Source organism: Aspergillus mulundensis (assembly GCF_003369625.1).
Source record: "Aspergillus mulundensis strain DSM 5745 chromosome Unknown scaffold_14, whole genome shotgun sequence".
Classification (NCBI taxonomy): domain Eukaryota; kingdom Fungi; phylum Ascomycota; class Eurotiomycetes; order Eurotiales; family Aspergillaceae; genus Aspergillus; species Aspergillus mulundensis.
The window spans coordinates 965429-1102220 of record NW_020797902.1 but is presented as its reverse complement, the minus strand read 5'-3'; the positions used below and the strand labels follow the sequence as shown (position 1 = coordinate 1102220).

At 45.0% G+C, this 136792-nt stretch overlaps 38 protein-coding genes across 38 annotated transcripts; 21 read left to right on the top strand and 17 right to left on the bottom strand.

Moving 5' to 3' along the window:
• Positions 1–1479: 1479 nt before the first annotated feature.
• Positions 1480–2494, top strand: DSM5745_10325 (uncharacterized protein; the record flags this gene model as incomplete). Its single annotated transcript, XM_026752341.1, has 3 exons — positions 1480–1881; positions 2020–2260; positions 2319–2494. The coding sequence occupies 3 exons, from the start codon at positions 1480–1482 to the stop codon at positions 2492–2494; spliced, it is 819 nt and encodes a 272-aa protein (XP_026599403.1).
• Positions 2495–32375: 29881 nt separating this feature from the next.
• Positions 32376–34118, top strand: DSM5745_10324 (fungal specific transcription factor domain-containing protein; the record flags this gene model as incomplete). Its single annotated transcript, XM_026752340.1, has 5 exons — positions 32376–32493; positions 32541–32902; positions 32965–33492; positions 33542–33713; positions 33775–34118. 5 exons carry the CDS (start codon positions 32376–32378, stop codon positions 34116–34118), a joined length of 1524 nt encoding a protein of 507 aa, XP_026599402.1.
• A 24-nt stretch (positions 34119–34142) lies between these two features.
• On the bottom strand, positions 34143–35057 carry DSM5745_10323 (ABC transporter substrate-binding protein; the record flags this gene model as incomplete). The annotated part of the gene is made up of 1 exon (XM_026752339.1): positions 34143–35057. One exon carries the CDS (start codon positions 35055–35057, stop codon positions 34143–34145), a length of 915 nt encoding a protein of 304 aa, XP_026599401.1.
• A 456-nt stretch (positions 35058–35513) lies between these two features.
• On the top strand, positions 35514–37109 carry DSM5745_10322 (putative transporter C11D3.18C; the record flags this gene model as incomplete). The annotated part of the gene is made up of 4 exons (XM_026752338.1): positions 35514–35690; positions 35739–36460; positions 36513–36724; positions 36778–37109. 4 exons carry the CDS (start codon positions 35514–35516, stop codon positions 37107–37109), a joined length of 1443 nt encoding a protein of 480 aa, XP_026599400.1.
• Positions 37110–37534: 425 nt separating this feature from the next.
• Positions 37535–38488, top strand: DSM5745_10321 (putative polysaccharide deacetylase family protein; the record flags this gene model as incomplete). The annotated part of the gene is made up of 1 exon (XM_026752337.1): positions 37535–38488. One exon carries the CDS (start codon positions 37535–37537, stop codon positions 38486–38488), a length of 954 nt encoding a protein of 317 aa, XP_026599399.1.
• A 703-nt stretch (positions 38489–39191) lies between these two features.
• Positions 39192–40985, top strand: DSM5745_10320 (putative MFS transporter; the record flags this gene model as incomplete). The annotated part of the gene is made up of 6 exons (XM_026752336.1): positions 39192–39366; positions 39420–39445; positions 39501–39786; positions 39845–40259; positions 40308–40775; positions 40826–40985. 6 exons carry the CDS (start codon positions 39192–39194, stop codon positions 40983–40985), a joined length of 1530 nt encoding a protein of 509 aa, XP_026599398.1.
• A 377-nt stretch (positions 40986–41362) lies between these two features.
• DSM5745_10319 (NAD-dependent malic enzyme) lies at positions 41363–45051 on the top strand (the record flags this gene model as incomplete). The annotated part of the gene is made up of 8 exons (XM_026752335.1): positions 41363–41860; positions 41906–42168; positions 42216–42482; positions 42531–42898; positions 42965–43291; positions 43587–44074; positions 44134–44304; positions 44395–45051. 8 exons carry the CDS (start codon positions 41363–41365, stop codon positions 45049–45051), a joined length of 3039 nt encoding a protein of 1012 aa, XP_026599397.1.
• Positions 45052–46177: 1126 nt separating this feature from the next.
• Positions 46178–47161, top strand: DSM5745_10318 (uncharacterized protein; the record flags this gene model as incomplete). Its single annotated transcript, XM_026752334.1, has 2 exons — positions 46178–46629; positions 46690–47161. The coding sequence occupies 2 exons, from the start codon at positions 46178–46180 to the stop codon at positions 47159–47161; spliced, it is 924 nt and encodes a 307-aa protein (XP_026599396.1).
• Positions 47162–48670: 1509 nt separating this feature from the next.
• DSM5745_10317 (uncharacterized protein) lies at positions 48671–49692 on the top strand (the record flags this gene model as incomplete). The annotated part of the gene is made up of 2 exons (XM_026752333.1): positions 48671–49132; positions 49192–49692. 2 exons carry the CDS (start codon positions 48671–48673, stop codon positions 49690–49692), a joined length of 963 nt encoding a protein of 320 aa, XP_026599395.1.
• Positions 49693–52471: 2779 nt separating this feature from the next.
• DSM5745_10316 (uncharacterized protein) lies at positions 52472–53769 on the top strand (the record flags this gene model as incomplete). Its single annotated transcript, XM_026752332.1, has 2 exons — positions 52472–52888; positions 52936–53769. The coding sequence occupies 2 exons, from the start codon at positions 52472–52474 to the stop codon at positions 53767–53769; spliced, it is 1251 nt and encodes a 416-aa protein (XP_026599394.1).
• A 163-nt stretch (positions 53770–53932) lies between these two features.
• On the bottom strand, positions 53933–55472 carry DSM5745_10315 (uncharacterized protein; the record flags this gene model as incomplete). The annotated part of the gene is made up of 4 exons (XM_026752331.1): positions 53933–54178; positions 54234–54686; positions 54742–55088; positions 55130–55472. 4 exons carry the CDS (start codon positions 55470–55472, stop codon positions 53933–53935), a joined length of 1389 nt encoding a protein of 462 aa, XP_026599393.1.
• A 2037-nt stretch (positions 55473–57509) lies between these two features.
• DSM5745_10314 (uncharacterized protein) lies at positions 57510–58885 on the top strand (the record flags this gene model as incomplete). Its single annotated transcript, XM_026752330.1, has 4 exons — positions 57510–57823; positions 57877–58216; positions 58278–58345; positions 58405–58885. The coding sequence occupies 4 exons, from the start codon at positions 57510–57512 to the stop codon at positions 58883–58885; spliced, it is 1203 nt and encodes a 400-aa protein (XP_026599392.1).
• A 7282-nt stretch (positions 58886–66167) lies between these two features.
• On the top strand, positions 66168–67557 carry DSM5745_10313 (uncharacterized protein; the record flags this gene model as incomplete). Its single annotated transcript, XM_026752329.1, has 4 exons — positions 66168–66472; positions 66538–66895; positions 66957–67024; positions 67089–67557. The coding sequence occupies 4 exons, from the start codon at positions 66168–66170 to the stop codon at positions 67555–67557; spliced, it is 1200 nt and encodes a 399-aa protein (XP_026599391.1).
• A 1240-nt stretch (positions 67558–68797) lies between these two features.
• On the bottom strand, positions 68798–71266 carry DSM5745_10312 (uncharacterized protein; the record flags this gene model as incomplete). The annotated part of the gene is made up of 1 exon (XM_026752328.1): positions 68798–71266. The coding sequence occupies one exon, from the start codon at positions 71264–71266 to the stop codon at positions 68798–68800; it is 2469 nt and encodes an 822-aa protein (XP_026599390.1).
• Positions 71267–72281: 1015 nt separating this feature from the next.
• DSM5745_10311 (uncharacterized protein) lies at positions 72282–73929 on the bottom strand (the record flags this gene model as incomplete). Its single annotated transcript, XM_026752327.1, has 3 exons — positions 72282–72988; positions 73258–73472; positions 73523–73929. 3 exons carry the CDS (start codon positions 73927–73929, stop codon positions 72282–72284), a joined length of 1329 nt encoding a protein of 442 aa, XP_026599389.1.
• A 282-nt stretch (positions 73930–74211) lies between these two features.
• Positions 74212–75892, bottom strand: DSM5745_10310 (ATP-binding protein; the record flags this gene model as incomplete). Its single annotated transcript, XM_026752326.1, has 3 exons — positions 74212–74625; positions 74672–75813; positions 75865–75892. The coding sequence occupies 3 exons, from the start codon at positions 75890–75892 to the stop codon at positions 74212–74214; spliced, it is 1584 nt and encodes a 527-aa protein (XP_026599388.1).
• Positions 75893–79175: 3283 nt separating this feature from the next.
• DSM5745_10309 (uncharacterized protein) lies at positions 79176–79942 on the top strand (the record flags this gene model as incomplete). Its single annotated transcript, XM_026752325.1, has 3 exons — positions 79176–79599; positions 79676–79731; positions 79817–79942. The coding sequence occupies 3 exons, from the start codon at positions 79176–79178 to the stop codon at positions 79940–79942; spliced, it is 606 nt and encodes a 201-aa protein (XP_026599387.1).
• Positions 79943–80467: 525 nt separating this feature from the next.
• Positions 80468–83018, bottom strand: DSM5745_10308 (putative rhamnosidase B; the record flags this gene model as incomplete). Its single annotated transcript, XM_026752324.1, has 3 exons — positions 80468–82399; positions 82454–82942; positions 82989–83018. 3 exons carry the CDS (start codon positions 83016–83018, stop codon positions 80468–80470), a joined length of 2451 nt encoding a protein of 816 aa, XP_026599386.1.
• A 199-nt stretch (positions 83019–83217) lies between these two features.
• Positions 83218–84908, bottom strand: DSM5745_10307 (glycosyl hydrolase family 79 C-terminal domain-containing protein; the record flags this gene model as incomplete). Its single annotated transcript, XM_026752323.1, has 6 exons — positions 83218–83694; positions 83747–83838; positions 83893–84261; positions 84316–84563; positions 84611–84730; positions 84778–84908. The coding sequence occupies 6 exons, from the start codon at positions 84906–84908 to the stop codon at positions 83218–83220; spliced, it is 1437 nt and encodes a 478-aa protein (XP_026599385.1).
• A 483-nt stretch (positions 84909–85391) lies between these two features.
• On the top strand, positions 85392–87531 carry DSM5745_10306 (uncharacterized protein; the record flags this gene model as incomplete). The annotated part of the gene is made up of 9 exons (XM_026752322.1): positions 85392–85581; positions 85643–85782; positions 85835–85906; positions 85954–86114; positions 86167–86455; positions 86513–86690; positions 86756–86967; positions 87017–87375; positions 87435–87531. The coding sequence occupies 9 exons, from the start codon at positions 85392–85394 to the stop codon at positions 87529–87531; spliced, it is 1698 nt and encodes a 565-aa protein (XP_026599384.1).
• Positions 87532–87975: 444 nt separating this feature from the next.
• DSM5745_10305 (cytochrome P450) lies at positions 87976–89698 on the top strand (the record flags this gene model as incomplete). Its single annotated transcript, XM_026752321.1, has 5 exons — positions 87976–88198; positions 88244–89097; positions 89159–89260; positions 89318–89455; positions 89504–89698. The coding sequence occupies 5 exons, from the start codon at positions 87976–87978 to the stop codon at positions 89696–89698; spliced, it is 1512 nt and encodes a 503-aa protein (XP_026599383.1).
• Positions 89699–89922: 224 nt separating this feature from the next.
• Positions 89923–90598, bottom strand: DSM5745_10304 (WSC domain-containing protein; the record flags this gene model as incomplete). The annotated part of the gene is made up of 2 exons (XM_026752320.1): positions 89923–90248; positions 90298–90598. The coding sequence occupies 2 exons, from the start codon at positions 90596–90598 to the stop codon at positions 89923–89925; spliced, it is 627 nt and encodes a 208-aa protein (XP_026599382.1).
• Positions 90599–91701: 1103 nt separating this feature from the next.
• DSM5745_10303 (TPR domain protein) lies at positions 91702–94108 on the top strand (the record flags this gene model as incomplete). Its single annotated transcript, XM_026752319.1, has 3 exons — positions 91702–92363; positions 92417–93121; positions 93181–94108. 3 exons carry the CDS (start codon positions 91702–91704, stop codon positions 94106–94108), a joined length of 2295 nt encoding a protein of 764 aa, XP_026599381.1.
• A 342-nt stretch (positions 94109–94450) lies between these two features.
• On the bottom strand, positions 94451–96160 carry DSM5745_10302 (uncharacterized protein; the record flags this gene model as incomplete). The annotated part of the gene is made up of 5 exons (XM_026752318.1): positions 94451–94496; positions 94611–95176; positions 95238–95319; positions 95401–96058; positions 96106–96160. 5 exons carry the CDS (start codon positions 96158–96160, stop codon positions 94451–94453), a joined length of 1407 nt encoding a protein of 468 aa, XP_026599380.1.
• A 1534-nt stretch (positions 96161–97694) lies between these two features.
• On the top strand, positions 97695–98439 carry DSM5745_10301 (uncharacterized protein; the record flags this gene model as incomplete). The annotated part of the gene is made up of 2 exons (XM_026752317.1): positions 97695–97921; positions 97977–98439. 2 exons carry the CDS (start codon positions 97695–97697, stop codon positions 98437–98439), a joined length of 690 nt encoding a protein of 229 aa, XP_026599379.1.
• Positions 98440–99167: 728 nt separating this feature from the next.
• On the top strand, positions 99168–100994 carry DSM5745_10300 (FAD-binding oxidoreductase; the record flags this gene model as incomplete). Its single annotated transcript, XM_026752316.1, has 4 exons — positions 99168–99594; positions 99655–99861; positions 99944–100827; positions 100905–100994. 4 exons carry the CDS (start codon positions 99168–99170, stop codon positions 100992–100994), a joined length of 1608 nt encoding a protein of 535 aa, XP_026599378.1.
• A 534-nt stretch (positions 100995–101528) lies between these two features.
• On the bottom strand, positions 101529–104281 carry DSM5745_10299 (uncharacterized protein; the record flags this gene model as incomplete). The annotated part of the gene is made up of 7 exons (XM_026752315.1): positions 101529–101555; positions 101594–102513; positions 102591–102960; positions 103285–103515; positions 103567–103650; positions 103807–104080; positions 104133–104281. 7 exons carry the CDS (start codon positions 104279–104281, stop codon positions 101529–101531), a joined length of 2055 nt encoding a protein of 684 aa, XP_026599377.1.
• Positions 104282–104740: 459 nt separating this feature from the next.
• Positions 104741–105150, bottom strand: DSM5745_10298 (uncharacterized protein; the record flags this gene model as incomplete). Its single annotated transcript, XM_026752314.1, has 2 exons — positions 104741–104895; positions 104952–105150. The coding sequence occupies 2 exons, from the start codon at positions 105148–105150 to the stop codon at positions 104741–104743; spliced, it is 354 nt and encodes a 117-aa protein (XP_026599376.1).
• A 274-nt stretch (positions 105151–105424) lies between these two features.
• On the bottom strand, positions 105425–107148 carry DSM5745_10297 (Zn(II)2Cys6 transcription factor; the record flags this gene model as incomplete). The annotated part of the gene is made up of 3 exons (XM_026752313.1): positions 105425–106267; positions 106315–107053; positions 107114–107148. The coding sequence occupies 3 exons, from the start codon at positions 107146–107148 to the stop codon at positions 105425–105427; spliced, it is 1617 nt and encodes a 538-aa protein (XP_026599375.1).
• A 265-nt stretch (positions 107149–107413) lies between these two features.
• Positions 107414–108706, top strand: DSM5745_10296 (agmatinase; the record flags this gene model as incomplete). The annotated part of the gene is made up of 4 exons (XM_026752312.1): positions 107414–107501; positions 107553–107638; positions 107685–108399; positions 108447–108706. The coding sequence occupies 4 exons, from the start codon at positions 107414–107416 to the stop codon at positions 108704–108706; spliced, it is 1149 nt and encodes a 382-aa protein (XP_026599374.1).
• A 74-nt stretch (positions 108707–108780) lies between these two features.
• On the bottom strand, positions 108781–112409 carry DSM5745_10295 (uncharacterized protein; the record flags this gene model as incomplete). The annotated part of the gene is made up of 10 exons (XM_026752311.1): positions 108781–108864; positions 108963–109003; positions 109112–109958; positions 110484–110747; positions 110815–111300; positions 111360–111936; positions 111981–112108; positions 112154–112215; positions 112269–112307; positions 112352–112409. 10 exons carry the CDS (start codon positions 112407–112409, stop codon positions 108781–108783), a joined length of 2586 nt encoding a protein of 861 aa, XP_026599373.1.
• A 1529-nt stretch (positions 112410–113938) lies between these two features.
• Positions 113939–115171, bottom strand: DSM5745_10294 (translation machinery-associated protein TMA46; the record flags this gene model as incomplete). Its single annotated transcript, XM_026752310.1, has 4 exons — positions 113939–114344; positions 114409–114950; positions 115036–115053; positions 115115–115171. 4 exons carry the CDS (start codon positions 115169–115171, stop codon positions 113939–113941), a joined length of 1023 nt encoding a protein of 340 aa, XP_026599372.1.
• Positions 115172–116033: 862 nt separating this feature from the next.
• wos2 (Hsp90 cochaperone SBA1) lies at positions 116034–116923 on the bottom strand (the record flags this gene model as incomplete). Its single annotated transcript, XM_026752309.1, has 4 exons — positions 116034–116111; positions 116168–116350; positions 116405–116730; positions 116893–116923. 4 exons carry the CDS (start codon positions 116921–116923, stop codon positions 116034–116036), a joined length of 618 nt encoding a protein of 205 aa, XP_026599371.1.
• Positions 116924–117507: 584 nt separating this feature from the next.
• DSM5745_10292 (ESCRT-III subunit protein VPS24) lies at positions 117508–118249 on the top strand (the record flags this gene model as incomplete). Its single annotated transcript, XM_026752308.1, has 2 exons — positions 117508–117555; positions 117611–118249. 2 exons carry the CDS (start codon positions 117508–117510, stop codon positions 118247–118249), a joined length of 687 nt encoding a protein of 228 aa, XP_026599370.1.
• A 663-nt stretch (positions 118250–118912) lies between these two features.
• DSM5745_10291 (uncharacterized protein) lies at positions 118913–120780 on the top strand (the record flags this gene model as incomplete). The annotated part of the gene is made up of 6 exons (XM_026752307.1): positions 118913–119125; positions 119177–119206; positions 120137–120301; positions 120351–120421; positions 120470–120728; positions 120778–120780. The coding sequence occupies 6 exons, from the start codon at positions 118913–118915 to the stop codon at positions 120778–120780; spliced, it is 741 nt and encodes a 246-aa protein (XP_026599369.1).
• A 291-nt stretch (positions 120781–121071) lies between these two features.
• On the bottom strand, positions 121072–122427 carry DSM5745_10290 (uncharacterized protein; the record flags this gene model as incomplete). Its single annotated transcript, XM_026752306.1, has 3 exons — positions 121072–121437; positions 121491–121737; positions 121802–122427. 3 exons carry the CDS (start codon positions 122425–122427, stop codon positions 121072–121074), a joined length of 1239 nt encoding a protein of 412 aa, XP_026599368.1.
• A 1274-nt stretch (positions 122428–123701) lies between these two features.
• On the bottom strand, positions 123702–124397 carry DSM5745_10289 (uncharacterized protein; the record flags this gene model as incomplete). Its single annotated transcript, XM_026752305.1, has 5 exons — positions 123702–123751; positions 123824–123893; positions 123942–124092; positions 124140–124356; positions 124385–124397. The coding sequence occupies 5 exons, from the start codon at positions 124395–124397 to the stop codon at positions 123702–123704; spliced, it is 501 nt and encodes a 166-aa protein (XP_026599367.1).
• A 2106-nt stretch (positions 124398–126503) lies between these two features.
• DSM5745_10288 (uncharacterized protein) lies at positions 126504–127498 on the top strand (the record flags this gene model as incomplete). The annotated part of the gene is made up of 2 exons (XM_026752304.1): positions 126504–126925; positions 126979–127498. The coding sequence occupies 2 exons, from the start codon at positions 126504–126506 to the stop codon at positions 127496–127498; spliced, it is 942 nt and encodes a 313-aa protein (XP_026599366.1).
• Positions 127499–136792: the final 9294 nt, after the last annotated feature.

Here is a 136792-nt window from a genome sequence, read left to right as displayed (position 1 = left end):
TTTTTTTTTTTATTTTATTATTATTATTATTATTATTATTATTACCTAGTATAAAAGCTAAATATATTAACTAATATATTTATAGGTAAATAAGGGCTATAACTTATATTTATTAATATATTATATACCTAAATTATTTTAATAATAGTTTATATAATTACTGCTAAAGTAGCCTAGTATAATAATATACTTTATAAATAATTTATGGCCTTGGGCGTAATACCTATAAATTAAATTATTTTTAATAAGTATATTAATATACTATTTAATAATAGCTTCTTGGTTAACAGGGCGGGTTATAATTTTTTTTATTATATTAATTTTATTAATAAGCTTATAAAGCGCGAGCTTGCGCTATAAATAATATAATTATTTATAAAATTTTTTTAAAACTACTAATTTATAACTTAAATAATTTATTATATTAGTAATATAAGCCGCCAGCGGCCAGGTTAGTAAAAAAGTAGGTAAGTAAATAAAAAAGGTGGTATTATTATTACCTTTAATATTAGCTATTATAATAAAAAAAATTTAAAAAATTAAAGGTTTATAAATTATAGGTTTATATAGGCAGGCTATATATTACTTATATAATTTATTTTTTTATTATTTTTTAAATACCTTTATTAAATTTACTATTATTACAGTTATTAAAAAAAGTATTATTATTTAAAATAAGCTATTAATAAAAGTATTAAATATTAAACAGGCCATTAATAGTAATATTTTTAATATTTTAGGCAGGATAAACTTTGTTCCGGCCTCGCGCATTACTCCCGGTATTAAAGCTTGCGCCCTAGAAATGACGGGACCTACGTTGATAAAGCGGACCTTTTCCCTCCACGTCAGACCAGTTGCATTTCCTCCCTTTCAGTTAGCTCCCCCAGTTCCCCAGCACGAGCTTATTGATGAAGAGGCCTGCCCGGCTTACGACCCGAAATACGTTTACCCCGCGAAGCCAGGAGAGATCCTTGCCAATCACTATCAACTATTGGTGAAGATCGGCTGGGGAACACGTTCAACCACATGGCTGGCGAAGGATATTAAAAGGTCAGCACCCCCTGCAGTCATCCTCCACCCGCTGACGGACGGATACTCAAACTAGATATATTTGGCAGCCCGACCGTTTCGTAGCACTGAAGATAATAAATAACCGCAGTTCTCTCGAGGCTTACCATGAGCGCGACATCGAGGAGCACATTTCCCAACAAAGCCCAGTACACCGCGGTCGTGGTATCATTCGAACCTGCCTGGATAGCTTCGAGGTGGCAGGTCCAGATGGGAGCCATCTGTGTCTAGCATATGAACCCATGCGGGAGCCCCTTTGGATTCTCCAAAAACGTTTCGTTGACCGAAGGCTGCCTCTCCCGATTGCGAAGGCATACCTTCTTATTCTTCTTGCCGGTCTTGACTACCTCCACACAGAATGCAGGGTTGTGCATACTGGCAAGTCATTTGTCTTCAGTCCCTCCTCTTAAAATGACACCTCTTTCTTTGTGCATTGCTGATATCTCCTTCCTGCTAGACTTGAAGCTCGACAATATTTTGATGACGTTCGAGAACGAAGACATTCTCCCCAACTTCAATAAGGACCAGACCACCAGCCGGCCTATGCAGTGCAAGACTAATCCGACGAGCGGACGTACCGTCTACCGTTGCCATAATGACTTTGGGTCCCTCGATTGGCGAGAGCTTCGGAAAATGTTGCCAAAGATTGTTGACTTTGGGTTAGCAACTCGCCTTGAGAGTGATAGCCAAGGGCGAGTGAGGAACGAAACAGCTGGTTTTCATCCCATACAGCCGGACCAGTACCGTGCACCCGAAGTCATTCTTGGCTGCCCTTGGAGCTTTAGCGCGGATATATGGAATATCGGTGTCCTGGTATGAATCACTACTTCCGGCCTCCCTCGTAGCTCTTCACGTCTGCCTCGCACGAAAGTCCAAGCCGACATCTCAGTTTGGGTTCCGTCATCTTCAGGATACTCGTATATTTCGCAACAGCTGACCATTCTGTGACAGGCGTGGAATATAATTGAGAACACCGAACTATTCCACCATGTGCATGACAGCCAAGGCCATTACAATCCCAAGACACATTTAGCGGAAATGATTGCACTACTCGGCCCCCCGCCAAAGGAGTTAGTAGCGAAGTCTGATGCCATGGCAGAGTTTAGGTGGTCTAATCCTATCAAAAATGACACAGGCAGGCTCTGCAGGAACGGGAGAGAGTATTTCAATGGACCGTTCTTCAATGAAAACGGTAAGCAAATGCATCCAGGGATACCTGTGCTTTTCCACTAACCTCCTGGCTTGGGCAGGCGAGTTTCTTCATAATGGTCTAATACCTTCGCGGAAACTTGAAGATTCGATCCTGCACTTGGAACAGAAGGAAAGACAAGCCTTCTTGTCGTTTGTTGCCCTTACACTTGCCTGGCATCCGGGGGATAGGCAAACAGCTGCCGAGTTGATGGAACATCCCTTCCTGAATGGGTGAAATGAAGAGGAGCCCTTCGCATGCTTCGAACGGCCTGCTTTTCCCCAGTTCTGGGAACGGCATTGGATTAGAGTCAGGACGGCCTGGTTGTGACGTCGTAGATTTATATCCTTTCGAAAGACAGGCCTTGAGGCTCGGATGCCTAACGAAACGGTCTCTGCAGTGTTTTGACTACATCTCCTATGTATACTAGTAACTGAAATACGGCTCCCACCTGTCAAGCTATAATAGTAACTCCTCCACTTTCTTAACTTCTACTGGGACAGCAATACCAGACTTCTCTGCCCGGTGATATATCTGTTAGTGTATATGGATGCCAACCGTGGAAGCTCTCCCATTCTCTAGGAATCTGAGTCTAAAGATTGCTTGCAGAGGGCGCTACGACTAATGGGTATAAGAATAATAGAGTATATTAAGTATTTGTTTTAACCCTAACCTTCCTACGCTAAATATTAGTCCCAGCGGCACTTGGTATATATTTACTATTTAGTTGCTAGTTATATTATCTTAATAATATTTTAACTAGTTATCTTCTATTATAGCACGCCGCTTGTTCCTGCCTCGCTTTCGCAGACCTCCTCCAAGCAGTTTAAATCACCAGACACAAGTATCACCCCCTAAGTTGGGATGGTTGGTCAAGTTAAATTACGCCCATGAGTCGATCGAGGGAAAATGTCATGTATATCTACGGACTTTCAACGAGAGCACCGAGATATCAAGTATGCTTGTATCCTGCAAAGAGCCAAGTTCTTTCCCATCACGAAAGGGGTTTTGAGACGCTCGAAAGTCAAGCATAGTGCAGCGAACTAAATTGCTGCTAAGTTATCCTTCACGCCCGGGACAAGGGTTCGTATATCGGTAGGTCTCCAGCCATTATAGTCACCATGCTCGAGCGCGGCGCGGTATTATGTCTCCAATGAGTTTCTACTGTACTACACTTACGTCTTGTTCTCCCCCAGGCCTGTGCTGCCGCATTATATCATAACCCTAACTTATCCATGGCTGGTGTTTGCGGCATAAATCCTCCAACTCCGACATAGACAAGGCTTTGGTTATTAATTTGAAATTCTTGTCAGAGGTATTAGTTGCAGTCGCCTCTAAACCAGAACTAGAACTACTTATTTATATTACGGTTAGCAAGGGCTTAATTATTATATTACTTTTTTTTATTACTATTGCTGCCTTTAAAAAGCAGGTTAATTAAATATAAAATTATTTATATTAAGTAATTTAAAATTTATACTTATTAGTACTTATTAATACTAATATTAATATTAATACTTGTCACACTACTAAGCCTTCGGCCAAACCCACTAGGCCGCTCCGGGCCTAGTGGGTTAGCCATATAATAATAATAACCTTAAAGTAATAATAATTATAAATTTTAATTATATATATTATTTTTAAATAATTATAATTTTATTAATTTTTATTATAATATATTTTAGTAAAAATAAATTAAAGCTCCAGGAAGCGCTTTTTTTTATTATTTTATAAAATTTTTAAAACCCAAGCTAAATATATAAAAAATTATAAATAAATTTTAGGTTAATTATTAATACCTATAAAAATAAATAAAAAAAACTGGGCCTTATATAACGTGTTAAAAATTTAAAAAAATATTTTATTAATATATAAAAAAAGGTTTTATTAACCCATGTTACTTAATATAATAAATTACACGTGTTATTAAACCCTACCTAAATTAAATATATAGTTAATATTATTTTTTAAATAAGCTATATTAAAAAGGGCCTTTTATTATTATTAATTAATAAAATATAGGCGCTACGCTTTATAAAAAAATATTTAAAGTTTTTTAAATTAAATAAATTTTTAAAAAATTAATAAAAAGCTAAGGTAAAGCGCGCTAAAAATATTATATAATAAATAAGGTATTATAAAAACCTTATTAAGGCTAAAAAATTTTAAAATATAAATATTTATAATATAAATAAAACTAGCTTTAAAATAGGGTAAAAAAAGTATATAAAAATTATTTATATATATTATTTTTACTTTATTTTTTTTATAAACTTTATATTATTTTAAGTTTTAATTACTTTTATTAAATATATATTTAAAAATAGCTTTATTCTCCCTTTACTTTTAATACTTTTTAAAAAAGTAAAAATAAAAAATTAATTTAATAAAATAAATATTCCAGGGGGTATAATACTTTTATAATTAAAATTAATAAAACAAGCTATATTAATAAGAAATTAGCCTATTTTTAGGTTTATTATTTTAACCTTTACTTTATTATTTAATAAAAAAAAACCTGGCACCTTTTTTTTAATTAATATATAAGCTATATAATTATTAAATTTACTTAGTTTATAAAAAAATAGTAAATTTTATTACTTTTAATATTACCTTATTTAATTTATATTTTTTAACTACTTAATTTAATCCCTTTTATATAGCTAAAAAAAATTATATAAATATAATTAATAAGCTTTTTTAAATAAGTAAATATAATTATAATTTTTAAAATAATTATAAAAAAAATAAAAAAAAACCGGCCTTAAAAAAAGTAAAAATATTAATATAAATAAAATAATAAAGGTAATTAGGGCTTATAAAAACCTAAAAACCGTTTTAAAAATATTTAATAAAAATAAAGTTATTAAGAACCTTATAAAAATTTAAAAAAATTAGAAATTCATTGTAAGGGCGCCCTAGCACCCAGATATTCTTTACTAATAATAATAAAGCTTGGCAAAGTATCTTTAACTAATAAGAATAAAGTATTCAAAACCTTAATAAATTTAACTAAAAGGATTACTTAAAAAACTAAATATACCATGGCCTTTAGCCCCCTTTATATAAGCCTTATTTAAAGGCCTAAGGCCTTTAAATAATCCCCTAAGTTATTTTTATTTAAAAATTAAATAATATTTAAATATTTTTGTATTCACACCCTTTATAGCTACTTTTTAGCTATTAAAATAATTTAATATAAGGCATGCCTTTAATTTACTACCTAAATAATATTTAAAACCCAAGGTTCCCAAGCTAAGTGTAAGGGCGCCCTAGCACCCAGATGTTCTCTACTAATAATAATAAAGCTTAGTAAAGTATTTTTAACTAATAAGAATAAAGTATTTAAAACCTTAATAAATTTAACTAAAAGAATTACTTAAAAAACTAAATATATTATAACTTTTAGCCTTTTTATATAGGCCTTACCTGGAGGCCTAAGGCCTTTAAGTAATTTTTTAAGCTATTTTTATTTAAAAAATAAGTAATATTTAAATATTTTTATATTTACGCCCCTTATAATTACTTTTTAATTATTAAAATAATTTAATATAAGGCGCGCCTTTATTTTATTACTTAAATAATACCTAAAACCTAAGATTCCTAAGCTAAGGTCCCTGGTTAAAATTAATATTATATTAAACCTAATATTATATTAAATTTAACACTATATTAAGTCTTATATAGTAATTTATGGTAGTAAGGTTTATTAAGCTAACTAGGTACTTAAAATATTTTATATAAGTAATATTAATACTTCGCGGTAGCATAACCTAGGTATTTTAAATATTATTTAATAACATAACCTAAATTAATATTAGCCCTAATAATTTTTTTTTTTAAAAAAATAAATTATCCGCGATCTAGCGCTAGCTATTTTAAAAAAATAATAAATAAGTAATTTATAATATTAACTTATTATTATATTATAATATAATAGCGTTTTTTATTATTATTATTTTTATTATTTATTATTCTTGGTTTAAAATATTAAATAATATTTAATATTTTATTTAAAATATTTTATTACCTATTTACTTTTAAAAAGGCACCTAACTATAAAAATAGCTTTTTTATTAGTTTAACCTAAGTTTAGTTTTTTTAAAATTTTAAACCTTAAATTACTTTTATATAACTAGATTATATAACTTTATTCTAGCTTTTATTTATTTTTTTACCTTGTTTTTTATTTTAATTATACCTAAGTAAAATTATCCTTTTTTAGTATAATATTATACTTTATTAATATTAAAAAAACATAGCTAGTAGCTTTTTTTACTAAAAATTAAAAAAATAAAATTTAAACAAAACCTTAAAAGCCCCTTACTTTTAAAAATTACCTTTTTTTAATTACTTGCCTAGTTATTTTCTTAATAGTAAATCCCCTAAATAATTTTAGATAAAGCTTTTAAGGCTTTTTTTTAAGTAGTAGTAAATAGCTAACTATAAATAATATTTTTTTATTTTATTAATTTTAAAATTAATTTTTTTAGCTTATATTTATATACAGGGCTTTACTTTAATAATAAGTATTTCTTTATTTATAATAACTTATTTAAAGGTATTTTAATAATAATATATTAATATTAAAGCATGCTAACTTAAAACTTATTAAAACTAGTAACTTATTTTATTATTATTTTTTATTCCCCGCCGGGCTATTATTAATTAACTTATAAATAATATATATAATTATTATAGGCTTTTTAAGCCTAATAATATATTTTTTAATTTTTTTTTTACTTATTAAGTATTTTAAATAAAAACATCCTAAATAATAATAATAATAATATTAATAATAATACTAGCACTACCACGCCCTTTATAATTACCCTTTTTAATTTTACTTTTTTTACTTTAACTTTTTTTATTTTTATTATAGCTAGCCCCGCCCTTTTAATAAAAATAAGTTTTTTTTATTTTTTTTAAATAGCTTTTAGTATAAATAGCTAATAACTTTTAAATATACCTTAAATATACTAAGATAATCTTTTATAATAATAAAAAAATAAAAAATATAAATAATTAATAAATTTTTATTACTAGTAATAAACTAGTAATATTCCCTAAGGGGAATTTTTATAGGCCTTATTATAATTATATTTTTTAAAATTTAGGGTTAGCATGTGTCTAGTACTATAATAATAATAATAAGTATAAGCTTATTTTTATTTATATATATAATAATATTAATGTTTTATAATACTTACTTGCTAATAAAAGCTTAAAAAATATATAAGCATGTAAAAAATATTTAATAAATATATAAAAAATATTATTAAGGCTTTTAATAAAGTGCTAGTAAAAGTTTAATTTATAAATAACTTATATTATACTATTTTTATACTTATTAATAAGCTTTGCTTATCCGCCGGCAAGTTTCTGGCTACTTTTAATAAAGGGTATTAAAAAATATATAATAAAAATATATTTAATATAACTAATCCTATTATTATAGTAATTTTAAATTCTACTTTTTAAAAGCTTTATATTTTTATCCGCGCTTTTTTTTAAAATTTTATATTTATTTATACCTTTAGCACGTAGCTAGCTATTTAAATTAACAGCCTGGTATTACTTTAATATTTTATTTATTTTTTATTTTTAAAAAAAGACTTTTTTTCCTTTTTAATATGCTTTTATAAATATAACTTATAAATTTTAGTAGTTTAAAGCTATTTAAGTTATAATTTATTAAACCTTAAAACTATATAAAATAAAAAAAAGGTAACTATTTTTGCCTAGGTTTTTAATATATAAGTTTAATATTATTTTTAAGGCCCTAGGTAGTCTAAATTTTATTAAAAGGTGTTTTATTTATAATAATAGTTTATTAAACCTTTAAACCTTTTAAAATATAGGAAAAAGATAACCACTTTACTAGTTTTTTAACTTTAGTAATATAAAAACCTAATAAGTAAAAAAAATTTATTACCACTTTTTTTTAAACCAGGGGTGTTTTAGTATTATTTTAGCTAGTTTATAATAGTTTTTTAAAGCTTTTTATACATGCTTAAAATTTTTAAGTAATTTTTATAAGTTTTTATAGCTGGGCCAGCCTTTTTATTTAATTAAAAATTAATTTAGTTTATAAATATATTATTTAGCAAGAATAACTTTAACTTTTTATTTTTACTTTTTATTAATAAGTTTTATATTAGGTATTTTTTTATTTTTTTTAAATTTAGGTTACTTGGTGTAAGGCCTTAGCAGGAATATATAAAATATTAAATAAATTTTTAATTAAGTATAATAACTAGTAAGCTAGAGCTAATATACCTGCTTTTTAATAAATTTAATAATTTTAAAAAAATTATTAAACTTTTGGTTAAGTTTTTTACTTAGCTAAATTATTTTAATATTATGTAGTAATAGTAAAATATTATTTTTAACCTTAAATTTAATAAGGGTATACTTTTTATTATAATAAAGGGCTTGCTTTTTTTAGGCCTTATTTATATAATTTTATAATTTATTTTATAACTTTTATAATTAATAAAGTTTATTTTTTAATAAAAAATATAATATTTTTTCCCTATAATTTTTTAATAAAAAAATAATAGGTTTTTAGCTATATAAGGCTATTTAAGGTATATACTTAATTATATTATACTTTAAATTATTATAGGTAAATAATATAGCTAGTAAAAATATAACCTAGTTATTTTACTAAAAGTTATAATAAATATATAAGTATATTTTAAGTATTTAATTTTATTATTTAGTTTAACTATTTAACTATAAATAATATATAATACTAAGGCGTTTTTTAATCTATAGTGCTTAATAAAATAATTACTAATAATTTAAAATAAATAATAAGTTTTAATTAGTAACTAGGCTTTTGGGCGCCCCTGTATTATATACTATTTTTTAATAAATTTATTAACTAGCTTTTTAATATTAACTTTTTAAGTAATAAAAATATATTTTACTTTTTTACTAAAATAATTTACTATTATTAATATTATGTTATACACGCGGCCTTTATATTTTAATAAAGGTAGGCTAATAATAAAATTTATAAAAAGATTTTTTTATAATATATTTAAAACTAGTAAAAAGGTAAGCTAGTCTTAGGCTAGCTATTAAAAAGCTTTAAACCTTTAATATAAAAAATATTTTTTAATATACTTTTATACTTTTTTATTAAGATCTTTTTATTAAAACTTATACTTAAGTAGCTTAATAATATACCTATAATTAAAATAGCTTATATAAAAATTATTATAATATATTTTTATAATTTTATGCTATAATATAAATATAAAAAAAATATAAATAACCTTTTAATAAAAAAAAATTATTTTTTATATACTAATACTTTAAATAAAAGCCCTGCCTTATTTTAACTAAAATTATTTTCTTTAATTATTATTAAATATAGCTAGTGTAAGCATTTTTATATTAGGCTTTAAGTAACTTTTATTAAAGGGGTTTTATAGCTAGTCTAGCGGGTTTTTTTTATAAGCTACTTTTATAACTTATAATTTAAAATATATTAACCCTAGGAGTTAATACTTTTTTTAATTTTTTTTAAAGGGGTAGCTAGGCCCTTTAACACCTATTTAATATTAATTTAGTTAAAAAATAACTTTAACTTTTTTTATAAAGTTAAAAATAAATTAACTTAATACTTTTTATTTCTTGCTTAATAATCCAGGCGCCTTAATAATATATTTATTAAATTAAACCTTCCTGGCCTATACTTAATTTTAAAGTTATAAGCTATTAATAATTTTATTTAATAAACTTATTTTTAATTTAAAACCTTTATTTTAAAAAAGTACCGCAAGTTATTATAATTATATTAAATATATATAAAATATATAAAGCCCTTTAGGTAGTATTATTACTTTTTAAAAAACTTAATAACTATAAGTAATTTTTAATTATAAACCTTATATTTTAGCTTTAATTTATAAAGTTATTAAAAGTAAAAAGTAACAGGCTATTACTAGTTCCACTTTTTTTTATTAAATATTTTTTTTTAATTTAACTATATAATAATACTAGCTATAATAAAATTTAATATATTTATAATAATAAGGATTTTTTTTTAAATTAAAATATTATAATACCGGAGGCTAGGTAAAAGTAGATTTAACCTTTTTAAAAGCTTTTTATATATTATTTAGTTATAAAAAAGGGCTGTTTTTACGCCCTTTAACCATGCCTTTTAAAAGTTATATTATAAAGCAAGTTACTTTAGTATATTTTTTAATAAATTATTTAAAGTAGTTTGCAAACCCTAAAAAAAACTTATAATTTATAATATAATATTAGTATTAATTAATTAGTAACTATTTAACTTTATACTAGGTTAATAAATATTTTACCCTAGCTAATAATAAAGCTAAAAAACTTTACCTTTTTTTAATAAAAACTATATTTTAATAATTTTATATATAAATTATATTTCTGCAGGTATTTTAGGACTTTTTAAATATATTAAATATACTTTTTTTAGTTTTTAAAAAAATTAGAATATTATTTAAGTAAATTATATAAAAATTATTAAAAACCCTGCTTATTATTATATTAATATAAAACTAAAATATCACGGGTGTATTAATAAAACTAAATAGTATAATTATATATTTATAGTAGCTATACTAGGTTTAAAATACTATTTTTTATTTATTTTTTTACTTTATATAAATATAGTAATACGTGTTATAAAGGTTAAGTTTAATAAAGTATTATATATTTACTAACTAATTTATAAGTTTATTAATACAAGGTAATAAAAAATAATTTTTTTAGGTTATTATATTTAAACCTTAATAATTAATATATAAATATAAAAATCTATTTACTTTTTAGGTAAAAAAAACAAGCACTTTTATTAAACTTTAAAATAGTTATATTTATTTTCTTACTAATATTTTATTAAAATACTTTTTTAAAATTAATAATTTATAATAAAAAAGGCTATAAATAGGCCCCTAAGAAGGTATTTTACCTTTTTTTAAAAAAATTTTATAATATACTTTCTTACTTAAAAGTTAAGATACTTTTTTTTAAAAAAAAAACCTAACTTTATTTAATATATTAAAAAGGCAGGACTATAACTAGTACACCTTTAATTTTTTTTAGTTTATATAAAATTAAAAGTATAAAACCCTTTTTTATTATTTTAATAAATTTTTTTACTAGTTTAATTTAAAAGTGTAGGGTATAATATTACTAACATTATTAATTAATAGTTAAAAAAATATTTAAATTTACTTTAATTATTTAAGGCTGTTTAAGCATGGCTTGGTACTTATTATAAATAAAATTAATAATATAAAATATTATATTAAATATTTTTATTTTATTAATAAAATTATAAATTTATATTTTAGCCTTAAATTAGCTATAGTATAAAATAATTTTTTTATGAATATATTAAACTAATTATAGCATCTAGTTTATAACTATTTTAATTTTTTACTTTTTTAAAAATAAAAAAAAAAATTATACTAGCCCTAGTATTTAGCAAAGCTTTAAATTATTTATTTAAATTATTTTTTTAAACTTATAAATTTACTAAAATAAAAAATATAATAAGTTTATTTATACTAGTTAAAGTTAATAGCTTAGGGCCTGGTAATTATTATTTAATTTTTAGTTTTTTATTTATTTTTATTTTAATTAAATAATTTTTTATAAAATACCCTTTCGCGCCGTATGTATAGTAATAATTTTTTTTTATTTATTTTTTTTTTTAGGTAAAAGCTAATACTTAGCTTGTGCTAGCTTTTACTTACTAGTTTTATTTTTAAAGCTATAATAATTTTTTAACCTTGCTTTTTTAAGGGCTATTCTAATAAATTTTAATTTTTTTTATTTATTAAAATACCTTTATTTTAGCTTTAGTTAGTATTTTTTACTAAATTCTTATTTTTTATAGTAAAAAAATGATGACCGAAGAGAGAGCGTTGTAGGTGAAGCCTGAGTCTCCTATTGGGTGGCTACCGGAGATGCTATATATGAGGTTTGTGGGTCACGTGTAGCTAGTCCCAGACGGGCAAGCGTGGATGCCTAAGGCACCAAGATAGGGAGTGTCTGACACACCCCTTAACTAGCAAACGTGGTAAACCGCTAATATACATGAATAGTTGAACCCGGTGGTCTTTCCTAATTAAAAAACATATAAAGCTTACAGGCGGAGAAAAGAAAGAACCATTTGTTAACCTCCTATTGGTTAATTTAACAAACTATAACCCTAGTACACCCCTCGTGACGCGTCAGCCTGGCAGCGCGGGAAAAAAGGAAGTATAAAGATGTCCAAGGCCAGTTATTGGCCAGTTCCATGAGGTATACACCCCTTATAAAGCTACCATTGGCTGGCTAAACAAGCTATACCCCTTAATGTCTTAGTACCCCAAAGGTTTGTATGCGGGAAGCGGCTCGGCGCGCGGAGGGAGGAAGTATAAAAACACCGGAGGCTTATCATTAGCCAGTTCCATGAGGTATACACCCCTCAGAGAGCTGCCATTGGCTCGCTGGACAAGCTATACACCCCTCGTGGAGCAGCGGTGTCTCAGTATCCCAGCAGTTCGGATTCGGCGCGGGAAGCGGTTCAGCGCGGGGAACGGGAGTATAAATGTATTGGAGGGCTTGTCATTGGCCAACTGCATGAGGCATACACCCCTCATAAAGCTGCCATTGGCTAGCCAAACAAACTATACACCCCTCGTTGTCTTGGTATCCCAGCAGTTCGGATTTGGATCCGGCGCGGGAAACGGCTCGGCGCGCGGAGGAAGGGTATAAGGTTTGAATTCAGCGTGAGGAGCGGCCCGGTGGCCAATGGAAGAATGGTATTGTTGAAATTTGGCTAATCAAGGCCGGAGAAGTTGAAACAAAGTATAAAAAAAAAGTATAAAAAAAAGTATAAAAGCTACAGTACTGCACCCCGCGTGGAGTAACCTTAAAAACACGCGGCCATATACAACACCCCGGCTGGCCCGCATCGGGATAGACTACCCCCGGGTTTACCTAGATGCCCTTAGGTTACCCTCTGCCCGGGCCTATAGGAGGAATCTAATTAGCTTATAGAGGAAGCCCCTGGTCTGCACCCGACAACAGCCAGCCTATAACAAGTATTAAAATGGTAGCATGCGGGGGGGATTACCACCCGGCTGGTTTATATTAGGATTAACTACCCCTGGATTTACCCTTTATCTGGGGTCTGCACCTTAACACAGCCAGAAGTATTAGAATGGTAGCATGCAAGCAAGGTATAAATATAGACTATAAGGGGTGTGATTAGCTAGCTGCAGGTAGCCAAGCTGTTAGTACCAAACAGTCAGTACTATAAAAAGATAGTAAAGAAGAATAATTGGCCGTAGGCTAGGGGTATTAAAAAGGCGTGAAAATTTTGCATGTTAAAAACCCGGGGTATTTTAGTGCTTTGGGAGGCTTCCGCCCTGGCTAATAAAAAAGGAGATAAGATATATAGTTACCAAAGCGCTGGGATAGAGTAGCGGCTCATAACCTAATAACTAAAAAGAGAGCGTTGTAGGTGAAGCCTAAGTCTCCTATTAGGTGGCTACCGGAGATGCTATATATAAGGTCTGTGGGTCACGTGCAGCTAGTCCCAGACGGGCAAGCATGGATGCCTGAGGCACCAAGGCAGGGAGCGTCCGACAAAAAATTTTTATTATTTTTTTTTAATTATTATTCTTGGGCGCTTTTTACTTTTTATATACTAAAATTAATTTATATTAAGTTATTTTTATATTAATACTTTTAAAGGTAATTAAAGAATTTTATAAATACGCTATATACTACTAATATAATTTATTTAATATATAAATATAAATAATAGCCTTTTTAATAATACCCCGGAGGGGGTTAAAAACTATTTTTTAAAATTTTATTAATTATATTTTTAGTAATTAGCTATTTTATTAATTATTTATAAAATATTTTATTTTTTAACTAGCTTAATCTTTTTTTAGGTTAACTTATTAATATATAAACTACTTAAATATTACTTATATAAGTAATTTAGTAAGCTTTTTTTATTTTACACGCCACTTATATTATATATTTTTTTTAATTTTACCTACTAAGTAAATAACTTTACTTATTTTAATATTATACTACACAGGGGCTTTATTAAATATATTCTTAAAATTATTAAAAAATATTTTTAGTTTTATTAAGTTCTTGCTATTAAAAATCTTAATATTTAAAGGCTTTAATTTTTTTAGCTTAGGCTTATTTTATAATAATTACCATGCTAATACCTTAATAACCTTATTTTTAATAAATATTTAAGGTTATTTATATATTTAATTTTAGTTAGGTAGTATTCCACTTGCGGTATTATTATTATTATTTAAACTTAATAAATTAAATAACTTTTTAAGATTTTTAGTAGGTAAAAGTGGCCTATTTAATTACTAATACCCTTTAATTTATTAAGCTATTTACTTGCCCTTATTAAGCTTTARTTTTAATAGCATGTTTTATTATAATATTATAGTAAATAGCCTAGCTATAGGTATTTTTAAAATAGTATTTTTAATTAAAATAGCACTTATTATAATATATTTAGGGTTAATATATTATATAAGATTTTTAAAAAGGTAAGGTAATAAAAAAAAATTTTAAGCCTTACCTACTAAAAAAATAAGTTATTTAGTTTATAGTTTAAGTTATTAACCTTAATAATAAGGGTGTTATTATATATTAATAATATAGGTTTAGGTAAAAATAATAATTTTAAGCTTTTTTATACCTAAGTTTATATTTTAAAAATTTTAATTAAAATAACTTTAGTTTACCTTTATTTATTTAAGAATTTAGTTTAGGATACTATATTAATAATATTTAAAAATTAATAAAAAAAGTAATTTTAATTATAAGGGCGCCCTAGTACTTAAATATTTTTTATTAATAATAATAAAGCTTAGTAAAGTATTTTTAATTAATAAAAATAAAGTATTTAAAACCTTAATAAATTTAACTAAAAAAATTACTTAAAAAACTAAATATATTATAGCCTTTAGCCTTTTTATATAAGCCTTGCTTAAAGGCCTAAGGCCTTTAAGTAATTTTTTAAATTATTTTTATTTAAAAAGTAGGTAGTATTTAAATATTTTTATATTTATGTTTTTTATAATTATTTTTTAATTATTAAGGTAATTTAGTATAAAACACGCCTTTATTTTATTATTTAAATAATATTTAAAACCTAAGGTCCCCAAGCTAAGGTCCCTAATTAAAGCTAATATTATATTAAACCTAATATTATATTAAATTTAATACTATATTAAGTCTTATATAATAATTTATAGTAATAAGGTTTATTAAGCTAACTAGGTGCCTAAGGCATCCCGTACAGGTGATATTAATACTTTGTGGTGGCGTGACCTGGGTGCCTTAGGCATTACTTAATGGCGTGACCCGGATCAATGTCGGCCCTGACACTAAGGTCCCTGGTTAAAGCTAATACTATATTAAGTTTTATATAGTAATTTATAATAATAAGGTTTACTAAGTTAAATAAGTACTTAAGGCATCCTACATAGGTAATATTAATACTTTATAATAATATAACCTAGGTGCCTTGAAAATTACTTAATAGCATAACCTAAATTAATATTAGCCCTAATAATTTTTTTTTAAAAAAATAAATTATCCGCGATTTAACGCTAGCCATTTTAAAAAAATGATAAATAAATAATTTATAATACTAACTTATTATTATATTATAATATAATAGTGTTTTTTATTATTACTATTTTTATTATTTATTATTTTTAATTTAAGATATTAGATAATATTTTAATATTTTATTTAAAATACCTTATTATTTATTTACTTTTAAAAAGGCACCTAACTATAAAATAGCTTTTTTATTAGTTTAACCTAAGTTTAATTTTTTTTAAAACTTTAAAACTTAAATTACTTTTATATAATTAAATTATATAACTTTATTCTAGCTTTTATTTACCCTTTTACCTTATTTTTTATTTTAATTATACTTAAATAAAATTATTCTTTTTTTAGTATAGTGTTATATTTTATTAATACTAAAAAAATATAGCTAGTAGCTTTTTTTACTAAAAATTAAAAAAATAAAATTTAAATAAAATCTTAAGGGGCCCTTGCTTTTAAAAATTATTTTTTTTAATTATTTATTTAGTTTTTTTTCTACTGGTAAGTCCCTTAAATAATTTTAAATAAAGCTTTTAAGGCTTTTTTTTTAAATAATAGTAAATAGCTAACTATAAATAGCACCCTTTTATTTTATTAATTTTAAAAATAATCCCTTTTTTAGCCTGTATTTATATATAGGGTTTTACTTTAATAATAAGTATTTTTTTATTTATAGTAGCCTATTTAAAGGTATTTTAGTAATAATATATTAATATTAAAGTATATTAACTTAAGATTTATTAAAATAATTAATAATTTATTTTATTACTATTTTTTATCCCCTGCCAGGCTATTATTAATTAGCTTATAAATAATATATATAATTATTTTAGGTTTTTTAAGCCTAATAATATATTTTTTAATTTCTTTTTTTACTTATTAAGTATTTTAAATAAAAACATCTTAAATAATAATAATAATAATAATAATAATAATAATAATAATAATAATAATACTAGTATTACCGTGCCTTTTATAGTTACCCCCTTTATTTTTATTTTTTTTTTAATTTTTTTTACTTTTGTTATAACTAGCCCCGCCCTTTTAATAAAGGTAAGTTTTTTTTATTTTTTTTTAAATAGCTTCCGGTATAAATAATTAATAACTTTTAAATATACCTTAAATATACCAAGGTAATTTTCCGTGATAATAAAAAAATAAAAAATAAAAATAATTAATAAATTTTTATTACTAGTAATAAATTAAAGGTATTTCCTAAAAAAAACCTTTATAAGCCTTATTATAATTATATTTTTTAAGGTCCGGGTTTAGTATATATTTATTATTATAATAATAATAATAAGTGTAAGCCTATCCCTGTTTATATATATAATAATATTAATATTTTATAATACTTGCCTGTTAATAAAAGCTTAAAAAAATATATAAGCATATAAAAAATATTTAATAAATATATAAAAAATATTACTAAGGCTTTTAATAAGGTACTAGTAAAGGTTTAGTTAATAAATAATTTATATTATATTATTTTTATGCTTGTTAACAAGCTTTGCTTATCCGCTAGTAAGACTTTGGCTGCTTTTAATAAAGGGTATTAAAAAATATATAATAAAAATATATTTAATATAACTAATTGTAGTATTATAATAATCTTAAATTTTACATTTTAAAAGCTTTATATTTTTATTTATGCCCTTTTTTAAGGTTTTATATAACTAGCTTTTAGGTTAGCAGCCTAGTACTACTTTAATATTTTATTTATTTTTTATTTTTAAAAAAAGACTTTTTTTTAATATACTTTTATAAATATAACTTATAAATTTTAGTAGTCCGGAACTATTTAGGTTATAATTTATTAAACCTTAAAATTATATAAAATAAAAAAAAAGGTAACTATTTTTACCTAAGTTTTTAATATATAAGTTTAATATTATTTTTAGGGCTACAGGTAATCTAAATCCTATTAAAAGGCATTTTATTTAAAATAATAGTTTATTAAACCTTTAAACCTTTTAAAATATAAAAAAAAGTAACTACTTTTATTAATTTTTTAGCTTTAGTAATATAAAAACCTAATAAATAAAAAATTATTACTATTTTTTTTAAACCAGGGGTATTCTAGCGTTATTTTAACTAGTTTATAATAATTTTTTAAAGCCTTTTATATATACTTAAAATTTTTAAATAATTTTTATAAGTTTTTATAGCTAGGCCAGCCTTTTTATTTAATTAAAAATTAATTTAGTTTATAAGCATGTTATTTAATAAGAATAGCTTTAATTTTTTATTCTTGCTTTTTATTAATAAGTTTTATATTAAGTATTTTTTTATTTTTTTGAAATTTAAATTACTTGGTATAAGGCCTTAGCAAAAATATATAAAATATTAAATAAATTTTTAATTAAGTATAATAACTAGTAAATTAAAGCTAATATACCTGCTTTTTAATAAGTTTAATAATTTTAAAAAAATTATTAAACTTTTAGTTAAGTTTTTTACTTAGCTAGATTATTTTAATATTATATAGTAATAATAAAATATTATTCCTAATCTTAAATTTAGTAAGGGTATGCTTTTTATTATAGTAAAAAACTTACTTTTTTAGGCCTTATTTATATAATTTTATAATTTATCCTGTAACTTTTATAATTAATAAAGTTTATTTTTTAATAAAAAATATAATATTTTTTTTATAATTTTTTAATAAAAAAATAATAAATTTTTAATTATATAAGGCTATTTAGGGTGCGTACCTAATTATATTATACTTTAAATTATTATAAGTAAATAATATAGCTAGTAAAAATATAACCTAGTTATTTTATTAAAAGTTATAATAAATATATAAGTATATTTTAAGTATTTAATTTTATTATTTAATTTAATTATTTAACTCTAAATAGTACGTAGTACTAAGGTATTTTTTAATTTATAATACTTAATAAAATAATTATTAATAACCTAAGGTAAATAATAAGCTTTAGTTAATAACTAGGCTTTTAGGCACCCTTATATTATATACTATTTTTTTAATAAATTTATTAGCTAGCTTTTTAGCGTTAACTTTTTAGGTAGTAAAAATATATTTTACTTTTTTACTAAAATAATTTACTATTATTAATATTGTGTTATACACGCGGCCTTTATATTTTAATAAAAGTAAGCTAATAATAAAGTTTATAAAAAAATCTTTTTATAATATATTTAAAACTAGTAAAAAAATAAGCTAGCCTTGGGTTAATTATTATAAAACTTTAAATTTTTAATATAAAAAATACTTTTTAATATACTTTTATATTTTTTTATTATAATTTTTTTACTAAAACTTGCGCTTAAGCAGCTTAATAATATACTTATAATTAAAATAGCTTATATAAAGATTATTATAATATACCCTTATAATTTTATACTATAATATAAATATAAAAAAAATATAAATAGTTTTTTAATAAAAAAAATTATTTTTTATATACTAGTGCTTTAAATAAAAGCCTTACCTTATTTTAACTAAAATTATTTTTTTTAGTTATTATTAAATATAGCTAGTATAAGTATTTTTATATTAGGCTTTAAGTAACTTTTATTAAAGGGGTTTTATAGCTAGTTTAATAGGTTTTTTTTATAAACTATTTTTATAATTTATAACCTAAAATATATTAGCCCTGGGAGCTAATACTTTTTTTAACTTTTTTTTAAAAAAGTAACTAGGCCCTTTAGTACCTATTTAGTATTAATTTAATTAAAAAATAACTTTAACTTTTTTTATAAAATTAAAAGTAAACTAACTTAATACTTTTTATTTCCTACTTAATAATCCAGGCGCCTTAATAATATATTTATTAAATTAAATTTTTTTAGCTTATACTTAATTTTAAAGTTATAAATTATTAATAATTTTACTTAATAAGCTTGCCTTTATTTTAAAACCTTTATTTTAAAAAAATACCGCAAGTTATTATAATTATATTAAATATATATAAAATATATAAAGCCCTTTAAATAATATTACTACTTTTTAAAAGACTTAATAATTATAAGTAATTTTTTATTATAAACCTTGTACCTTAGCTTTAGTTTATAAAATTATTAAAAATAAAAGGTAATAAGTTATTATTAATTCCACTTTTTTTTACTAGGTATTTTTTCTTAATTTAACTATATAATAATACTAGCTATAATAAAACTTAATATATTTATAATAATAAAAATCTTTTTTTAAGTTAAAATATTATAATACTAAAGGCTAGGTAAAAGTAAATTTAATTTTTTTAAAAGCTTTTTATATATTATTTAATTATAAAAAAGGGCTATTCTTGCGCCCCTTAACCATGTTTTTTAAAAATTATATTATAAAATAAGTTACTTTAGTATATTTTTTAATAAATTATTTAAARTAGTTTATAAACCTTAAAAAATTTATAACTTATAATATAATATTAGCGCTAGCTAATTAATAACTATTTAATTTTATACTAGGTTAATAAATATTCCGCCCTGGCTAATAATAAAGTTAAAAAACTTTATTTTTTTTAGTAAAAACTATACTTTAATAATTTTATATATAAATTATGCTTTTGCAGGCATTTTAAAATTTTTTAAATATATTAAATATACTTTTTTTTAATTTTTAAAAAAAAATTAAAATATTATTTAGGTAAATTACATAAAAATTATTAAAAATCCTGCTTATTATTATATTAATATAAAACTAAAATATTATAGGTATATTAGTAAGACTAAATATTATAACTATATATTTATAGTAGCTATACTAGGTTTAGAATACTATTTTTTACTTATTTTCTTGCTTTATATAAATATAATAATATATATTATAAAAATTAAGTTTAGTAAAGTATTATGTATTTACTAACTAATTTATAAGTTTATTAATATAAGGTAATAAATAATAATTTTTTTAGGTTATTATATTTAGGCCTTAATAATTAATATATAAATATAAAAATTTATTTACTTCTTAAATAAAAAAAATAAGTATTTTTATTAAACTTTAGGATAGCTATATTTAACCCCTTGCTAATATTTTATTAAAATACTTTTTTAAAATTAATAATTTATAATAAAAAAGGCTATAAATAGGCCCTTAAAAAGGTATTTTACCTTTTTTTAGAAAAATTTTATAATATATTTTCTTGCTTAAAAGTTAAAATACTTTTTTTTAAAAAAAAGACCTAACTTTATTTAATATATTAAAAAGGTAGAACCATAACTAGTATATCTTTAATTTTTTTTAATTTATATAAAACTAAAAGTATAAAACCCTTTTTTATTATTTTAATAAATTTTTTTATTAATTTAATTTAAAAGCATGGTATATAATACCGCTAATATTATTAATTAATAATTAAAAACATATTTAAATTTATTTTAATTATTTAAGGCTATTTAAGCATGGCTTAGTACTTATTATAAATAAAATTAATAATATAAAATATTATATTAAATATTTTTATTTTATTAATAAAATTATAAATTTATATTTTAGCCTTAAATTAGCTATAATATAAAGTAGTTTTTTTATTAATATATTAAACTAGTTATAGTATCTAGTTTATAACTATTTTAATTTTTTACTTTTTTAAAAATTAAATTAAAAAAAATTTATACTAGCCCTAGTATTTAGTAAAGCTTTAAATTATTTGTTTAAATTATTTTTTTAAACTTATAAATTTACTAAAATAAAAAATATAGTAAGTTTATTTATACTAGTTAAAGTTAATAGCTTAAGGCCTAGTAATTATTATTTAATTTTTTAATTTTTTATTTACTTTTATTTTAATTAAGTAATTTTTTATAAAATACCCTTCCGCGCCGCATGTATAGTAATAATTTTTTTTTATTTATTTTTTTTAGCTAAAAGCTAATACTTAGCTTACGCTAGCTTTTACCTACTAGTTTTATTTTTAAAGTTATAATAATTTTTTTAACCTTACTTTTTTAAGGGCTGTTTTAATAAATTTTAATTTTTTTTATTTATTAAAATATTTTTATTTTAGCTTTAGTTAATTTTTTTTACTAAATTTTTATTTTTTATAGTAAAAGGGTTTTTATTATTTTTTTTAATTATTATTTTTAGGCGCTTTTTACTTTTTGCGTGCTAAAATTAACTTATATTAAATTATTTTTATATTAATATTTTTAAAAATAATTAAAAAATTTTACAGGCGTGCTATAAACTACTAATATAATTTATTTAATATATAAATATAAATAATAACCTTTTTAAAAGTGCCCCGGAGGGGGTTAGAAACTATTTTTTAAAATTTTATTAATTATATTTTTAGTAGTTAGCTATTTTATTAATTATTTATAAAATGCTTTATTTTTTAACTAGCTTAATTTTTTTTTTTAAATTAACTTATTAATATATAAACTTTTTAAATATTACCCATGTAGGTGGCTTAATAAGCTTTTTTTACTTTATATATTATTTATATTATGTATTTTTTAACTTTATTTATTAAATAAATAACTTTACTTATTTTAATATTATATTATACAGGGGCTTTATTAAATATATTTTTAAAATTATTAAAAAATATTTTTAATTTTATTAGGTCCTTGTTATTAAAAATCTTAATATTTAAAAACTTTAGTTTTTTAGCTTAGGCTTATTTTATAATAATTACTATATTAATACTTTAATAACCTTATTTTTAATAAATATTTAAGGTTGCTTGTGCGCTTAATTTTAGTTAAATAATATTTTATTTATAGTATTATTACTATTATTTAAGCTTAATAAGTTAAATAACTTTTTAGGATTTTTAATAGGTAAAAATAGCTTATTTAGTTATTAATACCCTTTAATTTATTAAGCTATTTACTTACCCTTATTAGGCTTTAATTTTAATAGCATGTTTTACTATAGTATTATAATAAATAACCTAGCCATAGGCGTTCCTAAGATAATATTTTTAACTAAAATAATATTTATTATAATATATTTAGGGTTAATATACTATATAAAATCTTTAAAAAAATAAAATAATAAAAAAGTTTTTTAAGCCTTACCTTTTAAAGGGGATAAGTTATTTAATTTAATATTTAAGTTAGTAACCTTAATAACAAGAATATTATTAAATATTAGTAATATAGGTTCAAGTAAAAATAATAATTTTAAACTTTTTTATACTTAAGTTTATATTTTAAAAACTTTAATTAAAATAGCTTTAGTCCACCTTTATTTATTTAAAAATTTAGTTTAAAATACTATGTTAATAATATTTAAAAATTAATAAAAAAAGTAATTTTAATTATAAAAGCGCCCTAGTATTTAAATATTTTTTATTAATAATAATAAAGCTTGGTAAAGTATTTTTAATTAATAAAAATAAAGTATTTAAAACCTTAATAAATTTAATTAAAAAATTACTTAAAAAACTAAATATATTATAGCCTTTAACTTTTTTTATATAAGCGTTATTTAAAAGCCTAAGGTTTTTAAGTAATTTTTTAAGCTATTTTTATTTAAAAAGTAAGTAATATTTAAATATTTTTATATTTATACCTTTTATAGCTACTTTTTAATTATTAAAATAATTTAATATAAGGCATGCTTTTAATTTACTATTTAAATAATACTTAAACCTAAGGTCCCTAAGCTAAGGTCCCTAATTAAAGCTAATATTATATTAAATTTAATATTATATTAAATTTAATATTATATTAAGTCTTATATAATAATTTATAATAATAAGGTTTATTAAGTTAAATAAATGCCTAAGGTATGTTGCATAGGTAATATTAATACTTTACGGTGGCGTGACCTAGGTGCCTTAGGCATTGCTTAATAGCGTGACCCAGATTAATGTCAGCCCTGACATTAATACCTAGTAAAAAATTAAATACTAAAAACTTAATATTAAAAACTTTTTTAAAAAAGCTATTAATAACTCCGCGTACGGCTTATATAACTAGCTAAATAATAATTAATATAAATAAGTATTATTTAAACCTTTTTTTAAGTATAAAAGCTATTTTTAGGTGCGCGTAATACTAGGTAGTAAATCTTACCTTTAAAATTATTAAGCTAAATAATTACCTTAAAAAACACTTTAAAAAATATTATAAACCTTAAATAAAATAATAAATTAAAAAAGGCTACTAAGGCCTCCTATACTATTAAAATTTTTAAAAAAAATATAATAAAAAAAAGTTAAGGAAATTAACGCAGCCTTTAAAAAAATAATTAAGATTATATAAAAATATTAAAAAAAAGTTTTTAAATAATTATAAAGCTAGTTATTATAATAAAATTATTTTTAAAAAAGTTAAAAAAAAAACCTAAATAAATTATTATTTATTATTAATTATAAAGGTGCTTTATAAAGCTTTATATTTTATTTTAATATTAAGTTATTACTTTTTAAAGTTATTAAGTAGCCCTTAATTATAATTTTTTATAAAAAGTTTAGGGCGCGACTATTCGCGTAATTTTAAAATTAATAATTTAATATTATAATAATAAATTAATTATTAGCTTAACTTTATTTTTATATACTTAAAATATTAAAAGCTTATTATTTAATAAAAATATAATAATTTAAATAGCTTTATATTAATTAAAATTATTATTAATTTAAAATTATTATTACTATATGGCTAACCCACTAGGCCCCGGGGCAGCCTAGTGGGTCTGCCAAAGGCTCAGCGAAGTGACAAGTATTAATATAAGTAAAAAAAGGCATACCAGCGTAAAGTAATTTATTAAATAATAAATATTATGTATAAATTTTATTATTAGTAAAAAGCTTATATTATTAAAAAAATTTTAAGCTAGTAAATAAAACTTAAGTTAAAAAGGTTTAATAATATTTATTAAGTTAACTTAATTTTATTTTATAACATTTTAATATTTATAAATAAATATACTAGTATTAAGGGCTAAAGCTACTTAATAAGCTTTTTATAATATTTAAATTTAATAAACTTATAATAGTATTAATAAAAATTTTTATATTTTTAATATTATTATTATTAAGTAGCAAGGCTAATTATATAATAATAATATTAATACTTTTTAGTAACTTAAAATTAATAAACTAAAAAAAATATAAAAAACCTAATTTTTTTATAATATTATTTAAGTTTAATTACTATATAATAAAAAGGTGTATATCTTCCTAAAATATATTAGGTATATAAAAAAAGGCTAAAGGTGTTATTATATACCGGTGCAGGAGTAAATAAGCAGGCTTTAATATTTACTAAAGTTAATGCTAAAATTAATATAATAGTTATAATAGGGAGAACCAGCCCAAGGGTAATGTATTAAAAAATGTGTTTTGCGCCAAGAGCTACGGCCAGCAAGGACACTTACCTGCAAGGTGGGAGCCAGCAAGGACACTTACCTGCAAGGTGGGAACCCGGGGTGCATGAGCAGGGCGATGGCGTGTTTAAAATATAGTATAGTTTTAGATGTCTGCAAGTGTTGGCACTCTTTCCTTTTCTACGGAGCGGAGGGGGCACCCTGGCTTGGTAGCCCTGTACTACTGCTCAGGGTACATGTAACGGGCAAGTACGTAGGCGCTAATCTATACAAATAAATTCAGGATGTAGAGCAAGGCGGGGAAGTTCCTGGCCCTGGCGATCTGACTTCTTGGGGCTGACTCAAACGGTCAAACTAGATAAATACTCGCAGGCGAGTCCTGTATTTGGCTGATCTCGGGGTATAAAGTAACATATTTCAGTCCGCGGAATTAGGGCTTGGCTTGGTTCCATATATCAGGCTGCCATGGATGTCATTTTCACTATCTAGGTCCTGGTTCTATGGTAGTCTGTGGGTGTCTTCTTCGGGTTAATGTCCCTGTGAGTTGGCGGAAACAGGTGACTCCTAGCAGTGAAATTCGGGCTCTTCAGCTGATAAGCAAACTACTCCAACGTGCGTCCGGGTGTACGGCGATACCGTCATTTACGCCAATCTAGACCCGCTCGGTTTAGCGGGAAAACATATTAATTGCTAGCAAGAACACTGATAAAACCATAGGCATTTCTCCAGCGGACAGGGCTCGCCTTCAACGTGTCCATGATGCCCCCAAAACGCACAAGAGCCAAGTACAGGGGCTCCGCCTGTCATAGATACCACCGCCAGAAAATCAAATGCTCGCGCGGTACGCATTACTTTCCAGGGATAGTTCCGCCGGTTTTCTATTGCTAGTAGTAGTAGTAGTGATATTTAACGCCCCGGGGATTATTAGGCGTACGCCTAATATTTTAGACCTTTCTTAGGGTATAGGGGCGTGCCGCCGCAGGGTAAGTAACTTATTTAAATAAGTTTTATTTAAGTAAATTTATATATAAAAAGGCTTTTTATTTTTAAGGGTAACTTTTACTAAAGCTTATAAGTAATATACTTATTTTTTACTTATTATTTTTATATATAGTTATTAATAAGTATTATTTATTATATACTTAATATTTTAAATATTATAAAATACAGGGGCCTGCCCCTTTATAAAAAAAATATATATATATAAAGTTAATTATATAAAAAAAGGGTATTTAAAATAAAAAAAATATAATAAAATAAAAAAAAAGGTTAAAAAACTACTAGGCACTAGGCCTAGGTATTTTTAAAAGGCTAAAATTTAAAATTTTTAGCAAGGGTAAATAAACTAGTAAAAATTTATAATTTTAAATAAAAATATAAAGTTTTTAAGCTTTAATTTATAAAAATATTTTAAGGCTTTAATCTTATTTATTAAGGGCGCTATTAAGTATTATAATTATTAAAAAAATTACCTTTTAATATATTAATAAAAAACTAGGTATTTAAGGCTTTTACTTATTTTATAAAAGTAAGTAAACTTTATATTTTTATATTAAAAATATTTATAATATTACTTAAAATTATTATAAAATAATTTTAATATTAATTAATAATATAAAATTAAGTATTTTAGCATAAGCTTAAGTTATGGTTTAACTTAATAAAACTTTAATTTTATAATAAGTTATTATTTATACTAGGTAAATAATTTTATAAACATACTTTTTTATTATTTAACCTAAGTTATATAATATATTTACTTATACAGGCTATATACTTTACTTATAGTAGACTAAGCCTTTAAAAAATTAGTATTTAATAATTATATTTTTATAAAGGCTATCTTATTAGCTAGCTTATTAGCTAGCTTATTTTTTTTAATATTTATATAACTAGGGGATTATTATAAGTAAATTATATATTAATTTATAAATTAATATAATACTTAAAAGGCCTAGTTTAAAAATAATAAGGGCTGCCCGCGTGTATATTAAATTACTAAAGTATTATTAATATAAAGTTAATAGCATGGCGCTTTAAAAAGCTTTTTAACTATTATTTTTAGTTTTTAAAACGTGTTAATAGCTTTAGTATTATATATATAAAATTAGGCACTAATTATTAATTATTTTTACGCCTAAAGGTATTATTTATAGTATACTATAAAATTATAGCTTATATAATAAACTTTTTAGTATATTTACTTAAAACTATTATTAAAAATTACTATTTTTATTATTAATAATACTTACTATTATTATTTAAACTCCTCCGCGGCTAGCTTTTTAGCTTTATTATTAATAAAGTTTTTAAGGTATTTTTAAAAGTAGTAAAAGTACGCTAAAACTAGTTTAGGTATTTTTAAAAAAAAAGTACTTTTATTATTTATACTTTTATTTTAAGTTTTTAATATAAATTAGCGCCCTGGCCGCGCAAGATTTTTAATAATATTATTTATATTATTAATAAATTTTAGTAATTTACTAGCTAAAACCTTAGGGTAAATTATAATTATACTTTTTTTAATATTACTATAATAAAAAAAGCCTAGTATTTTTAAAAAGGGTTATTATAAGTATTATTTAAAAAATTAAGAGCACGCCGCGAGTGGCTAAAGCCAGGGTTTTTTTAATTACCTTAATATACTAGCCTAATTAAGTACTAACCTTTAGGTTTTATATATATTTTTTAGGCTTGGTTTTACCACTATACCATGCCTTTATTTTATATAAAAAATTAAAAATAATATAAATAATAATTATTTTATAAAAAAAGTTTACTAATAAATTATATACTATACATGCAAGGTTATAGATATATTATACTATTATATAAATTTTAACTACCTATTTAATAATATAATAATATTAAAAAAGGCACTTATTAAAAAAAACTTTTAATTAATATAATACTAGTTACTTTTAGCCTGGTATTATAATAACTAAAGTAATTATTAACTAGTTATTAATTACTAGTAAGGGAGATTTACTATGCTACTTTTAGGTAATATATAATATTTTTAACTTTTTAAATATAAAAACTATCTTATTTTATTTCCTCCAGGCTAGCATGCTATAAATATTTTTTTATTAAAAGTTTATAATTTATATAAAGGGAATTACTCGCGCGGCTAAAATAAAAGTTATTTATATAATTAAAATATAAAATTAGGTTTACTAATAATAATTTTATTATATATAATAAAAATAATATTAGGGATAAAAATAAGTCTTATAATATATTATAATATATTAAATATATTATTATTATAATAAATTTTAGGCGCACTTTTATATTTTACTTATTAAAAAAACTTATAATTAAGGTTAAAAGCGTGTAAAGCTAGCCTTGCTTTATTATTTATTAAAATAAGTATTATAATAAAATAATATTAAAGGCACCTAAAATATTTATAATAATTATAATAACCTTTTAGTTCCGTGAAAGCACTATTTTTATATTATAAATAAAAAAGGCTATTAAGTTTATAGCTAAGTACTTAAATAAAATACTATATTATTATAGGCTTAATACCCCTTATATTAATATAATAAAAGTAACACAGCGCGCTATAATTTATTTAAGTTATTTTTTAGTATTAAAAATAATATTATAAGGCATTAAAATTAGGGCAAGAACTTATTTTTTTTATTATTTTTTAAAAATATTACTATTTTTACAAGCTTTTATAATAAGGGGAAATGCCTTAACTATAAATAATAATTATATAATTTATAAATAACCTACCTAACATGCTTTTAGCATGCCTTTAAAATATAAATAATTACTTAGTTTATTTTAAAAAAAGGTGCTACTTATACTAATAGTATTTTTTTTAACTTTTTTTAGTAAGATTTTTTTTTAATTAATAAAGGTATTTATTTTCCTGCTAGTGCTCCAGTGCTAGAAAATTAAAATTTAGGTTATTATTTATATTAAAGTATTTTAGTATTATTTTTTAAAAAATATTAGCCTTTTCCCGCGTGTTTTTAATTACTTTATTATTTATTAATAATAAAAGTGTTTTAAGCCTAGGCTTTAGCTTGTGCTATATTATTATTTAATATAATTTTTAATTATTTTTAATATTATTAATTATTTTAGTTTAGTATATATATTTAGTTTTATAAACTATAATTAAAAACTACTTTTTTTACTTTAAAATAGGGTTTACCACCCAGGCATAATAATTTTTTATATATTTATTTAATTACTAGGAAGTATTATAATTTTTTAAGTTAAAATATTTACTTATAGCCCGCATGGCCTTTATAATAATATTACTAAGGGATTTAGTATACTAATTTAATGCTTTTATATTTTTAAGCTTTTTAAATTAAGGCAGGAATATTATTTTATTTTTAATAAGTTTAGTTAAATATTTTAGTTTATAATTTAGTATATTATAATAATATTATTTTAATATTTTTTTCCTGTGCCCTAGTATTATAATAATTAAAGTTTAATAATTAAAGTTATTATATAACTTGGGTATTACTAGCATGCAAGTAAAAAAATATTTAAAAAGGTTAGGTTTAAAATATAGCTAGCTTTATATATAGTTATGCCTAGTTTATTAATATACTTAATATTATTATTACTAGTTTATTTAATAATCTTATTACTATAGTATAGGTTATTTACCCCAGGCTTAAAAATATTATAAGTAATATTAAAATCCCTTTTAATTATATAATTTAAGGTAGGGACTAGTATAATTAGGTAATTAATTATTTTATAAATAATTAGTTTTTAATATATATTTAAAACCTTAATATTATTTATTATAAGCTAAAATATATCCTAGCTTTATACTAGGTAATATTATTTAATATATAATACTTTTTTTTATAAATATAAGTAAGTATTTTAGGGTGCTTTTTAAGCTAGTTTTTATAATTATTTTAGGTATTTACTAGCGTGTAATACTTATATATTAAGTAATTTTATGTTTTTATGCCTATAATTATTTAAGGCTTTTAAATATAAATAATATTATAGCCTTGCTTATAGGCTAGTTATAAAATTATAATATAATTAAGTATAAATTTACTTATATTTACCTAGTAAATAATAAAATCTTATTATTATTAAATATTATTATAGTAATAGTTACTATAATATTTTTTTAATACTTTATTATTAAAGCTTAAAGGGGGTTTTAGTATTAATTTTTATTATTTAAGGTAAAAAAGGCGTGCCCGTGTTAGCTAGGGTAAGTTAAATTAATTTAATAAAAAATTATTTAAAATTTTAATTACTAGTAAAGGTATTAAACTATAAGGTATAATAATTAATAACTAGTATAAAGCCTTACTTATTTATTTTTAGCTTTTTCACGGCGCGCTTTTAGGGGTTTTTTTAAGGTAAAAATTATTTAATTTTAGCTTAAAGCTAGGTATTTATATTAACTTAGGCATGCATGTTTTAGTACTAATAAGTATTATAATAATATATATTATTAAGCTTTTTTTTAAATAAATAAACTAAGGTTTTATTCTTGCGCTTAAGGGTTATTAAGTAATTATTATATTTTATTAGTTATAAGCCTAGGTAGTTTATATAATATATAAAATTTTTATAATTTAGGCTAATAAAACCTAGGTAATTTATAATTATTATATTATATTATATATAGTATATTATTTAATTATAACATGCTAGGTAATAATATTTTTAATAACTAGGGTTATACTAAAAAACTAGCTAGTATTTTTTAATAAATTAATAATACTTACTTTAATTAAATAGTATAAAGGTCTTAGGCTACTTTAAAAAAAATATTATTTAAGTAATATACCTAATATTAAAATCAAGGCTATATTTTAAAAAAGTAAGCCTAACTAGCTTTAATTTAGTTTAGGCTATAACTTTATTTTAAATTAGCTTAATAATATTTATTTTATTATTATTATATACTAAAATAGTACTAGGCACTTTTTATATTATATAATTATATTATTTTTAGGGAATATATATATTAATAACGCCTAGGGTATAATAAATAGTATTAACTATTTTATTAATTATTAAAAGGTTTTTAATAAAAAAATTATTAAAAATAATGGCCTAGCCCGTGCGGGTGGTATTAATTTTAAAAATAATTATAGTTATAGTTAAGCCTAGTATATATTTAATAAAGGCTTATTAAATAATATATATTTTAAGGCACGCTATTAGCTTATTATTAAAAAAAATAATTAATATTTTATAATTATTTTATATTATTAAGGCTATAATAAAGCTATTACATGCTAATTAGGCTACTAAGGTACTTAAAAAAGGTATTTTACCTAAGGTAATATTAGTTAAAATAAAAAAATTTATTTTAAAAAAGGTAAGTTAAGCCCTTAAATTTTTAAAAATTAAATTTATTCCCTTTTAAATAATAATTTTATTAAAAATTATTATAATAACAAGTTAATTATATATATATAAAAAAATATAATTAATATTATTAATATTAACATAACTTTTTAAAAAAATAAAATATATAAACTTATTATAAATATTATAAGTAAAAGCTTTTTAATTTTAAGTTTTTTACTTAATTATAAAGTTATTAATAATAATTATAAAGCTTATAAAAATTTTATACTTAATATATACCTAGTATTTTTACTTATTAAATTAATTATAAAAGGTTTTTATAACTAGGCTAGGCTAAAAAGTTAGTATATTATTATTTTTAATAATAAAAAAAAATAGGCTTATTAAGGCCCTTTTTTTTATTTTTTTATAATATAAAGGTTAAAAGAAAATAAAAAGTTTTATAGCTATATAAAGTTAGCTAAATTAATATTTATAAGCTAGTTAAGGGTACATGCCTTAGTTTTAGCTATTATATTATAAAAAGTAATAAAAAAGGGAAAAAAAGTTAAAAATAAAATTAGGATAGTAAAAATATATATTTATAAGACTTTTAAAGTGTTTAAAGTCCTTATTTAAAGGTACCCCTAGATTACTAAGAGTTATAAAGGTGGTTTTCTATTGCTAATAAGAAGCAAAGAGCGACCATGTCAGAATTGTACCCTGTCCAACCAGCCGTGCACTTATGCCCTGCGAGACCGGAGAATCACTGTCTCAGAAAGCTACCTCAGGAGCCTTGAAGCCGGTGGACTCAGCCCAAGAGGCGGAGGAACAACAAGAAAGGTTGAAGGCCGAGAAGGACTCGATGATTCCCTACTTCCTTCAGCCAGTGGCGACATGTCCACTAAGAGCTCGATACTCTCAACGTTAAGACTGTTGCGGAGCGGAGATTCCGCTTCGAAGACTGGGAAGGACATCGAGTACAAGTACTTCACCCTGAGTCTCGATACAGCCCGTGAGTCGTCTTGCCATTTCTTCTGATCGGATGCTGACACCTGGTAGAAGAAAGGTGCACGATCCGCTTACCACCGTACCCTTATGTCCTTTATCTCGTTAAGCAGTTCACGATTTATTTTGGGTACGACTGGCACTGGGTTCGGCTAAGGAAATTCAACCAGCAAGTGGAAACAACATATAAATCGCCCAGCTTACCGGGGGTCAAAGATCGTACTTGGCTGTGCAAGCTACTCGTGGTTCTGGCTATGGGAGAATCAGCAAGCCCTAATTCCACCCCGTCTAAGAATGCAGCGCCTGAAGCTACTTCATCTCCACCTGGAACAGAGTTCTTTAAGCAAGCACTCAAGCTACTGAGCATCCGTTATGAAAGCGCGTCCATCGAGGACGTCGAGGTTCTGAACATGATAGTCAGTTCCCCTAATCCTTCTTCGAGCATTGCCCTCGAGATGCTGATAATTCCCTCACGCAGGCCCTGTACTCCAATCAACTGAACAGACAGAAGACTGCATATATGTACGCGGGGAAAAGCGCAAGACTGTGCAACATGCTACAGCTGCATCGAGCGGATGCTTCAACCGGTTACTCGCCTTCGGAGAAAGAGCACAGGAAGCGCGTGTGGTGGTCCACCTTCTGCCTGGACAGGATGACCAGCATGCAAAGGGGATTTCTACCAACCCTCACAGCAACTCAGACTGATCTGGAGTACCCGTCTCAAGGGGATATTTCTCCTGACAATGCCGGAGACTTCACCGACCCTGACTACCTTACCGCTCGCATTCAGCTTACCATCATCCAGGCCCGTGTCGTCAGTCATCTGAGCCTGTCAGAGCCAGCCGACGTACTGAACGTTATCGGCCCCATGCTCGAAACGCTCTCCACTTGGAAGAAAGCATTGCCACATCATATGGCTTCTCAGATTGAAGACGGCTTGCCTCGGCCGAACAGATCTCTTCCGTGTATCAGGTCCCTTGCCAACTTGTATCTTCGGTACAACCACGTATGCTATATCCCAATCCCTATCGCGTGCGCTAATTATGATGCAACAGTGCGCAATTGTCCTTCTACGCCCGATGCTTCTCAAGCAGGTAGCGCTTCTCTACACAACCGACGAACCAACCACACCACCTGAAGCGTCGACGCAGCTCAGTGATTTCTGCCTCGATGCCGCCCGATCAAGCGTTGGAATTCTGATCAATGTCCATTCGAACGGCCTACTAGGTGTGTATCATAATTGGGTGCTTAACGTGATCATCATTTCTGATTCTGGCGCCATGAGCAGCAAGACTAGGACTCATGGAGAGTGTCCACCTCTTCACCAGTCTAGCCATCATCCGCTTGTCTATTTGGACAAGAAATTACCAATCTAGTGTCCCCAAGGAGGGCTCTGACGATATTCAGCTCTATGACTCGGGCAAGGAGTTGCTTCAATACATGATTCACTGTGGCAGCTTGGCGGCCAAAGTCCACCGCAGGATGTTACAAGAAGTCGAGGATCTGCCGCTGCGACACGATGTGCCTGTGCATAGTCAAGGAGAGGGGGTTAACCAGCAGGACTGGGATCTCGATGAGTGGATTGCACGGTTCATCCAGAGTGAAAATGCCCCGATAGCCTTCGATATCTGATCATGCACTTTTATACATTCAAGTTCAAGCGCCCTCCCGAGACGTAGTTCCGGTATAAACCATCTCCTCGTAAGCAAAAGGCCGCTGTATCAACCGCCCAGCGACGAGACCCTGTTGCCAGCGCTCGAACCCCTTGCGCGTCACAGTCGGCCTCGTCCACATCCCACTTGCACGGTACGCATTGGTGAGCTCAACCAGCAGCCCCGGAGAAACAGCAGGGAAGAGTTCAGCAAGCTCATCCTTATACCTCGCCGCATCATTCGCAAGAACCCAGTCCATAGCCCTTTCCAGTGCGATGCAGAACCGCCGCTGCTTCTCGAGAGCCGCCGGCGTCATCCTGTCCGTCTCGGTATAGTATACGCTCCATGGAATCTCGCCGCCATCCGCAACCATCTCCATCGCGACCGAGACATTAGGGTTCCGCGCCGCCATGGCTCTCGCACTCACGTTGTCAATCACAAAGTAGTCGCCCATCCCGCCTTCAAAGAGCTCAGCTAACATTGTTCCCTCGAGGTCTTGCACGTAGTGCACGGAGTTCGGGTCCACCCCGTGCTCGCGCAGCAACATCTTGAAGAACAAGCCCACGCTCGCCCCATTACCGGACTTCAAGAGGACCGTCTTGCCCGCCAGTTCCGAAGCCGAAAGCTGGAATCCCTCGCTCGAACCTCGTTTGAGTAAAGCGAGGGGCGAGCGGTTGGCGACCTGCGCAAAGGCCGTGTAGCTTGTCGATCGGCTGCGGTACATCGAGGGGACCCAGATGCCGCCCAGGGCCGCGTCGGCTTTTCCGCTTGCGAGATCGGTAAGGACGTTGTCCCAGGGTGAGGGCACGCTGACGGTAACGTGCAGCCCTTGTTCTTTGAAGAGGCCACGGCGTTGGGCGAGGTATTCGGGGAGGTAGTTTAGGCTGTGGCCGGTGGCGGAGATGTGGAAGGCGTCCATCTTGTGTTTTGGTTTTGGTTTTGCGTTTTCTTGCGGTTGGATTGGCGCGGTAGAATGGTAATTTGTTTTAATGTATACTTTGGGTGCTAGCTAGGGTGGAGGATGTGCCAGCTGGTCAGCCACGTGAACAATCGAGATAGGTGATCTTGTCTCATTCACCGATCTGCCCTTTACCCATGTATATTGCCGCTATCAGGCCCGCGGATTCTCATTGGAGAAGATAGGTATCAGTTTATCCGTGTAAGCGTGATAAGCCATGGATGTTATACCCCAAGCCGATAGCGAGGCGTAAGGCCGGTGTATTATAACTTACACCGAGTGGAGACTGCTATCTCCAAGACAGACTGGCCATGGTAGATTCATTGATAGCCATGATTGCCGTTGAAGTATAAGACGGACGGTGAGGGGTACGACACCCTTATGCCTCACCTTTATGCCTCCCTTACTGCCTGCGTCATGGACTCGAAGGACCGCAAGGAGCCCACTGCGGTGGCCGCCACAGATGGATCTCCTTCGCAAGGGGAGATCTACATTGACCCAGACAAGGAAAGAGCAGCCCTGCGCAAGTTCGACAAATGGCTTGTCCCAGTTGCATTCATATTCCTTGTCCTCTCCTCCCTGGACCGAAACAACGTGAGTCCGTCCGCGTACTCCCAAACTGCGTGCTAATCGACGTTGCAGATAGGTAATGCGCGGACCTTCGGCTTCGAGGAGGACTTGGGACTGGAAGGGAACAAGTTCGGAAACATCACGACTCTCCTGAGCGTCACTCTCGTTCTCTTTGAAGTGCCCTGGGTCATGGCCATCAAGCGCTTCGGACCCAACCGAGCACTAGGTACTGCCCTCGTCTTGTGGAGCTTTGTCACACTGGGTACGGCGTTCATACAGAACTATGGGCAGGCTATTGCAGTCCGCATGCTTCTCGGTGCCTGTGAGGCCGGTGTCTCCCCGGGGTTTTCGTACCTGTTTTCCACGATATACCCCCGCGAAGCCGCGGGGAAGCGCATCATGATGACCAACCTTGCGAACTGTACCTCTGGCGCCTTTGGGGGCCTTTTTGCTTATGCAGTCCAAACAATGGGCACGCGGAGAGGCCTTGAGCCGTGGAGATGGCTGTTCATTGTCGAATTCTGCCTTACTGCTGTTGTTGGGGGTGTCTGCTGGGTCATCCTACCGACGTCACCGGAGACGGCGTGGTTTCTTAGCCCAGAGGAGCAGGAGACGATGCATCTGAGAAAGAAGCGAGAGATCCTCTATAGAGGAGAGGGGGAGTCGAACCTTCAGTGGCTGAAGCCCTCGTTCACGGATCCATTTATCTATCTTGTTGGTCTTGCTTTCTTTACCTCGTCGGTTGCTATCACGGGGTTTGGGGTGTTTCTGCCTTCGATTATACAGGGACTTGGGTGAGTTTACCTGTACAACAGTGCTAAAACATATCTTGCTGACTTGGTTTAGATACGCCTCTCTCCAGGTCCAATACATGACCATCCCCGTCTACGTACTTGGTGCCATATGCCTAGTAACGAACTGCTACCTCTCCGACCGCTGGAAGCGTCGAGCGCCATTCCTCGTTGGATGCACTTTCCCCGTCATGATAGGGTACTTGGTATGTGTGGGCACTTCGAATCCTCATGCTGGGTATGCAGGGATGTTTATTCTTGTGATGGGTACGTATGCCATCCCTGGCTTGCTCCTGAAGACGTTGGATTAACTTTAACAGGAGTATATACCATTTCCACCCTGGTTGTAGCCTGGGTAGGGACAAACATGACTCCTGATGGTAAACGGGCAGTGGCAATGCCGTACGCATACTCCATCGCCAATTTATCCTCACTTGTCTCGGCCCAACTCTATCCTAGCCACCAAGGACCGCGTTACATCCAGGGCAATGCAATCTCCGCCGGCTTGGATGTGGTTGCTGCGGGCCTCTACTTCGCGTGTTGGATGCTCCTTAGACGGCGGAATCTGAAGAAGGATAAATTGCTTGCAGAGGGCGCTACGACCAATGGGTATGAGGATGATAGGGGGCTTCACTTTAAGTATATGATTTAACCCTAACCTTGAGTATTGGTCCCACCGGCACTCGGTATATAGCTGTCACTTAGTCCTTAGTTATATCATCTCAATGACACTCCAACTGGTTAGTTTTGTGACAACACGCCGCTCATTCCTGCCTCGTTTTCGCAGACCTCCTCCAGGCAATTTGAATCACCAGACACATGCACCATCCCTAAGTACCTAGGAATGGTTAGGTCAAGATGAATTACGCCCACCAGTCGATCCAGGACAAATCTCGTATCAGATTGGGAAGACGTTATCTGTCGGCGTTCTGAGTGATACACCGAAACCACTGCTTTGATAAGACAGCAAGCCCTATCTCCGGACTTTCAACGAGAGCACCGACACATGAGGTATATGAGACCCCTCGACACACTCAAAGTCCAGTATGGTTCATCCAAGCGAATTGCTGCTAGACCATGACTCCCACCAGTACATCCCGGCCTCGCGATTTCATCGGCTACGGCGACAATGCCCCAAAGTTCACCTGGCCCGGGGGCAAAAAAGTCGCAATCAACTTCGCCATCAACTACGAAGAAGGAACCGAGCGCAACCCCCTACTCGGCGACAGCTGTCGCGATTCCCGCACATGGGTCCGCAGCGCCCTCCCCGAAACCGAGCGAGACCTGATGCAAGAAGCCGAGTACGAGTACGGCACGCGCGTGGGGATCTGGCGCCTCCTCCGGATCTTCAGGGAGTTTGACGCCCCCTACAGCGTGTTCCTCTCATCGGAAGCACTGGCCGTGAACCCAGCGCTGGCCGAGCGGTTCCGAACCGAGAACTGCGACATGGTCTCGCATGGCACGCGCTCAATCAGCCGCGTGGGCCTAAGCGAGGACGAAGAACGCTCCGATCTCCGCCGCTGCATGCAGCAGACCTTCAAACTCACGGGCAAGCGCATCCACGGCGCGTTCCCTCGGCCCCCGATCACGGAGAGCACACGGCGCATCATGGCGGAAGAAGGCCTGCTGTACGACAGCGCAACAACCAACGACGACCGACCGTATTTCGCGGCCGTCGGTGGCCGCCCTATGCTGGTGCTCCCCTACGCAGTCGACACCAACGACGCGCGGTTCTGGGGCGGCCAGTCCGGGCCCGGGTATACGGGGTCGACGGATTTCTTTGCGTACCTGAAAGACGCGTTCGATGTGTTGCATCGGGATGCGGAGGTCAGTGGGAGTGCGACGATGATGTCGATCGGCTTGCATGCCAGGATCATGAGGGCAGGGCGGGTGGCGGCGCTGGTGAGGTTCTTGGAGTATGTGAGGGGCGTTCCGGGGGCTTGGGTTGCGAAGAGGGAGGATATCGCGGGGCATTTTGTTGGGTTGTTTGCGCCGGGGGATGCGTGGAATGTTGATGCTCTGGATGTGTGAGATGGCATTTGCCCTCTGGATGGATATATTGCAATCATGAGCACATGGTATCAAGATGCAACGGATGGTTGAGAATCCGGCGATCGTTCGGATCAGGATGTAAGGGTGCTTCGATGCTGGGAGCTGCCATGTTGATGTTCATTGAAGGATAACAGAATGATATAGGAGGATTTGATACTTATACATGTCTCTAGGAAGTTACTGTTGTTCCTTGCCTTGGATACATCTTGTTCTCTCGACATCATAACCCTAACTCATGGCGTGTGCGGCACGACTTCTCCAACTCCGAGTTGGGACAAGGCTTTGGTCATGAAATTGAAAGCCTTTTTAATCATCTAGGATACTCCAAGGTCACATCTCTCACCACACCACACTTTCAATCTAGCAGTCGGCCTGGGATTTCCGTTGCCAGTGCTGAAATGCCGGAATATGTTTCCGCAACCACGTGGACCAACGCAATGTCCTGCCAAAGTTGCTGGAACATCAAAGCCACAATGGAGTCTCTGTCTCTGTCCCAACGTCCGATCCATCATACCTTGTGCATCGCCGTTGTGGGTCAAGCGCATCCCTCATCTCGGGCAGTCTCCGATATCGCCTCCGCCAAGAGAAAATCTCAACGAAGCTCCGTATCATATCCATATTTCACGTCAAGACTTACAACACTCAGAATCCAGGACGACCATCGAACGGGAAGAGAGCAGTAATGGCGTCGTTGCTTTCTTCCATGCAGGGCGGAGCGCCGTCGGCCCCTCGCCCTGTCGACGAGAAAGCGATCGCGATCGATGCGCTGGGTGAAGAAGCGAGGCCTATCGACCCTGAAGTTGAACGGCGAGTTCTGAGGAAGATCGATATGTTCTTGATGCCTGCTATGGTCATTGGTGCGATCCTTGGCACTGTTCACTCTGCCCTCGCTGACGGCTATGACATCTAGGGTATGGATTGGTCTACTACGACAAGGTACTTAACGCCTATAACAACCCTCAAAAGACACTACTTATCTGACTGAATCAAGGCAATCCTCGGCAGCGCCGCCCTCTTCGGCATGACAACCGACCTCCAGCTCTCCGTCACCGACACCTCAGTGACCCCGCCCGCAACCGACACCTCCCGACTAAGCTGGGCAACCTCGATCTTCTACTTCGGGCAGCTGGCGGGCTCGTATCCGATGACATACACGCTGCAGTGCTTCCAGACCAAGTACGTGCTCGGCCCGGTCGTGATGCTGTGGGCGATTATCTGTGCCGCGACGGCGGGCGTCACGACGTGGCAGGGGCTTTTCGTGCAGCGGTTTTTCCTGGGTACGCACCCGTCATTTCGATGGGCGTTGCTTGGTGCTTGTTGATACTGACGTAGCAGGCTTCACCGAGTCCATTATCCCAACGGGCTTCATGGTAATAGTGAGCGGGTACTACACGCAGCGCGAGCAGTCGTCCCGGCAGAGCTGGTGGTTTTCCGGGACCGGCTGGTTCATCATCATCGGGGGTGCGTTTAACTACGGTTTTGCGCAGATTGACGGTGGCGCATTGAAGCCGTGGCAGTATATCTATGTCTTTGCGGGGGTGCTTACGTTCCTCTTTGGGATCTGGTGCTTTTTCCTCCCGAATGATCCGCTGAATGCGTGGTTTCTCACGCCGGATGAACGGCTCGTTGCGGTGGAGAGGTTGCGGGCTAGTCAGACTGGTGTGAAGAACAATCAACTGAAGCCAGCGCAGTTGAAGGAGGCTGTACTAGATGTCAAGATCTGGCTTGTTGCGTTGACTATGGCCGCTGCGTACGTTCAACTTACCAAATGCAATGGAAAATCATGCTAATTGCCCAGATACACCGTCAACGGCGCCGTCTCAGGCTTCGGCCCCCTCATCGTCTCAACATTCGGCTACTCCAGCCTCGAAAGCATCCTCTTCCAGTTCCCCCTCGGCGGGCTATCGGCATTCGGAATCATAGGCACAGGCTACATCTGCTCTAAATACCGCAACATCCGCGTAGTATCTCTAATCCTCTGCTGCCTGCCCGTGATCGCCGGGTTCGTCATGATCTGGAAGTCCAGCTGGGGCCATAAGCCCGTGACACCCGTGGCCGGGTACTCATTGATCGGGTTCTTCGGGCCCGTCGTCGGTCTAACGATCTCGCTAGGCGCGAGCAATGTCGCCGGCGAGACGAAGAAGAGTTTCATGGCGGCTGCGGTGTTTGTTGCGTACTGCGTGGGCAATATCGTCGGTCCGCAGTTGATTCATTCTCAGCAGAAGGGAGCGCATTATCCGGATTTGTGGACGGGGTTGATTATTTGGTGCGTACCCTATCCTCTCATTTCTCCGGCGGAAGCGACTGACGGTCTAGTTACTGCATTACCATCCTCTCTGCGTCTGTCCTGGGTGTGCTTTGTTGGCGCGAGAACAAGCGCCGGGGTGCAATGGGTTTGGATGAGTGCGAGGCTGAGCGTCTGGCGTTCAAGGATCTGACGGATCAGGAGAACCTGCATTTCAGATATGTGTACTAAATCTTTACTGATTTACCTCCGATTGGTATGTGTGCGCAGGATATCGGTCATCCCGTCACAAGGCAGCGGATTAAATCTCCGAGCCCTGGGGTATTGAAGCCAAAATGAGCATACAATCCACCAACCAAGTGCTACATCTCGCCCGATAACAACAGTAATAAATGATATCAGAGATACGGTAATATAGGCAGCGATATAAAACTTGGCAACACGTGGAACCCCTTACGGAGTGATCTCTGCCCGCCCCACCATTGCATCATGCGATCGTCAGGTCTCTGTATAACCTCACTTTAAATCCAGCAAGCATCCCCTGTCTAGCTCTTGGCTACATCCCACTGCAGATCAATCGCCATAAGGCTGAACACACAATACACACAATGAGCCTCACCCGCTTCGCGCACCTGCCGCGCTCCGCCCACGGCCCCCTCAAATGCCCCTACAAGGGCTCCTCCCTGCTCACAAACGCAACATACAACAAAGGCAGCGCACACACCGAGTCCGAGCGGAGGGAATTCGGTCTGCACGGCCTACTGCCGCCGAACATCCAAACGCTGGACGAACAAGTCGAGCGCGCGTACCAGCAGTATAAATCGCGGCCGGACGATCTGGCCAAGAACACGTTCATGGCGAGCATGAAGGCGCAGAACCTGGTTCTTTATTATAGACTGCTGCAGACGCACTTGAAGGAGATGTTTAGCGTTATCTATACACCGACGGAGGCGGATGCGATCCAGGATTACTCGCGGCTGTTCCGGAAGCCCGAGGGGTGTTTTTTGAATATCCGTGACCATGGGGAGGGGGAGATTGATGAGGCGCTTTCGAATTTTGCTACGGGGGATGAGGTGGATTATATTGTTGTTAGTGATGGGGAGCAGGTGCGTCATCTACTATCAATTATAAGGCATGTGCTGACGGTGTAGATTCTCGGCATCGGCGACCAAGGCGTGGGCGCGATCCTGATATCCAGCGCGAAGCTGGTCATCACGACGGCCTGCGCGGGGATTCATCCGTCACGACAACTCCCTGTTGTTCTGGACTGCGGGACGAATAACGAGAAGCTGCTGAATGATGAGCTGTACCTTGGTCTGCGGCAGAAGCGGGCGAAGGGCGAAGAGTATGACCGGTTCGTCGACAAGTTCGTCAAGGCGGCGAGGAGGAGGTTCCCTAATGCTTATATTCATTTGTACGCGACTCTGCAAATCCGATTCGAGACTGGACTGACGGACGCAGCGAGGACTTTGGGCTGCAGAATGCGAAGCGCATCCTCGACAAGTACCGCTCCGAGATCCCCTGCTTCAACGACGATATCCAGGGCACCGGGTGTGTCACGCTCGCTGCTCTAATGGCTGGTCTCCATGTCAGCAATGTTAAAATGAAGGACGTCCGTGTCGTCTGCTATGGCTCAGGCTCAGCGGGCACCGGTATCGCAGACCAGATCAGCGACGCCATCGCCACGGAGGCAGGGATATCCAAAGGCGACGCACTAAAGCAAATCTGGTACGCTTTCTCAACCCCATGCTCGTAATACAGGGCTAACATTGTCAGGTGCATCGACAAGCAAGGCCTCCTCCTCAAATCCCAAGGCGACGCCCTAACACCCAGCCAAGCGTACTTCGCAAAGAACGACGACGAGTGGCCGGAGAGTGCAGAAATCGACCTCCTCTCCGTAATCAAGCGCGTAAAACCACACGTCCTCATCGGCACATCGACGAAGCCAGGCTCCTTCACGGAAGAGATCATCCGCGAGATGGCGAAGCACGTCGAGCGCCCGATCGTCTTCCCGCTCAGTAACCCGACAAGGCTGCACGAGGCCCAGCCGCAGGATATCACCAAGTGGACAGACGGCAAGGCGCTCATTGCGACGGGGAGTCCGTTCCCGGCCGTCGAGTATAACGGGACGAAGACGGAGATAGGTACGCAGCCCTTCCCATCACCCGCACTAGGGTGTCTTTGACGAGCACCGTGCTAACATCCACCAGCCGAATGCAACAACTCAACCGCCTTCCCCGGCATCGGGCTGGGCGCCGTGCTCTCGCGAACAAGCCGGCTCAGCGAGAAGATGATCGTCGCGGCGTCCAAGGCCCTAGCAGCCCAGGCGCCGGCCCTGCAAGACCCCAACAAGCCGCTGCTACCTGATGTCGAGGATGTGAGGGAGCTGAGTCTGAATGTTGCCAAGGCTGTTATCCAGACGGCTGTGGAGGAGGGGTTGGCGAGGGAAGAGGGGATTCCTGGGGATGAGAGGAATCTGGAGGATTGGATCCGGGCGCAGATGTGGGAGGCGCGGTATCGGGATTTGGAGAGGGTTGGTTAGACTCCAGCCTCTCCGCGGTGGGATGTTGCAGGTTGTGGGAGGGCGTGGTGTAGATGACTGGTACGATAGACGTAATGAAGACCTACCATCATATTCAAATTCAACTCCTGCTCAGGCAGGATGTCTAGGGCTTTGTTGTTAGGGCTACTGAATATACGTAGGTAGGAAAGTAGCAGGCAGATTCGCACCATCTTGCCTCGGTGGACATGTCACTCGATTCCTAACCTATCAACTAACCTAAGCCTGCTTGCTGGCAGTCTGATACCGCGCCTCTTCATTCCCCTCAGCAGTCGGCCCAGGCACATGCACCGGCGTCACAGCCCCAATCTCCTCAACCTCAGCGGGCATGATAGCGTTCAAAAACATAGCCACACTAGAGCGACCCATCAGCCAACCCCAACAACGAAGAAACGGAAGGAAAACTCACAAAGCCGTAACCGCAAACCCGGTCTCAAGCACCAGCTCAATCGCATTCTCAAACCCCTCGAGATCCCGATTGCTCGTCGGAGGAAACACATTCGCGAACCAGGTCGGCACCAGCGTCGCCCCGTACCCCAGCGCCATACTCGCCGTGAGAATGAACCGGTTGCGCCGCGTAAACGGCGCCTTGGCCACGATCGCCTGGCCCGATATCACCACGCTGGCGAACAGGAATGTCTTCATGCCGCCCATAACCGAGTTGGGAATGGCGACAATCGCCGCCGCGAATTTCGCGAAGATACCCGCTACAATGAGAATGAGGCAGCAGCAGTACCCGGCCCAGCGGTTCGCGCACCGGGTTAGTGCGATGACGCCGTTATTCTGCGCGAAGGTCGTCATGGGCGTCATGGTGGCCAGGGCGGCGACGACGGAGTTGAGGCCGTCGGCGAGGACAGCGCCCTGGATGCGCGACTCGAAGGTCCCGCCGCGGACTTCGAGGCGGGAGACGTCGCAGGTTGCTGTTACGTCGCCGATGCATTCGCAGGCGCAGATGATGAAGACGGCGATGATGGGGAGGACCATGGGGCCGTAGATTGAGAGGGGGAAGGTGTGCACCCAGATGAAGGAGGCGACGGGGGCCTAGCGGAAAAGAACAGTTAGTTCTGATACCTTTGATAGGAAGGGGAGACATGGACATGGACATACGGCGTCAATATCGGCATGACTGAAATACCCACACGCCGCCGCAACGATACAGCCAACGAGGAGTCCAATAACAACAGAGCAGGACTTCATAATCGGCGCCCCAAACCGCTCACACAGGATAATCGCCACAAAGACCAGGAAGCCCAGCCCGATGAACTCGGGACTGCCCCAGGGGAGAGGCCGCGGCGCCGCAGCAGACGGACAGAGCATCCCCTCGTCCATGCACGACGACCCACCCGCCCAATCCTTGAATCCCGTGCCGATAAGACTAATACCGATGAGCATGACAGTTGGACCGGTGACGATGGGCGGGAAGATCTTCTGGATGATGCGGGGCGGGACGAAGGCGAGGAGGATTTCGACGAGGGCGCAGACGGCGGAGGTGCCGATCAGCGCGCCGTATGCCTCGGGGCAGGGCAGGCGGTTTCCGTCGTCGTCGAGGGCGCAGAACCCGTTGGCGTACATCTGGTTGAAGGCGCCGTTTGCGACGGAGATGATGGAGAAGGAGACGCCCATGACGGAGAGGACGCCGCTGCCGATGTAGTACCTGTTTCACGCGTGAGCCAGCTCCACGGGATACCAGGGCAGGAGTATGGACATACGGCGTCTTATAGATATGGAACCGCGTAATCTGCACCATCGACAGCAATCCACAGACAATCAACGACGTTGAGACAAGATACTGCTTTAGATCCGACGGGAGACCCAGCGAGCTGGATATAATAAGCGGGGGCGTGACGACACCCGCCAGCATCGCGAGGGCATGTTGCAGACCCAGGATAAACGCGAGCAGGACGGGGATCTTCTCGTTTAGTCCAAAGAAGGGGGATGGGCGGGGGTCTTTCTTCATGAAGGGGAGCTCGGGGCGGAAGAGGAAGGCATAGTCGTAGTCGCCGATGAGGCCGTCGCGGGTCGTGAGGTGTTTTGCCAGGGAGCGGACTTTTTGTGTCAGTGTTTTTTTGGGGTTGGAGTTTGGGACGATGGAGTCGGGGCCGTCGGTTGAGTGGATGGAGTTGTCCATGGCGCTGTATCGGATAGGGAGATGCTGTTGAACCCTAGGCGATGTGCTGCTGCTGATCAGATCAACCCATCTAAGCTGGTCACCGCGACGCTTTTATTGCTTCACCTCGCGATAAGATAGCATCGCAGTCAGGCAGGCCAAGCCAACAAAGAAAGAGCAGGCAGCCGAGAGATAAGCGCCGGGCAGCGACGATTGGCGTGGCGAGCGCCACAGCTGTGCTAGCACACCAGGAATCGAGTAATGGCAAATGTCAGGCTGCTTATCTCGCTATCGGGGCTAAAGTCTTGGGAGCGCTTGGTGCTGGGCCCGGCGGCCTCCGACGCACGTCTGCCAGGCAGCGGGATGCGGAGGAGTATGAGGGCCATCGGAATGGGTCTGGAGAAGACTTTTTCCCCGGACGGATATCTCCTCTTTCCGAGCTGCTTTGATCATTGTCCTGGGCTCCTGGCTTTATAGATCTTGTGTCAGGCCCACGGTTCTTGGCTAGGGACTTAAAGGCGTCGTATATAGTTCATCTTGCTTCATAGCTTTTATGCCACAGTAGGCAGCGGACCCTGAGTATGGACAAGTTAACGGCACAATGCATCAAACCGGGAATTCAAGCGGATCGAAGCGCCAGGGACCATGAACCAGCAAACTTTAGTTGGTTCAGGGGTTTTTGATAAATTTTGAGCTGTTCAAAAATCTCGCAGATCTCTTCACAAGCCGCAATATTTCCCCAGATTTCCAAAAACAATGCCTACAGCAACATCGACGATTGGCTGGACCCTGGCCAACGTCGGCCCAGCCCCAACCACCTACTCCCCCGCCCCATCATGTACCGCAGGGAACACGCTGATTGTCGGCTGGGACAACCCGTACGAATCGCAATGGGGCATCAACTGCAACAGTGTCCCGGACAACTGCTGGCCAACGCCCACTGCCTCATCCCTGATAGACGACATCAAAACAAATGAATATATCGTCCCCTTCTACTCGCCCGGCTTATCATGTCCATCAGGCTGGCAAGCTATAGGCCAGATCGCCCATCCAACAGCCACAGACGAGCTAGTTACATCGTCGGGCATATACAGCGTATCGCAGTACCCCGACTTCAGCTCCGGCGACCTTATCAAGGTGTACAATCCGGAAGACGCCTTCGGCGCCCTCCTTGACCCCGGCGAGACCATGTTCGCGTGCTGTCCATCGTAAGCAGCCCGCACACATCTCAGCCTCACATGCACCCCGGCCATCTAACTTCGCCATAGTTCATTCTACACGGAAAGCTACCGCACCGGGTGTTTCTCGCCGCTCCCGTCGACCCCGAGCACAGGGTGTTCAACGGAATACGCCACGCGCGACGTGGAGGTCGTCACGACGCCTTTTCTTTTGAACGGTACAACGACAACGGCACAGCTCTTGTTGCCGATGAGCACGCCTCCCTCGTCAACGCTTTTGCCCACGACGTTTAGCGATGTCGATGAGATGGATGTCTATGTCCTGTCGTCGATGGGGCATATATACCTCGTTCATCGGCCTTCTGATCGGGATAGTCAGGCGTCTGCTTCGGGGACTGCGGCTCCGACCGATGCGTCGGGTTCGGACGCGGAGGCAACTGGGACCAATGCGGCGTCGGCGCTTCGTGCTGGAGAAAAGTTCTCCTGGGGTCAGGTAACGGGGGTGGTGGGGGTCTTGACTCTTTCGCTTCTCGCGGGGATGGGGCTCGTTCTTCCTTGGTGAGGATGCAAAGCATTTATGATGAGGCGGTTAGAATGATTCGGGGTTCACGTCGATCCGCTGTGCCTCGAGTGTGAGCAAACGTCTGGTCAAAGCGGAGAGATTGTTTCCAATCGGCCACGAGAATCTCAGACTATGCTCGCAATATTCCTCGTTGTGCTCCCAAGGGAATACAACAACTCGAACAATCACAACCTTTGTAGTATAATTGGTCCATCATGCTTGATTGTTAATGTAGCTTGTAGCTGAGGAATCGGAGGACATATCATTGATGGCAACCGACTACTCCAGATATCTCTTGTGTACCTGTTGATTCCTGTAATCACGTAGTGTGTTCAAAGAGACAGTAGACTTGCCCTGATTGAATGGCCAATTGGACCACACAGATGCGGCTAACCTAGATTGAGACTAGGCTCGGCCCATGCTCGGCTTGTGGGTTTGAGTAACCTCTGCACCGTATCCCATTGGTTACCTTTAGTCCGTGCTTGATTATACCCCGCTTGACTGCACGGAGCACGCTTCGATACGTAAAGTGGCATAGAGAAATATATACAGAGTTCTGGCGCTGAATTATGTATACGCATAGAATCCGCCATAGGGGAGTGTAATTAGGTCCTGAATTACTACCTAACGTCAAGCAAACTACCTACTGAAGAGGAAAGGGTTTCGCTATGCCCGATCCATGGTGGTATTGAGGAATTACCAGGGTTGTTCCAGTCGAAATAAGAGGAGGCTACACGTCGCCGATATTATTTGATGGCTCTATGCATAACATGCATCCATCCAATGGCATCTTCCAATACCCACTAGATGTATAAATGTCTCCACTCTACGCATCTGTAATGCCGCCTCATTAGGGTCATACTTTGATTCATAGTGCTTATTTGCCGAGTACTTCGAAGAGTTTCTGTTTTGCTTCTCGCTTTTGCTTTTCTGTGGACAGTAGGGACTGTTCAACTAATTTGTTTAATACCTGATACTTCCGTCCGAATTTTAAGGACGAATACTACTAAGCATGGAACGGATATATAAATTTCCACAGAGCAGGTACACAGGAAGTGTGACCACATTCAGCGTCAGCAAGACAACCCCAATCTAAAAACTTCTCCCATAATAAACCCGCAATACCCTAGATAGTAGATGTCCACAGCTCACATATTTGGCCTGGACCCTGGCAGAGGCTCTTGCCATCCCCAACATATTGGCAATAAGTGGTGGGTCCAGGCTCCCGCGAATTTTCGAGCCATTCCACCGGAACTAAAAGGGGGGGATTTAATCAATTTCTCTCGGCAAAATGACGTCCGCTGGACTATACTTGCAACCTGTTATCGCTGCAGGATCAGGCAGACGCGAGTTATAAGCTGGCCAGTGACCCATCGCGACTCTTACGGAGTCCTTTTACAACAATACCTTACAGCCCGTTCGGCTTGAGAGTCACATTGGACACAGGTAGACTACTCCGTTCATTTAGTCTGGTCAAGCGCCCATCGTCTCCCAGGAAGACATCACACCATGCCAGTCCAGCACCCCTCCTCCTGGTGGTGTCGCTGGAACGCCCTGCGCGGAACAAACGGCACCTTCATATCGCCTGCCCAAGTGCCCGTCCCCGACCTAACAGGCAAATGGATCATAATCACGGGCTCCAACAACGGGATCGGACTCGAAGCAGCCAAGACCTTCGCAGCAGCCGGCGCAAACCTCATCCTGGCATGCCGGGAGCCCCCAGCCTGGGAGACACATCCGGCCGCGGCAGCCGAGGAATGTGTGGAGCTGGCTCGGACGAACGGACACACGGAGTCGGTGGTTGAATGGTGGGGGATTGATATGGCGGACCTGAGCACCGTCGAGGCGTTTGCGGAGCGGTGGCTAAATACCGGCCGGGCGCTGGATATCCTGTGTAATAACGCGGGGATGAGCGCGACTGCGTCGGAGAGGCCTGTTTTAACGGTAGATGGGTTCGAGGTCTTGCATCAGGTGCGTCCATACCATATACCAGATATAAATTGGCAGTGGATAACACCGGGAGTCTGTAGGTGAACTTCACCTCCCACGTCCTCCTAACCCTAAAACTCCTCTCGTCTCTCGCCAAAGCACCCGAGCCCCGAATCATCTGCACAACTTCATGCCTGCACTACACCGGCCAATTCGACCTGGAGCACTTCAACGGCGAACCCGGCATGGCCGGCGAGCCATACGGGAACAACAAGCTGTACTACCAGACCTGGCTGACAGAGCTGCAGCACCGGCTCCTCGCAAGTGAAAAGCACAAACACATCACGATCAACGGCATGCACCCGGGCTACGTCAATTCGGGGATCTGGAACAACCCGCGTCCGGAAATCAGGGAGACGGGTCTGGATCGCTTGTACCGGATCTGGAAGTTCATGGCGGGGTATTTGGCGATCTCGCCGCAGCAGGGGAGTCTGGCGATTGTGTATGCGGCGACGAGTGGGGAGTTTGGAGCGGACGCTAAGGTGCAGGGGGTTGGGAGTGTGGGGGGGAAGGGAGGCGGAGGCGATGCCGCAGTGTGCTGATGAGGAGTGTAGGATGGCAGTTTGGGAGAAGGTTGGCAATGAGTTGGAATTAGCGGAGAGGGGGTTGGATGCTGTGATTTAGGGCTGGGAGAAGTGTAGGGTGCAGACTGGGTTCTACCCTAGCTTGACATATACTGGTTCAGATACCATGTTTTTGTACTTTGTTAGCTTGAAGCCAAGGAAGAGAGGATGGTGGGTTTCTACTGGCCCTGGTTCAGCATGTAGAAGTATTATGGGAGGGTAGTGATGAGAGGTTGTCGCCAGAATGGAGCCCTTGAGATAAAGCCCACTTCAAGTTCTCCTCATGTAGTGTAGCCGTCAAGGCCTGATCAGCTCTGAGAGTTAGGGCAATGGAAGGGATAAGTAACGCATCGGAATCCACAAAATAGGATTGATAATAAGGAGGCAACTTGGAAATGTCTGCCAGGTGCCATGGCCACTGTATCATGTTGGCTGCTTGCAGAGCTTTTGATCCAGTTCAACGGACGATGCCGACAGTGCACTCTATTCCCTTGTTTCTTGATTTGATATTCGACATATACTAGATGTTATCCTGGCATAAGGATGGGCAAACTGCAGTTACGAGTATTCATACTGAGCCAATGACCGCTTTCTTGTTCATCCATATCATTTTGAAGACGCATCATAGCAGCAAGTTGTTTAATTTTCTTTTTCATGCTGTAAATGCAGAAACCTACAGAATTAGCATCCTTTAGTATGTACAACTCAATCCACATGCACGTAGTCTACCCTATTTGACTAAGAGTGCCTGTACGGCTCATACACACCCGGCTGCGCAGGCATCATAACATGCTGCATTGGATACTGCGGTCCATGAGCAACAAGCGACCCAGTAGCAGGTGGCACCGCAAGCTGGTTATACCCGTATGCCGTCTTCCTCGGCATCACACCCCTCTCCCTCTCACGACCACCACAACAGCAACAGCTCACCAGCCAGAGCAAGCACCCCAACAACGCCAGCACAACAGCCAGCCAAGTCAGCGCAAAGACACGCCTGCCCATATTCCCATGCACGCCAAACGACTTCAGCTCGGCATTCACGGCCGCGGTCAGTGTAGCGAAGAGCGCTGTGGCGGTGACGGACGCCGCGGCCGTGAAAACCAGCGATATGCCGGCGAGAAGCCACACGACGAACGTGCCCAGTCTGCTGCAGAAGCCGAATGCGCCCATGAGGAGCTGCAGGGCCGTGGCGCAGACGGCGAGGATATACAGGATCGTCATCCACAGGGAGACCTTGCGGTAGGTGGTGAGTGGTTTCTGGAGGGAGGAAGGGAGGAGGTCGTCTGTGTGCGTCGTTGTCGTAGTCGAGTTAAGGTCCCAGATGGCGACGGGGTCGAACCAGAACCCGCCTTTTGGTTTGGAGCAGTGCGTGGCGTGGTATTCGTTGTTGGTGATTGTCCCGGCGCAGTAGCCCCAGAGGCCGACCGCGTAGAAGTCGTGCAGGCTGTCGGAGTGGGCGAGCGCCGTGGCGAGCTTAGTTGCGGTGCCGTTCTCGATGTGGTCGAGGGTTGTGCCGAGGAGGGAGTCGGAGGTCGTGGTGAGGTTCTTGAGGTTCACTCTGTAGAAGTAGAGGCTGGCAGTGTGCGGCTTAACGCAGCTGAGGCTGACGATGATCAGGCAGATCAGTGACGCTGAAGCAAGGGCCGCTGGGATGAGAACGGAGGCTGTTCGGAATAGAGAGACCATGATGCTTGGACAAGGAAGGGAAGTTGGGGGTGAGTGCAATTGTTCCAAGGTTGGTGGGCCTGGCGGTTTATATAGGTCTCAGCCTTGTGAAAAGCTTGGTACGACTCTCCTAATCAAGCAGAGACTGGCACGCCAGACCCATTACGCGACTATAGTACTACCATCCGCAGGACACGGCCAGGTACCTAAAGGGCAGTTCGTACTCGGGTCAGCCTTGCGCGGTGGGTCAGCTCCACTCTGCGCCCTTACAACTTACAAGATGAGGCAGCCGGTCAAGAGAGGATCATTAATGCTTAGCACCTTGCTCGTCTCCTTCCGCCAATAGCATTGCCACTGATAATCACCTCTATATGTCCACAGCCACCCGTGTACATCCCCCTTGGCTGGCTCACGGACTGGCAGACATTGAAATAGGACCTCAAGGTATACACCGCGGCCGGTTCCGCAAGAAGCATTGCCCCCATTTACCTCAACCCGACGTCTTCCAGTATGCAGCCTTGTCGAAGGTCCATGACCAATATAATGTCCCGGAAAGGAAGGAACATACGTCGATCACAAACAGCCTCAGGCCAGCCATGCAGATGACAGGCGACTAGACCAATCATGGCGGTGCCAATAAACGGGGATCACGTCGAAAATCTCCACTTTGCTTTCAGGAACGCGTCAGGGTCAGAGATATTGCCAACAGCGTAGCGCTGTGGCGTGAATGGCGGATAGCGTGGACTTGGAGGACGGTACAAGTCTTAGCTACGCTCATTCCCCAGGGCACGGTACCGGTAGGGTTCCGCGAGATGGCAATGCTCATAGCGTGCGAGCCGTGTCGGCAGAGAAAGCGACGGTGCGACCGGGGCGTCCCTCGCTGTGGACTGTGCGCGAAGTATGTTGTCTTCATCCGTTGGTAGGTTTTGGGCATAGGTACGCTAATGGCCTGCAGACGAAACCGGCCGTGTTTCTATCCTCCTCACCGGCTGGCTAGGAACCAAGACGTATCCCAGGGCAGCAAGCAGGTTCGCGTCGGGCAGACTGTTAACTCGCAGCCGTGGGAGATTGCTGCCAGTCGAGTATACAATGCATGGGCTATCCAATCCCCGGAAATCCCAGTATCGTACCCGGTAACTGCATAGTGGCACATGCCACGGCTGCTGAAACACTGTACGTCTTCACAAACCAAACTCTCAATCTCGATCTAATGACAATGGCAGTCTCCGAAGGCCTCGGCGTATCCCGCCTCCCCGTCAGCGCCAGCAGCACGGCATACCATATCCGGACCTCCTGGGTACAAGGGGCACTAAGCGATCCATGTCTCTTCCATGCGACGTTATACGCAGGCTCCTCATATCTCGACATCCAACAGGGACACAGACCGAGCGCAATCACGGTTCACCACCGCAGCGAAGCTATCAGACACCTGAATGAGCGGTTGTCGAACCTTGACTCTGCCCTTGACGACCGAACTTTGATTGCCATCACGCCATTGGCTATGTTTGCTGTACGTGCGTGGCTTTGGTACGGATTGGCCCTGGCTAATGGGTTTAGGGCCTCAATGGGGATCGGACAGCAGGAGATGCCCATCGCGATGGGCTGCGGAAGTTGGTTGAGATGAGAGGGGGGCTTGATAAACTAGGCTACAATGGTCTTGTTGCTGCTGTCATTCAAATGTCTGCACTGAGAACCGTTCACCAATTCCTTCGACTGACATTATACAGGAATACCATCATCTACCACATTGCCTTCGACATCGACCCGACGTTGACACACGCAGCCCTTGGTCCTCCTCCCACTGGAGTCGAAATGCGCATCCTCGATCCCTCCAAAGAAGCATCGGCCATCCCGTCGTTACCAGCCATCCTCGCCATGTTCCAGGACGTCCTGAACGTAAAGCTAGCATGGCAGCAACAGCAAACACCCGAGTCCCAACAGGGACATAACAATAGCCTGCAAGAATACACCAACACCACATCATCACCCTCCCTCAACGACCCCATCTTGCACTGCTGCCATCTCTCAGTCACAATCTTCCACCTCATCATGCAAAGCCACGACTATGATTCCTTGTCAAAGTCATCAGCACTAAATGCTCTCGCGAGCGAGCTGCAAGCATCTCTAGCTCGAACCGAGACCGAACTCTGGGTCCGTCACATCCCAGCCATACTCAGCTGGGTCTGTTTGACTGGGGCTGCAGCGTCGAATGATGCGCGCACAAGGATCTGGTTGTATTTCCGGCAGGCGGCGGCGGTTCGGGTGTTGAACGTGCGCGGTCGGTCGTCGTTTGTGGATGAGTTGTGGGCGCACTTTTACTGGTTAAGGGTTATGAGGTTGAATATAGGTAATGTCCAGTATGTGGATAGGAGGATCGAGGATGTATGTTAGAGATTGGACAATAGTACCAGGTATGTTGCATGTCTACGGGCCATAGAATAGCCAAGGCATCGTACTGTGATGCACATATTTCAGTGCATAGAATCTGATGACACTAATAGATAATGTCCATTTATATTTGTGAGCATCGTGTAATCCCATCAAATGCTGCCCGCTAAGCCCTAAACACAGCATGAACAACACTCTCAACCCGCTCCACAATGAGCTCGATATCCTCCCTCGACACATTATACGCCGGCGCAATCTGAATGATATCGCCATTCTTCCCATCCGCAACACCAGCACCAGGAATAACGGAGATCGAATACTCCTCCTGCAAGCCCGTCAAGTGCACCTTCTGCGCCACGCCCTCTTCAGCCGGGAATGGCTCCTTGGTCGCTTTATCCTTGACGAACTCAAGCTACACAACACAACGTCAGCCCATCTCACAGACAATCATGGTAACGGGGACATACAGCCCAAAACAACCCCCTCCCTCTAACATCCCCAACATTCCTATGCCCGCCCAGCCTCTCATTCAACAGGCGTCCCAAATACTCCCCCTGAACCCTAACATTCTCGAGCAGCCCATCCTCTTGTATAACCCTCTGCACCGCAACAGCCGCCGCACAAGCAACCGGATGCCCCTGATACGTCTGGCTATGCATGAAAGCCCCGCTTCCGTTGGCAAGCGCCTCAACAACCCGATCACCTACCAGCAGCGCACCGATAGGCGCATACCCGGCGCCCAACCCCTTAGCCACAGTCTGCAGGTCCGGAACAACGCCTTCCTGCTCCCACGCGTGCAGGGTGCCAGTCCGCCCCATGCCGGACATCACCTCGTCGAGCACGTAGAGCGCGCCGTGCCGGTCGCACACGGCCTTCATGGCTTTGTGGTAGCCCGGGAGGGCGGGAACACAGCCCAGGGTCTGCAACCAGCACATTAGCAGCCGTCCGGTCCAATCCAAGAGAATGGAGACATACCGTCCCCGCCATCGTCTCCGCGACAAACGCACACACCGTGCTCGGCCCAAGCCGCTGGAACTCACCCTCTAGTTCCTCTGCCAGACGATTAACATACTCTTCCTCTGTTTCGCCATCTTTCATATCACGGTACGGATAACATGGCGCGACATGACTTGTGCTCGTCGACAAGATAGGCTCGAAGATCGCGCGCCGCGCCTTGTGCCCGCCGACACCCAGCGAACCGAGCGTGTTCCCGTGGTACGATTGTCTGCGCGCGATGAAGCGTGTCCGCTGCATTTGGGGCGGCTGGAGCTCCGTGAAATACTGGCGTGCCATCTTTAGGGAGGCTTCGATTGCTTCGGTTCCTGTGCGGCCGTCAACATCCCATCTCGATCGCCCAACGCACCATGTAGTACCGTAAGAGTGAGTCGGGGTATCCTGGGGGACGCACCAGAACTAACAATAAACACCCTCCCCATCTGCCCCCCCGTTGACTCCGTCAAGAACGACGCGATCTCCTCGGCGGCCGGAACCGTGAAGAAGGGCGAGTACACGTACGCCGTCTTATCGAGCTGCGCTAGGATAGCCTGCTTAACGCGGGGCTCATTGTGGCCCAGACACGCGACTGCCGCGCCGCAGCTCGCATCGAAGATCTTGCGCCCGTCGTGTGTGTAGAGGTAGTTCCCTGCGCTGTGGGTGATGGAGGGGGGTGGGGAGGAGAGTTTTGGGTGGAGGACGGAGGGGGACATGGCGAGTGGCTGTGGTGAATGCTAAGGACAGCAGGATGGAACACGTAAGAAACGGAGCGTGTAATCTGGAGGCTTGAAAACGAAGCAGTCGCGGCAGTGCAGCTGCGTCCCCCTTATACGAGCCACGCTTATCATCGGTGTTGGAGTAACGGCGTGCACAGCAAATCGGCGGGCGGGGAGCTGCAGCTTATCTACCGTACGGGATGTGCAGTCTCGGACGACGCAGCCTCTCATCTTGCTTTTACATGCTGGACCGAGACCGAGACCGAGACCGAGACCGAGACCGAAGGGCTATTCCAATGGCGCATGGAAGTAGGGCTTACCGTACTCACATGGTTTGAGGGATCAAAGGTTGGCGCTGAGTGACTCTTGTTAGTGTCGTGGGGATTCCACGGATATAGATACGGGAGCTCAATATTGATCCATCATTTCTACTACCCCTTTAAAGCTATAAAGTCTATCAGCGGGTCCCCTTTAAGGATATGGGTTAATAGGTGGCTTGGCATGGATAATAAGCTTGAGTTATCTCTAAAAATAATACAGCGGATTGGCAAGGTACCATGTCAAAGCTGATTAAATGATTCAAAACTAATAATGCGCCAAGCATGGATGATATTAGATCGGTCCTAATCTGTCATAGCTTAGTTATCCTGACGGGTTTGAATTCGAGAATGTCATCATTCTATGAAAGGACATCGCCGTGAAAGAAAGCCATAAAGGTACCTAAGCTCTGGTGATCCGACCACTGCCCCAGGTTGCAGTGTAACCGGACATGGGTGATTCCGAGCAGGGCGGTTGAGGTGAACGACAAGGAGCCGTATGGATTGTAATGGATAGATCGAAGGCCGATTCGGGTGAAGTTCTCCAGGCGTGGCGCCAGCGGTTCAGTGCGAGTTCGAAGATTGCATTTCCGGAGACGCAAGGCCCTGGGTGCATGGATCGTGTGACAGCTAATTGGATAGGTAGATGCGTTGAATGAGGGTGTGTATGAGGATGTACTCTCCCATCGGAGGGAGTTCTAGGGATTTGCAGCTGAATCCGCCGCGCCTTTGCTATAAGCCACAGACTTTGCACAGGTTTCAGCTCACGAAAATCATCTGGAATGCCCGTCAGCGCAGAGCTTTAGATGTAAAGACGTACTCACCGTCCCAGTGCTTGCCATCTGATCGAAGTAATCGTGGGACGTGGCGGCGGCATTATCTCTGTTAATGGCAGACTCTACCTAAGTACAATATCGGGTCGATTAGGAAGCTTTCATGGTGGTCTATCTCCGGGTATTCAACAGCCTGGCGAAATCAAAAAGAGGATCATCTTGGCTCGGTGAGAGAATTCGGCCTGATGTGCGGTGACTAGGCCTAGCAGGGGGTCCTTGCGAGAGAATGGGCCGGCAGTGAGAAATATATGGTTTCTCCTTGCTGTCTGTCTGCATCAGCTAGAAACAATGATGTTAGAGAAGCAGACCTTACAGGAACAGGCACTGCTATGGATGGTATAGACGAAGGATTGGGAATATATTCATCCTCGCCATGTATATGCCAATCACTGCCGTTCTATGAATTTGTGCCCATGCTGGGATGGATTGAGCCATCTTTCATACTACAGAGTCAACCATCTCTCATCCCAGTCCTCCGGGAGGGTGATTGGTAAGGGATAACCAGCACAGAACGTCAATTGATCAAGAATCCTTCACAATCATAATCTCCAATCTATCCCCGCTCTTCCTTGCAAGATAAGTAAACATAGGCCCTCGGAACTGGGTTGGAGATCTCCAATTTCCCCAATCCCCATCCCCTCTCTCCAACTTCTGCATCCCTACCAGACTACATGGCCGGTACTGGTTGATATCTGGCCTCCACCCCTGAATCATGGACGCAGTGCCACCAATTGGATTCCAGCGTCTTATCACTCACCTCGGGAGTATACTTGAATGTTGCGGCTTGGTCTTGATTCGTCCGGTACAGGATATGGGTGAATCAGTATAAAAACCCCTCTACTACCTTCATTCCCAACTGCCTCACACCTCTCCGTCTGACAATCATGCTCCTGGTATGCGCTGCTACTCTCCTGGCCGCCGCTGTCATCACGACCCAGGCCGCCGCCGTCCCACCCACTACCTCGGACTCGCGGATGAAGCGTGACTCTGCAACTGGCTTCGAGTGGGATCCCGAGAATTTCAAGGTTGCTGCCGTCCGCAAGCCGCCGGTTGGATTCGTGTACCATGCCCTCTCCAACCAATCGACCTGGTGGAACTACGATCTCAACGCCACCATCGCCCAGTCGGTCGAGATGATCCACCAAACCGCGGCCGAGGGCACCAAGTTCATCGCCTTCCCGGAGCTCTACTTCCCTGGGTACGTCTCACTGCATGAGATGTATGGAATCCACAGCTGACCCGGGCCTTTAGCTACCCTGCCTTCCGCACTCCCAACGGCCCCAAGGACTTCGAGCAATACGTCTCGCAGACCATGGAGCCGGACGGGCCTGAATGGAACACGCTGATGCAGGCCTTTGCCGACACCAAGATGTACGGCGTTGTCGGTTGGGCCCAGAGAGCCAACGACTCGCTTTTCATGACGCAGAGTCTGGTCGGCCCTGTGGCCAACGGCTCAGCCGGAACACTCTGGAAGCATGAGAAGTTCCGGCCCTCGGGCACAGAGCGCTCCCTCTACTCCGATGGCCTGCTCAACACGATCCATGCGCAAAAGCTCCCCTTCGGCACCGTCTCCATGCTGCAATGCTGGGAGGTACGTCCCCCATCCGCCGGTGGTTGGCTTCACCGTAACCCTAAGACTGACTTGCTTTCAGCACGTCTATCCCGAGTCACACTTCATCGGCTCCGCCCAGCCCGCCAACCTCCACGTCGCCTCCTTCCCGTACGTATCCCCAACCTACACCAGGGTAGGGTGTGAGACAAACTAACCCCACACCACAGCTTCGGCAACGACGTCCCCGAGACAGACAGCGGCGCAACCCCCTACGCCTACTGGCGCGCCGCAGCAATCGGCTACCAAGCCGGCGCGGCCGGTTCACCCGCCATGATCCTCCCCACGGCCGGCGCAGCAACGATCTTCGGGCGCGGCGGGTCCCCGCTGAACGAGTCACTATCCAACGCGCAAGAATCAACCGACGCAATGCCGTACATTACAGCCGTGTATAACACGACCGCGCTGTGGACGGATGTCGCGTACAGCATCAACGACTGGTACAGCTACGGCGCCCTGGAGCACATCGTCGAGGGTCTGCCCGATGGAATGCCGCGGCGCAGCGGGCCCTTCTTTGGCCGTGTTCTGTTTACCATTCAGCAGTTTACCACTGGGTATATATGGCCGCCGACCCTGTCCTGCACGCCTACTTCCAGATGGCCGTGTATTAAGATCTGGCCGGAGCGCGTGGAGGAGGACTTTATGGCTTGAGGGAGCCTGGCTCTTTGGCTGGACTTGCATGGATTCGGGACGGTCGGGGACGTAGGCTTTTGTGTTTCTTTGTGGATGTGATAGCACTGTGAACCCAAGGCAGTTGCTGCGGCTTCAGCTAGACGAGAATTCAATTAACATACAATAATAATAGCTTTGCCATCAGAGGTGCTGTAAACTCAGCACAAGTGCATGGACTATGGTATCGTCTAGCAGTCCTCCATTCTGTAATTTCATCCAGATCACTCGGGAAATCAGGATGCAGTCGACGACAGTTTCGGTATTACAGTGTTAGCCAAAGGTGGAGTTTGATGGAGTTCTTATTTGTTAACGCCTTTACATGCCGCGTTAGTATAAAAAAGTAAGGCGCTTAATATTTTATTATTTTAGTAAAAAAATTAGGCTATTAATAAATTTTTAAAGGCTTAAAATATTTATATAAACCCCTAGGTAGTTTTAGCTTTTAATAAATAACTTATTTTTTTTTATTTTTTTATAATATTTAATTAATAGCTTTATTAATTAATATAATATATAAAGGGCCTTATAATTATAAGCCTAAATATTAACTTAATAATTTAGCTTATTAAATTTTTACCTTTTTTAAATATTTTAAAATTATTTATACCTTTAAGTACACGCCCTAAAGCTATACTAAGTTTTTTTATAATTAATTATTTTTTTTATTAAATTAAAATAAATATTAATTAATTTTTAATTTTTATACTTAATTTAAAAATTATTATAAGCTTTACTAATAGTATTACAAGTATAAAAATTATTTTTAAGTTTAAAAATAATTAGCTAGCTTAGTATAGCTAAGTTTTTTATTTTATTTAAATAATAAAAATTTAAAAGCTTTTTAACCTAAATATTTTTTTTTAAAAAAAATCCCTTTTTACCCTAAGTTACCTTTTAAAAATATAATTAAAAAAATATTTAAGATATATAATAAATACTAGCTTAACACTAAGTATTATTATATTAAAGTTTAAAAAATAAATAAAGTTATTTAAAAAATTATTATTATTTTTATTTAATAATTTATTAAAAATAAACTTATTATAAAAGTTTTAGCTAAATTAAAGTAATAATTTACTTTAATTAATTTTAAAATTAAATTAAAGGTATTTAATAATTATTTTATAACCTTAAATACTTTAATTTAATAAGATAAGATTAATAATTAGCTTTAAAATTATAAAAATACCTATTAAAAGATTAAATACCTTAATTAACCTAAATTAAAAAATAAAATAATTAATATAACCTTCCTGCGGATAATTAGCAAGTATTTAAACTTTTATATAAAATAAAATATTAATTAATTAAATTAAAAAGATGCTAATTTAATTACTTACCTTTAGTTTATATTTAAATATTAATAATATTTTTTTATAATTAATAGCTTTTTAAAAACTTTACCAGAGTAGTAGCCTTTATAACTTTTAATAAAAAATTAAATATTTTTTTAAAATAATATTTATTAATAATAAGCCTTTTTATTTATATAGCTATTTTTAAATAATAAAATAATATTAATATTTTATATAATTATATAAAAAGCCATAATATAAACCTAAAAAAATATAAATAAAAAGGTTAGTAAAGCTTTTAATAAAAATAATAAATATAATAAGAAACTTTAAAAGGTAAGGGCTAAAAATAAATAAATTCTTAAAAATAAAAAAAAGTTAAAAAAAAGCTTAAAAAGCTTTTTTAATTACTTAGGCCATGGTAAAAAAAAATATTATAATTATATACTTATTATAAATATTTAAAATAATTTAATATTTTAAAATATCTTTATTTTTAATACTAGTGCCTTTATTTATATTTATAATAATTTTAGYTATTTTACCTTTTTTAATTAATTAAAAAAAGGTAATATTTAAGCAGGAGATACTACTATTATTATTTAAGGTATAAAATTAGTACTTTTTTATTTTAAGGCTTTAAATAATAAAATAATATTTTTTACTTTTAGTAAAGTAGCCTTTATACCTAGCTTTTATATTAATATTTTAATAGCTAGGCCTTTTAAAAAGGCTAAATATTTTTAAAATTTTAATACCTTAATTACTAAAAACAGTAAACTAGTATTTTATTTTAAAAATTACTTATTTAACTTTTAAATAATTAAGTTTAAAAAAAATTTAAAGTAAGAAAAGGCTAATACTTTAACTTAATAAAAAGTTAAGACTTTAACTTAAAAAATTTATATTAAAAAAAAATTTAAAGCTTTTTATTAGTACCTAGGCTATATTAATAATAAAGCATTTTAATACTTATTAATTATAATTAAGAAAGTTTAAATTACTAGTTTTTAACTATTTTAATAATATACTACTTATAAATATAAATAGGCCCCTTAATAAATATTTAAAAGGCCTAAAAATCCTGCTATTATATTATTTAATTAAGTTTACTTTAACCTAATTTTTATAAAAAAAGTAATAAATAAAAAAAGTAAGTAATTTACTTTTATAATAAAAATACTAAGTTTTACTAGGCCTATATTTACTAAAAAAAAAGCAGGTATAAAAATATTATTAAATAATATATTAAATTTATTTAAACCTAGTTTAATATTACTCCCAAGGTTTTTTTTAATAATTATAAGCTTATATTTAATAATAATATTCCTAACTTTATTATATTTTAAGGTATACTTTAAACCTGGTTTACTTTTTATACTTTTTTTTAAAATAATATAGCTAAGCGCTTTAATAGTATATTAATTAAAAAAGTAAAAATAATAGTTTTTTATAAGAAAATCCTTTTTAATATATGGCCCTATGTTATAAAAGCCATAGCTTATATTAATAATTAAATTTTTATTAAATTATTAAATTAAAAAATACTATAAAAAGCTTTTACTAGTAAAAAACCCTATATTTCTAGTATTAAAATACTAGGCTGTTTTACCTAAATAAAATAATTTTAAATAAAAAGTTTTTATAAAATAAAATTAAAGGCTTTATTAAAATACTTACTAGGTTATATTATTTTTAATATTTAGTAAATTTAGTTTTTTAAAAAATAGCTTGTACGTGCCTGTAAAAATATTATTTTTAATAAATTTAAATTATATAATTTAAAAAATCCCTTTTTTATTATTAATATTAAAATTAAGTTTTTAAAGCCTTTAGCCTAAGTTTTTAATATCCCCTTTTAAAACCATAAAATTAAAAAGATTAACCTAAACCTTAACTTTAGTAAATTTTTTAAATAAAAAAAAATAAAGGTATTTTAAACAAGAATAGGCCACGGGTGGTAAAAATCTTAAAAAAAAAGGTATTAATAATAGTAGTAAGTATAAAGTAAGAAATAAGGCTTAAAATATTACTAGTAAAATTAAAAATATTACTAGTAAAAAAAAGGTTTTTAATTAGCCAAGCGGGTTTTTATACTTATTAACTTTTAAAATAACTTTTAAATTTTAATATTATAAAAGGCTTATATAAAACTTAGCCTTATAAATAGCTTTAAAAGGTTATTTAAAAATTTTTTAATAATAAATTTTAGTTTTTTAAGCGCCTTAACATCCCCTAATTAATCTGGCTAGTAAGTAGTTACTTAAAAAAATAAATAAGCATGCCTAGCTTTTTTTTTTCTTAGCCTTTAAGCTTAGCGTGCTTAGGGGGTAAAACTTTAGTAACTTTAACTTTTTTTTAAAATAATTAGGTATAGGCTTAAATAATATAATATTAATAATTATATATATAATTTAAACTTAAAGAATGCTTTTTTAAATAATTTAAAAAACCTTAATTATATTTAATTTACCTTTTTTACTTTTTATTAAAACCCTGTAAAAAAACACCTTTATTAAAATAATTTATTTTTTTTAAGCGCTAAAGTAATCTTAAAAATTATTTATTTTATAATAAGTTTTTAAAGGCTATAAATTTTAAACTAAAAGTTTTTTATAAAATAGGAGCATGAAAAGTGGTAAATAAATAAAAAATAAAAATAAATAAGTTAATTTTTTTATTATAAATTTTTACCTATAAATTTAATACTAATAACTACTTTATTAAGGCTAAAGCCTAAATTTATATACATAAAAATTTAAAATCAAAATTTTTTAAAAAAAATTAAATAATAATTATTTTAATAAAAGTTTTTAAAGCTCTTATAGTGCTTATAACTGCTTTTAACTTTAATTTTAATTAAAAAAATATTATTAACATGTTTTTTAATACTACCCTTAAAAAATAATATATTTTTACTTTTTAAATAGCTATAAATAATAGGGTAAGCTATTAAAAGCCCTTAAGGTTATTTATAACCTTTAAAAGTTTTTATATTTTTAATAACTTAATTTAGCTATAATACTATAAAAATTTAAATTTATTTTTATTTTTAAAAAAAAGTGCTTTTATATTAATAAGTTTATAATTTTTTTATTTATATAAATAATATTATTATTATAAATTTTTTTATTAAAAAAGGCCAAGCTACTATAGCTATTTTTAAAAAAAACTAGTAATAAAGTATAAGCTTTAGTATTTTAATAAAGTAAAATAATTTTTAAAAATTTAAATTATTTAAGATAGGAAAAAGCGCAAGGTTTAGTTATATTAAAACTTTTATATTAAAGTAATTATAAATTAATTTTACTTAAATATAATAATTTAACCTTTAAAAATATTTTTTTAGCAAGCTTTATTTAAACTTTAGTACTATTATACCTTAATAAATTAAAAAAATAAGATTTAAAGTTAGCTTAATTAAATATATAAGCATGCTTACTTATTTAAATATTTTTTATATTATTAGTTAACTTTTAAAATACCTAGTAAATCTAACAAATTATTATTAATATATAATAAATTAACTTTTTTTTTATTTTTATAATATATGCTTTTTAGCCCTTAAATACTTTAATTTAAATAACCTTAAAAATAAACTTATTTTAAAAGTATATAATTTTTATAAGGCTTACTTTAATATAATTTTTATTAATTAATTTAATTATTTTTTTAATATAGGCTATATTTACAAGCTATATAATAATTTAATTAAATAAAAAGTTATAAAATAATATTTAATTATAACTTTAATAATTAAAATAAAATTATTAACTTTATTTAAAATCTTTAAAATAATTTACTAGTAGTACTAGGTTTTTAATTTAATATAATTTAATTTTTAATATTATTTTTTAATTTAATATAATAATAAATAAATTATTAATATTTTTACTAGCCCTAATATCTAGCTATAATTAAAATTTTATTATATTAATATTTATAACTTATAGCTTTAATAAAAAGTTTAATATAAAAACCTTAAAATTAAATAAACTTTTATTAATTAAATAATTATAAATAATTTTATTAAGCTACTTACTAAATAATAATACTATAAATTTATTAAAATACTTAGTTTAGTAAATATTTTTAGCCTTATTTTTAGTATTTAGTAGGCGTTAAGGGGGTGTATTAACTAAAAATAAAGTTTAATAAAATTTTTATTTATTAACACCTTTATATACCGTGTTAATAAAAAAAGTAAGGTACTTAATATTTTATTATTTTAATAAAAAAATTAGGCTATTAATAAGTTTTTAAAGGCTTAAAATATTTATATAAACCCCTAGGTAGCTCTAGCTTTTAATAAATAACTTGCTTTTTTTTTATTCTTTTTTATAATATTTAATTAATAGCTTTACTAGTTAGTACGGTATACAAAGGGCCTCATATACAGGAGCAGAAAAATTATTTGTTAGCTGCTTAGCATTGAATACTTTTAGGAACCGGTAAACCACATGTAAAAAAGATACGCTTGATGAGGATGGGATCTCCTTGGTCCAGTTTGCCTACCACGGCTATTTAAACCAAGTTCCCTGTTATGTGCCTACAGAGAGTTCTTAGCAGGGCAGAACAGGCCTGTGCACGAATTGCTTCATCTTAAATTCTGCTGGTCTCTAAGATTCGTTTCGATCGGGAACACGGTCCACGGGCCTTTTATTTCGTATACATTCCGTCAGAAGGTCAAATAGTCTATGGCGACTCGACCAACCAGAAGCCTTGAGGATATTCCTGAGTAATACCATATCACTGCGCAAATCTCTGGAGAATCGCTTGCGGGGTATCAAACTCCGATGTGTGCTGGGTACAGCCTGGATCTCCGGGATACCAGGCTACCAAGTTAACTTCTCCTCTCTTCCGGCTAGTAAATGCAGTGGAGCGGAGGGGATCCTATTCTCCCCCGGGGCCGGGAGCTGAGGGACCTCATCCTCATGCGGATACAAAGGTGCGCGGTTTGTTTGCACCTGGCTGCACCGGCGGTAAATGTTGCCCCGGAGAACAGCCATGCGTCAAATGCTCGGCGAAGCTGGGAAATTGGGTAACATATGCTCTCCACAATATTGAGTCAGTGATAAGACGACCAATCCAACCAGATCCCCCACCGGCCAGATGGCTACACTACCGATTGATGGGGGTGGGGTCGGGGCAGATATTTTGCTATAGAGTGATATGGGAATCACTTGTCTCGGACTTGCATCTCAGATAAGAAGGACTTGATATACTTTAAACCGATAGCATGCTCGATATATCTTGGAATGATATGAGTCGAGGTACTATGACACAGGGTGTTATGTCCACGTACTATGGTAACAAGGATTCGGACCTGGTGACATACTACAGGGTCACGAACAATACAGCCGCAAATAGTTGTGCTGAGGTTCTCCCTGAGTCGTCTGCTCAGGCCAAAACTGTGAAGATAAGGGGACTTGGTAATGTGGCTTGATATAGCTTTCGATCCACTATAGACAGTGAACGCACGACTCCCAAGATGTCTAGATATCAGAATACAGTAGGTACTCATACCGAGATGCTTGATAAGGTTCCCTAGAACCTGTCGATATAGGCAAATCCACCGCCCCTGTTGGAAAGGGGGCAGACCGTGGCCTACGTATGGTAATGGACCCCTTGCACGAGCTGACTCGGTTTAGGGCTCCTGTTCAAGGCTGGGAATTAGCTCTCCAACTTGTCTCCACGGCATCTCCAAGTGGCTTTCTGTCAGATAACGGTGCTCTTCCTTTGTATTACGCGATGACATTCTACTGTATCTATCAGCCTCGTTACCTATCAAGATATGGCAGGATGCAACTTCATCGGGGTGGCGGGTAAATTCAACTGCTCGCCGCGCACCTGCACTCTTAAAGTCGTCCTCTGCTGCCTTTGCTTCCGTTGCTTCTACCCAGCCGTTGGGAGTTAAGGCCGCATCCTGCTACATTTGTCCTCTTTCTTCTTAGATATCAACCATCATGCGTGCCTCGTTGATCACCGCCATTCTCGCCAGCACGACGGCTGCAGCTACTCCCTTGGGTGTCCAGGGAACTGGTAAGACCCTGAAACGCGACAGCGCCACCGGGTTCGAATGGGACCCCGAGGACTTCAAGGTAGCTGCCGTCCGGTATCCGCCCTACAACTGGGCCTACCCCGACACCGAAAACACCACCTGGGCCAACTACGACCTGAACAGGACGATTACCAAGGCTGTGGATCTCATCAAGGAGGCCGCTGCTGAGGGCGTCAAGTTCGTTGCCTTCCCCGAGGTGTATTTTCCTGGGTATGTTCTGCTCTGCCAGGATACCAACCATCGGCCGTTGAGCTGACTTCATGTTACGCCTGTAGCTACGCCCATGTGCTCAGCTCCTTCGGCCTGGGCAACAACCAGTTGCCGACAGACTACGCGCAGTACGCATCACAGTCAATGGAGTACGATAGTCCCGAGTGGAAGACCCTCATGCAAGCGTTCGCGGACACCAAGATCTATGGTGTGGTAGGCTGGTCAGAGCGCGCCAATGACTCGCTGTACATCGCGCAGACGCTCGTAGGCCCATTGCAAAATGGCACGGCAGGCGCAGTCCATCGCCACCGCAAGCTGCGCCCATCTGGCGCGGAGCGGAACTTGTGGTCAGACGGCGACGTCTCTTCCATCCGCACGCAGAAACTCCCATTCGGATCCGTTTCCATGCTCTCCTGCTTCGAGGTTGTTTTTTCCTTGCTTGATCTTGATTGGGAATATGCTCCGCTAACCATGGGACCCGCAGAATGAATACGCCGACACCCGCTTCATCGCCTCCTCCCAACCCGCCAACCTCCACGTCGCCTCCTTCCCGTGCGTCCCATGCATCCCCCCATCCCCGTCCCACCGCAAGCAAACCCTAACCCCTCTCCCCCAGATACGGCCGCGTCGTCAGCGACTGGAACTGGCGCCTCCCGCCCTACAGCACATTCAAAACAGTCGCAGCAGCATACGGGATCGCATCCGGCGGCGCCGCCGTGATTCTCCCCGCCATCGGCGCCTCAACAATCTTCAACGAGCGCGCGATCACAATGAACGAAACGCTCACAAACAACCTCCCCTCCATGCAAGCCATGCCGTACATCACGAGCTCGTACAACACGACGAACTGGACGACGCCCGAATTCAGCCTGTCGTCGCAGTACAGCTGGGGCTCGGCGATGTCGATCCTGCGCGGGATTGCGGCGGTGGTTCCGGCCGTGGAGGGCCCGTATTTCGGACACGTGGTTTCGACCGTCGAGCAGCTTTCGAGTGGGTTTGTGCAGACGCCGTCGACGGAGTGTGTGGCTACTGAGGAGTATGATTGTGTTGAGGTTTGGCCGCGGGAGGGGGGCTTTATGGCTTAGTGTGGATATCATATCTGTTTCCTGCGCGTTGCTCTTGGTGGCGGTGGTTTGTTGAAACGTGGCTGATTCGCTATTATGCCATGTCTTGAGGGGGGTGAATAGTATGTAGCATCCATTGGTTTTCCTCAGTATGCCGTTGCTTTTTATTTTTGCAGAGGCAGTCTCCTACTTGCCTCTATGGATCTGTGATGCCCAGCACATGTCCTCCTGATAGAGTCTTCGGGAATCAACTTACCGTATATAATACCTAAGGTGTATATACGCAGAAGGCACTGTGTGGAGAGTGCATGTGGCTATAAAGAGATAAAACTACCCAAATGCCTTTCAGCTACGCCAAAGGATTCTTCAATAACCACCCCCCACCCCCTTTCCTACGGCCCTGTAACCCCCTCAACAATTCCTGCACTGAGTAACTTGACAACCTACCGGGACGCGCCCGGTTATCCACAGGAGTTGGAGACTCCAAGTCCCCAACTTCTCTCCAACTTCTCCAACCTCTCCAGGACTACCCCGGCAGCCATAAGCCGATTTATATTGCTATCCCCTGCTGTTGACTAAGTCCTAGACTCTATCAGGGTTCTTCGCTTATTAGATCGCAGCAAATACAATGAGGCGCAGGTGGACAGCAGACAATGGATACGCAGTTGGGTAAAGACATCGAAATAGCCGCAATGCAACGGCCGCGTGCAGCTGAATCCGAATCCAAGGACTTCCCTGAAGGTAAACTCCATATATGGCATATGATATATCCAAGCAGGGACGAGGAGAGGAAGATGCAAATCCTTCCCACCAAGCCCCAGAGCGTTCCAGGGTTGCGTCAAAGAGAGCTGAAACCATGGATGTCTTCTCTTCCAAGGGTCACTCCTCGCATACCCAATCCAGAATCCAATGAAAGGGCCTGTCCTGTGCACTGCAGCGATCCGCTTGGGGGTTAGAATGTTGGCATTGACAATGTATGTCAGCCTGGCATTTTGATGGTGGTTAGGGCTGATGCCGAGTAGCATTGCAGTACTGGTGAGCTTCTCTTATGCAACGTATGAAAATATAACAACCGAACTGAAATCCATTCCACTCTAAATACGACAGAACGCGAGAAACAACAGCAGGAAAAACGAAATAACATACAACATTCCCGCATACCAAAGCAGCAGAAACTCAACGCCTACACCACCTCAGACAGACACCCTGCTACAACAAACAAGAAAGATAAAATCACTAAACACAAACCAATCAAACCAAACTAAAGCGGGAGCGAAACAAACTCAACCGCAACAACAGCCTCAACAAGACGCGCACGCTTATGACGCAACCGCGGGCTCCGGCGCAAACCATCCTGCACAGCCTGCTCCTCGCGCTCGAACTCCTGCTTGCGCTTGCGGTGGATCTCAACGGCGGTCGTGGGCTTGATCTCCTTCTCCTTCTTCTGCTTCTTCTCGACGGGGGCCTTGGGCTTAGCCGCCTTCTCCTTCCTCGCCTTCTTCGCGGCGGGCTTGACGGGGGCTGGCTCAGGCTGGTGCTTTCTCTTCTTGTTCTTGGCTGCGCAGGCGCGTGTTTTCCTGGAGGCGGGGATCTCGGGCTCGAGCTCGGGCTGTGTCATCCCCTTTTTGTTCCTGGGGAAGGGGGTGAAGACGAAGGCTTCTCCCTCTTCAGGCTCAGGCTCGGGCTGCGTCGTCCCCTTCTTGTTCCTGGGGATGGGGGTGAAGACGAAGGCTTCTGCTTCTTCAGGCTCAGACTCACCCTCAGCGTCATCCTCGGCTTCGAGGACACGCGAAAGAATGTCATCGACACGCTCGCCCTCGCGCGCAGGCTCCTCGGGGGTCATAAGCACCTCGTCCTGGTCCAGTTGCTGAGAAGTCTTGCGGCTCTGGGAGGTCAGCCGGGCGATATTGGCGTCGATTTGCTTTCGGTATTCCTCACGAATCTTCTTGTACTCTTCAGTGGTCCTTCTTGCCGCAGCGGGGTCGTTCAGGCCGTTCTGTCGAGCAGCCGCAGAGCCGCTGGCCGTTCGATGTCGCCTTCTCGTTTGCCGAGCGTGGTCGCTGATAGCGACGCAACGGTCGGCTGCGGCCTCGGAGGCTGACCTTGCTGGCGCCGACCCGGTTTCCCGCTCGTGTCGCTCTCGCACCTCCTGAGCGTGCTCTTCAATGGCAGCTCGGCGCTCTGCAGCGGCGTTGACCGACCTCAGAATCGACTCCAGAGTTTGCCCAGACGACTTGCGGCGTAATCCGACTCCGTGGGGGAAGAGGTGGGGGTAGGGGAAGTACACCGACTGCCTCTCTGATTCTCTTGCTTCAAACACACGGATTTGGTCTCTGATAGCCTCGCGGAAGAGGGCTTGCTTCTCGTCAGCCGTGCTATGGGCATCGTCCTGGAAGACCGGCGTGGTCTCGCGGAAGTCAACGGCGGTCTCAAGCTCCAAGCGCGAGACGTACTCGTCTCCCATCTGGGTCATGAGCCACTCCTCCTCGGGGATTTCGTGATTCCACTTCGCGCCAGGGAGTCCGTCTTCACCCCACTGGACATTCCAGAGACCCAGATCGATCCAGTGGGCTCGTAGTCGGCCAACCAGGTCCTTGTCAGTTGGGAGGACGTCGATCTGGCTAAGATGCTCGCGCTTCTTCTGGACCTGGTAGAGGAACTGCTCTCGGGGACGGGTGGCATCGACATCCTTCTCATTAGCATTCGCGTACTCGTGCTTCCAGTTACCAAAGACCTCGCCGACTTTATCCCACCGCTCATCCCAAATGCCCGCGAGGATCCAGCGAGATCTGACCTCTTTACGGGCTGAGATTTCCTCATTGTTGTTGATGCCGCTGGGTCCGCTGCCGTTTCTCTCTTGGCCATCTGCTAGAACACCAGAGGCATTTCCCAGCTGTGCCTTGACGTCCGACTCCCACTGCTTTCTGGGCCAGGAGAAAACGCGCTGGCGGCGCAGACGATACCTGAGCTCGTAGCGATCGCGGAGCTCATCGTCCGCGTCGTCCGGAACGGGAATCGGCTCTACTGCTGCAGCAGGAGCATTCGATGGGCCAGAACGCGGGACGAGGATGCTGCTGGTGACTGCTCCCGCGTCCGCCGCAGACGGGGCGCGGCGCTTCTGGGACCGGGCTGCTTGCTTGCGGTCAATCTCATCGATGATCTCTTTCCAGGAGGGCTCCTTCTCCGCTTCGACACCTTGCTGTCTTGTGGAACGGCGGGATGCAGTGGAAGGTCGAGCCCGGGCTGACTTCTTGCGGTCAATCTCGTCGATGATCTCTTTCCAGGAGGGCTCCTTCTCCGCTTGAACAGCGCGTCCACTGGACCGACGAGATGCCGTGGACCGACGAGACGCAATGGACCGACGAGACGCAATGGAAGATCGAGCCTGCTCCTGCATGTCATGAACAACTTGCACAGGATCCTCAGGCTCTTCCTCAATTGCGGAAAGCTTGCGGCGGGCAGAGAGGACGGCCGCCACGACTTCATCGCTGGGGGCATGGGCCTTTTCCCGGGGCTTGGTCTCGGCGGGCGGTTCGACGGGGCGATCGGAGGGGTCGGCAATGCCCTTCTTCAGCGCCTCAGCGAGGAAGGCCGGGTCGTAGAGGTTTCGGACGTCGGCGATGATGGAGTTCTGGCGTGAACGCTCGGATCGCACGGCTGGGGCGGCTGACGAGGTTGAGGACTGCCGGACTGCCGTCTTGGATCTTTGGCTGGTTCTTCTAGAAGACATTGTTGCGGTGCGCCAGCAGAAGAATGTAAGTGTAGGTGATGTATGAGGTGTATTAACAAATGGGCAGAAAAGACGCAAAAGTGTCGCAGGTAGATGGTCGAACGAGAGGATGGCCTGGCAAGGGTCGACCGGCAGCCGTTTTTATTCCCATCGATTATTGCGCTGAACGTCGCGGGGTTTCCAGTTCTTTGTTGTTTGAACCTTTCACCTTCGACGGTGGGAAGTGTTCTATTTCCATCTCTTTGTCTGTGCTGGGGGTTGGTCTCTACCTTGGAACCGCACAATGAAAGGCTCTGGAACGCACAATGAGGGGAGGAAATAGAACCCATCGTTCTAGAGCTGCTATTTTCAGCCACTTGATCATGGTGTTTTTTCGAGAAGATGGCAGCTGAGCTGGAATAATTCTTGGAGGCTGGGCCCATTGTCGAGTCGCGCCTTGCTCATGGTCATCCATGGGACCTCTCCAACCAAAAACGATCCCAGTCCAGTTCAGCCTTCCAATTGTGTCTAGGGTAGCCCATCCTTTACTGCCTTACCTGGGTACAATGGTGCTGAAATCAGAGGGCCAGCTAATGGCATGCCATCCCTTCGAAGGAGTCGATGACAGGCGCGAAGGATTCGAAGAATGGGTGAATTGGGCTTTCTTGGTATCGAAGGCGAAGAGGTGAGGTACTTCATTGTATCATATGCACAGCTACTGATACCAGGTGTCTGAAGCCTTTGTAGAACCGGTCAAGTGGCTCCATCTCCCATTCAGTAAAGCAAGTTCGTTGTATCGACCCAACCAAGCAAAAAGATCGTAGCCACGATGGTCATGGCGAAGCGCACCTTGAAAGAGGACGCTCGTTCTGCAGGTGAACAATGAACGGGTCTATCATACTCTTTCCTCCATGTGGTCGCCGGGCGTTTCCTTATGGGTTGTCAGACAAGCATCGAAACAGGCGACGTGAACCCAATGCCGACCACGGTATAGTGCCATAATGCCACTGTACCGCGCGGACTTTGGATTGCAAGGCTACGCATTCCCTGCAGATCGGACAACAACGGCACCGTGCCCACTCCCGGCTTTCGAGAAATCCTCTGCCCGAGCTTGAGGCGGAGAACTGCCCTGCTCACTGTCTTCAACAAAGACACCCGCATCTCCATTGCCATTCCCACTCCCTTTGTCAACCACATCCCTCTCAATAACGCCCCGCGCTCTGTCCCTCCTCTCAAGCCACGCAATAACCCCAATAAAGGGCAACGTCAGCGCCCCCGTAACCAGACTAGCAATATACCCCCTCCGAAAATCAGGGGCATCTGTAACAGGATAAAAGACAAGCGGCCACCAGGTGACAAACGCAAAGTCGAACGAGTTCATGAATCCAGTCGCAATGGCGCGGAGCTGTACATCGTGGCTTGTTACGTCAGCTAGCCAGCTGTACCAGACGGCTTGAGGCGCGTACGTAGTTCCCAGGAGGTAGAACGCGAAGAGGTATCCGGCCGTATGGGGATCTGAAACGAGGATCGCAGACCCAATCACGAAGGTCAGTCCGATTGCGATGGAGACTTCCCAGCGGGAGCGGAGGTGGTCGGAGAGAGCTGCGTAGAAGAGCGTGCCGACTATAGCGGTTGCGTAGATGGCTGTTGGGTAGTTGTTTTGCTGGACGACGGTGTAGCCGCGCGAGGCCATCCAGAGGGGCATGACATTGTTGGAGAGGCTTTGGACGCAGAGGGAGTAGACTGTTCAAGTTAGAGTAGACAGATTAGAGGGCTGGAGACGAACGCATGAAGATGAAGGGCAATAGGTAGAATTGCCAGCTCCAGAGCACTCTCTTAAAGACAGTCAAGTCCCAAGATTGCCTTGACGGCGAGCCGAGTCGAGTCGCCGCATGATCTTTTTCTTCAGCGCTGAGATACCACGCCGTCCGATGAGCAGGAAGGTCAGGGATAAAGAACCAGCCTCCGACCGTCAGTCTTCATCGCGGATTCACGTTGGGTACCCTACATACCAAACAACGCGACAGGCAGCGTCATAACCGAAACAATGATGAAGATCCACTTCCACGCAGGGAGGCCACCCTTGCCTGCCAGAGTCTCCAGAAGCCCAGCCTGGATCCAGCCACCGGCCATGGACCCGAGATGCCCGAAGACGCAGAAGACGGCGTTCCTAGTCCCCAGCTCCGACCGCTTATACCACGAGCCAAGTGTAAACAGTGCACCGACACTAGCAACATCAATTCTTTGCCTTTCATATCTGATGAAGAGGAGACGAACTATGCAATAGCCGAAAACGCGCCCTCGATCGCATTCAGCAGAATAACCTGCCAAGCACGCGTCATCCGAACCGTAATCATCGTCAGCACACTCCAGGTGACATTCGCCGGGACAAAGACGTATTTCGGGCGGACGAGTGTCAGCAGGCTGGTCCCTGGTATTTGGAAGACAGCATATGTGACGAGATACGCGGTGCTCATGTAGTTGTAGTCTTTCCCCTGGAAGTCAAGAGCCTCTTTCATGCCGCTGATATAGGCTGAAGAGTAGCTGGATCGCGTGACGCCGAAGAGGAACCAGATGAGCGAGAAGTAGGGGAGCAGGGTGATGTCTAGCTTTGAGAGCAGGGCGCGGTCTTTGGGGTTGGGGCCCCAGAGCCAGGTCGCTGCTTTTGTGTGGAAGGGGGTCATGGTGTTCAAAGTAGGGGATAGAAGACAACCTCGGAGCCAAGCGGGGTCTTAAGCTGGAGAGGGTGAGGGGAAGCAGGCTAAGATGGCGGAATCGGTGATAAGCTTGTGCTACGCGATTGTGTGATTCGAGGGTAGCGTCAGGCCGGGCAATCCTTGCGTCTTCAACTGCAACTGGCAGCATAGGAAGGGACGAACCGAGCCGGCCACGGTCGCGCCTTCCTAACGTGTCCTAAAAGATGTTCAGTGGCAGGCAGGATGAATGCAGGATATTGGTACATTGATCTATTCTTCCCGCTCTGGTTTCTTCTGCACGGACAGATAGGTGTCTCCATCTCTCTTCTGCACCTTGATCTCGTACTCGTCGTCCATAAAGTCCTTAAGTCGGAGCTCTGTCGTCCTTCCAAGGCCTTCCAGCTCATCGAGTCGCTCCAGTGTCGCTGCCAGATGTTCCTCGAATTCAGGGTCGCTGCATACAGACTGGAAGGCGTTCTGCATCGGCACAGAATCGGCTCTCACAATAGCATCCGCGTCGATCGCGATGATATTCATCTCATCGAGCTTCTTGATCAAGTCCGCTCGAGTCATGAGCTCTTGCGCTTTATGCAAGGCGATTCCTGGTAGTCCGGAGACGTAGTGTGTTCGGTCTTTATCTTTGGCTAACTGGACGAGGGTTTTGCCCAAGAGCATTGCGCCGGACTGTGATACTTGTTAGCGCATGTCTTCAAACTTAGGAGAAACATACGGATAAGTCCTGCTGATCCTCCGCCTTGTCGTCCATCTCTGCGCCCAGGATCCAGCATTTGCACAGCAGCCAGCGCTTCTCTTTCTCGCAAATGGCCTGGCACATCTTGAGCATGTCTTTTGACCGCGCCACTTGATCAAGATGGATCAGACGTCCTCCGACCATACTATACACCTGATCGAGAACATCCGATGGGACATCCTCACGGAAGGCATTACGCCTAAACGCCTTGAGCGACTGCGTGGCTAGATCCTTGGTGACATCCTGAATGTTCAAGACGCGCATCCTCGTTGCATGCAGCCTCAGCATCTCCGTCGTGCGATACTGATCACTCGTGAACACCAGCGTAACCAGCCCACTAGCAGCCCACATCTCCGCCCGTTGCTGCAACAGATCCATCAACTGCTGCCCCTCGGTATTATCCGGCAAATAATGCAAATTATTCACAATCAGGACCAGCGGCCGTTCCCTCCCCTTCCGCGCAAGCGCCACCTTCTCAAGCTTATTCAACGCCCTCTCAATATCAAGAAGGGCCGTCGAATCCCTCGGCCCCCGAATACTAAACATCCCCCCAATATAATCCTCATGATACTCATAATCAATCGCCTTGCCCAACCGCAGCCGGAAAACCTCAATATCCCCATGCGCCTCCAGCATCCCCACCCCATCCCCATGAACCTTCTGCATACTCTCCAGCAACATACTCGTCTTCCCCGTCCCCTTCTCCCCAAACAGCAAGTAATAATGCCCCTTGACCTTCCCCGAGACAACATCATCCATAAACCCCTGCTCGGGCCTCGTCACACGGAACTTACTCCCATCGTCGCTGTCAACCCCCTGCTCAAGCGTATACCCATGCTGCGCGAGCGCGGCTAATTCCAGCGACGAGAACCCCGGCGAAAACGCATTGTCGATCTTCCGCAGCACCAGCCGCTTGTAGAAGACATGATAAGAATACCCCGCGACACCGAGCATCAGCAGCGCGGCGATCGTCGTCGCGCCGTTCTCCAGGAATTTGCGGATTATGCCCGGCTCTTCTTCAACTTGGGTGCGCCGCCGCCCGTGTCCGCGCCGTGGGGACCAGGTGTTGGCGGCCCATGGCGAGCGGAGGGGTTTGCCTTTGAAGAGGCGGAACCAGATTCCTGGAGAGCATTAGTTTTGGGGTTTGGGATGGGAGGGGGAGGGGAGGGTACCGTATCTGTCGACGCGTATTCGTGGCATGCTGGGAATGTGAGCGGGAGATGGAGGGAAAAGTGTTGCCTGTTGGCCTCAGCTGTAGCAAAGGCTTGGCGCCAAGAGGTAGTCGATTTCAGCCCTACGCTGGACAATATAGCGTCTTGGTATATGGGTCGGGGATCAATGGGGAGAGGTTGAATGTGTCGAAGTAGCAGAGTTTATTGAGGTTGTCTTTTCAGTTGTTGAAGTACCACGTAAGTGCAGGTGGGTGGATGCTCAAGCTGTGTCGAGGACTGTTCGGATAGAAATATATATTTGCATCTCCTCTCATACACAACAATCACTCCGTATCTTCTGCAACAATAATACTCGCAACGTAAAGACCATAGCTCGAAGCATGGTATTCATCATAACCTAAAGCTAATATCTTCCTGACAAAGAATTGATATAAATGATTTAAAAGAGCTACAGAGGGTGGATTCGAATGTATATATGGTAGTTGGTAGCTTAGCAAACATGTACACAAAAAGAAGGGTTTACCTACGTATCCTTCTACATTAAGTAGGCGATTTATAGATATGCAAGACACAGAGAATAAACGCTCTACTACTCTAACACTGCCGCCTAAGTATTGATCTCCAGGTTGGTAGTTGGCGCATGAAGCTCGAGCACTCTATGAGACTGAGTTGAGCCGCTCCAATTAAAAAGCACCCAATCGTTTCGCTTCGACTGCACTTTTAGCCTCCAGAATGGAAGGCCTTTTAGTTACGAGTTAGACGTCTGGCAATGTTTGATTGGGGGATCGATTCGGACATGACCGATCTAGGTTTGCACTGCACTTTTCGGGCACACCAGGTTACGATACGCTCGCAAGGCCGTGCTGTCTTGGCCGGCTCAGAAAAGGTACGTGTAATGGGCCAATGGAAGCTTACTTTGGAAGATATTGGGACCCTGGTTGGCGAGGCCGATATAAGTTGTGTAGTTAAGCGATATCTAGGTTGATGGTTGAGATGGAGTTCCAACTGACTATCAGATGGACGCTGCATCTATAGAGCCAATGGACGATAGGGAGATGAGCCTCAGTGCAGCTGAACTACATTTTAGGTTTCAGAGGAGGATGTCTTACTCTATTCTTCAGCCATAAAGCAGCCTCTTTGAGGTCGAGGCTGCCCGTCGGAAAACTTGCGCTACGGAATCTAATTTTATTGGTGACACTGCCTTTTTAGTGTCGAGGACCAAGGAGATTACTCTATTATGTGATACTGTCTTTAGGTATATACGACTGGTTGCGGCAGAGCAGTCGACTGTCGCCCGCTGGTCGTATCGCTGAACAGTACCTAACAATCACGATGCGTGAAGCACGGTGTCTAGATCCAGCTTTTATGCCACAGGGTAATGGACTGACCGTTCTTGCTCAGGGCTTGCTCGAAAAGGAACTCCTTCACATTACTAACAGCTCCATCAACCACTGCCAAGTCAGAGCCAGTGCATTGCTAGGTTTGCGGGGCGGTATCTCAAGGGGCAAGGATTGGATTGCATTGCGATGCCAGGGGCGCTGAGCTTGAAGGTTGACTTCGGCCGACCACTCTAACGCCTGTCGGAATAAGCAGGCCGTGCAAACCCTGGAGGAGATTTGACATGGTTGACAGGAGCTGGAGGCTGGCATGCAATAGGGAGAATGTAACCCTTTCAATCAGGTTCCCAGCATTCACGAAGGGGAATAACAGCCGCCCAATGGGTCCTTGATACATCAGGTACCTGGCGATCGTCATTCCATGGAAGCAAGGAGGTCGATCCGGGGGAAATCAACCCCTCGGGCATGCGATATTAATGGTGTGTCTGTCAATCTCCGTTCCGCGGAAGCAAGGGTCTCGATCCGAATTAAACCCTAACAGGCCCAGTGTCACTGTTTTGCTAGTCGTTCGATCCGATCAACGCACATCAATGCCGGGATAAGGCATAACGATCGATGTCTTTGTACCACGTTCCCAGTCAAAGTCGATATCTTCAATCAAGGGAGAATCCTATGGTATATACATGCCCCCGGCATGCACGCCCCCTACATGGTGCATCATGGCAGAGGCGGCATAGAATTTAACATCGTCGGTCACGCCTTAGAGGATGCATTCCAACAATCAAAACATAAAGCAGTGGTCGTTTCCAGGTCTGCCACTGCAGCCGAAGCATGTTGAACTCTCTCGAAAGGAAATGGCCTGGTATGCGTCCGCAAGGACTGTCCGCTGTCAACATCGCAGATCTAAGAACTCGATTACCCCTAGGTTCCTTCGTTGGTTACCGTCGCCTGCTGAGAACCTGCCTTGACGGTGACGACGCAGGCATTCTGAAACACCACTGGGCCGGCAACACTGACCTGGTCGATCTGAGAACATTCCTATGCCTATCCTCCCTGCAAGTATTTTGAGGTTTTTGGTAACCGATCCTTGCAGAAGTCTTCAGGATCGAGGTCGTTACTACCGCGATCCCGCGGGTTTCCATAGGGGTCAGTTACCCCCGGCCTTAGTTTCGAATCTCCCTGTCGTTCATGGCATCCCTGAAGGATTCAACAATATGCGGCTAAAAGTAATCCTGTGCTTTCCTACATCTTGGATACCGTCGAGGGTCAAGGCGTAGAATGCCTGAAGTACCTAATGGGCAGGTCTGATACGAAGTACGATTGCATGCCTGACCCAAGGCCGACTGATATGATGAGTTAGCAATCGAATATCGGATTGAGATCTCATTTTCTTGCCCTGTTTTCGTGAACACAGTTAGTATGGCATTCCAAGATTAACGCTTTACTGGCATCTGAGCTCAAGATCATGAATGTAAATGGAACATAGGTAAGGTATGAGACGATCTTTCGAGATTGACAATAACATTGCTTGCGTATACAATGTGTCAAGGAGACGAGAAGGTCGCTGGGCGTTCCAAGCGATCAAGTAGGAATGTATGATGCTGAAAGCAGGAGGAACATTGACAGGAGAGCACAAAGGGGCCCTGGAATACCCCGTAAGATGATATAGCATTCTAGGATCAATTCCTTGAAGATCTTTGACTTCAATGAGTAACAGGGGAATGCAAAACAATGAAACAAGCCTTGACCAAGAGAATTGCAAAGACCTGAGGCTCAGCCAGACCAGCTATTTAAAGGTGCTCTGGCGCTGCTCACTATCGCCATCACCCACCTGGGCAGTCATTCACTCCTTCCATTTTCCTACAACTCTCTCTTACCTCTCTCTTCTCCCACAACTCTCTCTTACCTCTCTCTTCTCCCACAACTCTCTCTTACCTCTCTCTTCTACTGCTGTACCAAAGCACCAAAGCCAAGATGAGGGCCCTCGCCACCCTCACCACCCTTCTCGCCGCCGCCGCGACTGCCGTCAACGCCATGCCCCAGTGGGAGGGCGGAGAATCCTCCGAGGCCTCTGAGTGGAGCCAGGGCGAAGGAGGAGAATCCGAGTGGCATCAGGGAGGAGGCGGAGAGTCCGAGTGGAACGGTGGAGGCGGAGAATCCGAGTGGAACGGCGGAGGCGGAGGCGGAGGAATCCAGGAGGCCCAAGTCCCCAGCACCGTCACCGCTGCAGCAGCGGCCCAGCTATGCGGCGCCACATTGCGTCTCTCGTGCTGCAACAGGATCATCACCAACGGGGCCTTTACCACGGTCCCCGTGGGCCTCGTTGCCGGTCTGCTGAGCGAGCTCGCGCTCGTCACTGAGATCGCGGCCTTCGAGGCGTGCGTGGCAATCACCGCAGGTAGGATACCATACCCATTGACCTGTGTGATACTTGAGTGATGAGATATGCTGACACGGTCTTCTTTTGTCTGTAGTGACGGGCGGGGCACTCAGCGCTCAGTGCTCGCGGACTCCTGCTTGTGTCGCGACGGTGCGTACCCTACCCTACCCTATTCTTGTTTACCGTCAGGGTTGAGATCAGAGATGCGGAATGCTAATCATGTTGAATACAATAGGCTGCCGTAGGACTAGCTGGCGGCCCTGCTTTCCCGGGCATTGCTGTCGCCGAGTTCCTTCAATTGAATCTTGCTCCTCTGGGCCTACCTATATCACTTACGGAGGGCCTCGGGCTTATTCTCTGAGCCTATCGTCTAGATCCTCAGATCTCTTCTCCGAGTCTATCCTCATGAGACTGAGATCTCCTCTCCGGACTTAACCGTCCCTGGGGCTCCTTGTTTCGTTTCTTGTACTCAGACGGCGGGCATGTATTTGTACTGCGCACTCTGCAGCTTGGATTGTACTTTTATTTAATATGACAGAGCCCCTCTGGGACATATCGTCAAGCTTTGATTCTAATTTCCAGTAATTATACCAAATTCGTAATATATCACTACAATTCTATACTGTCAAAACTTTCTACACATTTGCTACATTATGCACGATGGCCGTATCCCTCACTTAGCTATTACTCCCAATCTAACTGGCTAAGTACATCCAAATTGAAACAATCAACCCACAAGAAGTTGCACAACTATGAGGGATACACTTCCATCAGGGGCTCCCATACGTACCGAGCCCTAGGTACGCAGACAAGATATAGCAAAGCTGTATTAGATACTACCCTACCTAAGTACCATCTACATGTCCCTTAAGCCACACATGTAACCTCAAACACGCCCCCTCCAGCTCAGATTCAAACAATCCACAACCCCATGCCCCTCCCTCTCCTCCCCAGGCAACTGCGCAACGACCCTCACAGCTTTCTCAAACCGCAGCACAATCTTTACCACCTTCTCCCCCTCCCCCTCCCCATCCTCATCCGTCCACCACCTCACACTCACCATATTCCCCCCTCCCAACGCAATCTCCGCCCTAACCCCCTCACTCAGCCCCAAGCGCGGCTTAAAAAGCACACCCCCACACCCGGGCTCAATCGGCCTAACCCCCGCAAGCTCAGCACAGAACTCATATATCGGCACACTCCCCCAAGCATGACAATCACTCCGCTGCCGCACATCATCTTCCTCCCACGTGCTCAGATTCTGCGCAAGCATCCTGCGATACGGCGTCCACGCCGACTCACGCCAAAACGACTCATACACTTCGTCGCCCGCGAGAGAGAATGCGCGAAGCGCATAGAAGCGCATCATGTAGCTGCATTTCGCGAACATCTTCCCGCTGCCAGGCGCGAAGGAGGCACGGAGCAATCTGGCGCGGTCAGACGGGTGCGCGGTGCCCGAGAGGATCGCGAAGACCTGGACATGCTGGGAGTACGCATCGTCACCCGCAATATCGACCGTAGAGTCCGTGAAGAAGTGGCCATCGTAGCAATGTCTCCGGACGGCGGTTTGCAGAGCCAACGCGCGGGATTCGTATTCCGCTGCATACCCGGGTCTCCCGACGTCCCGGACTAGTCTTGCAGCCTGCTGCAGCACGTACGCGTAGAGCAAGCTGAAATACGTATGTCTATTTGATCGTCGTCCGGAGGTCGGAACGCCTTTATCGGGCTGTTCGTCCGTTGCACCCCAGGTGTCAACCCAGTCGACGTACTGCCATACATCGTGTGGAAGACCAGAGACAAGACCGAGGTGGTCGATATGGTTGTTAAAGAACTCAAGCACGCCATCAACCCTCGGCAAAAACGAGCGCGTGTATGGCTTATCCCCGAAGAACAGAAAATGGTCTGCGATGGCCAGAATCCAGTAGAGACTGAACCCCGCAATAATCTGCGGGACGTGGCTGGGGAACCGAGACTGCGTGAGTCCCTCTGCCGTTATGGAGGACGCATAGTTGGAGATCGCCTGGCGCATGAGCCGCTCGTCGCCGGAGAGGTAGTAGTGGAAGAGTCCTACACTCCGACTATCGCCGCTATACTGCAGCTGCTCGTAGAAGGGGCAGTCGGCGTAGGCGTCGAACATGCAGTTTCTCAGGGTGCGGAGGGAGACGGACCAGATGGCTGATGTGTCGGGGTCGGTGGGGTTGTTGAAGGAGGCTTTTACGTTCATTGGGTAATTTGCCTGCGTTGCTGTTAGTGATGTTAGGGTTACCGGCTGTTCTCCGATGCTGAGGTCGAGGCGGAGGAGGCGGAAGGTGCGGAACCAGAAGGGTTCGTAGGCCTTGATGCCGGCTGCTGGGATATCGAGGTGGATGTCGTCGTAGGGCCCGAGGAGGTGGCCGTTTTCTGCGTCGAGACGGTCGGCTTTGGTTCGGAAGAAGGGGTAGTCGCGTGGGTTCAGCTCGTAGCCTTCGCTGTATGTGATTTTGAGATGGATGGTTGATGCGCTTCCGGTGGACTGGAAGACCCAGCGGAGAAAGGCTGTTGAGTGCCCATCTGCTTGCAGTTCGAGGGTATGGGATGAGTTTGCTGGGAGGATAAGTGGTTTACTGTTGTATGGCGCGAGTCCAGCGGTCCATTCTTCTGCTGAAAGCGTGCTCTGGCATGAACGGACCGTGTTAACGGCCATGCTGCTCTCCTCGTGCATTGGGATAGGCCGAGGCCTGAGTCTCCAGGGCGCCAGCTCGCCGTTTAGGGGTTTGATACCGTATAGAACAGGGGTTACCGGCGGAGATGGAGGGACGGGGGCGATGCGCTCGTTGATCTACCAGTCCGTGGTCAGTATCCCATACCCTCAGGAAAGAAAGACCCGTCATACATGCAGAAACGGATCGTCAACCAGTCCCATCGGAAACAGTACACCCTCATCAACCCTCCCCTCCCACTCCTCCTTCCTGATCGTCCCAATCTCAACAACCCCATTGTCCGTTTCCACACCCCCCACAACACTCAACCCGGGCACCGCCGTCCTCTGAAACGGCATGGCGGCCCTAACACCGAAGAAATACCGCAGGACCTCGAAAGCAAGCACATTCTGTCCCTGCCGCAAATATTTTGCAATATCCAGCGTGTCGTAGTACCAGATACTCGGACTCCCGCGTGTCGGGCCGACTGCTACGCGGTTACCATTAACGAAAAGCTTGTAGCGCGTGTCGGCGGTGAGGTGGATGAGTGCTTGTTTGGGAGGAGAGGAGAGTGTGAATGTGCGCGTGAAGTGCACTCTTCGCCCGGCGGTATTGGTGTTTGGGGGTGGGGAGTCGGTCCAATTCGGGACCCAGACCCAGGAGGATTGGAGGGCGTTGATTGTCTAGACGTTTGTTAGGAGATGCATGGGATAGGACTGGGGTATTCACTTTCTGCTCCTCGGGGGTTACTCTCTGCATCTTGGGTGGTTGAGTGCTAATACCCTGGAGATGTGGAGAGGGGCCTAGGGCTTTTATACCCCCTCCCCTTCCCCCTCATCGCGGGGTTCGGACTGCATTAGGCCGATTAGACTGCATCTGTTACATCATCCATGCTGCCGTCTCACTGAAGCTGTCTTGCCTATATGAAACCCAACGAATCTCCAGCCTCATTGAAGGCCTACAGATAAACCAACAACGCCTCCGAAGCCCCAACCGTAAAGCTCGCCTGACCCCCCTGCACATCAACACTCTCAACAACCTCCTCCCCCAGAACACCACAATCCCCATTCCCAAATGTCTGCCCCGCAACAGTCGGCGACTCCCCCCGATCAACCCGAGACGTCGAATACGGCGCCGTCAGGCGTTTCGCAGTAACCGTCGACGAAGCCAACCCCGTCAACGTAAACGTCTCGCTTGGTCTCGTCCCACTAGTATAATACGCCGAATTATACAGCAGGACCTTGACCGGAGAACCACCCTGGTAAATGGCGTACGCTGCAAGGGAAGACGACTGGTCGTCTAGAGGGGCGATCTGGTCTGCGTGCGCGAGAGCCATGGTCGCAAAATATGCGCCGTAGTACGGTGCGCCCGTTGTGTAGCGCCCCCACCAGCAGTACTGGCAGTTGCCGATTGTGCCTTGGTGGAAGTACAGGGCCTGCACACGATGTTAGTTGGAAGGTACGTGTGGAAAGTGGGTAAGGGTGTACCTCAGTCCCCATGCTCACGAGCTGCATCACATAGTCGACGATCCACAGCGCCGCGCCGAAGGTCGGGCTGATGCCGCCTCCGCCTTGCGTGGCTACAGGCACAACGAGTCAGCTGAGACAATAGAAATTCAGGGTAGGGTGCGTACCCGAATTCGTCTCGCCAAAAACATGCCCCTTCCCCACCGCATCCGCCGCCTCAATCTCAGCCCTAAACGGCGCGATATTGTCGGCGATGCCGGAATGGCTCATGAGCGCCGCCAGGTTCGCCGTGTTCTGCGACTGCGGGTAGTTGTGCGACGAGTACTCCTTGACATAGCCGTTCGTGCCAGCCTCGACTTCTTCCGCAGCGAGATCGGCGATGCTCATGGGGTCTGTGCCGAAGTATACGCCCGCAGAGAAGAGGTCGGTCGACGAGAGGTTCCCGGCAACGGCGTCCTGCCAGGAGATCTGGGATGCGTAGTCTGCGGACGCAGTCCATGGGGACCCTTGGGCGATGGGGTCGGAGGATGTGAAGACTGCGGTGGATCAGTACGGTTGCTTAGTAGGATCGGTAGGTAGGCCGAGCTCACAGTTCGGCTCATTCCCCAGCTCAATTGCCCGCAGGTTGCCCATCTCCGCTACGGCCAGACTCGCGGCGCTGATCGTGTTCGCGATGTCGTTGAGCCGGCGGTTCAGGCCGAGCACCACGCTTCCGGCGTACTCCGACGCGAGAGCGATGAACGAGGGTCCGTAGGTGAGTGTCAGCGGCGCATCGGCGGGGTCGTCGACGGAGTACGTGACGGGCTCGGTGGACGCGGCGTCGTATGTGGCGCGGTCTCTGAAATACTATAAGCATATGAATGGACGGGTTGAGGGGCGACGTACTGAGTCGTCCCCCCGATTCTCATCGGCGGCCATGTGCCTGTCAAGTCCTTTAGATTCTCAAGGCAGGTGCTTGTCGCTGGGACGTCGTTGATGTAGCCGGGGAAGGTGAAGAACTCGAGGCTGGTGGAAGAGCACGGGGTTTAGTAAAGGAAGCGAAGGTTTCTTACGATACGCCGACCGGGGCAGCACTAAGCTGTTTACTTGCATTCTCTGGTGGAGTGGCAGGCACATTGAACGATATGGCGAGAGCACTGGAGACGAACTGGCTGAGAAGCCATGCTGAGGACCGGGCAATCATTCTGCTTAGTTGTTGTAGATCGAATGTCGTGCTATCCTGCGAGTCCTACATCTCTCTATTTATTCACCTTTATTCCTCCGGCGTACCTGGTTGTTCGTTGCATGGCATGACGAAACCCAAGACCCCACGGGGATCGGGGAAGCCGGAAGCACCAGACCAGGTACCCATCTACCCCATGCAAGAACCCCATCAACCCATTTCATATGCACCTCGGTGCATTCCCCAGCGAGGTTACAGTGCAGAAGAGGGGTCACGGCATTCCGCCACTCAGATGCTTGTGTGCAGCAAGCGCCCTTGGCTGGATTTATCCGATTGGCACCCACGCGCTTTAGCCTAAGACGCAGAATCCTTTACAGCATAACTCCGGTGGTGTGGCAGCCTTGTCCCGTGGGGTATATAGCTGCGGGGTTGGCATTGACCAGACCTTGTCGGGCTTTCTTGAAGGTGTGCTGTGCTTATTGACTATCCAAGAAATCGGCCGCCATGGACGAGAAAGTAGAAACCGAGAGAGTCGAAGAAACAACTACAGCCGGGAACAATGAGCCAGCCAAAAGCCAGCCGCTCATGCGGTCGGGCCTCGACAACCTGAGCATCTGGGAGAGTCTGCGGCGGTACAAGGTTGTCACGATGATTGCCATGGCGGCGGCGTTCAGTGCGTCGCTGGATGGATACCGTACGCACCACCATCTCCATCAAATCCATCCAACATATCAGGAAATGCTAACTTGGAAAAGAGATCAACCTCAACGGCGGCGTCGTCTCAAACAAAGGCTTCATCCAGCAGATGGCCAAACCAGGGACGCTGATCATCGACGGCAAATACATCTCGGCCTGGGGCGGGATCCAGTCGGCGGGGCAGACGGTTGGGCAGATTGTACTTGCCCCTATACCTGCTGATGGTTGTGGATGCTGATAGCCTTGCATAGCTGCTGCAGTACGTGACAGACGGCTACGGCCGCAAGATCGCGCTGTATGTCATATTTCTCACGTTCGTGATTGTAAGCCACCATCTACTCTCCATCCTTCAAGCCTGACTATGACTCAGAGCGTTATGATCGAGTCCTTCGCAACACACTGGGACCACTGGCTCGTGGCCAAGCTGTTCTCAGGCATGGGCGTTGGCATGCTCCAGTCGACGATGCCGCTCTACCTCGCTGAGATCTCGCCAACGCAGCTGAAGGGGTTTCTGATCAATGCATATAGCTTGTCTGTCCTCCACTCCACCTCTACTCCACTAGCATGTACTAACGGTGTCAAGCTGGTTCGTCATCGGCCAGCTCTTCGCCTCCGTAGCCCTAAACCGGCTCAACGCGAGCGACCCGTATAACTTCCGCACCCCGATCTACACGCAGGTCCGTCTCCCATCCAAACTCACCTGGACCGGGCTAACAATGCAGTGGGCGATGGTCGGCATCGCAGGCATGATCTTCATCGCCCTCCCCGAGTCCCCCTGGTGGCTGGTCGGCAAAGACCGGCACGAAAACGCAGGCAGGGTGCTCCGTGTCTGCAACGGGAATGTGCAGGGGTACGACGTGCAGGAGCAGATCGTCCGTCCCCGTCTTCTCTTCTCCCTATTATCCAACTTTCGCTAACGAGTCCGGCAGGGAATCATGACGGCAACCATCGCGGAAGAACGACACGTCGCGGCGCGCAACAGCCAGCAGGGGATGTGGGCTGTTTTCCAAGGGCGGAACTTCATCCGGTTCATTATAGCGGGCTGGCCGAAGATCACGCAGCAGTTTGTGGGATTGAGTGTGTTTAATACCTACGCCACGTATTTCTGTCAGTGCCATACCTCTACTTTCTTCCCATTCTTTAGCATGGCTGACACTGCGGAATGGATGTAGTCCAATACGCCGGCAACTCCGACCCCTTCCTCGTCACGCTCATCCTCTCCTGCGTGCAGATCATCTCGATGATCGTGACGTGCACGCTTACAGATCAATTAGGACGACGGCCGCTGACGGTATACCCGTACGGCGTGACGGTCCTCTCCGTCCTTGCGCTGGGGATCGTCGGCTGTTTCGACTACACGACATCATCTCTAAGCTCTCTCCTCGTACGTCCTCCCCCCTCATCACACCTCCCCTATGCCAACAGGCGCGCAGATATTCTTCGCCTGCCTCGCGACGTTCTCGACGACCGGCGCCTCCGCAATCGGGTACGCCTACGCCGCCGAGATCCCGTCGCAGCGGCTGCGCGCCCAAACAGCGGCGTTTAGTCTCGCGAGCTCGAATATGGTGGCGATCATGTTCTCCTTCTGCACGCCGCTGATGATTAACGGGGGGTCGACGAAGTGGGGTGTTAAGACGGGGTTTTTGTACGCTCATTTCTCTCCTTGGTGGGTGGAGGGCATGGATGCTGATTTTGGATCTAGTTTCGCGGCGACCGGGGCGATTTCGGTGCTTGTTGCGTGGTTTATTCTCCCTGAGGTTACGAGGCGCACGCCGGGGGAGATTGATGAGTTGTATGTTTTTCCTTATAGGCTTGGTTTGGAGGTAATGGTGCTGATGGTGATGCTCGCAGGTTCGAGAAGAGGGTTAATCTGCGCAAGTTCGATGAGTATGTCACTGACGTGCAGATTAATGCGACTGGGCGGGAGAAGGGTGATGTTGTGGCCTAGTCGGAGGTTATCAAATGAATACCGTGGTAATTAGAGCTGGGACCATATACCTGTAGTCGAGAAGCAGACCAGGTCGATGAGCCGGACGCACCAAGTGCCATGCTCAATCGCAAGTCGTAATTCATAAACCTTCAGTTGCCTTGCAAATCCCGAGAACGTCTGTATACCCTGACTTGCTGCCTGTACACCAATAACATGTAGGCCTTGTCGCGGGCTCTAGACGGCCCTAAATCCAGCCCGTCTCTCGCTAAGCAACTAGCTGCATCAACCAGCAGTTTTTGCGGGGGTACTGCTCAGAACTGATATATAAGAGGCATCCCATTGGATGCCGATTCATCAAGCTGAAGAAAGTTCTTCCAACGTCCGCGTCACTGCGGAAGCTTTTTCAACATATTTTGCCTATTGTCTTGCTGCCGGGTGCTGGTGCCAGGGGCGAACGACATCATGGCTCTCCGAGACATAACGAGTCTTAGTCTTGAACGCCCTTGGACTCTCATCGTAGTCCCAATAATCTTGGTGATATTCGTCGCCATCAAAAGACGCTACCTCAGCCCCCTAGCCTCCATCCCCGGCCCGCCCCTCGCCTCGCTCACAACCCTGTGGAAGATAAACGAGATAATAAAAGGACACACCGAGGAAACAATGCTGCATCTACACCAGAAGCACGGTAGGAGTCCTTGCCTCCAAGACAACCCGTATTAACGCACCACAGGCCCCTTCGTCCGCATCGCCCCCAACGAAATCAGCATCGGACGCCCCTCCGCCATTCCAGCCCTCCTGCACACCAAACTCCCCAAGGGATCCTGGTACGAGGTCTTCAGTATCCCGGACCACCGCTTCGTGAGCCAAATGAGCGAGACGGATCCGGGTAGACACGTAGCGAAAGGGAAGAATGTGGCGGGTGGGTATGCGCTGAGTAACATCATCAAGAGCGAGAAGTACGTCGACGAGATCATCGCCACGCTGAAGGCGCAGCTTGATGCTGCTGTGACGGAAAGAAAAGAGGTGGGTTTAGACAGGTGGTTCAACTTCTTCGCCTTCGACGTCGTGGGCGAAGTCACATTTTCGCAGTCGTTCGGGTTCACGAAGGCCGGAAGGGATATCGGGAGTGCGATTGGCAACGCGCGGAAGTTAGCGCTGTATGTCTCGATTATGGGGCATTATGTGTGGATTCACCATCTCACGCTGGGGAATCCGGTATTGAGTCGGCTGGGCTTGATACCGGCGTCTCATCTGTTCGATACGTGCGTTTCTGCTATAGACGCCCGCAAAAGGAACCCCGATGCAAGAGACGATATGATGGCGCGGTGGCTGCATGTGCGGAATACGCACCCTGAGCGGATGAGCGAGAACGAGGTTTTTGCGGCGGCGGCGGCGAATGTTGGGGCTGGGGCGGAGACGGTGAGTGCGAGTCTGCAGGCTTTGGTTTATTATCTTCTCAAGACGGAGAGTAGGGGTTTTTTGCGGACGTTGCAGGGGGAACTTGATGGTGCGCAGGCGGAGGGGAAGTTATCGGGTGTTGTGCAGTATGGCGAGGCGATGGGGTTGGCGTATTTGCAGGCTTGCGTAGGATCCTACCATATCCTCTAGCTTGAATCGAGATGCATGGGGCTGACGATGGGTATAGATCAAAGAGGCGTACCGGTACCACGCATCCATCGGGACGAATCTCCCGCGCGTTGTGCCGAAGGGCGGACTTACCATCGAAGGACAGTATTTTGAGGAAGGGGTACGTACATCTCACCCATGTAGTACTATAAAGTTGCATGGATACTGACATGAATAGACCATCCTAAGCGTGAACCTCTGGGTCATCCACCGCAACCCCGACATCTTCGGGCCGGATGCTAACGACTTCAATCCGGAGCGTTGGCTGACAGAGGACAAAGAGCGCGCTGCGAAGATGGAGTACTATCTCGTCCATGTATGTGCCGTCCCTATATATTGATTGACGTGATATTGACGAATGCAGTGGGGAGCCGGATACAACCAATGTCCCGGCCGGAACCTGGCGCACTTCGAGATTAGCAAGCTTGCTGCGACCCTGCTACGGGATTATGAATTTGAAATGGTTGATCCGGAGAAGGAGTGGACGTTCAGCAACCACTTTATTACGACGCCGTGGGGGTGGCCTTGTTGGGTGAGGAGGCGGAGGTTGGATGAGTAGTGTGCTACCCTAGGTACACTGACAACGCGCAGATTTTGTTCAGTCAATAATTGACGAAGCGGTCTTTCTATATGATGTGTTATAGTACAAGATATTTGACTCTGGTTGGGATGATGAGACAGTCACTGTGGTTTTGGTGTTGAACCGCTGATCGAGCAACGTTTGTTGGCGCGAAGTCAACCACATGCAGCGCGCTAATCTGGGCACCAAATATGATAAGCTCATTAGAATAGAAAGCTATAGCGACGGCTCGCGCTGTTTCCAGTAGGCGTCGGCTCAATGCTGGTCGAAGATGAAGCCGGGGTGGACGAGGCACTGGCGGAGGGTGTCGCGGAGGAAGATACAGTTCCAGATGCCGGCTTGACTTCCACAGGCGCAGTCGATGTCGCGGCCTCGGCTGCAGTAGAAGTGGCAGTTGAGACTGCGGTGGACTCTTCGGTGGAGGTAGAGGTCGAGCTGCCCGCTGTCGATGAACTCTCATCCTCATCCGCCCAGAGGTCATCCTTTACGTCGCCGATAGCATAGACAGACCAGGTCTTTGCGCCGCCGCCTGAAGCACAATCAGCACGCCGGTCGATAAATACAACATGTTGACTCACAAGTATCCCCCGCGTACCCCGGACACTTGGCAGTACATTCGTCATCATCAAGCAGATCGGCCTTCGCGGGATCAGAATCGCCGCAGTAGCAGCTCTCGTCCTGAACAGCCGCGTAGTCGTGGATGTTATATCCAGCGTCAGAGCATTGTTCAACACAGTGGCCGATCGACTGGAAGGTGAAGGTCCCAAAATCCTCCCAGGAACCGGTGGTGCTAAAGCAGCCAACGTAGGTGGATGTCGAGCGCGCAGTTGCGGAGAGAGCGAAGGGCAAGACTGCCACGAGGGAGGGAGAGAACTTCATGGTTCCGATGGCGATGAATATGCGTTGTGTTGATGGGAGAGGGAGAAAAGAAAGGAGATCGGGAATCGCGATCAGAAAAGGAGGGTCGGGGCGGAGCCGCAGCTGCTGGACTGCTCACAGTGGAGCCTATGGGCCAGGAACAGTCCTCTGCACCAATAGAGAGTCAATGCGAGATTGCAGACTTGGTTTCGACAAAAATAGAGCGAGACCCACGTTGACGTAGCCGGAGGATCTATATAGGGTCGTCAAGCTGGAAACCAAGAGCCAACGCCGGAAGTCGAGACAGCATACGGGCTTCTGATGGGCGAATACGGTATATGCTGCCCTCGGATAGGTAGGTATACGTCGGTCTTCGCGTTGATTGATCATTCTTGGAAGAGCAGCGGCATAGGCAAGTGCTTCGATGCTGGTCTCTGGCTGGGGTCTGGCAAGCGCGAGGGAGCGGGCGACAGACGATGTCCCGGACGAGGGCAGGTACGCGAGTATTGTACAGGTAGGTAGGTATACAGTCGTGCCTTCTGGTTGAAGACTTATTTCGCCGCTGGCACTTGATCGCGCGTCTTCTGCTGGCTCGATGTTAGCTCAGTGCTATTAACACCATCGGCTCTTCGCAGAGATGGACCACATACATTACCCTCGATCAGTCACACGCCGCCATCATGTTGCTAGTACTCTGCATTCATTTCTCCACTGTGACACTTCGATTGCCGACAGTCAGGCAGGCTTCAAAACAGAAAAGTCCGAGGAGTACGCTGGAGAGAGGATGGGTTCCAGCGCGGAGTCGAAGTGCTGATGCGCTCCTTGAGCTAGTGGTAGGACCAGATAGAATCTCAAGGGAGGGGCAGGATCTCCAAAGGGCAGGGATGGCCTGATCAGTGAATGAAGCAAGTTGGTGTTCTCTCTGCTGGGAGAAGAGTCAAAGGGAGCAAACAGAAGTGCCCAGGGCCCCGCCTCAGTCGGGATAACACAACACAACCCAACTCTCTCCCTCCACCACTTCCTCCTTTTCTTCTCTCTTTTCCCTTCCCCAGCTCTTTTCTTCTGTTTGACCACATCCAAACTACCACGTCTAGGCGAAGAAGGCGCTCCTTCTACCTCGCAATATGGATGTCCACGGCGTCTCTGATGCGGAAAGACTCAGGCTGCTCCTGGCCCAAAAGGAGATTCTGCGCAAGGCTCAGTCTCGCAAAGGTCAGCGCCCCAAGTCAACCGAGTCTCGCGAACAGATGATCAGGCAGTTCAACTTCCGCCACATGATGCGGGCTGCCAAAAAGCTCGAAACCGGCCAAATGCTCACTTCCTACCTACCTCCTGCATATCCACCTTCCATTGCACCCTTGGCGGACCTGAAGAAAGTTCATATCAGCGACCTTCGTCTTGAGACTCATCATCGTGGCTCATATCTTCTTCTAAGAGCGGTCACCCCGAGCGAGATCATAACAGGAATCCTGCTTCTTGCAGAGGATGAGGCCGATGATGTGATTAAGTTGCAGCTGTACAACCAGGATATAGACTCCATGAAGCATTGCCTCGCTGAGGGGAGTGTGGTCGTGATCAAGGAGCCGTATCTGAAGGCCACAGCGGACGGTGGTTTTGGGATTCGCGTCGACCATGTCTCGGACGCGAAGTTTCTGTCGGCACATGACGACCTGATTCCACTGGCCTGGAGAGACAAGGTCATGGAAATTGACATTTCCGCCGATGGCTGGAAACTCAAGGGCAATGAGTGGTTCAACAAGGGGAACTATCATCTTGCGAAAGATTGGTAAGTATTTTACTCTTCCAGCCCTTCGCACAAAATGCTAATGGCCGGACCAGCTACTCCAGGGCTCTTGAGTCCTTTCCGTCTGCCAACGAGGCCATTACAATCAAGCTCAATCGAGCTCTCTCCCACTTCCGTGCCCATGAAGGTGAAGCCGCCCTCCGTGATCTCGACGTACAGCCGGCGGAGCCCAGACTCCTCGAGAAGGCCCTTTACCGGAAGGCTCAGGCTCTCTACCAACTGGGACGGTTTCGAGAGTGCTGCGAGACTCACAAGACGCTGGCCGAAAGGTTCCCTGAGAATGCCAACGCGAAGAGCGAGTTCAGCCGCGCGATCGCCCGATTGGCCGAACAGCAGAAAGGCAAGTACAACTTTAAGCGCATGCAGCTGGAGGCAGAAAAGCATGTTCCGCCGCAACTTGATCATGCCACATTCATCGGTCCCGTTATTGTGAAGATGACAAAGTCCCGTGGGCGAGGCCTCTTTACCACTGACGCCGTCAAGGCCGGCGACCTACTCCTGTGCGAGAAAGCCTTTGCCTATGCATTCTACGACGCAAAGAATCCAAAACAAGATCTTGCACTGCTTGTCAACACGGAGACAGACGTTATAACCCTTGGTACCCAGGCGCAGCTAGTGGCCTTGATTGCGCAGAAGGTTTACAAGAACCCGAACATGGGCGAGGCCTTTACAAATCTTCATCATGGAAAGTATCAGGCAGTCTGTGTTTCGGAGGTCGACGGCTTGCCTATTGTGGACACGTAGGGTTCCTATCTTTTGACTTGTCTGACCTAGTATGCTAACGTTGGAACATGACTAGGTTTCTTCTGGAGCGCACAATGTCCCTGAATTGCTTCGGCTGCCCTCTATCCTCGCGCGCGGACCATCTCGAGGCGCTGCACATAAAAGGAGCGACAGATGAGATCGACGAGGAGTTCCACTCGTGTGGTATCTGGACTATGGCATCATACATCAACCATTCCTGCGACAGCAATGCTCGTCGTACCTTCATCGGCGATATGATGATCATCCGCGCAACTTGCGATATCCCTGCAGATACAGAAGTCACGTTCTGGTATCGGTCGCCACTGAATGACTCTACAGACGGCCCCAGTTCAATGGCGAAACCCATGGCTATGGAACATTGGGGATTCAAGTGCTCCTGCATTATCTGCACCGATATCGCCCAAACTGACAAGAAGGAGTTGAAGAAGAGAAAACGGATCTTTGAGTCCCTGATGAAGGCCTTTGGCTCTCACGCGCAACCCCTCGATGCTGCTAGGATTGAGTCCCTCATCGCCGCCCTCGCAGAGACATATCCCCGCCCTGCATCTGAAGTCCCTCCCATCGCTGTCTGGAGTGCTGCCCTCTCCCTTGCAGCAGTCTACACCACGCGTGGCGACCCACGGAAGGCGATCGAGTTCAACCTCAAGGGTCTGGCGTCATTGGGCTACGTCATTGAAGGCGTACAGATCCCAGTCTCTATTGGCAAGAGAGCCAATCGAGTAAAGCTTGTTGTCAAGAAATGGGGTCTGCTGCGGGACGAGCTTATCGGATGCTGGATGAATATCGCGGCCGCGTACCGCACTCTAGCCCCCGAGTCAAAGCTTGCGGATCAGGCGGAGGAGTATGCGAGAATAACGTATCGGATTTGTGTGGGTGAGGACGAAACTTTTGATGATACGTACAGTCGGTCCTCGAACAGGACGGATGGCATGCATGTTCGCGCTTTGAGGATTTGTTCTTAAGTCTGGCTGCAGAATTTTGTTGGAAGGCTACACCTAGACAATTAGACATAGAGTCTTACCATTGTTTGGCCTATGTTAGAGACCAGGACTCCTTGGTCATGCGTGTTTTACCTGTTGACAGTCTACATGTCGATACTGCAAGCGGATTTCTGTAATTCCAACTCGGTGAAAATGATCGTGCCTGATTAATAGATACTCATATCAATCAATAACGCCTAGGACCGATGCCTCCCCATCCTCACTCGAAGCCGCCGCCCATATACATACATCAACACCGTCGCCGACAGGAAAGCAAGATGTATCCCAGCAACAATCAGGAATGTATTCCTCGGACCACAAGCCTTAACCCAGTCCACGACAAACAGCGAGAACGCCAGGCCATGGATATCTGCCCAGTCAGCACATACACTCAAAGTCAGAACAAAAGGTCAACATACTCTTCCCCAAACTCAACAAAACCTGCGTCCCAATCGCCTCCCCCTTATGACAATCCAGCACATACGTAACGGCAGTCGTGCTCCCAAGAATACACCCAAAATAAATCGCCCCGAAGCACACCGTGGGCACGACCCAGTGCGTCTGCACCTCAATACTCCATCCATACCCCGCCAACCCGAGAACCGTCGCAACAACCGCCGGAATCATCATCAACAGCCGAGACTCAGGCTCATAGACCCCATTGTTCGCGTACGCTTTCGCGCGCGCAAGGACGTCAGAGACCTTTCCGCCGACGACACTCCCCAGTATCGTGCCCAGCAGCGGGGAGATATAAAGAAGACCCGCTTGGATGGGGGTGAAGCCGTACCCGCCCACAGACTCAAAGAGGTGCGCGATTGTTTCGGCGAGGATCACGAGCCAGCCGAGGGATAGGGCGTAGACGGTTGCGGACCAGAGGAGGGGCGGGGATGTGAGCAGCGTGAATGGTTGCAGGGCTAGGGAGATCCAGGTTGCGGTGCTGGGGGTGAGGAGGCCCGTGAAGAGGGGGAGGGTTTGTGTGTACCGTAGTGGTGGGGAGAGGCGGAGGTTTTCGGTGTAGATTTCGCCTGGGGATAGGGGGTGGGTGTTTGACTAGGTGAGTTCTGTTAGGGCTGTGGATATGGAGGGTAGGGTTGGGGCGGAGGGGACATACGCTGTACTCTCGAGCCCAGTATGTCTCCCTGGCCAGAAAGAAGAGGCAGGTGAAGCATACGCCTGCGGCGATGGTGATGATCCTGATGCATGCACATCAGCAACCAGCACACCCAAAACAATGAACATAGATGGCCGGGGATGGGTAGGGTAGGGTAGCATACCACAAAACCCACCTCCACCCCAACGCCTGAATCACGCCCGCCCCAAGCAACGGACTCAGACTCTTCCCGCCAGCCAGGAGGAGCATATAAACGCCGAGCCTAAACCCGCGTTCCTGCGGGCCATAAACCTCCGAAATACTCACGCCAACCAGAAACTCGCCCGGCGCCGCCGCAGCACCCTGCACAAGCCGCGCAAGAAGCAGACTCACGTACGACGGACTGGCCGCTGCCCACGCGGAGCTCACAATCAGGCCCGCAGAGCCAAGTACATAGACGGGCCGCCGCCCGAAGACAGTTGCGAGGACGGACCAGCCCAGCGCCCCGAAGGCGAGGCCCAGCATGTAGATGCCGATTGTGAAGGAGACGCTTTGCAGGGAGACGGCGTAGGTGGATGAGATTTTGGGGAGGCCGGTTGCGAGGATGGGCGCCAGGGCCGCGGTTAGGAAGCTGTTGGAGCCGAGGGTGTAGAGGAGGGCGGCGCGGCGGGGTTGCGGCCAGTTGAGGGGGTCGTTTGGGGAGGGGGTGCTGGTGTCTGCCGGGGAGGATGGAGATTGGGGTGAGGATTCGGAGTCGAGTTTAGGTTGACGGGACCAGAACCAGAACCAGGACCAGCTGGCTCTGGTATCCGGGGTTATGTTGGTGAACCAGATTTGGGTCCCTGGTGGTTGTTAGGGTTGTTTACCGCAGAAGGAGGGAGCGGCATACCCGGGGGATGGGAGACATCCTGCTCAAGCACCACCACTTCAGCCTTGATGTCCATTTCTTTTGATAGTGTCATTCACTCGTGTAGACAGTGTCAGAATCGCCCCAAGCCCTCCAGTCCAGGTCTATATATCCGGTTTTCCGCGGCCGCTCTAGATCGTGCCCGGCTCGACCCTGGCACCCCTTACCTGCTCGAGTCTAGACCCGACTGTGTCGGTTGTCTCCGGATCTCCAATCACGGATGTATGTAACGTTGCGCAGTCAGTTTCTTGAAATAGCTTTGGGGTCGCCTGAGGACCTCGGGGAAGCCCTACCCCCAAGGTCCTCCTTGGCAGGTCACCATATACTCGCCCCTGGGTCCTTCCTTCCAAGGTTCCATAAGCTCGAACCCTATTTCTGCTGCGGCCATATTGTGATCAAAGTACACTCAGGATAGCTCCTTATCGACTTTTGCGTTTCTCGTCCAGGCTCTGGTTCTGGGAAGTTCCCCGGCCCGTGGGAACGAAGGCGAACCAGTGGCGCTGATGTTCAGTTGCCAACGTCTGGTCCGCGTGTAACAATGGATGGTTCGAAAGCGACTTCCGAGAGATCAAGTTGTATGAGGCTTTTACCGTCCTGATCATGGGGCTACATCTTCCAAGTCCCAGCAAGGGGTGCAGCGAAGAGGAATGCAACGAGGGAGCTGGCAAACCAACCACCTGGGCCTGGAATAGGGAGATCGAACGAGAGCGCCACAAACCCCCCGCCCGACCTTCGGGGTCTGGACTCTAGATAGGCTTCAAAAGCCGATCGAAGCTTTAGGCTCAACGGTGATCAAGGCTTGATTGTGGTTGATTCGACGATAGGAAAGCTTGAGTCGCATTTTTGACCGGAGGAATGCCAGGACAGACCCCTTGCGTTTGGTCTTCTCTAGACTCTAGTCGTGGCAGGCTCTGGCCCAGACTATTATCATTCTATTCCAGCATCGAGCAGCTGATCTGGCCCTTGCAGAAGAGGTCAGTTTCAAACCGGGTCTAGCGTTATGTCGCCATCATGAGCTCTGCTGGTACAGGAACAGTGCGTTGCGTTTTGGCTGTAGAAATGACTTCCAGCATGTCTTCGCAAAGCTTTTGCGCATGACTCTGATTTCTTGATAGAGTCCGACATCTATATAACATCAATCAACACTACGTTGGAACCATCAGCTTCAGGGCCGATGGCTTGTTATCACGTAGGGGAGACAGTGCCCTAACAAGCTTTCTGTCTGTAGCGGTGGCCGATAAGGCCAGGAGAGTGAGATTCATACAGAGCGGTCCGTGAGCCTGGCACTTTCGATTCTTACGGTATGCCCAGTCAGAAGGAGATGGACGGAGTTTGTGGTCGGGTCAACTCAACAGGCACCAGTAGCTTGGTAAAGTAAGTATACCTAGGTACCCTACCATCCGATCCAGCTAACCCTCATTCATAAATACCAATTCTACCACAGACTTTCTACCGAAACAAGTTGTTATAGTCCTGGTGTTTAGGTTGACTTGCAACATGATGATGTCATAACCAGCATAGCACAAGTAAACTCTCGATAACCTCGCTCTAACATCTCCCCCATTCGCGTCATGGCAGACAAACAGTTCCTCGATAGCTGGATCGGCAAGACACTCGAAATCCCAAGCACCTCTCCGCCATCCACCTGGACGCTCGAAAAGAAGCTCAGCGAGAAAAACGACCAAGTGCCCGCGGATGATTACCACGACCACCCCAAGGCCGGCGCCGCCTACGCCGGATTCATCTGCCGCAATGTAGAAAATCCCGAGGATGTCGCTTTCGTCCGGGTCTTCGCGCAGTACGCAACACTATAGAGTTCTTGATGCTGATACCGATCCGCTAACAGACCGCAGGATCCCCTACGGCGGGTCAGAGTATGCAATCCACGCCGAGCGAGCGCGGCAGGCGTCCCCGGCCCAGGCGCTGCCCTTCGACGGGCGCCTCGAGGTGGAGAATTACCAGCTGCTAAGGGAGAACGGGTGCAAGGCGGCGCCACGCGTGCGCGCACACGAAGTGACCACGCAGGATCCCGACAGCGCGTTGGTCCCTGGTGGGTTTCTGCATTATATCGTCAGCGATGTGGCGAAGGGGGTTCAGCTGAACGAGGAGGTCTTCTGGGCGTATCCGCGCGAGGAGCGGGATGCGATTAGAGACGGGTTTCGAGAGGCCTGGACGTACGTATATGGACCACATCTTGATGTCGTCGTTGCCATGTCTAACTATGTCTTTGGTAGGGAGTGCTTGGGAGCCGGTCTCGATGCTGATCAAGACGCCCTGGAACATCTCTTTTGGGACCCGCAGGCCCGCAAGGTGTAAGTTCCCATTGGCTTGTGATATATCTTAATGCTGGCTGACTGGGATATAACTACGCAGGATGATTGCTGGATGGAGCGTGTCAGAGCTCACAGGGCCAGACACGAGATGGAGAGATCGCCTTTTTGCGATTTGGTCACTTGTGCGGTATCCGGCTCAGTATGGAGTCCATGAGGGCTATATGGACAAATGGATCTGGTAGTTCTGGTTATTTGCTGAAGTCGAACTCATGTATCGTCGGCTGGAAGGTGCGCTAAATAGGCAATGGTATGGCTTCAGTCGGGATCAACCAGGTGAGGTAGATCAAGGTAGTATATGGGACAGGGTCGGTGCACACGCCAAAGTCTGCCGAGAGGGCGAAGAGGTTGAAGATTAACACCGGATGCGCACAGTGCTCAAGAGGTCAAGTATGGAGATGGGGATGGAGATTTGTGGTGCAGATCATCAGATCTCGTACTGTATCACCATGTGGTGTCAATTCAAACTCGCGAGTGTACGGATCATAGATCCAGATCAAGGCCGTTAGTGGTGACGAACCACCAGACTCCGTGCGGAGTAGAGGGAAATACAGCAGCCTTAGGCTCCATTCCAGGGGTACGGTACGTTAGCATTGATTAATCAGGCTGTTCAGGTCCTCATGCATATAAGCCGTCTGTCTGCACTCCACCTATTCCAGCAATCCCCCAGAGACCATCAAACCATACCCTACTTGCTTAAATCTTTACCATATAATGACAGACCAAACCCCCACCCCGACCCTAACCCCGCCAACAACCCCCCGCCCAGCCCTTGCCGCAGACCCCCTAACCATCCTACACGACCTGCACGCCTCCGAACTTATCCTCCCCGACTCCCCCTCCTACCAGTCCTCCATCCAAACCTGGGCCGTGCAGAAACAGCAGCATCCGCGGCTTGTCGTGCGCCCGGCCTCGCTCACCTCCCTGTCCAAGCTTATCGCGCACCTGTATACCACAGACCTTGACTTCGCGATTTACGGGCAGGGCTTCTCCTCTGCGTCTGCGAGGGATGTCGTCGTTAACATGTCTGCCTTTGACGACTTTTATTTCGATCCGGCCGCTGAGACAGTCACGCTTGGGGCGGGGCAGACGTGGGGGGATATATATGGAAAATTAAGAAAGGTTGCGCCGGGGTATGCGGGTATGGTACACTTTTTTTTTCTAGGGAAGGAAACCTCAGACTGACAAGGGCCGTACGTAGTCGTCGGCGCCCGGACGCCCTCCGTCGGCATCGCGGGCACGATTGTCAGCGGGGGGTTCTCGTGGCTATCCTCTGAATACGGGTGCATCAGCGACGAAGGCAATATGCTCGATGCGCGGGTTGTTAAGTACGATGGGAGTGTGCTTTGGGCGTCCAGTGAGCCGGAGTTGCTGTGGGCGTTAAGGGGTGGAGGTGGGGGGTTTGGAGGTGCGTCCACTCTAATCAGCCCTGGATATAGGCCTCCATATCCATATCCAGATGGGCTAGATACTGACTGGTATACTTGCAGTAATCACGCACGTCATCCTAAAAGCCTTCCCCTACCCCCAAGACATCTGGGCCGGTCCGATCCTGGTCCCACGGGCTCGTCTCGACGATGTCGCAAGTGGAATCGCCGCATTCCTGGCTAAGCCCGTCGACCCGAAGATCACGATGTTCCTGTACGTCGTCAAGGGAAAAGTCCTCGCGTCGATCCTCGGCGCGAAGGGAACGACGAACGCAGAAGATACAGATACAGCCAGAGAAATGCTAGTGATCCACGCCTTCGACGCACGCGGCGAAGACCACGGCCGAGAAAGCTTCGCCTGGGCACTCCGGATCCCAGGGGCCATTGACCAGACGTGCTGCATGCCGTTGGCGGAGGTTGCAAGCTTACAAGGTCCGTACTTCTTCCCAAGGTTCCATCCCCCGAGCAGTTCGGATCAGAACCCTACCTACCTGTGTAGCCCTAGGTACCCTATGGTAGTCCGTGCTGGAGCGCTGACGAGCCCACTCTTACTCTACTTAGACGCCGCAGCCACCGTCAAAGGCACGATGAAACAATTCTGGGCACCGCTCCTCCTCCCATCTCTATCTTCCGAGACAATCACCCGCGCAATCGCCTGGGCCGCGGGGATCCAGGCGCTCGACGCCTCGCTGGCCGACTGCACGTATGTGGTTTTCGAGGTGCTGAGTTCGCGCGAACCAACCTCGATTTCAAGCACGGCGTGGCCGCGTCCACGCACCGGGAAACACATATTGCTTCTGGGCACGGGGTGTCCGGGCGACGCTGGGTCCGAGGAAGAGGAGCTCGCACGGGAGTTGGCGGTCGATGCGCCGCGTCATGTCCTGCCGAGGGATCAGGAGGCGTGGGTTTTGCCGAGTGCGGTTGAGGAGTTTCATGATGTGCGGAAGGTATGTACCATATCCTACTAGGGGTTGAGAAGGGTTGTTAGGTGGTTAGGGTGTTGCTTACGGTTCAATATGGATAGATATACGGACCGCATTTTGAGAGGTTGAGGGGGTTGAGGCGGAGGTATGATCCGCGTGGGAGGTTTAAGGGGTTGATTCGTGTGGAATAGGTAGGGTGAGGCCTATGTTCCTGGGAGCTTGACACATTATCGTGTAGGGTGGTGGTGGTGAATACTTACCCAAGATTATGAAGGAATATGGATATATTCGGACTCAACAAGCCCACCCACAGGAGACCTGGATCATGTTTACCTACTTGATCGTTTGTATCAAAGCAATCAGCGCTAAAGTAAATCCTTCATCAAAAGCAAAGGATAAGTCCATATGGAAGAGGATGCCTCCTGCTCCCTCACCCATCTGTATCTGCACCCTTCACAAACCTCACCCAACAAACATGCTCCTCCACCCCCTCCAACCCCCCATCAAAAAACACCTCATACCTCGCCGTAACCCCGGGACTAACACCCTCCCAACCCCGCGCAATCTCCGTGCTATACAAGCCATACAAACTCGCCAGCAGCGTCGTCATCTCCGCCATAGCCAGGTGCAGCCCAATGCACATCCTCCCCCCGCTCGAAAACGCCCAGAACCAGCGGTTCATCTCGGCCACCTCCTCTTTATTATCGCCCAGCCACCGGCCGGGATTAAACGTCTCGGGATCCCTGAACACCCTGGGGTTCCGGTGGAGAGTGTACGGGCTTAGACTCACGACTGTGCCAGCCGGTATAACATACCCATCAATAACCGTATCGCTCTCTGCAAGTCGTGGCTCTGTCCCCGGTAGAGGGGCGAAGAGTCTAAGCGTCTCTTTGATTACCGCGTCGAGGTAGGGCAGTTTATCTGCAACGACGGGATCAACACTCCCGTTCTCTTTGCCGTTTACGTGTAAGGCGCGGATCTCCGCGCGCAGCGTATCCTGGTACTTCCTATTCTCCGGACGCGAGAGGAGGAATATCGCCCACATCAGGGTGTCGGCCGTTGTGTCGATGCCGGCGAGGAGGTGGTCCGCTGCTTCGGCGGCGACACCGAGGAGATCGATCTTGGACTTTCCTTGCCGTTGCTCCCTTTGCATGGCGGCGAGCAAGCGCTCCGTTATGCACTCGTCCGGGTTTACAACGCCAGTCTGTGTAGCAGCTTCGTTGATTTCCTGCGCCGCTTGCAGCGCATGGTTCCGGATCCCGCTGTACGTTGACGGCCTGCGCATAGGCAGCAGGTCCAGCGAGGTAATGATTGAGTTGAGAAGGCCGGCGCGCGTATACAGCCACCCCGTCAGCGCCGGGAAATGGATAGTGAACCAGGATAGGTTTCGTCGGGCGGGGTCGACGATATCGTTTAGCAGGCTTCTATCAGCTGAAGCCGGGGATAGGGCGCTCGTTGGACCACGTGCAAATGCTTTGTCGTCTCCTCCTTTGCCGTATAGGAACGCAGTGATCGAGTCGAGGGAGAAGTAATGCAGCGCGTTGAAGATCTCCAGGTTCCCATGGCCATCCGCTTCTCTAGCGACCAGCTCCAAGAACAGTCTCGTTTTCTCCTCGATCATGGCTGCGTTAGTCGGGGAGAGGATAGATGTTTTCGAGTATGCGTGGTTAAGGAGTCTTTTGCGTTCTGTTTTCATCAGCATTGGCCTACCTAATATACCTAGAGGTCCCTAGAAAGAAAGTGGTGCAGACCTCGATGCTCCCGCGCAGACGCAACACTAAACATACAAGGCCGCCCATAGACATCAAACATGCGGTAGAAGTCCGTTCTTTGGAAGACCGTTCCAGCGCCGTAGATGGTGCGGAGGGCCGAGAGGGTGTTGAACGAGACCTCGTTTGGACCGATGCGGACGGCGTCGCCGTATTGTGAGTGCAGGGACTGCATGTGTGTTGTTCTGGTGCCGCGGTAGTCTTGCAGTGCGAGGCGCCATTTTGTCAGGGCGAAGAGTTTGGGGCCCGGGATTGGGGAGAGGGGGGATGTTAGGGTTGTGTAGATTGTTCGCAGGATGTAGATGGCTACGGACAAGAGGAGGAGGGTGAGGAGGGTAGTGAGGTCCATGGTGCTGGCTTGATTTCCTTGGATCTTGAGATATGACGTCTATTTATCATCTCCAGTTCTACCGCAGAGGTGTGGAGGGTATGCAGCAGCACGGGTCCTTCTCCAACTCCATCCAGGGCAACCCTCAGCGAGATAAGGGCTGCCAATCACAGAGGCAGCACCCGCATCAGCCACTTCTCGACCTTCCCCGTCGGAGCGTCCGACAGCGCATGCACCTTCTCATACTCCTCAATCTCGTCTCTGGCCCCCGCAAGCCCCAGATCCACCTCGTCTGGCCTCAACCAGCGGGTCCTCTTCCCAACCTTCCAGCCTACAAACAGCAGTGCGTAAAAGACGATCATTACATAGTCAAGGAAGAAGTACGTGATATCCCAATTGTTGGGCAGGTCCACGAATAAATCGAACCCCAGCAATAGGGTCAGGATTGCCGTGCTGCCGACGGCAATGTATGAGGTGTAGGGCTGGAATTTCCCTTTGTACGGGAGCGTATCCCGGGATATACCCTGGGCTTTCAGCGCCCGGTGGAAGTGGATGTACGTGAGGCTGACGGAGAAGTGGTTGAGGAGTTGGTTGGCCGTGATGAGGACGACGAGGCTGCATCGTCAGCATAAGCATTCCATCAGGGTCTCAAGGATTGTAGCATACTAATCCATGACCTTCGCCGAGCTCTCCGAAACCTGCAGCAGAGCCAGCAAACAAAGCGACAGCGAGGCCAAGAGAGCCCATATCCTAAGCCACCATTAGGCCCATGTATAGGGTACCGGGGTATACTCACGGAATGCCCTTCCCCGTGCACCGTGCAAAGAAAGCCGGCGCCTTCCCATCAACCGCCATCCCATGCAGCGTCCTCGTCGCCGAAAACAGCAGGGCATTGCCCGCACTCACGAGCGAGATCATGATCCCCGCATTAACCACACTCCCCAGACCGGCAATACCCAATCTCTGCATGGAGATGACGTACGGCGACGCGGCACCCGTTGAGACGCCCGCATCTAGGAGTGTTGCAAGCGTGGGATCGTCATAGGGGATCACGATGCCAATGCACAGCGCGCCGCCAACGAAGAAGAGCAGGACCCGGGCGAGGAAGGTCTTGTAGGCGCGGCGGATGACAGGGCGCGGATTGGCTGTTTCGGCAGCGATCATGCTGAGATATTCAGGTCTGCATCGCATTAACCACTCAAATAGCAAGATTCAGAAACGGGGAGACGCACCCGCAGATCGTAAAGCCCGCCCTAACCACCGCAGCAACGACTCCACAAAGCCGTCCGCCAGCTCCAGAGACAAGATCCTCCGCAAAGGCACCGGGCTCATTCCAGAACCGGAACCCGTAGACATCGTGCTTTGGGTTCCCGCCGACCATTGTGATGAATGTGTAGAAGGTCAGAGCGAGCGCGAGAAGGACTTTGAACATCCCGATGTAGAACTCCGCGGCGCCGAACCAGGTTACCGAGACGACATTCAGGAGACTAGAAGGTTAGTTGGGGCTGTTGCACGGACGGAAGTGGGAACGAACAGGTATATAACCATCATGATCACAACCACCGCCGCAGCGGGCATCGCGTCAGTCCAGTATCCGATCATCAAGGAGAGAGCCACGATCTCGAATGGGACGAGGAGGGCCCTGCAGATATACCACCCATTAGGCTCTTCCCTTAAACGCTGCTTTTATCATATCTTTGTGGAAGGCAGGGGCATACATGTTCAAAAAGTAATTCCATCCCATCGCGAACCCCAGCGCTTCATCCACCCACTTGGACGCAAACGTGATCGTAGCACTGTGGACGGGCATGTACGTTACCATTTCGCCTGGCAGCTTCTATTAGATATTTCTTGAAACGCGAAACGCGGGAGTGAGGGCAGCTCTACCATAACACTCATTAACGCAAAGCACACAAACACCCCAGATCAAGAAGCCGATGAAGAGGCCAGCTGGGCCAGCCTTGGGGAGAGCTGTTCCAATAGTCACGAAAATGGCTGTGTATTGTCTTAGCAGTCGGTATCGTTGAGGGCAAGGTTGACGACGGACGTACATGTTCCAATAGCAGCGGAGAGGGCAAAGAGCTGCACTTCTTTTGCGCCTAGCTTGCGCTGCAAACGCTGAGAGTCACGGCCATGGACATAGGTGCTGCCGATTGAATGCGTTGACCCTTGTTCTCGGTCTGTGTCGACGCTGTGGCCGTCGGATGCTTGCGCGGCCGCGCCCTTCTCAGTATTCTTAAAGCTGGACATGGTCCCTAACCGTAGGGTTACGGACATAGTCCCATGTATCGTATATATACCATAGTCCTGCCCTTCCTCCTCTTGGCGTTGGGACTTGATAAGATAAACCTCCAGTCCAGGCCTCGCTGAGTCCTGCCGGCTCTTTATCAAGCAAGGATCCCTGCTCCAATAAGTTCCCGTGTCGTTATCTCAGACTATACTTAAGGTTGGCATGTGCGTCTCAAATCAAGCTCGGACGGTCCGCCCGGTCTGCATTGGTCGTTGGACTCACTATAGATTCTAACTAACCGCCACTCATGACCCGCCTTCCATTCCTCCTCAGAACGCTCATCCACCGTGGCTCATTCGCATCAGAACTGTTCTCGTCGATATCCCACACCTCTTGAACTACTTCCCACAAGACTTCAATGCTTCCAATACGATACCGCTGCACGCCGACCCACCATATCCGCCACAGCGGCCTTTCCTCAGGCACCGCTTCACAAGCCGCAATAAACCCAGGCCAGACAATAGGGGCCATGGCATTCCACCCGGCTTGACTTCCATATGTTGTCTTGAGAGCCTCGGCAGAGAGTAGGTTCGTTACGCAGATGTTGTTGTAGTGGCACAGAATTGAACGGGAGTCTGGGGTCCTGGTCCATCCAGTGACTGTGTAGAAGTATATTACGATACCTGCATGGAAGGCAAGGATATGGCATTGAACCAGCGAGAAGGTCTCGGCGTCGCCTTCAGCAACAGACATCAGTGGCTCTTTGGCGATGGACCAGCTGATTAGGGCTGAGTGAAGAGTGGAGATTGCGTGCTCTAGGGGTGGAGGGAGGGGGAGATCATTGGTGTGGTAGTATCGTAGGTGCTGGGAGAGGCGAATCACTAGATCCATGTAGCTGGCTAGAGTTGCCGTGATCCCATATGTGCATTCCAGATTCGAATCATCGGGGAGAAAGGGAGAGTTCTCTTGCTGCTTCCAGGGTTTCGGCGGGAGCCATGGGTCGGTTGACCTAGAAAGCGTGCTCATGAACGAGCAGATAGTACGTAACTGATTGTTTCCTTGCTTTGGCAGGAGGAATCGCAGCTTCTTGCAGCCATCGAGGTGGATCCAGAAATCGGTCATGCTTCCTTCCATGAGCTTGTGACGTTAGTTTCAGCTTTGTTTGAGATCTATGCGAGACATACATCAATCGAGACCATGGACAGCATCGCCGACAGTGCTGTAGGGCAATCCGATACAACCTCCGCATCTGCAAAAGATCGCTTCAAGCTCTCGATTGCTCTTAGTCGATGCAAGCGGCCCTCGTTTTTGTAATGCATCGTGCTCGGCCGACGTCGGTGCATATGAAAGGCCGAGACAGCAAGCAATGCGTGGAACAGCGCGGTACGAAGTCGAGATGGGGAGCCCCCGATTCCAACAAATATACCAGCAGCTGCCTCCATTGCCTTGGGTACATAAAGGGACCGGTATGGATTATGCGTGTGGCGGGCTGGCTGTAAAAGATCAGCCACAACGTGGATGTAGTTGTCCAACAGCTTGGCTGCATTCAAATCAGTAAAAAATGACAGTCCAGACATCATGGTATCAATGGACAGGGCCACCGGCTTGTCTGCCGTAGGTTGAGGTCCATCCACCGCAAACGCCGAAAAGGGCCCGATGATGCAGGGGCCTGCTCCACCTCCAAGTCCAGCGACCATCTCATCGATCTCAACTAGCATCCTATCGACTTCCGATAGGTCGGCTTCTACCGGTAGCTGAGAGTCATGTATCACCATCGCCTTCCTCTTCACCGCACACGGCCGCTCGTCCTCGCCGTGCATCCAGTACAACTCCACGTCATACCCTTCGCATGATGTCCCGCAGCGCTTACATTGTGGACGTCGATTATCGCATTTTACCTTGCGGCGGCGGCACGTCCAGCATCTAGTCCGGTTGGTTAAAGACAGGGTAAAACCCAGGTACGGGGCAATGTGAGTTACTGACCCAGCAAAAGTCTTGGTTTTGGGTACTCTGCTCATGATGGAGAGCCGGAGCAAGTGTCAGCGATATCAAGGATGCTTCGAGGTTTGATATGGGGATTGCGGAGAATCGAAGAGATAAGGGCCGTCAGGAGTCAGCGAGATGGATCTGTGGTGTGGGGATCGAAGCCCTAACCAGATACGGGCAATACGGAGTAAAGTGTTGGAGATCCTGGACAGGCAACAGTCAGCGAGCTGATCGGTTTAAAAGCAGAGCATGGAAGATAACGGCATACCCTCTCGTCACTTTCACCATAATCGAACGATGAAGTTCCCAGCCCTCCTGGTCTTGGCCCAAGCAGCCGCTGCCTTTACCACCAATGTCGGTCCCGATTATCAGCATCCCCTAGAAGGTCAGTATTCCTTTGCTGAATAAAAATCAGTCCTGACACGGAGACTTGCAGACCTGGACAAAGACCTCCCCTTCTCCCAGCCAGTCACGTTCGCTCACCTGGAATGGCAACGCTGCCTTGCCTCCACGCACAACTCGGTACCTCCCCTCTCTGTCTCTATCAGGCCAGCTCTAACTGTCGAAGCCACTCGACATCGCAATCCTCGGCTTCCCTTACGACACCAGCACCTCCTACCGCCCCGGAGCGCGCTTCGGCCCACGAGGCATCCGCGCCGGGTCCTCGCGGGAGAAGAAAGGGCGAAGCTACAATACCATCTGGGAAGTTGATCCATTCGAGCAAGACCTGAGCATCGTCGACTGCGGCGACATCCCAATCACGCCGTTCGACGCCGCCCACGCATTCCAGCAGATGGAGCAGGGGTACCGACAGGTTCTGTACCATCCGACCTCGACGCCAAACAAGACCAAAGACGCGGCAGGCTGGGCCCATCCGCGGATCATCAGCCTGGGCGGCGACCACTCCATCGTGCTTCCGATCCTCCGCAGCCTCAAGACGGTCTACGGGCCTATCTCGGTCATCCATCTTGACTCGCACCTGGATACTTGGGACCCGTACGAGGGGTATACAGGTATCGCATCGGAGCAGTCTGCCATCACGCACGGGACGTTCTTCTGGCATGCCGCTAGGGAAGGGTGCATCAACAAGGGGGCGAGTGTGCACGGCGGACTGCGGACGAAGCTCTTCGGACCGAGAGACTATGAGATCGACACGGAAGTCGTCGGGTTCCATCGCATCGAGGCGCACGAGATCGATGATATTGGTGTTGAGGGGATCATCAAGCGGACGGTCGATGCGGTCGGTACAACGAACCCGGTGTATCTTTCCATCGACATCGACGGTGAGTCTTTCTCCTCTTTACTGCTGCTGATTGCTGACTCTGCGTAGTTCTGGACCCGAGCATCGCCCCTGCAACAGGCACCCCCGAGTCCGGTGGATGGACGACGCGCGAACTGAAGCGGTATATCAAGGGGCTTGAAGGGCTGAATCTCGTTGGGGCAGACGTTGTCGAGGTGAGTCCGCCATACGACTCGGCGGCTGAGACAACCTCGGTTGCGGCAGCAGACCTGATCATCGATATCCTGGCTGCGATGGTCAAAAAGAAGGGGTTCGGGATTGGTTCCAAGCCACTGAGGGACGAGCTATAATGTGCTTCTGTCTTTGACTTGGGGGTCACTTCAAGCGCTTTTATTGTTATATTATTATCGCTTTATCTAGCTACTTAAGCATGAATATCATTGTAGCACTGTAAATAGGCATGTATATTAGTATTTAGCTTGCCAACCTTGGAAGCAAGCTGGAGGACCTGCGAGTCCATGTTATGGTATTTTTGCTGTACCTATGGCAGCCGGCTCCTCCGAGAATATCAGAACCGTCCTCGCCTTTCTGATCCATGATACCTACTGGTAAGTGATTGCACTGGAGACTTGCCTGTTTGGTATGGCCTACCTAGTAGAACACAGAAGAATACACCACCTGCATCATGAGGAATTCCACCGAGTATTGATCCAGTATGTCAGGCACAAGTCCAAGCCAGTCAGGTTTGAACCTACAGGCAATGGTAGCGTTGCAGAAATCCCAGAACTCCGGATACCAGCCAGCGCTTTCCCAGTCGAGTAGAGTAACCCTGAATCCCGGGCATCCGCCGCGTTCTTGAAGCTGGAGCCTTTCAACCATGATGTTCTTTGGCTGAAGGTCACCGTGGGTGAAAACGGTGCGGTGGCTGTGGAAAGTCTGGTTGACCATATTCTGCAGCAACCGAATGTACTGGTCCGACTCTGTCTGGCGGAGCTTCTCAATAATGGCAAGATTCATGTCTTCCTGCTTCTCAAAGGGGCCTGAGATCTTAGGGTTTAGGCCTTCAGACCAGAATACCCCGTCAAGATATGGCTGGCGATTCAACATCCCCAAGTATCCTGGCGGCGGTATACTGCGTAACTCAGTAATCGCATCTTTGATTAAATTGCATATTGTAGCTTTCTCAACTGGTGTGAGGGATGGCAATATTGTTTCAAGGGTGTCGCCAGGAAGATATTGCATGATAATATAAGCCTTGTTCGTGCCGGGGTCCCTGAAGGCCGCATGGACCTTTGGGACTGGAACTTTGCTGTTTGCTGCGAGAAACCTCATGTTTTCAGCCTCGATTAGGGATACGCCGTGACCCATTTTCACTGCGAAATGCTCGTTCACCCGGACGACTTTGGCGGATGAGTCGGGCGTGCTGATGAGGTCCGTCGCGGCCTCGATCTCAGCGACAGTCGGGAGGCGGATGGTCTCGGAATCAATTTCTTGTGACATGCTGTAGACAAGGTTTGAAAACAGGTTGAAGTGGGTTGGCGTGGAAGTTGAAGTAGGCGCTTTGTTGGCGTGGATGAGGGGCGAGATGTCCTGAGGCTGTACCTACTTTCCGCTTAGTAAGCTACCGTAGTCATCTTAGCATGACATAATCCACCACCAGGGCACACTGTATTCTCTCTCAAAGTGGACTGACGGCTCGGAAACCAAGTATCAATCGAATTCTTTTCCTGGATATACAAGATAGATGAGAATGTAGACGGATGATGGAAGATCAGCGACTGTAGGACATTGAAGAGAGCCCACTCCCTGGACCGCTCCTTCCCTAATGCTGAGTGACTATACACCGTCGGGTGAACATCATTACATGTAACATGGTAGCCACTAGATTAAAGCACGGTTCGGATACATGCCAGGGTCCATTCAAAATTGATTGCAAACTATACAGCAGAGAATCGCAGCGGTTGTGGGTAACTGACCCACGCGAACTAGGTATCACTTTGCCAAAGACCCAAGTACCAACCCAGCCCCAAATATCTCCATCTCCATGTCCACCCATTCACACGATTACATATTTCCCTTCCCCTCATTAAAGCCAATAAGCCATGGAAGCGAAACAAACACTCAAACCGCCCTCTCAGGCTCCACGCTCTCAACCGCCCTCTTCTCCGGCACCTGGCCATGCTCGTCATGCGCAGCGCGGTCACTGATCTTAAGGTTACCCTCGGCGATCTCGCGCTCGATCTCCTCAAGGCGAGACGCGATGTTCCGCCTCCTGCTCCACGGCTTGATGCCGGTGTCAAAGACCTCGTCCATTTCCTCGAGCGTGAAGCCCTTGGTTTCGGGGGCGGTCAGGAACATGTGGATTGCTGCAACGGTGTTGAAGGCTGCGAACTGTACGCGGAGCATTGTTAGCATGTCTGAAGGAAAATATGGGTGGGTGGGTGAGAAGGTAACGTACAATCATATACATCTTCCAGTTGATGCTCCACAGCAAGGGAGGGACAAAGAGCGCAAGGAGACAATTCCAGGTCCAGTTGGACGCCGTCGCCAGAGAGACAGCCTTAGCGCGGACCTTGGCCGGATAGATCTCAGCTGGGTACGTCCAGGAGGTCGGACCGATGGTCGTGGCGAAGGAGCAGACAAAGAGGTAGGACATGGCGATGATGGCCTTGCCGACGTCGGGGTGGTCCGCGACAGTCCAGGAGATGGCGGGGGTGTCGTCTTCCGGTACAGTTGCGCGGCCGTAACCGGCCTGGAGGCCACCCTCAACGTAAAGGAACATGGCTTGCATGGTGAAACCGATCAGGATGGCGGGGCGGCGGCCGAAGCGGTCGAGCCAGATTATTGCGGGGAGGGTGAGCGCTGTGTTGAGGATGTATTGAATTGATGCTGTGAGGAGGGGAGAGCCGGCGCCGGTCGATTGCATGATGTAGACGATGTAGTACTGTGCAAGGCATACCGTTAGTGGGTGGTCTTAAATATAGGTGTGAAGGGAATGCGTACCATCATGACGTTCATACCGCAGAGCTGCGACCACATCTGCAGACTCATGCCAAGGAAGACGCGCTTTGCGATGCGCGGCTTGATGAGCTCCTGATAACTGGTGCTGGCCTGTTCGCGCTCAAGGGCAAGCGCATCCTGGATTTCCTTGTACTGGGCCAGCACAAGCGGGTGGTTGATGTCGCCGTTGCCGTGGAGGCGGGAGAGGACATGCATGCACTCGTCCCAGCGGTCCTTGCTCGCCAGCCAGCGGGGCGACTTGGGGTAGAAGAAGAGACCAAAGAAGTAGATAACACCAGGGACGATCTGAATGCCCCAGGGAATGCGGAAAGCCGCCGTGCTCTGGGTTGGGTTATTAGGGCCGCCGTCGATGTTGCTGGCGCCGTACTGGATGAAGTACTGGATCAGGATACCCCAGGTGATGGCCCACTGCTGCAGCGAGATCATACGACCTCTGATGTGCTTAGGCGACACCTCGGCAATGTAAACTGGCACCATGGCCGAACAGATGCCGACGCAAAGACCTGCGACCACACGGCCGACGACCAGCAGGGGGATACCGTTGGAGGCGCATTGGAAGCTGGCCAGGTTAGACTAGACGGTAAATCCAAAGAGTATACGTACATTGAACCGATAATCCACAGAGTAGATGAGAACTGAATGGCTGTGACACGAGAGTATTTGTCGGCGAGGAAACTGGAGGCTAGGGCACCGATGAGCGATCCAAAGGGCATGGCACAGGTGATTGCACCCTGCAGAAGTTAACGTTTGCGCCACTCTAGACATACAAAACATACCTGTTTATAATTGCCGTCGCCGACTCGGAAGTAGTTGTTGTAGGCCGCGGTACCCAAAACACCTGCGATGGTGAGACGTGCTCATGCAGGAAGGAAGGATGGGAATTCAACTTACCACTCATCGACGAGATGTCGAAACCGAACAGACCACCACCTAGCCAGTTAGCATTTTCCCCTCGTGGGGTGCGCAGGGCATACCAAGGGTGATGAACGAGCAGAGGAAGTAGACATTGTAGGACCTCTTCTTCCAAGCCATCTTGAAAAGTGGTGCTACTAACAGCAGACCAACACAATCCGAGAAGAAAAGCGTCGGAAGGAAAAGAATCGAAGCGAAAAGGAGGCGGCCAAGGGTCCTTTATAATACCCCATACATGACATCGCACCCTTGTCGAGCTCGACCGGGGGCAGAAAGCAGGCCATGCGCAAGACCCCGAACCATGACCGGGGCCAGGACACGATCCATCCCATCCCATCCCCCTCACAATACCAGCGATGCTAATGTCGCGCACCATATAACAGCCGCAGTGCAACGTCGTATTCAGCTGCACCCATTGGGTTTGGATTCCAGACAGGAATTTCATAGTTAGGAGCTCCCCAGCCCTCTAGTGGACGCCACTCGCCCGCGGTTTCTTGGTCTGCTCGCAATGGCCCCAATCAAGGAACCGACCACTTCCCCGCGCCCAGACCGGGGTGTGAGCCACTGAGCCCTCCCAGCACGCGTGACAAGCTTGGTTGAGCCACCACGAACAAGAGCGAGAGTAGCATCTGCAGTCAGCGGTTTCAGGCTCAGGCAACATGGCAATCGATGCAACGACGGGGACATTGGGTCGAATCCCGAGCGAGTCCCAGGCAAGTCAGCAAACGGCATGAGATAGCGAGAGCGCCTCGGGCTTGCCGCTTGTGCCTTGTACACCCCAATATCAGATGATGGGGCCAAAACCGATTGAGTGCGCGCCGATTCGATTCTGTCATCTCGTCTCCCCGTCCATCCACGTGTGCCATGCAAGTCGCTGACTTCCGACAAAGAAGTGTCCGGACCATTGGTGGAAGAACCCATGCTGAGCCCTTGGCAGTCACAGTGACATCTGGCCGGCAGTCGTACCACTAAGGCAGCGAGGCTGGGCAGCTTATGCTCCGAAATGATGAGCTGGATGACAAGAGGAGGAGAATCCTGCTGGTGTTCAATAGAATTAGGCTACTGGAGCAGCGGGCAGTGGCTAGTGGTTAGTGTGCGTCTGAGCTCTGGTCTTGGGACCTTGGGAGCTTCCTCCGGATCCTCAGGGTCTGGCCGAGTGCGGGGGAATCAGGTGACCTGCTCACACACGAGCATTACGGACTTATCTCTCGGTCATCAATGAACCGAGATGGATGGACCGAACTCAGCTGAAGACGAAGGAATTGATTGATGGCAATCTATGCTCCTTCACGCCTGGCGTAGAAACATCCATTTACGTACATCTAGCATAAGATCATATCGTGTCAGGCAGGCTTATCCTCCAACACAATGATTCATTCCAACCTTGTGCGCTGCTGCGCTGAGTCTTCTCCATGTCTCAATAACCACTCTATGGCTGTACAGGGCATGGATAAAGACGGCAAACACCAGCGTTCACCAACCACTCAGCCCGAGACCCGATCGCAATGGCTACCCCGTAAAGCAGGCTGATAGCCAGCACGACCTCACCATAATGAGCTGGACAACGGCACGGGCCGTTGCCAGTATGGGACGGGTTCCAGAACCCAATCTTCCAAGCGCCCTCGTCACTTGGAGATCTCGACAATGGCTCACTCCTCACCCCCTGGCACTGGCTCGCCATGCAGCTTCGCCAAACGCTCCTCTTCCTTCTTCTCGCGGATGTCCTCGGTCTCCCGCCGTAACGCAGCAAGGTTCCAGGTCCCGTCGTCTTCGTCATCCGATTCCTCCTCGCTGTCTTCTGTCCGCCAGTTACCGCTCTCGAATAATGATCGTCCAGTGTCTTCCTTGGCCTTCCGGGCTTGTTCCTCTGCGGCCTTCTTGTCTATGCGGTCCTTCTTCCACTTGGCGAAAGTCTCGGGTGTGACGGGTGTCAACTCCCCGGTAAGCTTGTGTCGTTCGCTTTCGAGCCAGTCCTCCAGGGTAAGAGTGTTGAGCGGCGACTTGTCCATAAGGGCCTTTTCGGCCGCACGCTGTTCCTTCGTCTTGAGAACGAATCTAGAATTCGTTAGTTTTCGACCATACCGGATGTTTCGCTTTGGAGTTTAGAGTGGCAACATACCCAGGCGGCAAACTATGCTTGTACATGCACTTGTCGCCTCCGTTCGGACACACCCAGAACCATCCGTACTTCTGGTTCTCGACCGCCTCGATAAAATACTTGCAGACCTTGTCAGTGGTCGTCCGCGGGTTGCCGTGCTTGCTGAGAACGACAGAGCGAAGCTTCTCCTCATCCCACTGCTCCATAGTATCAGCCTTCTTCTTTTCCTCCTCCGCCTCTCTGGAGTCAGTGTAGAGATCCTTCTTCGCCGCCTTGCGCTCAACGTTCAAGTCGTGGCTGAACTTGCACTTGCGCCCCTTCTCACAGTGGCCCTGCTTGTAGAACTGGCAAAGCACAGTCTTGGGATCAACGCCGAAGGGGACCTTCTGCACCTGGACGGGCTTGAAAAGCTCCATGGCCTCCTTCTTCGCCTGCTCGGAAGCCTTCTTCTCGGCCTCGCGCCGGTCCTTTTCGGCCTGTTTTCGTTTTTCATCGGCGTTCTTGCTGGACGCGGCTTGGGCCTGGAGCTGGGCGATCTGTTTCTTGGCGCTTCCACCTTTTTTCTGCAGGGTAATTGCGTTAGTGGATGTCGTTGAAGCATTGGGCGAGAGGATAGGACGCTTTGAAGAGTAGGGCGCGGTGACGTACGTTTTTCATGCCAAAGGTCTGTTCACGAGATCACTGTTAGTGGTGCCCTGACGAAAAGCTTTTTCGGACGATCACGAACCTTGTCATCGACAGTGGCCTTCTTCTTCTTAGGCGCATCAGCTTTCTTGGGAGGCATGATGGCGATTTTTGTGTATCCTTTCTATATGCTGTGTAGTAAAAAAGATGTCCGATAGATGGTGCGCTCAACTCGGCCTAGTTGAGTCGCGATTAGCGTCGTGGAGGGGCGGATGGCGGAGAGAAAAGCGGGATGACAAAATCTAACCGGGGAGGAAAGACTCAAAAGGGGAAATACCTATTCTATATGAGTGAAAGGTGAAAGAGGACAATCAAGTCCCGCCGGAGTCAACGATAGTTGTGATGGCACAGGTGGTTGTAGGTTGCAAGTTCTCCTCCACATTCGGTGTGGGTTTCGACGCCCTGGGTACAGTGTGGCGGGCAAAACTCAGGCTTCACATAATCGCCCTCCACCAATCGATTTGCCCTGCGGTCTTTACCAACCAACAGCCTACGAAGTACCTAAAGAGGAATGTCGACACTTTGGGGAAGACTCAATGTCGCACGGTACCCTTATATATCATGCATATTTCCCAAATAATCAGAGTTTGTGATCTAGCTACAGGCACTAACCTGGTGCCAAAATATATACTTCTGACCGAAACGCTACGAAACCCGAATAACATCTTAGTTTCTGATGAGAAAAGCAGATCCGGCCTGTTACATGCAATACGAACATAATGAGCTTTACATTGACTTGATGTTTGTACAAATAGTAACGTTGAATTTCTTTTGATGCCCTTGTAGGCATTTTCCTAGCTAAGACAGACCGAGCGCGACGTAAGCGCTGGCCACTATCCAGATACCGGGTGTCAACTGCGTTATGTATGATCGTGAGAATCATCAGCTATGCCGTCCATTATACGTAAAGCACTTCTGCGCGCCTGTTCCCTCAACTTCAAATCCTCCAAAAAGACCAATGTTTACGAGAGCTCCTGGATCTTGGACTTATCCCCGGCCTTGGTATCAGCTTCCTCAAGCTCAGGCATCTCGTCGTCATCCTAAATTGCAATGTCAGCTGGCGACAATCCAGAAAAAATTAATTTCCAAAACATACCTCGTCCTCGGCCTCAGCATCCATGCTACCCAGGTCAGCGCCGGCGCCGCCCATGCCGGGAAGGCCGCCAAGCTTCGAGAAGTCGATGTTTCCAAGTCCGCCCTGGTCAGCGCCGTCAAACCCACCGAACTGGTTGCCGTAGTCGTCTTCGGGCGCCTCATCCTGCTCGTCCTCATCAACCCACTACCAATAGTCAGCACACCTGCTATACTAAGGCCAAGATTAACAGAGTAATACCTTGTCGAAGTCCGTCTTGAGGAAGTGGACCTTCTTGGACTCCTTCAGAAGACGAGGCCAGTACTCCTCCTTCAGCTCCTTCTTGCGCAGGACAAGCTCAACCTCGCGGTCGCTGTGGTTCACCTTGCTGTTCTCGGGCTCAATCTCGGCGTACAGGTCGAGAGAAACGTGGTATTTTACGCCCTTCTTGGAGGGACCGGTGAATGTGACATTGTTGGCAGTGATGTCGAGCTTCGCGTCGGACTTGGGCACATCAGCAGCCTTGATGCTCACGTAGAGGTAGTTGCGCTCGGGTTCGGTCGCAGAGGAGCGCTGAGCCCATGTGACTGTTACGCCGCAAATTAGCACCTTGCACAAGTGAAAACAATCTGAGAGACTGCAGGATGCCAATTAAAGTAGATCGCCAGGGACTTTTGACAGTGATGCCAGAATGCACACAGCCGATGCAGCGGAAGCGGGGAAGAACGAGACACCGCAGGCATACGTACCTTCGGGAGTGTGTTGGGGGAGGTCTGACATGATTATGAGAGACGGAATTAGAATGAGGAATGGAGATGTTTGCGAATTAGGCGGTTTCAGTCGATGATGATAGTAGAATCAGAAATCTGGAAGGGAAGGTGCAGTAGTGAGGAGCAAGAGACTCTGAAATCCAGCCTCTCTTAGAGCCGATGATCACCACCGAAACAGTGCTAGAATCTTTGGAAAGTACTGGAACCTGCTGAGTGTGTTTGCCGTGTTTGCATAGCTCCCCTCATCCTACCGGGACGTCATGGACTGCAGCCTCAGGGCTCAGGCAGGTATCTTGGCCTTGCGCTTGGCGGTCCAACTTGGGCCAGAGGCTCACGGCGATGCCAACCGCACGATGACCTGATATGCGAACCTTTGCGAGAAAAACTAACTAGACGCATGAGCTGCGCAAATTTTACTTTCCACAACAATCCGTGATACCCCGTGCTTCGAAATCCAACTCTACCGCATCGCATCATACCCCGCTCCACTTTGGGGAACCCGAGACTTGCCTGATACCCCAGTGCGTTGACAGGCAGACAGAACCGATATTCGGATTTGTCTGTTTGGCACCGCAAGAGCGAGGGATTGCCAATATGGAGTCCCTCAAGGCTGTTTTCTTCGGCCCGGATCCCCAGACACAGGTTCGTTGAGTGATGACCGCTTCCTCATCGCATGCTAACTCCTTTACGTCGGCAGATGCGAAAGTGTAACCAGCTCATCCGCCAAAATACCCGTCAACTAGACCGCGACATCGCTCAGCTCAAGTCACTCGACAGCAGAACGCGGCAGACCATCGTAACGGCGTCGAAGCGCGCTCAGCGCAACCCAGCCCGCGCAAAGCAGGCCAACCTCGAAGCGAAGACGCTCGCACGGGAACTGGTCCGGGTCCGAAGACAGTCAACTCGTCTAGCAACCAGCCGGGCACAGCTACAGAGCGTTCAGATGCAGGTCAATGAAGCGTTCGCGGTGCGGAAGATCCAGGGCAGCCTGCAAAAATCGACAGGGATAATGAAGGACGTGAACACATTGATTCGTCTCCCGCAGCTGTCCGCGACGATGCATCAGCTTGCCACCGAGTTGGTCCGCGCCGGCATCATTGAAGAAATGGTGGACGACGCTATTCCAAATAACGAGCTTCTCGAGGACGAAGAAGCAGAGGCCGACGAGGAGGTCGACAAGATTCTACAAGAGATCCTGCAGGGCAAGCTGTCCCAGGTGGAGGATGTCAAGCCGGAAAGACCTTTGGAGGAGCCTCAGGAGGCCGAAGAAGAGTTCGAAGACCAGGAAGCCGCCCTTGCGCAGATGAGGGGACGTCTAGAAGCTTTGAAGAGCTAGACGAGAGACCTTGGTTGTTGGCTACACATACGATGCGAGGGCTCATTATGTCAATTGTGCTCATGGAGTTTGGCGCGGTAGATCGTCTATTATGTTTTTATCACGATTTGTTTCACAACTCTGCCAAACAGCTGGCCTGGATGCAGAATGATGGAGGATGCTTTTCCGCTTGATTTCCATTATACAATCCCATACTTACAATGTACTCTTCGCGCGCTGTTTCTCATTATAGCCTTATACGCTATAAATGCCAAGTTCATTTCAGTCTTATAGTTTATACCCGTACGAGCTGTTACACCAGCAGGCACCGTCACCGGATTTGTACTAGTGTAGGCTCCAGTCACGGGATTCTTCACTCCGCCTTCCCCTTCTGGCCCATCCAAACCTGCTTCTGTCCTTATCATCCTCCGTCCTTCCTCCCTTCCCCATCAACATCCATCATCTCACAGAGACTACCAATTCACAAATTATCAATCCTCCTTGCTACTACGACTGGATAGTCTGCCTGCAATTGGTTGTGTCGCGCCCATCTTTCCCGTTGCTACGCGCCCTTTTTTGAGGACAAACACGACAGGCGCCACCCCAGCTTTCGCGCCCAACGTCAGCCACCCATCTTATAACCATCTACTTCGCGCTTCCTTTCGACATCTTCATCTACCAGCCATGTCTACCAAGCTTGATAAGTCTTTGGACGAGATCCTCGTCAACCGTCGTCAGCCGCGCGGTCGCCGCAATGTTCGCCGCGGCAAGGCTACAAACGCAGCCGTTCCAGTTGGAGGAGTGAGGAAGACCACAAAGGGTGCTAAGCCTGCTGCAAAGGCTGTCCACAGTGGGCACCCTGCGCCGACTGAAAGCAAGATCATGGTCAGCGGCTTGGTAAGGATTATTCCTTGGAATCATAAAATAACGATAACTAACCTTCGCCAGCCTTCCGACGTGAATGAGGCCAGTATCAAGGTATGTTGATCGAGAGGCCTTCGCCTTGGGTTTCTATCGCCGTGTCTTTTCCTCGAAGCCTCCGGTCGCAGCGGCTCCTATACGCATTCGACCCCGCCACGTCTCACATACCGTGGTGGTCGCTTCGTTTCGCGCCGGCAGTTTCTCCTTCCAGATCGATCGCTCTGCATAACCCTCACTACGGTACCGCGGGCGATGGAAGTCGAGTTTGCCTATGTCTTGCAAACGCGTATCTTGCATTGGAATCTGCCAAAACTTCTGCTTGATCCCGTTGCAGACAGCGCTTTGGTGAGAGTTGAAATATACCACCATAATCAGCCCGCTTTTCGTGCCAGCATACTTCATGTCTTGGGTCTTGGGCGTCAGCGAGTGCATCAGCATACCAGCAGTGAATCAGGAAGTCAACGCGCTTCTTGAAGCCACGTCCCCTAGTCCATATGGCTGGGTTGGTACTACGGGGTTACGTGCGCTTCGCCATCCTCCCTTCCTGGGAGTGCGATATTATATGTCGCTGAATCGGCCCTTGCAAGGCCATATTTGGGCATCACATGTTTCTTTCTGCCGCATGAACGGCCCGCGGAATTGTCAGTCAGCGGTGATCTCGCTCATTGCCCTCTTCCTGTCGGGAATTTCTTGAGTGTGGCCAAGGGCTCACTACGATGTCGGCTTTAGCGGAATGTCCTTGGGGGGGTATGATTTCTTGCATCATGTTGGCGATGGGCGAGATGAAGGGTTTTCACTGGCTCATGGGGTTTTCTTGCTGATTTGCTCGCTCGCTGCCAACTGACTAACTAACCATCGCTGTGCGCTCGCTGATGCTCTTTGCTGTCGACTTGGAGTCGTTTCTTTGTTGCGACCGCGGCGGCACCATTGACGCGTTTTCATATCTCTTTGAGCCGACGTACTGATTCTCTTTCCTTGTTCCAATAGGAATACTTCAACAAGTCCGCAGGTCCGGTCAAGAAAGTCATGCTCACCTACAACCAAAACGGCACCAGCCGTGGAATCGCTTCAATCGTCTTCAGGGACCCCGGCACGGGTTCCAAGGCCGCGAATGAGCTGAATGGACTTCTCGTCGATGGACGACCCATGAAGGTTAGACCTTCTTTGCGTTATTGATCTTTTCCTCGCTGACCATTCCAAGATCGAGGTTATTGTCGACGCCTCGCACGCCCCTACAGTTGCTGCACCCAAGCCTCTGGGTGATCGTGTCGCGTAAGTCCTCCGTCCTCCTGTGTTGAACCAGCAGCTCATGTCTTCCAGTCAGAACAAGCCGCAGCCCAAGCCGGCAACCAACGCGAAGAACGCCAACACCGCCCGAGGTGCACGTGGTGTCAAGCGTGGTCGCGGTGGCAAGGCACGCACCAACCGTCCCAAGCCCAAGACGGCCGAAGAATTGGACGCCGACATGGTCGACTACTGGAACGCTCCCAACGAGAACGGCGCTCCGGACGCCAACGCCGGTGCCGCCGCTCCCCAGCAGCCCGCCGGTGGTGAAGACATCGGCATGGCTGAGATTTCGGTAAGTTCTTCATGCCAATATCGCGAGGATGCGACTAATATGTCTCTAGTAAACTGGCATTGCGTTCTGAAACCGGCCGATTGACTCGCCATTTCATCCGTTCACCTAGTCGCACACGCTTTCGAGCCTACTTTCGGATTCGTCTCTTCTTAATATGATCATTTTCTCCCTATGTCTTCTATTATCCCCTCGGTTGTCTTTTATTTTGCATTGATTTTTCGCCTACTTCGATCGTCCGGGAGGTTGGGTGACTGCGTGTATGTTATGCTATAAGCCAATGGATTTCTCATGAATAACTATCCAACACATAGAAACACACAAAAACGTAAACAAATAATTGCCCTTAAAGCACCAGCCTCTTACTGAACCAACGACGGAAAGACCGGTCTTCCTTGTCCTCATCTGTCGGGATATCGTCACCGTCGCTCGAGTCACGACGGCGTTTGGTTCCCATATTCCACTGCAGCAGTTTCCAAGACTCCCCTACATCCTCCTCGCCACCCAAAGCACCCGTTTTCACCGGCTCGCTGAAGTAGTAACGAAGGAACTTGTCAAGAGACACAGGCGCCCCTTGCGCGGTGTAGAGGTCGTGCCGCTGCGAATACTGAATCACCAGCTGTTCACCATCATGGTGTGCCTGGATGATTCGTCCCGATCGATACTCAATGTTTGGTCCGTGTCCGGTTGCAACATATGAAAGGGCAAGCACCTATACCCTTTAGGGTCATTATTTGGGAGACGAAGGAATTCAGGCCAACATACCGGAAGACACGGATGGTGCTGATACTGGCTCAACTCCATACGCAATTTCATGACCCGCAGTATCGCTCTGACTTCAGACGCCGTCAGAACTGACCCGTCCAATAGACCGCGAGAGTTGACGATCATCTCGATGATAGCGTGTGGCCAGGTGTATGAGGTGTCTTCGAGGACCTGGATAATCTTCCACTTGTCGTCTTCGTGCAGCGCAACGGCTTGGTCTTGCCGGTATTTTCCCTTCATTACTGGCCTGAAAATATTTTCTTTGTCAGCTTGCTAACTTCGAAGGAAGCCCAAAGGGTTGTGTCACTTACCCGTTCGCCGTTAAGACTGGCCTCTTCCCTAAAGTAGGGAGCTTAGGCACAGAGAACCCCTTCATCTCAGCCAAAGTCTTCACCATAGGCCCACCCTCGCTCTCAATTCCATCGCCGCTACTCCCCGAACACGAAGACGAAGACGAAAGCGAATCACCATCACCATCCAAAGTCCTCGACACAAGGGAGGAAGAACAGGACGAACGCACACCAGAACCAGACGACGAGGTGGATGAAGACTGCAAACACCTCTGGCGCGAAAGAAAAGGCGAAGTAGAGGTTGCAGGCGACGAAGATCCACCCGGCTCGCAGGATTTCGAAGCACAGGTCACACATTCGTGCATGGGCTTTTCACTTCTACCCCGGATGAGCTCTGGGATGCGGGTTGTTCTGGGCTTGGAGGTCGAGCTTGCTGGTGCTTTAGCTTTAGGAGGGAGGAAGAAGCACGGATTGAAGGGGACCGGTTGCTTGAAGGATGAAGAGGATATTGATGACAAGGACTGTGGCTGTTCGACGATGCGGATGTTGACTCCGAGGTTGCGGGCGGCTGTTAGTGTTGTCAGAGTCGTTTCTTGATCGTGGAGGCGGACTATGTCGCGGTAGGCCTTGTTGAGGGATGGGTGCATGTTGATGATGGGGTTTGGGATAGAAAAGCGGGTGCTTGTTGAGATGGTGGTTGCGGAGGGAAGGTGCGACTGTGGCGCGCAGCAGATTGCGATGGGTTGGGACGAGGAAGACCTGGATGAGTTGAGCCTATAAGGTTGGGCGCCGGTTCTGCTGGCCTTTAAAGCTTCTTACAGTCACCGGTCACCTTTCTTTCGTCCCCTGATAGATATCGATGTTAGAACGCCCCGCCCGGCCCTACCTTCGAAGCTCGACAACGGCCCTCGGCATCAACGACCGCGAACTACGAGCTGCAAGAAACGAAGCAAAGCAGAGTATCGTTCGAGAAGACTGTCCTTGTCCTTGGCCTGGTCTCAACCATTGGGAGGTGCGTTGAGTCACTCGCCCTTATGCCATGCTGATACCGTATGCGGCACGGTAGCCGTCCTTTATGCAAACTCTATATGCACCATCACCAAGGAACGCTGAAGCGTGGGGGTTATACATAGCACGACCAGTGGCGCCTGGGTCACACAGACGGTCTACCTGCAAGATCTCGGATCTTTGTCAAACGAGCCCTGGATGGAGGTGCTTGACTGAAACGGTCCCGGCTGCTGAGGTGGCTGAGGCTGAGGCTGGACGTATAGTATGGTACAATCCGATCTTCTTCTGCTCGCTGCGAAGAGGACCTCATCTGCAGTGGGTTTGCGGAGCAGACAGCCGCGTCCTCGTTCGCCACCTGCACGGATCTGGATTCCGACCTCAGGCGTCAGGGAACTGCGGTGGGCTTTTCCGTCCATGTCAAGGTATTATACGGGGTGCGTGCATGCTCCGTGAAATAATAGCTTGTGTATTGGGGATTCCGAGACTAGGACTGTGTTTCACAACCTTCGCCTGTTCGATCTGAGCATCAAGACTATCTGGTATCTATCAGTGAGGCACTGAGGCTTTGAGGTATGGTAAGGTAGGCAAATTAAAAAAGAAAATCAGAATATCTATGCATGTTAAGTTGTTAACATATATATTAGGTCAAAATCAGTATGAATCATCAATCTCAAGGTCTACAGACAGCTTAAATTCAGGCGCAAGCACCCCTTGTACGTCTGCCGGCTTAAGTTTAATCATTGGATATACGACAACAAAGATCATGATATTAATTCCCGAAACAACAAGCTAGACCAAACAGCTATTACCGAGTAGTGTATCCACCGTTCAAGAAGATAGGCTGGCCAGTGATCCAAGTCCCCTCTGTGCAGAGAAAGCGAACAATGAGCGCAATATTCTCGACCAAAGTAAGTCATCCGCCCACTGCGTTGGCCTTGAGGAACTTCACTGCCTTAAAGCCACCTGAGGGTAGAAGAAGGCTAGGTAGGCAGGTTAGCTTGTCTTTTAGTGAAAATATGGGACAGGATATCGTACGATTATCCATGGGGCAAGGGCGATGTTGTTGACGCTGACGCGGCGGGACTGGAGTTCCTTGCAGACACCGCTGTGGGTTGTTAGTAGTGATAAACAAACAAAAGTGAAGAGGGCATACCAAGTAAGTGCTCAACCGGTGCTTTGCTACCAGCGTATGAGGTGTAGTGTCCGGTAAAGGCAAGGCCGTGGCGATGATGATGATCTTTCCGTCGTCAGAGACGTGCTTGGCGGCTGGCTTCAGGACGAAGAATGCAGCCTTGGAGTTGACGCTGAGTTATATTAGCCAAATCATAACAGAAAGGGGGCGGAGACCTACGCAAATATCGTATCGTATTCCTCCGTAATCTCTGTGATGGGCTTCTTCAACGCCTTGCCAAGCCTGCGCTTGACGTCCTCAAACAGCTTGATAACGGCGACAGCGGAGGTCAGGTCGCCTTGGCAGGTCACCACCTTCCCAGACTGCTTCAGTTCTGCTTCGATTTTGCTGGCGTCGGACTGGCTGCTGGACGAGTGATAGTAAAGGGCGAGGTTGGCTTCGGAGGCAGCAAGCTTGCGAGCAACCTGGGCGAGCCATTGTTCCGGTTGTATGGTAAATGGTTAGACGAACTGAGAGGTGGTTGATGGTTAACTCGAGTGAGTAGCTGCAAGACGAGAGGTAATCATCTCCCTCTTCTTGGCTAACATACTCCTGGAGTTAAGGAAACCATGAACAGTACACCCTGTGGCCTGCGTATAATCAAGGCGATCCAGTCTTGGTATCCACGTTACAGACCATGGCCGTATAAACCCGTTAGTATGACAGGCTGACCTTGATAATGCAGGCCGAAGGGTGTACATCGAGTTGAGCTGAGGCATCAAGATCATGAAGGACCTGGAGGAATGTGATAACCGCGTCCGGAATGGTCTGGGGGCTATGTTGTGATAACCCTTTTAGGAGGTCACCCCAGTCGGTGCCAGATCACTGGTTTCTCAAAGCTTCTGCAGGAATGGGAATCATGATATTGCACCCAACTGCGTACTCCGTAGAACGACTACTGCGCTCCTATAAAATGCGCAGGGCTCGATCCGGCAATGGCTGGCCTGGTGCAAAGGTTTCGCCGGGAAAATACAGTGTTGATCCATTCAAAAACGCGCCATTGCGGTCGATCTAGATCACAATGCGCCGCAGGAGACTACCGAGACCCAGAGAGCTGAACCCCCCGCGAAGCTCAACTGCGCGTTTCAACCCCTGCATGTGAATCGCATAGTCGTCCAGATTGCCATACATTGCTTCATAGCTCGCCATGTTCGCAATCGCGCCTATCAGGCTATCAAGGCATCGCTCACACCGGACGGGTGGAGCTCCAAAGATGTATTGACAGCCTGTACTGCATCGCATCGCAGCCCAAGCAATTGCAGTTTCATTTCCGTTGTCTCTGAAGCAGCGAGTAGGACGATGACCAGGAAGAGCGACGGCTCGGTCATGACAAGGGGAAACCAGTCGGTGCGAAGGAGGCCTCTATTGCCTGGCTGATCCAGCTCGGGGATGTCTACCGCCATGCTCATGAGATCTGCTCCAGGTTAAACGAAGTCTTATCGGGCAGTGGGTGACTGACTACACACAATGATCAACCAGTTGGGGTAGGATAGGCCGCCAGCGACTGGGTATGACCGAAAGGGGCCAACGGGCGTGGGATAGGTAGGCCGAAGTACATCGGCTGCGTGGAATGAGGGTCTTGCCGGACAATTTGTCCAGACACTAGACACTGCTGCTTGTCCTTGGTCCCTTGCGCCTTAGCCTTTTTAGCAGCCTGAGACTGTCCACTTCTTCGAACTGGTTCCACTGGCGGCGCGTCGCATGCGATCGGACGTGCGAGTCCTTGGCCAGCTTCAGGGCATCTTCCGACGCGCGGACATGGATGAAGATGAAATAGCCGCCGATCGTTGTGCTATGATGGTGCTATGAATATGATGGATGAAGGAGAGTCTGAGTTGTGTGCGCTCGATTCTATTTCCAGCATCGCTGCACCTCTTGGCGCCCTCCACTTCCTGAGTCGATGTTGGGCTAGCCACGATTGCGCTTTCCTGGCTGTCAGTGCCCAAAGGTCGGTCGTCCTCTTGCCTGGCTGAGGCCAGCGCTGACTCCTGCGTCTCCAGCAGTTCATTCGCGTTGAAAGGGACTTCTCCACATGTTCCAAGATCTCATTGAATCTACAGCTTGTTATTGGTTCGGATCATGTTCCTGAGCCGGGACTAGGATTGCTGGGAGGGTGGCGCCTCATGGAGTTCGACGCTCGATGCTGTTTCCCTTCCACGCGTACGGAGTACAAGGGTCTCTCTCCAGATACTGCGCCTTTGTAGGTCGCGTTTCTGACGTCCTTCGCTCGACCCTACATTCATTTCTCTCGTTGTCGGTGACACGCAACCGTCGAAAAGTTCGCCGTGAGATCCAGCGGATCGAGCCACTTTAGCTTCGGTCAGGGTCCAGATTTGGACAGCCTCAAGCTAAGCGATGCCTAAACCACGGCCATACTTTCCGGGGCTAAAATGACTGCTCTCGTTCATCTTTCCTCTCAGATCAACTCTGAATTCACCATGATCAGAAGCCTGGTATAGCCATTCGCGCAGTCCGACCCAAGTCCATCGTTACCCTTGTACTTCTTACTATCCTTAACACCTTTTTACTTTTCATTCTGTCAAGATGCTACTTCTCAGCTCGCTCCTGCTGCTCTCCCTCACCAACGCCTTCTCCCTCGATACGAATTCCGAATACTGGTCGTACACCACCGGCGCCCTCGCGAATACCACCTCCCAAGCGTGCAAGAAAGCCTACAGCGCCGAAATCGCATGCGACGAGTACCTCGTTGCCCTCGTCTCCGCAGGCGAAACCCGCGCCTTTCTCCCGTACATGGAGTTCTCCAACTTCACAGACACATGCACGAAAACCTGCCACGACTCGTTGACGAGCTATATCCACAACGTCGAAGGAAAGTGCTCAGAGGATACCGATGCGGCGCTCAAGGGCGTTGGAAAATGGGGAGAAATGGAGTTCAAGAATATTCCTGTCGTCACAGTGGGGAGGATTTTCGAGTACATGCTCATGCGGTCTTGCGCAGAGGACGAGTATGTCATTCACGCATCATCTCGAATTTCGTGCGCATACTGATAAAAACCAGGAACGGCGAGAACTGCTACATCACCCAATCCTCCGTCATCCCCATCACATTCGACTGCTCCTGGTCCTGCGCCATCGCATACCGGTATAACCAGCACGAGTACCCATACAGCGAGTGGGCGTTTGGAAACGAATACGCCGCGGACGTCTACTACGGCAAGAACGGGCGAAGCACGGTGACTGATAAATACCGCAACATCCTTACCCAGCACGCCGTCCTCCAGGGACAAATGGATACGGCGTGGAACACGGCAAGCGAGTGTCTAGCTGGGAATGGAACGTTCAAGACAGGGATCAAGGGCGTTGAGATTGGAGCGGATGCCGATGCAGCTGTGAAGGCTGCTAGTACAGCTGAAAGCAGTGCCGATAATACGAGCGAGAGCTCAGACGCCAGTGGAGCGTCGTCGAATGGGACGTCCTCCACCTCAACGGGTCCTGAGGATGGCGCTGCAGCGAACGTTCGGGTTGTCGGGTGGGTTACTCTTCTTGACTTCGTGCTGAGTCTTGCTTTCTTGGTATAACGATGTATATACCTTTGGTAATGGTAACGAGCTCATCTAGAGTCTGACGTCCACAGCCGCTGCTCTTCAGATGAACACTCAAAGACAAACGCCCGCGACTGCCGAGTAATGAGCTTGAACTCCCGCCTTCGTCCGCCTCACCCGCTTCGAGTCCCAGCACATCAGTCGGACACAAATAAGGGCTACGGCTAAGCTGGACGGCCCCTGCGCCAGACCTCATGTCTATGGACCGGGTCGAGTATATAAGAGGACCAGACGGTGGAAGCATGATGGAAGACTGCCGTCCCCTCGGCCGGCACATCAGCGCGAACGTACCGTAATCCCCAGGCTCGGTTCCCAACACCCATGCATTCCAACTGAGGTACGGATACGGATATAATCATACCAGCGCTGCGCTAGGGCTTGCTAGGCTTAATACCGCAACCGCCGGGCTGGATACTGCGCATGGAATCAATCCATTGTTTTCGAGATTCCTGCGGAGCAACGACCAGATGGGAAGCCACCATATCCAGCCCAACAGAGGCCGGTCGATGGCCGGGGCTTACCAGTAGATAACGGAGCATAGGGGTTGAAGGTAGCGCACCGAGTCAGACTGGGCCCGGCGTTATGCAACGAGTTCCGGAATGAAAGAGGGAGGTTAGATCCGAATCCTGATGCCCGGATAGGTATGGGATCTCCACACATCCTGGTCGCTGATCGGGCTTGTGGCCGTATATTTACCCCAGATAGGGCGATCATAGGCACGGAACTAGAGGGTAACTTACTAACTTTAAGGATGCAATCAAACAGATAAAGAACAGGCTTCGAAGCTAGAGCCGTTTCGTATCTCCCGTCCTTCGAAGCCGGGCTTGAGCAAGTAGATGGTCATAGAGCCCGGAGATTAGCTGCTTCATTAAGCGAGATCTTATTTCGGTTAATGGGATAGAAGAACCTGGTCGTACAGAGACTGAAGGGATATGGAACCGTCGAGATCCGGGGCAAGGTCCAGCTAGTAATGGTGTCGCACTTACCTTCCAAAATATTAGTTGCCTCCAGTCTGAGCTTCTGAGGGCGCGTCTGCTGGGGTTGTCAACGTTCAACGCCAAAAGGACGAGCCTCAGCCTCCTGCCATCATGCTTGTCCGCGTACTATGGTAGTGAGCAGCTCGAGAAACATCTAAGCGCGTAGGAGGATAGCAGGCGCGGTTACCATGAGAAGGGCAAGCGAGACGAAGTCAGCCATGACCAAGGATACCCGCCTCCGTCAATGATTCTTCCGCTTCACCGCAACCCTCATCTCAACCCGGCAATAGACATGTCAAGCATTGACGCCAGGTCAACAAACACCCAGGACGCTGGAGGGCAACTCACTCGCGAGTCACGACGCGCCTCGCCGACGCAACAATCGCTCGCAAAAGACGGTCAACTCACCGCAAATCCAACCCGGCAACAACTCAACAACCTCAACGGTCAACCCCAACGGCGGATGCACATACCCGAGAGCGCGGTGTAAGTGTAACTGTAGATCGCGAGTCTGATCTACATTCACTTTCAGAATTCAGATCCATCCATTGAGCTGAAGCTCGAGCTCGAGCCTTAGCGTCGCCGATCAAACAAGCGGAGCTATCCGTAAATAAAACGCCGCGGGAGGGACGGGGATGGACGGGACGACGCCCCGGGGATGCAGAGGTCTTTACCCGGGCGAACGTTGGATAGACTTGGACGGGGCTGGGGTTGAACAAAGAACCCGCGATCGGGAGATTGGGACAGCTGCAGATCGAATCCTGGTGAAAGTTTGGTTTGACAGCTGCTGGTCACGGCGGCTGCAGCGGCGAGCGGCGAGCAGTGAGCACAGCGCAGCGCAGGGCAAACAGCCCTGGGCTTGAAGTTCTGCGTTCCGGCCTAATCCAACCGCTGGAGCCGGGATTAGGATGCCGGGGTGAGGATGGCGGGTTGGTGCAGTACTTATGTTTGTGGTTTGCTGACATGCTGTCGAGGGGTTGGGTTGGACAGCAGTGCTGTTATTGTAGGAGCAGGGTTAGCGGAAGGGTACATGCGTGATGCACGCGAAGCAAGCAGCTGCACAGAGGAGTGGATTCACCGCCAGTTCGAGGTCTGGAGCTGTCCGGGCCTGGGCTATCTTTGGATTCGTTGCTGGTCAATATTGGCTATTAGTTGACTAGCACTCATAGTGAAGTGCGTCAAGGGTCAAAGCAAAGCATGCCTATGAACCAGGAACCTGTTTACTGTGCAATATCTGCAGTGGATATCAAGATGGATCTAGGGTGAGAATCCAATGTCGCAAGCTCGACTCGAGTCTAGACCGTTGAGGGGTCAAGACCCGCATGAATCATACTCTGTAGACAGTAGTTCGCGAACAAGGATACCCCTTCTCGAACGCCTTGGTTGAGCATGGAGCAGCGCATTGTTCCAGACCAAGCGCAGCGTAGTGAGCGAGCCGTTTAGCAAGGCGTTGTCCGCTAGGAGATGGCAGAATGAGTCCGAACGACATACGCGGGGTAGCGAGGTCAAGTCCTAGACTTTGCGGATGTTGTGTTGTTTATCAGGACTCTTTTAAGTTTTACCCCCTTATTAAGAAATACACGATGTAAATCGTGATTAGTCAGTATGGCGGAGTGGTTAACGCGCTAGACTTGAATTACTATTCTTGCTATCTAGTTCCTTAGGGAGCGTAGGTTCGAACCCTACTGCTGACGTCTCTTTTTCTTTTTTTTTTGCTCTACACACATCCTGGATGTCCCAAGCGCCGATGGAACCGTTGGTCATAACCCCAGAGGCAGAACCGCCTAATCAGGTCCATGATCGCATCATCTGCAGATCAATTGGCCGGTGTGATCTGACCACACAGCTGCAGACTGACATGACAGCTGGACCCTTTTACGTACTCGTATGCGAGAGTTGACTGCGAGCGCTCGCCGAGCACAAGGCTCGTGCTCTGGGATGCCCGCAGTCCAGCCGTAGCCTTATCAGGTGCACTCGATCTACTCCAATAATCAGATCACCAACCCCGCCGTGCTCTCTTACCCCAGGCCCGTGTGTTCGTCGTCGTAATCGCGATGCGATCCAGACTCAGTCGGAGGACTCATCGACCCCGGTGCTGTGATATGCGATGTGATTGGCGAGCCAGATGACCAGTGGAAGTCCAGACCGGAATGGCATCGAGACGTCGCTATCCGACCGTGGAAAGGAGTCCAATCGACGCGCAAAGCACACTCTCGCTCAGACCGGCTCAGCTGGCGGCGGGCGCAGTCAACACCATGTCTGAGACAAGTACGAGCGGCGAGAATCGAGATCCGTCGGTCGCTCGCGCTCGCATTCCGCCGTCATAGGAGGAAGGGGGTAGAACCATCGCGAGACATCGTTCCAAATATAAACCGAACCTATAGATGGCGATGATATCCGTATTTTGTACCTAAAGATAATCGCGAACCATTTTCCGGCTAGATGATGGCGGATGCAGCCGATCAAGAGTCCAAGCAGTGGCAGCTGCATGGAAGGCTTCTCGAACGTCGAAAGATCCGCAAGTGCGACACCCTTGTCAGGCCACGATAACGGCGGGTTCCTGTCATAACGGTTATTCAGAGAATGCGCGGACTGCGCCGTATATTATTCGGCGAGTGGACCGTTGCAAGGCGTGGCGGCCTCCACCTCTGCTTGCTGCCGGAGTCCAGATGCTTACCAATACCAACCGGGCGTGGGGAGACCGATGAGCTCGTCGGCAGGTGGGGGAGATGCGGTCAGGCATCGCATGGAGGGGTAACTTGGTGTTGAACTTGATGGTGATATTCGATAAGCGCGGTTACCCCTCGATTCCCCGTTGGCCTCGGAGACCTTGTCCGCCGGTGAAGATTAGAATGACCGACCGTCGACGTGGGTGGCTTTGGCTCCCCTTCAGGACCGTGCGGTGTAGAAAGTTCGAAACCTATATCAAAACCTGATTTCGACGCAATTTGAAGACAGGACCTTGTTTTTGGCACCTCTGCAGTGCACCCACCAGCTCCGTTTCTTCGCATAGCCAAAGTTAGGGAAATGGAGCCGGAAAACAACGCAACAGCGAAGTTATCGCTATCGTTATCGATATCAATATCAATATGAAGTCGGACCCTGGCCGAAAGCCTAGACTCAACTAAGCATAAAGGCCCTAAATCTCCCGAGTAGGAAAACGTAACCACCGTTCCTTTCCTTAGTTTCGGCCTCGACTCGAGGCCAGAGCAGTGAGCTATCAGCAGTCCGCCCCAGGGTGACATTCGGCGACGGCCGGGGTACCGAGTACGCCGTTGGAGGCTTGGAGCTCGTAATCTTCATGACGATGTTTCAGGAAACGAAATGAGGCTCAGATGGCGGCCGCCAGTCGGTTAATATCAGGGTCAATACTGAGCAGAATATATCTGTCAGCTCACGTCGTAAATTGACCTATGGGCGAATGTATTTTTAGCACGAGACATTCGAAGTACTACCCTGGGTAATCGGTAATGTCTGCCTGAGTCAAGCTGAGATGAATAAGATTACAAACTCAATAATACTTTTCTATATACTCCGTACTCCGAATTGTCATGATTATCATTCCATCTGATGACCCTCGTCGGAGGTGGCCCAGGTAGCCTTCACATGTCCCATCCGGCCCAGGGGCGTCAGCCTCCGACGCAATGCCAACATCACAGCACCACCGCCGACGAGGCATATGATTATAATTATCAAGAGGCAAAGGCAAAGTGAAGCCGAAGCTCAACTGACATCTATGGTATCCTGAACGTGATACTCCGTATGCGCCCGAATTACCCCGACCCGACTACTCCTATAATAAAAGTACCGGACATTATTCGTGGGGCGTATGCGCTGCCGATCATAGACATGGGATACTTTGCAGAAAGATCAAATAGCCGGTGGCGACGACGCGTCTTCACGCTTCAGCGGTCAGAGTCTTCTAGAAGGCACTACTCCGCTCTTAGTTCTATTATCACTGAAGTAGGATACGGAGTAACGGAGTAGAGGTGCTCGGTAAATAGCAGTGGCAATGTATTCCTAACAGGGGCTGCATTCATTTCCGAGGAGTGCCGAAGAACGGCCGTCCGGGGTCCCCAGATTACCGTAACCAAGCCAAGGCGAGACGGTCTCGACACGAGTCAGACAGGGCAGAATGGTTAGCCGTCGCCTCACCTCGGCTCTTGACCCATGGTACCTGTAGCCTCAGACAGTCAGACTGAACTTTGGATCCGGGGAGAAACAAGAATACCTGGTGGTAGACTACCGTACTACGTACCAAACTTCCTCTAAATTCCAAAACCTGGATATCAGACTCAGGACACGACTCCAGCATTCAAACACTCCTCAAGGCTCAGTCCTCTCGCCTCGCCTGGATCCATCTTCCCTTGCAGAAAGCACCCGCATCTCTGGACCAACTACCGTGGGAGATGGACCCTAGAGTCCGGGACACAATTCCGGCGAGGAGTCACATCTCAACCTTACCCACGACTCGATCTGTGCGCAGGTGCAGACTTTATATCTAATTTTTTTCCTGTTCTTGAGTCATCTGTATACTCCGGCGTCCGCAGGTGGTGGATTCACTGGATGTATACTCCGGAGTCCGGGGCCGCCGCTGTCTGACTCTGACTCTTGACTTACTCTGACTCTTGACTTGGAGCACTGAGTACTCCGTAGCAGACCGATCTCGTCAGTGGCGTGCGCCCGCATATGCCAGTCCAGTGCCAGTGCCACTTGCTCCAGCCTTCCACAATCCATTCGTCACACCGTACTTATGTACTGTGATGAGGTCGCACTCGCACTCGCACTCGCAGGGCCATAGACATGCGCTTGCGAGGCTTGCTTTTACTTTGGATTGCGTACGCTGAAGAGTTGGGTCGTAGCTTGTTTCTCCCCTTACTCTTAGCCAACCAGAACACCGGCAAAACTCTACGGAGAATCGAGTCTTCCTGCAGACTACAGACTAAGAGCCAATACAGGGTAAGTAATGCAATCAAACTCCGCGATGCACTCGGAGGGGCCGGGGCCAGTCTGGACTCGCGACTAATCACCACCTATCGGTATGGCCAAAGTACACTGCAGTGTATGTAGATGAGATGCATAATGCATAATCTATCAACCCCTTGCGTCGCGAGCGGCGATCCTAGCTAGACTGTACAGTCTACTCCAGCTAGCGGGGAAGAGAGCCGGGGCCCGGGGACGGTATGCTGGAGCCTGGGGTCAAAGCTCAAGCTCAAGCTCCGCTCAGGCTCAGCCCAACCCAGTGCAGTGCCCACTCTAGCTCAGATCATCTCCACTACTCCAGGATTCCAGCCCGCAGACTGAAGAATCCCATTTGATTCTCATTCTCATTCTTGAGCGATTCCAGGACTTGGACTTTTGTTTGTGGCGTCTCGGCTGTGATCTCCCAGGGGCCAGTCCCAACTTCCAGGTTCAATTCCATAGGCACGGGCTTGCGGCTTGCAAGGGTTGCCCCTTGATTGACAGGCCTTGGTCAGGACTCAGTTAGGGACCTAGGGTCGACCGTCGGGGAGATCATTCTCTTCCCCGCCCCGCGCTCGAGCATTGGGTTGGCTTTGGAGGGTGGGGACGCGCCGGCAGATGCGTTGGAAATGCACGGGGGATGTACGGAGTACTTTCATGTACTTCGGTGGTTGTTTCGGTTGGGTTTGGAATGGCGATCCATGATATTGATAGGGCTGGACTGGCTGGACTGGCTGTACGGACGTCGGAGTAGTTTTCCTGATGTCAATGTCAACGGTCGAATTTTGATTGAGACCGCTCCATCCTCACTACTCCGTAGCAAAACGAGTAACGACACTGCTCGCATCAGCGTTATCCTGTCATTGGGTTTGCAATCGGACTGCAGGTGTCACTGTCACTGCTCCATCCTCAGCGTCGGTTTCGAAGTACCATACTGGAGTCTGGACCCGTCGTTCGCCAAGATATACGCATCGCATCGCATCGCGAGAGTCGAGACTGATTCCAAATCGAATCCAGAGCCCAGACCCAGGACAAACAAACAGCAAAGGTACTTCGTACTTCGTCTTCGTAATTCCTAGATTTGATCCATCACCAGGCCCTCAGCAATGCAAATCATGCGACCGAAAATCGAGTCCACCCCGCTCCCCGTCCGATCCGATCTGAAGAAAGTCGCGGTCCGTGCCCTGTCTCGGATCTACAGGGTATGGTACAAATGGCGATGGCATGCAGGCAGCAATGCACCCGATCGATAGAGTCCAAGCGCCTGCAGGTGCAATTGCATGAACGGTCTGGAATGCTGGATCGAGGGTCTTTGGAATGTCAAACTGCAACAGAGCAACAATTGACGAACAAGAAGAAGAACGGTCTGGACCTTGGAATGCATATCCCAGTTATCACTCGCATGGAGAGTTGGGCTGGACGCTCCGTGCCGCTAGGTACCGTACCGTAGAGATACTCCGGCTTACTTGCAGGATGTCGATGGAGGCGATTCAAGACAAGTTCGTCAGGCTCGTTCCTGATGGAAAGAGTTTTGAGTTGATGAATGTATTGTACTCCGTAAGCGTAGATGAATGATCCGGAGAATAACGCATGGTTGAGAATGGATTGACAAACCAGGCTCTGGTCGCGAATCGTCACGCTTGTGCGAAGAATGTACTTCATACTGAGAGTCGACTACTCCGCTCAGCAAAGCATAAGCCACACAGCTTGAAAGTACGAAGTAAGCCAAAGAGAAGACTGGCTTTTACCACCCAAAGGCGTTTCAAGTTTGACAGGTTATGTTTGAGTCTGCCTAACAAACATCAAGTCTGCAGAAGTCCCTGCCCCTGACCAGCCTACAGGTGATCTTTGGTACGGATACGGGAGACGGGCGCCCCCATCCGCGTCTCGTCCTCTTGTCTCGACTATCTCGTAATCGTCTCAATTCCATCTCCACAGTTCACGCCCAACTTTCCCACTAGGAGGCTGGAGCATGGTCATGTGTCAAGTAGATCAAAGAAATCAACCCAAGACAGTGGATGCGTCCACATCACAGAGCAGTCATACGGTAGCAAGTCAGATGTAAAGAGTCGGAGTTGATAGATCGACTTTGCATTAGTCGAATAGCAAGACACCGGAGCCAAAAAGGGGCACCAGATCCACCAGAGCCCAATCCCTGGTTTTGTTCGAGCTTCCGCTGGTTCCGCGGGTAAGCCCGCGCTATGTGGAGGCAGACCTCGCAGCAGTGATTGGATGAAAGCAAAGAACTGAGGCTGGTGTGGGGGAGGCTGTGGCTAGTAAGGTACGTATGTCCCAGCTATACAGCAGGCTTAGCATTCTATATGGAATGGGGCCCAAGGCCATAGCTTCAGCTCAACTGTCCCCGCTACGGAGCTACCCCTGGGGCCTTGGGCAGAAAGCCCCGTCTGTGAAAAATTTTCACAGCTAGGTAGAAAGGGGGAGTTGGTGGGGAGTCACGAACCCGAGGCAGCGGTTCGATCGCTGAAGCTCACCTGGCCAAGCAGCAAAAGCAATGCGGATACGACTCCGAGGGATAGCAGAGGTATTCCAGGACTAAGGACTTCCGCGAGTGGCGCGGGTGCCGAGGCGCCGACTTTGGACTCACCAGCCTATCCAACACTATTGGAGTGACTGTTGGCCGTCACTGTGATACGGGTGAGACTTGTCTTTGTCGTTCGTCTTGGACTGAAGCTCGCCCGGGGAAATGGGCGGGGAGCGAAGCTACATACCCCTTTGGGAATGCCGCGTCCGTGACGGAAGAACCACAATGTGCCGCGGTCGCGGCGCTCTGGAATTATCCAGTGTCGGACGAGAGGTGGAGATCCCTTGGATCTCCGCGGCAAACTCAGTCGGATGACTCTAACTAACCTCTAAAAATAGGAAAAGAATTGACCTCCAACTTTGGCCGGATCTTATGGCCTAATTAGGAAATAAAATGCAAAAAAAAAAGGATAAATATAGCTTAAATTTTTTTATATTTAGTTATTAAACTTTTATATTTTTATTTATTTTAAATCTTAAAAAATTTTATATTTTATTTACCCCTTAATTTTTATCCTAATCTTATATAACTAATTTTTACTTAAAATATTTATAACTTTAAAAGTTATAAGCCTGGCTTATATTTTACTTTTTTAAATATTATTTATATAATTATTTTTAAAGCTATTTATTACCTAAATTTAAACTTTTAAAGTTTTTTTTATTTATTATATAATACGCTATAAAAAACCTTTAATTTTTACTTATAAACGCCTAATTTAATATTATTATTTTAAATAGCCCTAATATATAGCGCTTATAATATTAAATTACTAAATTAATAATTATA